Genomic DNA, 144,179 nt, shown 5'->3' with positions numbered 1-144,179 from the left:
AAAATATCTGCTCTATTTAATTAAGGTATAACACTCCTTAAAATAATGAGCCAAATTTAACCTGTCTAACTTGGGAATTTAAACTGGAGTGTGAATTAGGCCCTGTGTGCTTGTGTACTTCTCAATTAAAGTAACCTGATTCTTCTAGAAGTCTTACTGTTTTTACCAGGCTGAAAATCGACTTCAGTTGATTTCAGTGTTACCTATTTAAATAATATTTGCCTCAGTCATCGGTATTTAATTATTACCACCTGACTTATCAATCTCATTGTTGTAAAATGCCCAAATCTATCTAAAACATATTGCACTAGAAGAATAAAAAGGAGTTTACAGTTTCACAAAGGGAAATAAACCTAAAATTACTCTAACTCTGCAGAAGCTAATTCAGAACCATGTGAAATTACTTCATTTTTTACGTCTGAATGCATTCACCTACCAATGCTCTAGCCCTTTTGTAAAATAAAAAAAAAAAAATTATTCATTTTCTCGAAGAATACCAAATCGCTTTTGAAAAAATAAAACAAATGTTCTCACTGTGCACAATTGAAAATTACTAATTTCTCACTTACATAGATTTCTTAGAGCATCTGATATATTTTTTATCCCCTCCATGAGCAATAACATTGTAAATTGAGCTGTTAAACTGATTCATGCTTAGACCAGCAAAAAAGAACAGTAAGTGGCTCTGAATCTTTCATAAATGCTGCAGAAAAGATTTCGGTCTGTGCTTGCCCCTAACCCCTGCTATTTTGTGTCATAATGCATCATTACATACTGATGTTTGCTCTTGTGCAAGTCAGCAAAAAAAGGATTACATAGTGTACGCTGGCCCCTTTCCTTGAATTAACTGTGTCACTTTTGATTTGTTATGTTATTGGACCATGTTTTAGGACGTCTTAACATTGGCAGCTGAGACACGAATATGCATAGTTGTCCCCAGAGGTTTGCTATTTTGTCATCAGCACCCTAAACCTTTTAAACACTTTTATTTGAATAAAATTAGTTAAAGAAATAAACTAATCCTTGAAAGAGAAAGAAATTGATGATGTGCCATCTAATGAATGTGTTCTCTGTTGTTATCTCTTTGTGGAACTGCGGTAGAAAGTAGAGTTGTTTTCTGGATTTAGTTATAAAAGAAAATAGAAAAGCTATTTGGGTATAAAATGGCCTGAACCAGAGTATAGTCTAATAATCCTTCCCATTCTTGTTTGTTCCCTAATGGCTAGGTCCAGGGTTGGCTCACATTTTGCCCAAATGACCTCACTGATGTGGAATTTGCTGACATCACAGGCAGTTCTAACCATCAAACTATTTCTCATAATTGCTCAAATGTTTTACCAACAGTTTTACTCTTTGACCCCAGAATATATCACCTGGGGCTACTACATAAAGCAATCACGTACATACTAAATGCATTTGCCTGTTACACCCTGGGTAGGTAATCTAGCATGTTACTAGTCTCAATCCGGCAGGAAAAGCCCAATGTGATTTTTCTACTTAGATAGATTCATTTATTAAATAGTTATTGCGTTATAACTCTTCTCTGGGCTCTAGGATAAGCCTGGAGTATTTGAAGGGGATTAAGATACAGTTCTTGTCCTCACAGAGGTCATGGTTTTGTGTGAAGACAAAAGTAAGAGTACTGCTTAAAATAATATAAACTAAGAAATTAGAAAGACCTGGATTCAAGTCCAAGTTCTGCTACATGCTTGTCAAGTGATCTGGAATGTGTGTGTGTTTGTGTGTGCACACACATATGGATATGTAGGAAGAGATCATATATTTAAAGGGTTCAGCAAAGTTGAACTGAGACTGGTGATAAGACCAGTTAAGAGGTTGTTGTGAAAATCATCCACATTATAAAATTCATGGACTAAACTAAGAGAATAGCCATTTTGTGACATTGGACATGAAGAAAAGAGGCAAAAGAATTTAAGTCATATTTTTTATTCTGTGATAAATGTACTATGAAATGAAGGTTTCAACTATATCAGCTAGTAATATGAAAAAATTAAGAAGTAATGCTAATTTAATATACAGTAAAAATAATACCTGTCATTTCTTGGAGTCAAATTTTGAATTTTAGAAGAAAAACATGAGATGTTAATTAAAAATCACAGAAAAGAAGAGCTTAGGTACATTGGTTATTTGTAAAGAGGAAATAAGGAAAATAGTTCATGAAAAAGAAAGTTGATATTTAAATGTCTGCTAAGGCAGTTCTTGGACTAACTTGTCCTGAAGATACAATCTCTTAAGACCGTGTTCTCTTAATTCAGAATTGCTGACCTAAAGACTAAACTTTCTTTAATGTTACAGTCATGTTATAACTTTTTAAAATGCATTTTGAGATTAAAAAGCAAAGGATATGTATTATTCTCAGCATTGATTGGTCTATTGTCTCAGTAACCAAAATTTAGAGAAATTTAGAATATCACATAGTCTCTATTGTTTTTAAAGAAAGTATATGGAAAAGATAGCTTCTTGAGGTCAGATATGAGATCCAATGGTTTAATATCTAATTGACAGATAATAATGAAAAAAAAAACCTTCTCTTTATCATCCCCCTCTTTTTCTCTCTCATGCTATTGCTTTCAGTTCTACTCTCTAAGTTTAGTTCCTTTGTGTGAAGTTGAAATAGATTGTTGTCTGATTGAAGATGTTACAATAATCAATAATACGGTGAAGGAAAAAGTGCCTAATATGGTTCCCAGGCAGTACTCCAGTTTGCTGAAAGTATTGATGTAGGCCTCTCTGTCTTGCTTGTGGAAAGGGTTTGCTGGTGGGAAATTAAAGGTGAAAAGAAAAAAAAAAAAAAAAAGCAGAAATGTCAAACCATTTATATTCCTAAAAGTGAAAATAATTTTCAACTTACACATCAAGACAAAGTAAGGCAAGGAAATCTTTACAAATGTGCTTTTTTTCTCAGTGGTATTCACAGCACTAATGCATTTACAAGATGTTAAATCACACACTTAAAAAAATCAGATTGAAATGGGAAACAGTTTTCTAACATATTTGAATCCACTTCCATTACTAATGTAGACACTCTCCAGAACTTTTGTATATCAATTCGGCTATTAATGAGAGTTGACATGTCATCATTCAGGCTGGTTCATTGCACTGGTGTTGATTGTGCCAGCTACACCAGGGAAATATGGAGAGAACCAGTGATTTAGGAGTAGTTTTGCCTGAATAACCTTTCACAGCCCTTCCCTAAATTATTATCCAATGCAAATATATGAATTCTTGATTAAAAATGGCTTTTGACAATGTGCAATTCACATAAAATAAGAAAGTAAAATATTTTAACTTTGCAAATAGAGCCATCAGAGGTACACAATATCTGGCATGCAGTAGTGCTCAATAAATGCGTGTTGAACAAATGAAGGAAGAGGTAGTTAGGTGACTAATACTAAAGCATAATACAAAGCCACTTGATAAAAATGTATCGGAGTGGTGGACCATATACTCGATTATACCTAATGCACCTACATAGTTATTGTGATACTTCACTAGGACATGGTTCTCTATCTCAAAATAAAAGCAAAAAAAAAAAAGAAGAAGAAGAAGAACCTCATTCAATAATTTTTTTCTAAGTCACACTTTACATAATTGATCCTGACAGACATGTTTGTAAACCATGATCTGTTACTGTGTTGCTCTATGGCCAACTTAATCATATTAGGAAATATCTATCCCAGGAAGCTCTTACCTATGCGCTCCCATTTGCAATGGATGATGAGTATTTGGGAGGCACAGGGAAGACATAGACATTAGCTTGAGATAGACATGTTGTCTTAGGAGAGAACAAGTGGTACAGATATTTTCCAATCTGTCTCTGCTCTTCTCTGCCCTCACCCAACCCTGCTTCCTATGATGGCTACCATGCTAAACAATAGCAACCTCAAGGCCACTCCCAAATGCTCTGCTGCAAAACTCAGAGCGCAGGTGATAGCCACAAAGAACGAAGAACCAAAACCCTCCACAGACTGTTATACCAGCCCGTTTCATGCTGAGACCCTAGCAGGTAGCTGTAACTAGGTTCAACATTTCCTTGATGATTCTACACACTTTTTCCTATTTCTTCAACTCTGATGTTCGTATCATTATTGCCCTGGATCCACAATCATATAACATCTGATTCCATTAATAAATTTCTTAATCCAAAATGCTAATGGTTGTTCTCTTTCACTGATTTGATCCAGCCAAAGATGGTCACCATGATATCTCCTGTTCCTCATATTCTTCTGCAGTATGAATCACTATTTCTTTATCAAGTAGTGAGGATAATTACTCTCTTGAATCAAGGCCAGGGAGTGGGGTCTGTGACTGTTTACCAATAGAATATGGCACAAGTGATGGCCATTTCCAGGCTCGAGGCTTGATTGGCCTGGTAGCTTCTGCTTCCTTTCTTTAGAAATGCATGCCCTAGGGAAGCCAGTCTACATATAAAGATTCTGACCACCCCGATATTTCCATGTTGTTCAGTAGACCACGCAAACATACAAAAATGCAGTGTTGAGAATAAACAATAACGAACCCATCCTGAGTTGTTTCAGCCTTCCCAGCCAAGGCTCCTGTCAAATAAAAAGGGAAAAACAAAAACAATTGAGTTACCTATTTGATGTCCTTTACTCAAAGGAAAACAGTCCGTGGGTTAGGGGGGTACAGTGTCTCACAAGCAGTGGAGCACTGTTCCCAAGGGATTTGGGGCAAGAGTGAGTTTTATAGAATGTTACAGACAGCAAGAGGCAAGGCGGAAACAAGGCGTAATTGGTGAGGCTTTTATAAGCCCAGGAGGTCCTATTTTCTAGGGTAGGGCAAACTAGCTAAAGCTGAGATGTAGGATTGTGATTGGTGTATATTAGATTTCCTTGACAGCGAAGCATTCCCCATAACTGCAGTCTGACAGGTGTAGATCTGTGATGTAGGCCGGGACACTGGGGCTGCCTCCATTTTGCAGGTCCCCAATTCAAATGAACTTTATCACCCCAGACGTTGGAATTAGTCCAGCCCATTCAAATTTCAGACCATAAGAGACCCAACTGACCATTTAACAGCAATACGTAATACTTGGTGCAAAAACTGCTCTCTGAACCCTGTCTACACAAAGACCTGTGAGCAAGAATACTATATTGCCACTTCAAAATATCCAGCTGTGGGATTTCTTATTAATACAATTTTGAATAACAAAAGCGATGAATTACATGCACTCTCTACCTCCTGGATACCCTAATTTTACCTCTACAGTTCATTGTACAAGGGATTCGGCAGTTGCTAAGTGAAGTGGAGCAACCCATTCAAAGTTCAAGAAATGATATATAGGAATTGTTTAACTTTTAATAATTCCATTGCTAGGTTCATTTTTATATCATGGGACCATTTGCTGTGTGAGATTTACAAGCATCACTCAGACTATAGCACTCAAATAAACAACTATTTTGAAAGCTAGCAATGACTGAATCCCAGTGTTCCCTGCTTGGGCAAAAGTTACTTTGAAAGCGGATATGCATTGTGCACCAATTTTTTAAAAATAAAATTCATTTTATACAACCATATTACACAGAAATTGTTTTCATTTTTATTTTCTCTCTTTATGTATCTTGATTGTTGGAGAAGGTTGAAGCAATGGGTAGCTCAGGGTTTGGCAGCAAGATTTTTGAGCAAAAATTACTCAAAAGTCACTTAAAATTCACTGTTGATGCATTAGTTGGGTTTTGATGATTCTATAAGAAAAAGAGGATCTTTGGTGGCATGGTTTTTGCCTAGAAATTTATTGTAATGGTGTTGGTTCTTGCATCAATCAGACAAAATTTTGATTTTTTTACTTCCTATTTTTCAGGGTTTTTGTTTTTGTTTTTGTTTTTGTTTTTTTTTACATTCACGTATTCATCTTTCTGAGATTTAGTACTCTGGTAGGTAAAATGGGGACTATAAAATGTATTTATACAGTTCCACTTTTTTTTTTCAAGAATTTTATGCTAAGGATTTTGGTACATGGAAAATTCTCAGTGAGGGCTACTCTCCTTTATCTCTGAAGTCCCACTTACAAGCTCCACCCTTGCTTTCCTCTGCCTCACTCAAGTTCTGTTTTTTTTTTTTGTTTGTTTTTTACCTTTTCTCAATATCTTCATTCAGAATTCTAGTCTACTAATTCAAAACTATTTAACACTGTGTCTGTTTCTTTCTGGTAATAAAGACATTCTATATCCTAAGTTTGCTTTACTGTGACACCTTATCCTACCTTTCTCCATATAATAATAGCTAAGATTAATTAAGTAATTATGTGTGAAGCATTATCTTTTTTTGTGAAGCATTATCTTAATAAATATATTTTTAAGTTGTTTAACAATCTATAATGCAGGTGTTATTAATGTCCCCATTTTACAGATGGAAATTTCAAGGACAGAGAGTGATTAATAACATGCCAGAAAACTAATAAAGGACACTCCTTCAGACAAACAGCATTAAAGTAACGGGACCATATCCCTTTATTGAGAGTTGAGCATTAACACTATAAATGAATAAGCCAAAATTAGCATTTCACTTATGCTACTGTTTCTTAAAATGTGCTCCGTGTTTAAATCTATTAGAATTTTCTCGGATGCTTCTTAAAGTACAGATTTTTGGGGCCCATCTAGCATAGCAATGAGAAGCTCTGAGATTAGAGTGCAGAAATCTGAGCCTTTAATAAGATTTTTCCATGATTCTTGATACAGCAAAGTTTGAGAAGCTTAGTTTTAAGTCTCTAATAAATATAGCTCTGGTTCACACAGTGTCTCTGACGATTTAATATCTATCTTCAACCTTTTTTTGTTTTTTATTTTCTTTTTTGTTTCATTTTAATTTAAAAAGGCCAGGTGTATGGCAATGAATGTGTTGGTTAGGGCTTCTGTGTGTTACTTTCCACACTCTCACATGCTCTGAGTCTGAGGTGCTTTTTGCCCCCAGACGTAGTTCAATTTTCTACAACCATTGATATTCCATATAAGTCAGCAGATTATCTTTCTCATATTATTTCACAGAATTTTTAAAAGAGAACTTCTAGGCTGGATTTTGCTCCACCCCTAAATCATACTGAAGTCCCAACCCCAGTTCTTCAGAATGTGACTATATTTAGACCTAGACCCTTAAAGGAGTAATTCAGACAAAGTGAAATCCAACCTATAGGTGTGCTTATAAAAAGAGTAAAGTAGGACACCGATAAGAGACCATGGGATGACCATGTGAGGACCCAGTGAGAAGATGGCCATCTTCAAGGCAAGGAGAGAGGCGTCAATTCTAGCCTTCGTAGATGTGATAAATAAATCTCTTGTTTAAGAGATTCAATCTGTGGTGTTTTATTATGGCAACCCTGGCAAACTAAAACAGAAACCAATATATTTTTTTCCCGATTAAAGTAATTAAAGCCATTAATGAACAAGGGAGGAAAGTTGATACTCTTCAAATTATCCCTGTGACCTTATGTATAGTATATCTGGCCATTATAACATACACTGCATGTTTTTCATCCATCCAGTGGCATTTTAATATATATATATCTAAGTAAGCATCCTTAGATGCTATATTCAGAGAACTACTAGAAATCTAGATATCTAAATATTGAAATAGCCCTTCTCCACTATATTTCATACTATACCATAATTTATAGCTATTCTCTACTATTATTCCCCAACATTTCTGTTCTTCTTTGATACCACTTAGAAACACCACGTTTGCCCTAATTTCTCATGGACACAAAAAATCCAAAAATTATCTGAAAATAACCAGATTTACTTCCAGAATAGCAAAATATAATAGATTAAATTATAGTTGGTAAATATTCAGTCCTTCTCCCTACTAGCAGAGAATTTTCTTTGGCTCCTTAATTTTATTTTTACTAATGTTTTTTTGTTTGTTTGTTATTTGTGTTTTTGTGTGTGTGTGTGTGTGGTTTTTGTTTTGTTTTGTTTGCTTATTTGCATTAGTTTCAAAGGAAATGAAAATAGGACTCCACTCCTGACACTAATTTCTGAACTCTCCATTGTTTAAAACACCAGTCAAATGTTCTCACTTATGAATTTCGAGTAAGCTTGGGATCACTTAATATAAGGTAGCTCAGCTGGGAAGTTTGGTTCATATTTTTCTGGTACCTGCCTTTTATTTGTAGCTTTTGTTGATTGATACTTATTAATTCATATTCCTATTGACTTTATGCTTAATATTTATAATTAATTCACTCATGATTTTCAATTATAATGCTTCAAATTCACACATATATAGAACTTTAATTTTTAAGATCATTCTACAAGGAATTTGTCACATTTTTAAACACTCAGAATTATGAATATGTTAACTTATTTAGTTCTTCAAGGATCCAAAAAGACAACTCAAAATTCATTTTAAAAGATTTTTTTTTTTCAAAATTATAGCATTCTATGTCAATATTTACAGCTTGAAAAGAAAACCCTAGATTTGAGTTGTGTCTTGAGAATCACAGTGGTGGACAAATACATAACATTATTTTACCTTATACAACACACAAAATGGTATAATAATTTGCTTAGAATAAATAGAATTTGATGTAGAAGCAGGGAATTGTATGGATGTAAACACAAAATTGAAACTATTGCTCATAGTTAAAGGCAATTTTATTTTTGCCCCAATTTTGCAGATAATTGGAATTAATACAAACTGAAATAGTACACAATGACAGTACCATAGCATTTGACTAGAAAAGACTAAATTTTGACAAAATTTTGACAATTTTGAATTTTGACAAATTCAATTAAAATTGAATTTTAATTCAATCTTTCATTTGTATTGTTTTATCTGACAGATAGTGATTGATTCCATCCTCTTGTGGGGACCGTTCTAGTCATATAGGATCTGTAGAAACAATACAGCTAAGATATCTGGTCTCAAGGAGCATATTTTCTACTGAGGGAAAATACAGAGTAAGGGAGTAGATAAATAAGACATCAACTGCCAAAATTGCTTTGATATATTCTTGTATGGGAATAGAATTGAGAAATGTATTTTAATACTGAATTATTTTAATAATTAGAAAAAAACAGGTACTTTACTTATATTCTGATATTTTTATGGTCACACTGCATTACAAACACATCTTCTAAGTACAGCAACAATATCCCTGAAACGTGCATGACCTTTACTGGTGAGCAGCTATGGGTCCTGATATATTTCATCTGGAAAATTTAAATATTCCCATTTGTAAAAGAGGCAGCACAATACTAAAATGTTGCTTTTTATGGAATGTACAATAGTATTATCGATCTTGTTCTATAAATACCTACATTTGCTGGAAATTTCAAATATTCTATATGGCACAGATATCTATGAGGATAAGGGAATGGAAAAAGGGATAAGAAAAGAAAAAAATGTCTTTTTTTAAACTATCATTTCAGTTTTCGATCTAGTTTTATCCTCATTACTCTCATTAAAATAGATGAGAGTTGGGACCCAAGAACATTTGGTTCCTTGAAGCTGAACATATCCTATGAAAAATTATTTTATTGCTATTTTAAGAAATATTTTTATATGTGTTCTGTACCTTAAAAAGTGTTTTTATGAACTGACAGAAATGTTTTAAAAGGTTATGTAAATTCAATAAACATAACTAGAAACATCAAGAAAACCTGTATAGTGAGTATTTATTTACCATTGTGAAATCTCCATGATATGGGCAAAAATAGGCACCAAATTAATTTTGCCATCTAGAGTTTACCCCTAAAACTATGTGAAAAAATAATTACAAGTTCATTTAAATTTAAATGAAATATATACTCTTTCATATTTCAAGAAAGTGAAATTTTCCAAACAAATTATCTTCAAGTATGTTCTGTTACAAAAAGTAGTTTATTTTTGCCTCCACATAAAATTTGGATGGAATAATGTCATTTAATGAAATCTTTCGTAAATGCCTGCCTCTGGCAAGGAGCAATTTAAAAACAAAGAATAAAATGAAAACTTAATATGTGTCACTAATCAAGGATGTACACATACAGTCTATTTTTGAGAAGAGCTGGTAAAAACAGTATCTTGCCTTAGGAAGACAGCAATCTAACCTAAATAAATTTGAATTACTACAACGTCATCAAAAAAAAAAGAAAACTGCCTTTGTATCACAAACATTTTAGCTGGACCCCAAAGGTTTAGTTCATCCAAGGATTAAACTCTGCATGTCGAGATTTATTCTCTTTAAATCCATTTGAACAGCAGTAATTGTTCTTTTAATTTCTTGAATCATTTTGCACATGTGCTTTTTATGGTTGGCCTGTGGTGATTTAATATTTTGGAGGGAGAGGTAAGGAGTAGAAAGCAGGACTGTTTAGCAGTTTAGCAGTTTTGTCTGTATAAAATCAGGAATAAGTTGAATTTTTAAACATTTTATGTATTTATTGAGAGAAAAAGAGAAAATTAGCAGGGGAAGATAAAGAAGGAGACAGAGAAGCAACCTCTCACTTTTCAGGGAGCCAGATGTGGGGCTTACTCCCAGGACTCTGGGATCATCACCTGAGCCAAATGCAGACTCTTAACCAACTGAGCCACCCAGGGGCCCCTAAATTGAATTTTTTTAAAAAACAAGGTTTAAATTAGGGAAACAAGTAAAAGTAAACAATGCTTTTTAAAATTATTATAATCAGCAGATGGCTTTCCTAAAATTGCTTTTTATTCTCTCAAATAATCATAAACATTTAACATCCTAAACCTCATCCACATAAACTACCCATTTAATGGTTAAATTTATTTACACATTTTTAAAATCACTTTTTGAGATAACTAATGACCTGAAGACTTCAGTAATCTCAGCAGTTTATGAGACATCCAGAATTAATATCGTAATCTCTGTCATTACTGTAAAAATATATGTCTAACAATTGCAAAAAAGTATAAAATTTTCACTAAAGAATAAAGTGAATTTGGAGGCACCTGGATGGCTCAGTTCATTAAGTGTCTGACACTTGACCTTGGCTCAGGTTTAATCTCTGGGTCAGAACATGGAGCACTGCTTCGGGCTCCACGCTGAGCATGGAGCCTTAAGATTCTGTCTCTCTCTTCCCTTCTGCCTCTCCCCACCTCCTCTCTCTCTTAAAAAAATAAAATGAACTTGAATGATATTAAATAAAAATAATTCTTATATATAATATAACATGCAGTAATGATTTTAAATTGATTTTAGTAAGTTTTGAAAATATTTATTTTAATTTTTTCACTGTTCTAGACAATGCCTGGCAATGGAGATTGGAATCTTTCCTAAGATTAGAAGGAGCAATTATAACTAGGAAATGATCCTTTATTACTTCTTTTTTTAGAATTTATTTGGGAGACAGCAAGAGAGAGCAAGAGAGAGAGAGAGAGAGAGAGAACAAGCAGGGGGTAGGAGTAGAGGAAGAGGGAGAAGCAGGCTCTCCGCTGAACAGGGAGCCCCACCTAAGACTCCATCCCAGGACCCCAGGATCATGACTTGAGCTGAAGGCAGACGGTTAACTCACTGAGCCACCCAGGCACCTGATACTTTCTTATTTCTTTAGCAGAGGTGATTTCTCCAGTTCACACTATGGCAAGATGCCATATATCACCTGGTTCAAGATATCCTGTTATGCTCTATATTCTTTCTCCTTTCCTTTCCCAACCAGGTCAATGTCCTCCCCTATCCTATCAGACAAACGAATCACACCCTTAGATTTGACAATAATTGTGATAAGCAATAAAGAGCTTCCCTAAGTTTCAATATCATAAAAATATTTTAAAATAAATATTGTTAATGCCCATTTGTGTTCTTTGTGGTACTTAATGTTATTTGATTTTAAATCAGGATCAAACGTATGTGTTTCCTCCTCAATAATATAAAAACTGATCCTACCTGAGGATAACAACTATACTTTTTTGAATTAATCGTTGTTCCTACAACTAGTATGTAACATGGTCTTTGTTACATACTAGTTTCCTACAACTAGTATGTAACATGTTTAAAAAACCTATAAAAGGATATATAAAGGAATAATTGAATTTATATGTTAATGAATTAATGCATCTAAAAATAGATAAAGGAATATTACCTGAAATTATTACTTAGAAGTATCACATATAGGAAGACATATATATATATATATATATATATATATATATATATATATATCATATGTATATACTTTTTATACTAAAATGATAAAAAATAAACATAAGATTGAGATTAAATTTATTAAAGTCTATCCCAAAACATTTCAATTGTTTCCCTGTTGTTTATATTTATTTGATAAGCCCTTAAAACTTACTAAATTTATATAGGTTGTAAAGGAAAATGTATGTTGTTTGTATGATTATATCATCTAAAGTTATACTTTCACTATCTAATATGTCCTAACCCAGTTGAGTATATTCAGTGAGGGATGGATTAATTTCATAACCAGTTTCTCCATCTCTTTGTCTCTATATCTCTACATACATCTCTCTACCGATCTATCCTTTAATCAACAAATTACATTTTCTCTGTAGAACCAATGAGGTAATTCAGAAAGAAGGCTTTCTTTGGGAACTTTCACAAAAGACTAGGATGTATAGTTTTTTCTTCCTTTCTTTTAGTATCTAAAGATGGATATTGAATTGACAAGACATACACTTTAAGGATCAAGATATAACTAAGCTGGATTATATGTCTCTAGAGAGTACTTTGATTATACAATTTGATTACCTTTCAACTCAGATCTTCTGATCCACATGTTATCTAAATTAATCTTTTCTGATGGGCAGTTCATTTGGCCTTAATCCCACTATTTGCACTGCCAAAGTCATATACTTAAAACACTTCACTGTTTTAAATTTCAAATTATTAATTATATTTTGAAAATCTTATAACTCTATTTGTTTCTTCCAACCAAAAACCATTATTTTAAATTGCCTCATTTTAAGGCTTATTAATTAAAAGATTTGCACTAATTAATATATTCAACAATGAATAGCCCTATTATATTTCAAATATGCTCAGATCATGTTTAATCTTGAGAACCGTAAATTATTCTTTCTACTGTTATTTATTGAGCAATAACTGCATTTCATGCACTGTGGTTTCTAGCTTTTTAATTAGATCGCAGTACAATTGTTGAAATTAAATTTCAGAGATCTCTTAACCATGGTTTTGTCTGAAAGTTATATGAAATAAAAAGGCATATAAAAATTCCACCAACATACTACAATTTCCTTCCAAGGTTTTATATGCATACATTATTCAGGGATTCTGGGTTCTCAATTCCAGGAATTTAAGTCCTCTCAGAACTAGAAAACTGATAAGCATTTTGTCTATATATTTTTCTCAAGTCAATAGATGGAAGGTAGGAAATGTAAAGTCAAACATCCACACCAATTTCCATTTTATTAGAAAAAATAGCTTAATTGATGTACTCCACTATGTAAGATGTTAAAATCTAAATACACAGACTATTTTCCTATTTTCTAATTAATCTAGATTTTCATATATGCGTCTAATTTATGCTCATTTTACTTAGGTTTAAGTTTTCTATGTGAGTGACTGTAATTCTATGGTAGTTACTGAATAATGCGTAAGAGATAGTATATATGGGCACTATTTTTGTTTAAGATTATTAAGCTTCCAGTTACTTTTGAAAAAGAAGTGACTTTTAAAATCTCCTAAAATTATCAAAAATTTATCAAAAAGCATGATACTAGATAAATTCTAAAACAATTTCTTTTTTTTTTTCTAAAACAATTTCTAATGAAAATTGTATGCTGAGTTTTGCTGAGAAATAAAAATGTTGTAGAAGTAAATTAGGGCCTTTAGAATATTATATGTGAAAGATATAATTTACCTGGAAAAATAGAACAATTGTTTCATCCCAATTTTTTTTTTTATATATGTTTTATTTTTTTTTTAATTTTTTTTTTATTTATTTATGATAGTCACAGAGAGAGAGAGAGAGGCAGAGACACAGGCGGAGGGAGAAGCAGGCTCCATGCACCGGGAGCCTGATGTGGGATTCGATCCCGGGTCTCCAGGATCGCGCCCTGGGCCAAAGGCAGGCGCCAAACCGCTGCGCCACCCAGGGATCCCCTCATCCCAATTTTTTAAAAGAGTTTGAGAGATACATAAGCAGGCTTCTATAGAAATAAGCATTAAGATGTAATACGTTACTTAAAATACAACCTCTCAGGTGCAGCCAGCATGCTGAAAGTGGTAAGTCATAGATGCTTGATTGGCTATATTGTCTATGAAAGCTGGTTAATAAGCTTTGTAGTGCTGGGAATCATTACTGTACCTACATCAGTCCCTATAGCTGACTTGACTCAAGGGTTTTGTGAACAGAAATTTCTTCCCTCAGCATAGAGAATTGCTTAAACATCTAGATCCTGTGACAATCCAAAGTGAAGAATCCTAAAGAAATAACTAATATTGTACTATTTACTTGTCATAGCGATTTTTAGAAACCAGGGGAAAGATTTCTTTTGATTTGAAAAATGTGGACTTTGACACTTCCTATATTTTAAGTATTGTGGAGTAATTCATACTGTAATTCATACTGTGAACAAAATATGTCTTCAGCATTCTCTCAACAGGAGTTTTATGGCTTTAGTGGGGATAGGAAGGATGGTAGTGTAAAAAAGTTGACCCATTGTTAACAAACCCCTAGACATGTTCTTAAAATTCCTCCAAGAAAATTTGAATATCAATTTACATAAATATCATATGTAAGAAAATCATTTATGCCTCGAAGGTGCACCATCTTAAGACAAAAATGCTAAAACAAAATATATCATATCATATTTTATGTATAAAGTGATATTTCATTTAAATAAGTTGTATTAATCAGAGTTCTCCAGAGAAACAGAACTTATATTTCCTATTTCTTCTTATCCTATATATCCTAGAATTTCATCATAGGAATTGGACCACACAATATGGAAGCCGAGAAGTCCTGAGATCTGCAGTCAGCAAGTTGGAGAGCTGGGATAGGTGATATATATAGCTCTGGTCTGAAGACCTGAGAACCAAGAAGCCAGTGGTGTGAATTATAGTCTGAAAGCTGGCAGGTTCAAGGGCCAAGATAAGCCAATGTTTCAGATTTACTCCTAAGCCACTCAAAACAGCTGATTCTGCTAATTTCAAGTTCATTGACACAGATATGTTTATTATCTGTTGTTTCTGTGGGAATCACCACCTACACAATGAACTTTGACTATGGAGTAGATAGGATTTGGGGAATTATCTTTTCTAATCTCCAATGCCTACATAGTTTTTTCTACATGAGTCATGTAACAAAGTGGAAATGGAGAAATACAATCCATGGCCTATGAACACAAGCACTCCAGTCACTGCCAAAGGCTGAGAACAAATGAGTATCTGGTGGAAGTATAGAAAGAATATATAATAAGGAAATTAAGGACAGGGAAAATGGAAATTTTTTCCCCTAAAATGTATGAGATAGTGGGCAGATTTAATTCTTACCCCATTCTTTAAAACCACTACCTTTATTAATTCAAGACCGTGTACTTTGGAGAAAGACATTCATTTACTAGTTGATTGGAACTTAATTTTTCTTTTCTGTGATAGTAAAATGGTGACATTTTTACTTCTTTTATTGACCTCAGTCTTAAATTTACCTGTGAAACTGTTTAGAAAGATATTCCCTAATGCGGCATTGCAATTGTCAGACTTCTATGTTGTATGCCTGAAATTAATGTAAAATTGTGTGTCAACTATACTCAAATATAAATAAATGAATAAATGAATGAATGAATAGATTATCTTATTTCCCAAGGGAACAATGTTTAAGAAAGTTTTCCAATGTTGACTTATGATTCTGAATCATAAAAGTATCTTCAAAGGATAACTAAATGTTCAATCTGGAAGATAGTCTTCAATATATAGTAAAATTGAATGATCTAAAAATGAGATATTGGGATGTCTGAGTGGCTTAGCAGTTGGGCAGTGGCCTTTGGCTCAGGTCATGATCCCGGGCTCCAGGACTGAGTCCCACATTGGGGTCCCGTGGGGAGCCTGCTTTTTCCTCTGCCTCTGTCTCTGCCTCTCTCTCTCTGTGTCTCTCATGAATAAATAAATAAATCTTAAAAAAAACAAAATAAACAAAAATGAGATCTTCAAATAACAATCCAGTCCTTCAATAACCTGCTCCTTGTCCAAGCATTTGCTAAAATTTTTTCGTAAATATAACATTGTTGTTGATGCTATAACAAGAATATGTGCATGAAAGAATGGAAAATATAGTCCTTAATTCCAGGTAGAATGGATTCATTTGTGTCAACCATAAAGACAAAACAAAACAAAACGAAAACAAAAACAAAACAAAAAGACACCTGCTAAGCATACATGTTCAAGAAATTTTAGAAGTAATAATATTGATATTATTTAATGATGCAATAATAACTTCTAAATTAAAAGACACTTTCATTGGCTTAAACAGAAAATATTCAGATATTTGTGTTGCCAAATATAAACCTAGTTTATTTTTTTTTCCAAAAATATAAGATAACTCCTAGGTCTTTCAATGTACCAAATGTAAGGATTAAAAATAACTATTATTTCAATGAATACCAAAATACATCTGATAATATTTCAAATTCATTTTTTATTACTTCTTATTACACTGGATTTTATATTTAGCATAATCACATTGCTAGGGTCATCCCTATTATTTCACTGTATTCATTGATACTTGAACAATATAATATGAAGATGAAATAAAAATAATAAGCATTGTGTGGAGTAGATACCACTTTTGAAAGACCAAATATTTGCCTATCTAGGAAATACAAAGCAATTACTTGTGAAAGATATTAGAATTAATAATAAAGTAATTCATTAAGCACAGTATACAAACATGCATAGATTAACAGGTAGCTTGCTGTATTTATCTATGCTTCATAACAAGTTTGCCCAAACATAACAGTTTAAAACAATAAACATTTATTGTCTCATAGTTTTTGAGAGCCAGAAATATGGAAGCTGCTTAGCTGGTGATTCCAGCCTCGTGTCTCACAGAATGTTGCCATCAAGCTGTCAGCCTGGTCCTTGGCCAACTCTGGATCACACTAGGGTTGAAGTAGACATTTCTAAGCTCACTAATGTGGTTGTTGGTCAGTCTCAGTTCTTTACAAACTATTTGAAAAAAAATAGAGAGGCAAATAGCCCAAGATGAAAGCCACAGTCCAAATCAATCTCAGAATTGACATACCATAGGTTCTATCATATACCATTAATCATACAGATCAACCCTGGCATAACATGGCACATAAGTGTCAATTAGTATTGACACTTGGAGCTTGGAATCATTGTTGGACATACTAAAGGATGCAAAGAAAGTAGTGAGAAAACAAAGTTATATATACACACACATGCATACACACACAATTCAGGGCATAAAGGAAGTAAATAAAGGGTATGTATATGTCTCAAAGGTATATTTATTGCCATCTATACCCACATTTTGTAATACAATAGCCACTAGCCACATGTGACTATTTCTTCCTTAGTTATACTAGCTTTCTTTCAGGTGCTGAAATACTACATGTGGCTAGCAGCTATCCAATTGAATGGCACACAGAGAGTATTTCCTTCATCATTGAGAGACATTTACGGCACATCCATGAGGCATCGAGAGAAAGCACTTCCAAATATCAAAAGACACAAGTTTTTGTAAGACATTTTTGTGTGGTCCAATATAATGAAAATAAAAAGACAAGGAAGAAAAAAAAGAATCACACTCACACTTTGTTTAATAGAATAGGAAATATTTTGCTAAGCTTCTGGTCTCAAAAATTAAAACAATAACAACAAAAAAGCTAATTTGGATATGCAGGCATTTAATTTACACAGAAAATAAACATTTCTTTGACAATACCGCTCAATATCTATATGCAAATTTAAATTTCAATTGCTGAATGGATTGGTCTTATATAAAGTATTCAAATAATGGAGGTATTTTTTTTTTTATTTTCCCTCTTGGAGTTCTTGGATTATTTACATGCAAAATAATGAACTTTGTATTCACAATATTAGACCAAGATACAGTTTTAGAAATTTCATCTCATCAACAGCTTCATTGTACTGTAGCATCATTTAATTTAATGAACTGCCCATTGGTGATCAAGAGAAATTACAGACTTAACTGATAGAATGACACATTACCAATGTGTCCTTATGTCAAAATTACTCTTGCACTTTGCCAAGGTCATTGTCAACCTAAACAGTTATTTTAATAACATTAAAACTCAATGATATGAAACAACTCACTTGTTATTATGTGAGTTTAAATTTGTTTTCAATTTCAATGTCTTTGAAATTGTTTAAAAGCAAAACAAAACACAGCAGTGCTTTTGCTACTGTGTATCCCCAAGGAAGAATACAGGATGGTTGTTCAACTAATACTCAGAAAAATTCGCTATTACTTTTCTTTCTTGAACCAAATTGCATTTTCTAGGTGCACAAACTCTTCACCTACCACTAAGCGTATTTTTATATCAAGAGAAACATCTCACATACTTCATTTATGCCTGTGTGTAAAATTTCAAGGACTATTAGTGTAGGGGAAGAAAATGGCTGAGTGGAAAGAGGTAGAATAAGCCTGATTGCCTACACCCTTTCAAAGTGAAAGGAAACAAAGCCCCTTGTGCAGTAAATGAAATATCACAAACTAGTCCGGAGCTAGATAGACCCTCAAAACTATTTTTAAATGTTGAATGAGGCCATGTAATCTTGAGCAACCTAATTCCAATGAGTCGTGTTTTTTACTTTTCTATCGAAAAGGGGTATTGATACTCACCTATTTGTACTTCAGAGTTGGGCTCTGACTCCTGCTACACAATTTACCTCTGTGATTCTTGCCAAAAATCATTCTATCTAAACTTTTTCCTGTTTTATCCTCTAAAATAAGGGAAATTTCCCTACTCATCCTACAGGATTATTGTGAGAAAGAAGTGCAATAATGATACATGATACTTCACTAGGTCTCTTCCCCATATTAAGCAATCAATTAATTATCATAATGATTATTATTTCACCAGAATAATTTCCATACCAAGTCTTAACCTTGAGAAAGGTCTATGGTCTGAGATGAGCAAATTCACTTTCAGAACACACTCAAAAACTATGCTTTAAACCTTGGCCTTTGGGATCCCTGGGTGGCACAGTGGTTTGGCGCCTGCCTTTGGCCCAGGGCGCGATCCTGGAGACCCGGGATCGAATCCCACGTCGGGCTCCCGGTGCATGGAGCCTGCTTCTCCCTCTGCCTGTGTCTCTGCCTCTCTCTCGCTCTCTGTGTGACTATCATAAATGAATAAAAATTTAAAAAAAAATAAAAAAAAAAACTTTGGCCTTTAATGATAGACTGGCCCACATTTTTTGACACTTACTACTGGAAACTGCTTTATTGTTGTCACTACTTCCATTAACAATTTTTAGTGTCCATTTTAATTTTTATGTAAGCCCCAGCTGTCTCAAATATGAATGGAACATATATGCTTTCAAGACACACAGAGTAAACTAATTGTTAAAATATGTAAATCCTGCTTTCAAGTTAAAAAGATCTTCACTTTTACTGATATGAATAATACTGGGAACTATGTTTGATGTTTAGTTGCTTCCAGAATTTCATCAGTCTTAGATTTCTTCCTTTAAATAGAAGTCATGTTTGCTTCATGACAGTGGCCTTTAACAATGAGAAGTCACTTTTATTGCAGTAGGAAATTACTAAAGAGAAATATTCCCTATCTGGCAATTGGGAAGAAAAACAACTATCATGTTGATGGAAGTAGTTTTTTTGTGTGTCAGTTAATACAGTGGATCCCAAAAGACTTAACTAAGAAGAAGTATCTATGTGGGAACAGAAGTGGGCAAAATGTTTCCATTCCAGTTTTCTTCCAATCCTATACTTTTTGCCTACCAAAAAGTTCATAGTTAATTTGAATTGTGTATCCTCAACTGAGCACCTACCATGGAAGTCACAGAAGTGTAGTAGACCAGAATATTAGCTTTGGGATACCTCCCTGAACTACTAACCTTGTAATTCTTGGCAGGATGTCACATCCCCTTACCTATAATTTTCCTTTCCAGTAAATATGAGAAATATCAACTTATCCAAATACTTGTAGGATTAAATGAGATAATGCATGTATAATCTCTGGCATATAAATTATTATAATAATTCTCCTCTTCCTATCAGGTTGCCATCATTATAATTATTATCATTTTGATTATTTAAGTACTACTGCTCCAGTGTTTTTAAATAAAAGACTGGCTTGTACATTCATGGGCAAAAAATACCTTAGAAAGGAAGAGGAGAGGAAGAAAAGAGAGTAAAAGAGGACATGGAAACAGAAGGAATAGAATAGAATAAAATGAAACTAAAATAAATAAAGAGATTGTGACATAGAACACAAACTAAGGAAGAAAGAAGTGCTATGCTGTAGAAAGAGAAGGATTCTAGTTTTCTCTTTTTTCCTTTCTTTTTATCCTTCCTTCCTTCCTTCCTTCCTTCCTTCCTTCCTTCCTTTCTTCCTTTCTTCCTTCCTTAGATCTTGTTTCTTGCTTATCAAGATTTGAATTCTAAAGAGTCAAAGTCATTTTGGTCCACACATCTCAAATAATCGACTACATTAGATAAGCTGTGATGAGAAAGAAAAGTATTCTTATTTGACCATAGCTTAAATCATCATGCTTCAATTACATAACACAAATTAAAGTTAAAAAATGAGATTTGATTATTAAGATATGCCCTGATGAAAATGATTACATTATGTAACACCTGTATTTTTTTTTCATTTATACTTTCAACTTATTTCTTAGTGTTTTTAAATGGCATGAGTTACACTTGCACGGCAGTAGACTCTGATGTTGATTATCTAATGGCAATTTTTTCTTCTCTCTCAATAATTGCCCCTTGATTTGTTTTATGTGCCCATGTTTTTTTGCATGCCTCACAAAAATGTTATCTATAGCCCTAGCCACTGGAGTGAATCCTAACTAATCTAAAGCAATGATGGTAATTTTAATCTCCCTTTCCAATTATTAAATTGGGTAGCTAACGCAACAAAATTTCTATCAATGAGGCATTGGAGAAAAATATTCTGGGCAAATAGGAAATATATTTTGATTTTTAACAAGAAGGCAGAAGGACTGTTTTGTTTGTTTCTGCCTGAAAGGAATAGTGCACATGGTTGTGATCCTCAGAGCTGCTGTAGTAATTGAGGGACCAGGAGGTAAAGTAAAAGCCTACTAAGGCTGAGAGGACTGGAAGATGGAGAGAACATGGATTCTTAGTAATGTGATTGGGATGTGAACTTGCCAGCAGAGCTTATTATGTGAGATAATAAACACCTTTATTATTTAGGTATTTTGACTTTAGATTTTTAGTTATTTGTAGGAAACACACATTATATAACAAATCATATCTACAGAGACAACTAAAAATATTATAATAAATATGTACTGATATACAGAATTTAAAAATACCAAATTATCACAGAAAATATTTTCTCAATTGAAATACCATTCCTCAAGTGAACTAGTTTATTTTTTTCTGTTTTTTTTTGACTCTCATTTTCCATCCCACTCTTTCTTATTTTCTTGTTTCTTTTACTCGCCTAGAACTCCCTGAATATTAATCTTTTATAAAGTAAGCAATTTATAGCAGCAAAAAGGGATTGTGTTTTGTTCACTATTTAATACAACTTTCATGACACATACTAAGGCATTTTCTGAAAATAATTAGCTTTAAGAAATCGGATTTTGATTTTTTTTACTTACATTAAAGAAAATATTCTATTTGTAACTGCCTCATGAAAATATCAACTCATTAAAGATAATTTTAAAGCCATTTTCAAAAAATTCTATTAAACCATAAATGAACCAACTCTAATATCACTGTACTCTCTAAGGATAAAGCATTATCAGGAAGTTGTTGTAAAGAAGTGTCAAGAAATGTGATTATGATTTAATTTATGCTTAGACTACTAAAGCAGTACATATATATTAAAATATATTAAAACACCTGGCCAAAAATATAACATAATTTTCAAGGCTAGGAAAGAAAATTAGTAAAGGGAATGTGGCTGGCCAGATCTTCATCTGATCCAAATGAAATAAACGCTGAAAATCTTATCGTGTTTGAGAAGACATATAAGATCAATTTCCCTAGTGATCTAAATAAATTCATTCCTAATCTGCAAGTAATTGATATTCACTGGTTAGAATTTAATTGCAACACTTATTTAAATAAGCCAACTTTAATGAAGGCAAAGGGTCATTTTTTATTAATCTTGAATTTGAAGAATAAATAAGAAAGTAAATTGATGTTTTGAGTTTTCATTCTTTTTGAAAGGGACTGACCCCAACTCATTTTATTGGTTCTGAATAGAAAGTAATGGCAAACTGGCACTAAATTTAAATTGTGTTTATATCCATGGAAAAACATGCCTTGTGAGCATTTACCCAAATTAAAATTCAATTTTCAAGCATTATCCTTGGAAATAATATTTAGAAGCAAACTATAAGTGACATTTTGTATAACTTCTAAAAATAAACTTATTTTATGATTTTCTATAAAGATTGAATTCTGCCCCTACCCACTACTGCTAACTTATTTTTCAAAGATCTTCTGTTTCAAAGTTGAAGCATGCACTTTATTTTTTAATATATTATGAGTTAATATACATATATATTCACCTTAAAATTTTGAGAAAAAATTTCACATTTAATATCAGTATGACAGTTTGGGTTATTAAGGTCATATTTATCAAATATGCCAAAGTTAAGACTATAGTTATACTAATAGACTAGATGTTTTTTAGACTTCTTACACTAATAGATTTTCTAATAGACTTTGAGCAGTTTTAGGTTCATAGCAAAAAATAAGTTAGAAGCTACAGAGATTCTTATATATCCCCTGCCTCATACATGCATAACCTCCCCAAGTACCAATGTCCTTCACCAGAATGGTACATTTGTTATAGCCGATGAACCTACACTGACACGTCATTAGCTCCCAAAGTTCAACCTTGGTGCTATATATTCCATAGGTTTTGACAAACTTACAGTGACATAAATCCAGCATCATAATATCATACTAAGTAGTTTCCCTTCCATAAAATCCTCTGTGGTTGGCCTATTATCTTCTTTTAATGGCTAATATAGTTTTGCCCTTAGCTGTGTGTGTAAGATAAAAGTATGTAAAAGCTTAATATGGCCTTTAACCACATAAATTAAAAAAGAAAACTAGAAAGTAGAAAATCTCAAGGTACATAAAACTACAAATGTAAACTAACATTTTCTAGATGACTATATTTCCCTTTTGTCAAATGTTTATTGCTTTTCCACAATGTTATTTTTGTGTTATATTTGTGTCTCTGCCTCTCTTTCTCTCTCTGTGACTATCATAAATAAATAAAAATTAAAAAAAAACAAAAAAAACAAAAAAAACAGTTCAACTAAGTTTTAAATTAGTTCTAGCTCTGAAATTAGTTCCTAAATTATTTTCTCAACACCACACTGCTTTTGATAGAAAAAAAATAAAAACAAACCTGTATACAAAATAATAAGAGCAGAGGAAATGCTTGTAAAGGGGGCAAAAGAGGAAGTCCTGACTAGTGTCAGTATGAAGTCTGGCTTATCTGAGAGACAAATATTTTATAGAATGAGAGGGATTTTAAAAATCTTTTGGGATATAAGAAAAAAATATTTGCTTCTTCACAGTTTGGCTAAATGTAGGATTATTAGGAAAATACAGAAAATCTAGTTAAATTTGAATTTCAGATCAACAATGAATAAATTTTTGTACAATTATATGTAAACATAATTGTCCTAAATAATTTCATTTAAACCTATTACTAAAAAAGAAATGTTTGTTGCTGATTTGACATTCAAATTTAACTGGTTATCCTGTATTTTTATTTGTTAAATTTCAGAATCCCTATTCGATGGTAATTGTATCAGACATTGCTGATTACTTAGCAGAATTCTTTTTCCTTCCAGTTGGTAAGCCCTAAAAGGTTAATCATGACCAAACTCAGTCCCAGCAATCTCATTCCCCTTGCTAATTATTGACAAAAAGTGATGATTTGATATAGCTGATGAAAAATAAGGAGAAGCTACTGAGGACCCTTGAAATAATTTTTTTCTTCTTGATTATGGAAGGAAAAACTGAGAGTAGTTGTATTTTCGACCCTAAAGGAATCAAATCCAGCTCCACTGTTCCTTACACAAAGAGGGATGGCTTCACTAATGCTATGACCAGCAGCAAGCATAAGAGATCATAGGTTAGGACTGCCTGGGTAGGCTCAGTTGGTTGAGCATCCAAGTCTTGATTTCCAGTCAGGTCATGTTCTTAAGGCTTTGAGATGGAGCCCTGCATGGGGTTCCATGTTTAGGGGGGAGTCTTTTACAAATTCTTTCTCCCTCTCCCTCTGTACCTCCCCCTACTCGCTCTCTCATTCTTAAATAAATAAATATTAAAAAAAGATATATCATGCTTTATTAATGCTCACACCATTGGGGAAGAGTGCTTCACCAACTAAAGTTTGGTGCTTGTAAAGTAATGGGAGAAGCAGCAGAATTATAGAAGTAAAGGGATTTGTTTGTTAGAAAGAGGCTACATAACAGTAGGAGTTCAACTAATTGATTGCATATGAAATCTAATTGACAGTCATAGATATCTCCCCAAAAACTGTTTCCTTAAATTTGTCACAGCATGTTGAAAGAGTCATTTAATCAAATAACACATGTGGGGTGTCTAGCATATCAGTTAAGGAGGGAGGGAACTGAAGGGAGGCAAGTAGGAGGATCTGGGTCAAAAGTACTTATGTGAAGGTGTTATCTGTTGAATATCACAGACAGCGGGCTCTTCACATTATAATAGTGCAAGGAGAAAGAACATTGCATCACTCTTTGCTTCTTGTTTGGATCATTGTTACATAAGGATGTGATATTGGGAATTATGACAGTTGTAATAAAAAGAACACTGAAAATTGCAAAAGGAAAAGGAAAACCTGGATTTTTTTATATCAAAACTGGGTTGTTATACAAAACCTTGCAGTATGTACTTTTTGACTTTTTGACCTACTGTTATCAAAACCGTTCTTAAAGATTTATCCAATTTTATTTCTTGCAACTTGATGAATATCAACAAAAGACTAAAACCTCTCAACGCTTTAATTTTTCTATTTTTTAAGGAAATAACAGCTCTAAAAAAAAAACCTGTAGAATTTCTTTCTTTTAGTTGAGAATACTTACGTAGTAACTATCATGTACCATATATTGTGTCTGACATTAGATATGCTCATCCACAAGACAAAGTCCTTTGCATTAGGGTGATATCATTGGAGAGGAAGAGAGAAGGATCCTAGAACTTAGCTAGGTCATATACATAAAATGGCAAAAAAAAAAAAGATGGAGGATAAAATTTGGTACATAAATTCAGAAATTGTTGACATTTATTTTGTGATGACTTAGACATCAAACTCTAACAATTATGCAGTAAGTTTTGAATATATAATTAGATCAGAAAGAAACATTGGAGGTAAAATATATATTTGAGAGTCACAAGTATGTGGGTTGAAGTTAAAGGTAGGTAAAATGATCTAGGGAAAGAATGCAGATAGAAAAGAAAAACAAAATACATAAAAAGGGCCCCAGGGATGTTTCCTAGTATATTCAATCTATTCAAAAGCTATTTTTTAAAAATTTATTTTTAAAAGAATTTTTAGAATTATAGAATATGGAAAAGTAGCATCCAGTGAAGAATATCAGGAATTGTTTCGAGGAGATCAATTGTATAAAACACTATTGAGCAGTAGCTTAAAAGGAAGACAAAGATAAATAAATAATAAATAAATAAATAAATAAATAAATAAATAAATAAATAAATAAAACAGCAACTTCCATTGGTTTGGGCATTGAAAATCATATCTGACCTTCACAAGAATTCTAAACAGTATGGTGGAAACTGGATTAGGTAAGTTAAAATGTCATTGGAAGGAAAGGCAGTTTCAGCACTTTTTCATGTGAAATGTTTTTTCAGTAAATAGAAGAGAAATGACCCAGGAGACCAAGAGAGATATGTGATCAAATATACACATTTGCACACTTCCAGTAACTGCTAGAGTACAGTTTATGACTAATAGAGAAAGAATGAGTTCCAGAGCAAGTATGAAAGAAATAGGTTTGATAGCTGTTAACAAAATAATTTTACACAGTAAAATTGGATGAAGAATATGGAGCCACATGTAAATAAAATTAACTGGTGATCACATGATGATGGAAGTCTTATCTGATGGGATCCATTTTCAAAATGAATTTTGAAGCAAGTTTATCACCAATTAACGAAGAATGGAAAAGACTCACATGGTTTGAGGAGAAACCTTAAGATACAAAAGAGTTATCTGAATTCAAAACAAAACACATTTAATTGAGACACAGTTGGATTGCTTGGTAAAGTTACCCACTTGAGGTTTATTTTCTTGAATTTAAAATGAAACTGGTTAAACATATGACTATTTCCAGAAACTTTAGGAGAGTGGATATTTGAATTCAATGATTGTTGAAATTCATAGAAGGATGGAAATGAAAAGCAAAAGAATAATGATCACTAATGGAAGAAAAAAGACCTTATGTTAGAAGCCTAGGGTATATAATATGGTGAAAAAATGGTAAAATATGATTCCTAGGATAAATGAACTAGAGTGGTGGAAGAGATAGTTGGATTTTGAGGCTTTAGAAAGCAAAGTTTTGAAAGAGGTGGTGTTTTTACGATAGCACGTCTCTGGGTGTGACTATGAGAGTAGCTGAAGGAAAGTAGGAAGCAAAATCAAGGACCTGAGATAACTAGTTACTTAATCAGTCATGTCCATGGATGACAGATTTGCAAGAATTGTGGGCGTAGAGATGAAGAGGAAAGCAGGGCTCAGTGATTGGCAATAACCGTGCAAAAATAAGCAGGAAACCTGAAGGTAATAGCATTGACAGACTAGATGGGTGGTACTACATTTGATGAAATATACTCAGGAAATCTGGAGCTTTTGAAAGTGGAAGATATATGGATTGGAAGAGGCAGTGGACCTTTACACATTGAATGTGGGACCATAAAGAGAATAATAATTATAATTTAAAGAGCATCCTCCATTTGAGAGGTCTAGAAGGAGGTGATGTCTTCAGAAGATTAATTACTACCAAGAAGAGAAAGAAAAAAAAAACTTTAAAGGGTATTAAGGGCATAAAGAACTTTGCCAATCATAGATCTGGAGTGTAAGAAAGTAAAATAGTTTTTGTGATATCTGGAAAAGGTGAGGAGAAGGACTGGGTCAAACAAGGGGATTTAGAAACTATGGATAGAGCAGGATTATCCTAGAGACCTGAGCTTCTGACTGTGGTTCAGTAAGGCTGATATGAGGAGAAATGAACTATCTTGAGTCTCTTAGAGGAGGGTGTTTGTGTGTAATTCCTACTTGACACTACCTGTGATCGTTTCTGAAGTTCCTGATGATATTTGGTCTGGGGCAGGAGCAGTAGCTGTCAATAGTATAATGAATGGCCTTTTTACTAATTTTCTTCTAATGCCAGGAAGTGACCATACAGTTATTTGTGAGAAGATGAGATACTAGTAATGTCCTTGTCATGGTGGATGCTTCAGAAGCTTCATTGGTCATCGTATTTACCCACCATGCAATCTCATGATAAGAAATCAAAATAACAATGACAGCAGAAACAACAATAAGCCAAGATTATGTAGAGGAAATACTTAATATGAGTATCTGTTTATTAATATCTATATAGAAATACCTCAATTTTGCTCATATTCTCACTTATGTTTATGAAACACACACACACACACACACACACACACACCTCAAAAAATCAGTACATTTAAAAAACATCAAAAGTTTTAAAATCGTTCCAACATAGTGATTAGATGTCATGTAATCTGAAACCTGTACTGATATAATTTTGATGTGGTTTAAGAAATATGGGACTTTTATGGCACCATAAAAAGTTAACTATGTAACATCTTTTTATGTTATGATGTGAAGTTTTATTGTGGGATCATTACTCAAAAACATCTAAGATCTATTTTACTATCCCAATTTGGATTTAGTCCAGAACAATTACATTTCTTGAATCTAGAGTGCTAACATCATTTCTGCTTAATGTTTAAGTTCAAAGAAATGTAGTAGACACTTGTTAAACAAGAATTGACTATGTTCCACCAAATGATAACACTCCATAACAGTTTTATTTTTTTAAAGATTTTATTTATTCATGAGAGACACAGAGAGAGAGAGAGAGAGAGAGAGAGAGAGAGGCAGAGACACAGGCAGAGGGAGAAGCAGGCTCCATGCAGGGAGCCCGACGTGGGACTTGATCCTGGATCTCCAGGATCAATCCCTGGGCCAAAGACAGGCGCTAAACCACTGAGCCACCCAGGGATCCCTCCATAACAGTTTTAACTTTAACCTCTTACATTGACAAGTCACTAAAGCATTTTGTTCAGATGATTGGATATTTGTATACTACTGAGTTTCAAAATCAAGAAGTATGGTAGTTTTGTTTCACACATTTGATATTATCATGCCAAATCTATGTATAAGTAAAATAATTAATGTGTTTACAGTAATTCATTGCAATTAGCTGTAAAATGATTGAAAATATGGTAATAACCTAAAAACTAGTGGTTTAACTAGGATATAAACATATATAAACCAGAATATAAAAATATGGTAATGACATAAAAACTAGTTGTTTAACTAGGATGCATTTACTGTTTTAAGCATTTTCCAAGAATCAATTCTTTTAAATCTCATCTCCATTCTCCCTCATAGAAGTATTATTATTCCCATATACAGATTAAGAAAGTATAGCATAGAAAATTTATGTAACTTCCCCAAATTCACGCATCTAGACTGAACTCAGGGATCTGAACCCAGGCAAACAATTCTAGCACCATATTCCTGACAATATCACACATCTGCTGGTAAAAATATAACAACATTAACCATCTATATTTTTACTTGAATACCTTGAATTTACTTTATGTGAAATATTATTTCTCATGAAATTGAATATAAGTGAGTTAAACAAAGTGAATTGCCTTTCCCTTTTCATTATCACAGTTACAGATTTACACATCTCTAAAATAACCTAAAGAAAAACAATAAAAGAACTATACTTTTGTGAAGTTTGTAAATATCAGAAGATAAAACATCCAAGTTATCAAATTAAATCTTTATACTCAAGGATGAAACAATGTCTGCTTAACAACAGAACACTGGGTAAGATATAAAGAATTCATGGGCTCTGTAAAATGTTTTATTCATATATTGGTAAATGAATACATAACTATTTGAAAACATTTTTGTTTTTGACATAACCTACATCTTGGAATATGAGAAGCTTTAGTTTTTTAATGCATGGTGCAATAATAGATACATGATTTTGCTTGTTTCATTAAAAGAAATAAATCATTGTTATCAACACATTTCATACCTTTTGATGTTAAACCCTACTGAATAAAATCTATGCTATAGTGATTAGAAGTTTTACTTTGTGATGGGGAGCAACAATAAATTTTGAAAAGGAGATGAATGCATAAAGCAACTTATTTTTTAAAGTAAATTAAAATGAGCCTGATACATCTTAGTGATGATTCCTTTCATATGTATGTTAATGAACACAGTTGAGTTGCTCTAAATTTCTAGTATAATAATTTTCTAGAACCAAAACTGAAATATAGCCCAAGAATATAGAGTTCTGTAGATTGGCAATAGGGACTGAAGAATCCTTGTGCACTCAGCGTTGTCAGAAAAAAATTCAGTTCATGAAGGTATTTGAATTTCAGATAAACAGTGAATATTTTCTTAATATAAGTATGGCCCATTTGGGTCATAGCACTCTTTATCTGAAATTCAGATTTCACTGGGTATCCTGTATTTTCATTTGCTAAATCTGGCAACTTTATGTATGTTGCATGGCTCTTTTAGCCTCATTTATGTTACTGACCATTGATCTAAAAATAGATCTTTATCATAACTTTGAATTTAAATTCTTTGAAATTCTTCTTAATTTTTCAAAAATAATTAAGTTGCTTCATATTACTATAAAGTGTCATTAAAGCTAGTGTTATTAATAAGCCAAATGCAGCATGTTTCTTTATATATCAGCAAGGCAAGCACTGGTATACTTATAGGAATTAATTCCATTCTCAAAGCATCAACACATATTTTGACCAAGAAAAATAAAGCAGGTGTCACTTACCATATTGATGGCAAACTATTTTAAAGAAAATAAGTTTATTGTAGAAATATTTGTATAAAACTATTTATAAGTGTACATAAATGTGTAGCTTCTTGCTACAGAAACCCATGTTTTTTTGTGGTTTAAAATTTTATTTTTAGCTTGTAGTCATTCACCTTTTCATTTAATTCTCATTGTTAATCTGAACAGATAATTTAGAAAGATTGGTGAAGCACAAAATGTATTTGTCTTGTTAATTTTGTTAACAATTGAAGCTACAAAGAGAGTGCATTTTCATAAATAGCTATGACAGCTGTGTAGTTAAAAGCATGAATTCTTCATTCAGTAAGTAATCTTCAAAGTGAAGACATAACACTGCCTTCTTATTTTCATAATTCTTTGCTAAGAAAAATAACATCGTCCAAACAATTACTAAGATGGGTAACATGTATCTATCCAGTAGAAATTTCTATAATCGTTATAATGGCCATTTAGAAAATATTGTAAAAGGGAAATTCTAGACTGTAAAAACACCATAATCCTAAATAGACTCCAAGATAGTATACATTCCTGATTCTAGAACCATCTAGATGGGACAGTCATATTTCCTTTTGGAGAAGAAATGGACTCTTCAGTCTCGCTAATATTTCACCTCATTTTATATCATGGAAGATAAAGAAATTGATCATAGTTTAAAAGCTTTCTTAGGCAAAACTACACTGATAAAAAAAAAAAAAAACCTAAATCAGAGTATCATAATTATGGCTTTATCTTCTGTGTTTCTTACTCACTAATTCCTCTTTTAAGTTCCAAGTTCTCTTTTCCATTATGAAAGTAACATTAGAGAAAATAAAAAAAATAAAGAAAAGATAACTTTTAATTCTATGACCTAAAAATAATCATTAGAAACATACTTCTAGGGACACCTGGGTGGCTCCGCAGTTGAGCATCTGCCTTTAGCTCAGCGCCTGATCCCTGATAGGTTCCCAGGGTCGAGTTCCGCACTGGGCTCCTTCTCCCTCTGCCAGTGTTTCTGCCTCTCTTTCTGTGTCTCTCATGAATAAATAAATAAAATATTAAAAAAAAAAACATACTTCTAGCTCTTTTCCTATGTATCTGTATCTATATATATGAACGCATGTCACATTCATTTTACTTCACACGTACTTTTCATACTGTGATTTCCTAATAGTGATTTCACATACTCTGATTTCCTAATTTCCTAATCATTAAATAAAATCATTTTAGATTTTGACTAGATTGCTAGTGCTCTTTGTCCACCACAGATGTTATTTAAGTTTGGATAATCCAGGGTTTGAGAGTGTTTTATGATGATTAGGTGGAACTGATGAGGGCTTTAATTGGGTTCTATGAAGGAATTTCATGAGTCAATCACCTCCAGAAAGGAGTAAGGCTATAAGCTTGTGCAGGAAGAAAAAGGCTTGTCTTGCCTTGTTTTCTTTTCTCTTCTCTTCTTTTTGCTTTCCTTTTCCTTTCTTTTATTTTCTTTCTCCCTCCCTCCCTTCTTCTCTCTCCTCCTACCTTCTGCTTGCCTGCTTTCCTTCTTTCCTTCCTCCCTCTTTCTCTTCCTTTATTTTCTCTTCTTCTTTCTTTCTTTCTTTCTTTCTTTCTTTCTTTCTTTCTTTCTTCTTTCTTTCTTTTTCTTTTTCTTTCTTTCTTCTTTCCTTCTCAGACAGGCCATTGAACACAAAATTGAGCCTCTCCTTTGTTATGTGGCAGTATTCTAAGACCATTGAACTTTCATTTTCTGTTTAGGAATTCATGAAACACTTTCTTGTGACATTTTTCAATACTGAGGCATGTTACGTTGAAGTTTTGATAAAACTTGGCAGTGTTTCAGTGAACTGAAAGAAAACTATATTCATCTCTGATGGGAATATGTACAAGAAAGTATCCTAAAGAATTCTAGGGCTTCTAGATCACAAAGGTTAGTGATATGGAGAGAGTAAGCAAAGCAGCAAATGACAACTACTATGACTAATTTTCAAAACGTATAGGAATGAGACAAAAAATATTTTGCAAAAATTCAAAAGTATTTTAATGTCTTCCCAGGATGATTGGACTGGTAAGCAGCAACCAAACCCATTTTTTAATTTTATATCTCCATTTTCTAAGATATTTTTCATAGAAATTACTTTTATTTGTCATAAAAATTAATTATAAAATATAATTTACTTTAAAGAAATTCACATTAAGGACAGTTTCAAAGAAACAATCTATTTAGTAGTATGAACCAAACTGTACCCATCTGCTTGAGTCCATGCTCTATCGAACATCAAGATAATTTTTAAATTTTAGACCAAGATCCATAACACTACCCAGTATTATGGCAATAGAATCTTCAAAATAATAACATGCTTTCATTAGATTTTTAAATAATGACATTAGTTATAACCACTGTTTCTATTCTCCAATAATAATTTTTAAACTTTTTAATGCAAATACTTAGACAGTTATAACTGACCACATATAACAGTTGTCCAAATACTGAATAAATATTGGAATTTATCTTCAGATGTTTTGAAAATTACCTATATCACTTTTCTTGCCTGTTAATACATATACTTTTCTTAAGGTAAGATGTTCAAAATCTGTACCTTCCATGGTTCAATAATTTATTTAATTTTAACAAGTTTTATGGAATGTTTAATGTGTGTTTAGGGTAAGCATTAACTAAAGCACAAAAGATATATGGAATGATGGTATTTTTGTTGTTTTCTGTGTTGTTAATTTTAGCCATTATGACTGGTGTGAGGTGATCTCATTGTAGTTTTGATTTGTATTTCCCAGATGATGAGCGATCTTCTTTCATGTGTCTGTTAGCTATCTGGATGTCTTCTTTGGGAAACATGTCTATTCATGTCTTCTGCCCATTCCTTAACTGGAATATTTGTTTTTTGGGTGTTGAGTTTCATTAGTTCTTTAAGATGTTGAATACTAACTCTTTAGCAGATATGTCATTTGCAAATACCTTCTCCCATTCCATAGGTTGCCTTTTAGTTTTGTTCATTGTTTCCTTTACTCGGTAGAAGCTTTATATCTTAATGAAGTCCTAATAGTTTATTTTTGTTTTTGTTTCCCTTGGCTCTGGAGACATTTCTAGAAAGAAGTTGCTATGGCTGATGTCTAAAAGGGTGTTACCTGGTTTCTCCTTTAGGATTTTGATGCTTTTCTGTTTCACAGGTAGGTCTTTAATTCATTTTGAATTTATTTTTGTGTATTGTGTGAGAAGGTGGTCCAGCTTCATTCTTTCGCATGTTGCTGTTCAGTATTCCTAACACCATTTGTTGAAGAAACTGTCTTTATTACATTAGATATTATTTCCTGATTTGTTGAAGATTAGTTGACTATATAGTTGTGGGTCTATTTCTGTTTTTGTTGTTGTTGTTGTTGTTCTGTTTTATTGAAATATGTGTCTGTTTTTGTGCCACTACCATACTGTGTTGATCACCACAGCTTTGTAATATAGTTTGAAGTCTGGAATCATGATGCCTCCAGCTTTGTTTTTGTTTTCTCAAGATTGCATTGGCTATTCAGGGTCGCTTGTAATTCTATACAAATTCGAGGACTGTTTGTTCTAATTCTGTAAAAAATGCTGGTGGTATTTTGATAGAGGTGGCATTAAATGTGTAGATTGCTTTGGGTAGTATAAACATTTTAACAATATTTCTTCTTCCAACCCATGAGCATGAAATGTTTTTACATTTCTTTGTATCATCTTCATTTTCTTTCATAAGTTTCTATAGTTTACAGAGTACAGATTATTTACCTCTTTGGTTAAGCTTATTCCTAGGTAACTTATGGGGTTTGGTGCAATTGCAAATGGGATTCCTTGATTTTTCTTTCTCCTGCTTCATTATTGTTTTACCAAAATGCCAGACATTTCTGTGCATTGATTTTGCTTCATTATTGTTTTATCAAAATGCCAGACATTTCTGTACATTGATTTTGTATCCTGAAGCTTTACTGAATTTGTATGTCAGTTCTAGCAATTTTTTGGTGGAGTCTTCCAGAATTTTTACATAGAATATCATGTCATCTGCAAATAGTGACAGTTTGACTTCTTCCTTGCCAATTTGGATTCCTTTTATTTCTTTTTGTTGTCTAATTGCTGAAGTTAGGACTTCAGATGCTGTGTTAAGTAACAGTGGTGAGCGTGAATATCCAAATCTTTTTCCTAACCTTAAAGGAAAAGTTCTAAGTTTTTCCCCATTGAGAATAATATTAGCTGTGGGTCTTTTGTAAATGGACTTTATGATATTGAGATATGTTCCCTGTATCTCTAGTTTGTTGAAGGTTTTTATCAAGAATTGACACTGTACTTTGTCAAATGCCTTTTCTGCATCTATTGAGAGGATCATATGGTTCTTAACCTTTCTTTCTTTTATTAATTGTGCATCACAATGATTGATTTGAAAATATTGAACCACCCTTGTAACCCTGGAATAAATCCCACTTGACCATAGTGAATGATTTTTTCAATGTACTGTTGGATTTGATTTGCTAGTATTTTGTTGAGAATTTTTGCATCCATGTTCATCAGGGATATCTCTGTCTCTGTCTCTCTCTTTAATACTTCTCTTTTTTAGTATAATCTTTGTCTGGTTTCAGAATCAAGGTAATGCTGACCTTGCAGAATGAGTTTTCTCATTGTTTCTGGAGATTTTCTCTGTTCCTTTCTAGACTTTGTTACTTTTGTTTTTTTCCCCCCCTACTCAGAGAGTGCCCTTTAATATTTCTTGCAGGTCTGGCTTAGTGGTCAGGAACTATTTTAGATTTTGCTTATCTGGTAAACTCTTTATCTTTCCTTCTATTTTGAATAACAGCCCTGCTGGATAGAGTATTCTTGGCTGCAGATTTTTCCCATTCAGCATGTTGAATGTATCATGCCACTTTTTTCTCGCCTGGCAAGTTTCTGTGGAGAGATCTGCTACTAACCTTATTTGTCTTCCCTTGTAACTTAGGGACTTCTTTTGTCTTGCTGCTTCTAGGATTTTTCCTTATCTCTATGTTTTGCAAATTTAACTACAATATGTCTTGGTGTTGGCCTGTTTTTGTCAATTTTGATGGGATACTCTGTACCTCCTGGGTCTGGATGTCTGTTTCCTTCCCCAGATTCTGGAGTTTTCATCTATTATTTCCTCAAAGAAATCTGCTCCCATTTCCCTCTCTTCTTCTTCTGGGACTCCTATGATATGAACATTATTATGCTTTATGGAGTCTCTGATTTCCACAAGTTTACATTTATGATCAAAGATTTTTCTTTCCCTCTTTCGAACAGCTTCATTACACAATTCTATCCTCTATATCCACTTGTTGGTTGATTCCTCTAATTCTTCCATTCTTGTGGTCATTGCATCCAATCAGTTTTGAATCTCAGTTATGGCATTTTTCATTTTGGCCTGAGTAGTTCTAAGCTCTTTTATCTATTTGATAAGAGACTCTCTTGTGTCTTCTATACTTTTCTCAAGCCCAGCTAGCATTCTTAAGACTCTTGTTTTAAATTCTGAATCAGGTATGTCACTTATTTCTGTTTCAAATAGATCCCTGGCAGTGAACTTTTCTTGTTCTTTCTTTTGGGATGAATTCCTCCTTCTTGGAATTTTTGTCTAGGTCTCTGTCTTCTTCTCTGTGTTAGAAAAGCCTGTTATGTTTCCTGCTACTGTGAGTAATGGCTTTATGAAGACAAGATCATATGCTCCCCAGGGACTGACATTTCAGGAAGTGTTTCTGGTATGCTCTGTGCACTCTTCTGCTGTATTTTGGCTACTCTCCCTCAGATCAGTTCTCTGCAGAGTTTTTTGTTGTTGTTGTTGGGGAGGGTTTTTGTTTGTTTGTTTTTGGGTTTTTTTTTTCTTTTGTTTTTTTTTGCCTGTAGCAGAGTGTTTGGATCTTGGCCAGAATGTGGTGAATTCAGTATTCAGAATGATTTGTTATTTATCCAGCTGTGTTAATGCAAGCCTAAGGTCCTCCTACTATTCCACCATCTTAGCTCCTCCTCACTCCTTTTTTTCTTATAACATCTTTTGAATGTCTGAAAATGCATCCCCTACAATGGAGATCAGGACATGCTACCCAAAATATGGTACACTGGAATGTTAAATATTTTAAATTGATAGGATTGGAAAATGAACAGGTTCTGGAAGAACTCTGTGATCTTCCCCTGAAGCAGGTCATTAGACCTTCATTTGGGAGTTGCCTTTCCTATAACTGAAGGGAAGGTATCCCTGAAGATGGAGAAATGTTGAGAGGAATCTGAACTAACAAGCCTTGCTAAGTTTCCTCCAGATTACTACACTTAGCTCATATGTTTTTATCCTATCATATTTCCCATGACTTTCCATTCCTCATCAAATTCAGTTTAAAAACTGTCAGGTTTAACCATTTTTTAAGATTTCATTTCCTTAGGAATGCTACTGTATTATGTAAAATTCTCATTAATAAATTTATATGCTCTTCTCTTGTTAATCTGTCTTTTGTTACAAATATCCACCTGACAACCTAGAAAGGTAGAAGGTAAGAGACAGTTTTCCTGCCCTGCATCTGTCTACATTGCAACCCAATATTATAGAACCTAATAGCTTTTGCATCTTTATAACTCATCAACACACACTTGTTCAATTTCTTCTAAAGCTTTTGGAACTAGCTCACAGAAATAATAAACATTTCTTTTTGACTGTGGTTTATGCATCAAGAAATGTGCTATTGTCTTGCTAGGCATTATGTTGCATAATTTGTAGAAAAAAAAATAAAGTACCTGTCTATTTTTTAAAGAGGAGCAAAGAGAAATGTTAGGCTCCTTGCCACATGTCACACAGGAAGTCATGGAAGGCCCAGAAGTTGATACTAGTTCTGTCTGTTTGCAGAGGTCATACTGCCTTCAAAGTGGATTTTATTCATCCCCTGACATAGTAATCAAGAACAACCCAAATGCTTTTGTTAGCTCCAGTTTCTGTGATCACTGTTTTTTTTTTTTGTTTTCTCCTCTTTTTCTGAGTTGTATTTTTCTAAAGAGTCCATTTCCTTTGTATTTTTAAAGAAAAATGTTAGAAAACTATGTCAAAAACAAACAAACAAACAAACACACACCATGGCAAACCCGTGTTTCAATGTCATCTACATGTTTAAATGGTTAAGTAGTTAAATATCAAACAATAATTCATTTGCATTTAGGGGAATAAAAGTTTCAGTCATGTCCATTCCATTTATTTGTTATTTTATTGGCAGTACTCTAGGCTCTGAAATTGTGAAGCAGGCTTGCCTGTCACTGTCTCACAAATGCCAAAATTAAAAACTTGGCACTGGGAGGAGAAAAGAATAGCAGTAATAACAACCACAATAGCAGGAGGAAACTCTGTTCCTTAGCTGACTTTCTGATTTGCGCTCCAAATTCCCAACTGTCCATCAGCTAAAAATCTCAGTAGCTATTTTCGCACTGTCAGAAAATAATTTAAAATATTTTCTGCCAGCATGGACACGGTACTTTCACTCTTATAAGCCTACAATTTACATCTTTTTAGATTAAAATACATGACCGATTGCAGCAGGGGAAGTAATGTGAACTTCACAGCATTCTGAAAACTGCTGCTCTGAGACTAGGAAAGGAGGGAGAAGTTTCAATCACTGCTCATTTGATCTTAAGATTTTGCTATGTCAGGGAAAAATAACATATTTAGGGGACAGACATTCAATCCACTGTTGGCCAGCATATTGATTGTATAAGCTGTGATTTGCTATCTCAAAAAAATATATACTTTGGAATCACAGTTGGAGTTGGATATATGACAGGTGTGTTGAGAAACAAACTCAACATATTGGAAGATTTACTTTATACTTACACTTTGAAATATTTCCCTTGACTCTAAATTGTGCAACATATTTTTGGGGGGTAGGGTAAGATTGTTAGGGCATACATCCCTCAACATATTCCTGGTGGTAACCTTTTCAGCTTTAACTAAATCATATACTAATTATAGATAATGCTGGGGAAAAGGTAGAGTTTTGTAGGGGTCCTTTGGCATATTGATTATTTTTAAATGAGTTTTTTAAGAATGAGCTAGTATAAAGCCCCTTAGACCATCCTCTGTCCCCCTGAAATCAGGAAACAAATATAAGAAAAATACCTTTTTTTTTTTTTTTTTTTTTTTTTTTACTAAGAAGTGAAAAGATATATCCTTATCACCAGAGATCAGGACTTAAAAGCAAAACAAAACAAAACAAAACAAAACAAAACAAACAAACAAACAAACAAAAAAAAGCCTGTAGGGACACCTGGGTCGCTCAGTAATTGAGCATCTGCCTTAGGCTTAGGACATGTTCCCAGGGTCCTGGATGAAGTCCCACATGGGGCTCCTTGCAGAGAGAGCCTACTTGTCCCTTTGCCTGTCTCTGCTTCTCTCTGTGTGTCTTTCATTAATAAATAAAGACACATTTTTAAAAAAAAGGGAAAAGAAAAAAAATAAAAAAATAAAAAAAGGAAAAAAGATAAAGCTATAGGAAAAATCTTTCTACTTTTTTAAAAACTCTCCTAACTTAGCTTAAATTTCTACTTAGAATTCCCTACAAATTAAAGCTCTCAAACTTCTGTTTTCGTTTCTGTTCATCCTGTCAATTCCTCACAGATGTATTGTGTCTTTTTCTAAAATGTATAAAAACTGCCTCTCTTGGTCTTTTCTATAGGTTTCAATTTCATTATTGGGCCTCCATGTACACATAATAAAACTTTGATTTTTTTTTTTCTCCTGTTAATCTGCTTCATGTAAACTTAATTTAGTCCAACTGGAAGAACTTGAAAGGTGAAAGAATTTTTCTTCTCTACAGTTTCATACCTTAAAGGATTTTCATGAGCATCATGAACTTATTTTCTAGATAACTAAGGCTTAAGGAGGCACAACTAGTTTGGTGGAGGTGCTGTAACTGGATCCCATTTTTCTCATTTGACATAAATTATTAGCAACTAGAGACCATAGGTGAAGGTGAGAACCAAATAGCTTATTATTTTTAAATATTTATTTATTTATTTGAGAGAGAGGAGAGAGAGAGAGAGAGAGATAAAGAGAGAGAGAGAGAGAGAGAGAGAGAGAGAGAGAATAGCCAGGAGAGGCAAAGGGAGAGGGAGACAGAACCTCAAGTAAACTCTATGCTCAGCACAGAGCCCAACAAGGGGCTGGATCTCATGACCCTGAGATGACCTGAGCTAACCGAGAGTCAGATACTTAACCAACTGTGCCACCCAATAGCTTTTTATGTGTTGTTTCATGCAATATGTTATCATTTTCATAGTATCAATTTCAGTAGCTATCTCTACAGGACTCAAATATTTATGTTTAAAAAAATCAAGCAAACTAATAGAGGCTATTCAACATGGAAAGGTTCATAAGCAGTTTTTATATTACTTGGTTGCTCTGATTCAACTTCCTCATCTTTCAGTTGTGATCATTATAGTATCTACCTCACAGGATTGTTTGAAATACTACTTGAAGGAAGATGTGTAAAATTTGGAACAATATCTCCGCACATGCTAAGTGCTACACATGAGTAGTTATCATTAGAGTCTTCTTGTTTCAGAAAAAGAAAGTCAAAGCTTAATCAGTTGAAGCATAACTTTATTATTGAAACATAAACCAAATGAATTTTCTCCCTCTAAATAAGACAGCTAATGTAGTTTCAGTTGGAAAACAAAGTGTCTTTAAGTGCAATTAACTGTCTAGATGGAGGCTTATATAATACAAAATCGCTTCAGCTGGATTCACTTGAAAGATGGACACAGCATAATGAAAGAGAGAAGTCACTTATATGACTTCCACTCCTGTTCATCAATAAGCCTATGCTTCTAGACCCTAACATTTTTACAAGATTACTTTTAATTGTCTTTTTTATTTTTGTGGGGGGGGGGGGATAGGGCAAGAAAAACTTGGGGAAAAATCCTCATTAAATTCATTGAATTATATATTACAGATATTTTCATGCAATATTGACATCCTGAAAGTAATACTTAAATAATTTCCCAGCATGGCATAATCTATGCCTGCACATATTTTGCATAAGTTATTACCTTCTACCAAGGAATGAAAATGAGAATTGTTTAAAATGGAATATGCTTGATAGTGAATCAAATTTCCCTAGTATGTAAATTATTTCCTGGGAGTGAATAAGGCACATTGGGAGCAATTTAATAAATGATACCCTGGAGGTCTGAACGGATTAATGAACCTGATTATCCTTCTCCTGCAGAAGGAGAAAACTGTCACTCTGCAGTTAGCCTTAAATGAGCTCTCCATAGTGTCACTTCAAGGTATTTTGTGGGAAGAAGGGGATAAATATAGGTGTCCCATTTAATAATTCTTGGAGTAGAGCTGCTTTACGTGATTACTTTCTTTCTCAGTACTGTGTCATTAGCAAAGGAGCATATAGTCCTCTTGGGGCAAAAGACTGAACAGGTTCTGTTAAGAAATCATGTATACTCCGGTGCTGTGGAGCCTGGCCTAAAGTGAATGCCATAGGTATTCTCTCCTAGATACTGATGCTTAAGGGTATACTTCATTTCCTCTGCAGAACTTCATAGGCTTTTCCCATAAAGCACTTCTGTGGAATAGCCTTAGTGCTCTTCACCCGGCCACAAACAAAAGATAAGATGTGTACAAATTGTAATAAGAAAATAAATTCTTCGGCTTATTTATTTTAAATATTTTATTTATTTATTTGAGAGAGAGAGAGTGCACAATCAGGGAGGGGAAAAGAGACAAGCAGACTCCTTGCTGAGTGGGGAGCCTGACATGAGGCTCCATGTCAAGACTCTGGGATTGTAAACTGAGCGGAAGCCAGGTGCTTAACCAACTGAGCCACCCAGGTACTCCAATTTATTTAAAATAATTTATTAGGCTGATGTTGATGTGTGACAAATTACCATAAGCATAAAGCCTTAAAACAACAAAAATGTATTCTTATCTTACTGTCTTGGTCAGTTCAGGCTACTAAGCATATATACCACAGACTGAGTGGCTTATAAGAAAGCGTTTATTTATTATAGTTCTGTCAAAGGTCAGATGCTGGCCAGTTCAGTTCCTGGTGAGGACCCCTTCCTTGCCTTGGATGCCTTCTTACAGAATTCTGTCATAGTGGAGAGAGATTTTGGGTTTCTTCATCCTCTTATAAGGACCTCAATTATGGGGGTCCATACTTATGACCTTGTCTAAACCTAAGACAAAGGCTCCACCTCCTAATACTATCCCATTAGGGGTTAGAGTCTCAACAAATGGATTTCAAAGGAAAACAAACATAATCCATACACACACATATGTACACACACATAATATGGAAGGTATAGATCAAAGGTTTGGGCCTATAGACAGAGCCTTCCAGGCTATTGCTTTAGTTTCTTCTCTTCCTGGGTATTTCAACATTAAAAAAAAATAAATATAAATGTGTATATGTCCAGAATAAAAAAAAAATGCCACCTGTCTAAAAATTAAGAAAACAAAAGGAAAAGTAGGTCTACACTCAGGCAACACAATGCAAACTATATTCAGTGCTATAATAAGGGATATAAAATTATTTTGTAGTAAAAAAGGTCAAATTAACTTCAAGGGAATTTCAGAGGAAAGAGGAAAAGTTGGAGACCAGCTGGTAGGAGACAAAACTGGATGGGGACCAGGCTTTCAAAGTTATGTAAGATTTTCACAGTTTAGAGTGAAGATTTATAACATTTAATATTATTCACCCAATTTATCATTGACTTTTTAACCAATAATATTGAACACTGAAAATATATGAGGCACTATGTTATGTTATTCAGTCCTGAGTATATAGCAGAAACATGTGGCTAAGCAGTCCACATATGTTAACTCACTTAATACTTAAAACATCCCTAAATGAAGGAGTTATGGGCCACAAAAGGGGAAATCTAAAGAGGCTTCCTCAGTGTTATAACCCCTGAGATGCATTTTGAAGAATGAATAGGAATTATTTAGCAATCAAAAATGGGAGTAGAGAAATTATGTATAAAAGGCCCTGGAACACTAGAGAGCAGGACACATTCAATAACCAAAAGTTCTTTAAATTTACCAGAACATGACTGGGGATAAGGGAGTCCTCCAAGCAAATGAGAAAATTTATGTGATTAAGAAAAGTTACTTTCCACAAGTAGACATATCCCAAAAAAGTGCTACTGACCCTGGCTGCCCCTAAACAGGGTATAAGACTTGGTAAATAAAGCAGTGGCTACAGTCAGGCCCTATTTATCTTGAAAAGTGTCACAAGCTTATCCAAATCACCAACGCTCTCACCTCCCAAACTTCTGATATTGGGCCCAGGGGAAGTAAAGGAATTCAGGGACAGAGTTCAAGGGAGTGAAGTGGGTTAACAGCTGATGGTATTGTGATAAGAAACTGTGTGTAACAATATGCTAAAATTAATTCTAAAAGGATATAGAACAAAAATATATAATAAATATTTGGATCTGAAAGTAAATAGACCTATGTCCTGCTTCTCAACTAGGGTTTTAAGATGAATTAACCCCCTTGCCAAAAAACATTGAGGCACCTTAACACAGAAGAGTAGATTAGAAAGAACAGTACATGTGTGAAGCAACTTAGAGGCCTATAGAGTTCCTGTAGCCTTCACCTTAAATTTTCTGAGTTTAAGGGACTGGACATATCCTTGAGAACCATCAAGGGACATACAGGTCCCTAGACCTTGCAGCCACAATAAAAGTATATTGAAAAAAAAAAATCAAAGGGACTGGCAAGGTTGGTGATGTTGGCTTGGATACATAGCAAGAATTAACCCTGAGATATTATTTCTGCCCCATGTCATGAACCAAAATAAGTCCCTGGGACTTAGACTCAACCCTAATGAAAAGACAGGTGGAGGAATTTCAAGCTGGGCTTATCAGAAAGGATATATTTCATGGGAGAACCTAAAAATAACAAAATAAAATACCAAAAAATAGACATTAATGGGATAGAATTGCAATGAGTTGACTAACTTCTCATGTAAGTTGAAAGCTGTAAATAGCAACTGAGCTCACTGAAAAAAAAAAAAAAATCCTCAATAATATAGTTCTTACAGACCTGAGTTTTAAGACAGGCAAGAGTGTTCAAATAATAATCAATGTTGTGTTTTATTCTGAATCCAGTAATATCATTGTATGGTTTTAAGCAAAATGGTAAAATGATCAGATTTCTATTTTAAAAGACCACTCTGGGTACAGTATAAATAATGTACTGGAGGATATTTGCTTTGGAGACAAAACCTCTATCAATGGATTGATGTTGATGCTTTGATTCAAATGATTCACAATAAGCATCGAAATAAGTTAGCATCAATTTATTTCATATTCTTAAAAATAAAAAAAAATAGTTATGGTGACTGAAAGGAGAGAACAGTCAAGGATGAAGATCTTCAGGCTTCTGTCATTTTAGGATGAAAATAATCCCATTTGTCAAAATAGGCTGTAGGCAGGAACCAGCATATGAGATCAGAATGTGGGGTCCAAAGTATTTATGGACCATGAAAATCAGGAAAGTGAACACATCTGGAGCTCCAGACAGAAATCTAAACTGGAGATTCTAAGTTGCATCATCAGCATAGAGGTGATAGTTGAAGGCCTGGAATTAACACTGAGTGTTTGATGTGGAAAAAAAACAAAACGGAACACTAAGAGTCAAAGAAAAACATACCACAGAGAAAAGAGTGATACAGGTCACAGTGGAAACATTGCTTTTCTGGAGGACAAGGAATGACAAAGTTTCAAGAAGAAAAGAAAAGATCAACAGTGTAAATGTCAAAAAGAGTTCAAATATGGTAAAGACTAAAATGTATCCATTAGATTAAGCAAAGTATAAGACAGTGTTGACCTTTGTGAAAAATTCAACAAAAATGGTAAGGGCAAAAGTTAAATTACAGGAGTAGTGAGCTAGATGGGAGGTAAGACCTTAGTCTTTCAAGTATTTCCATCACAAGGAGAAGGGAGATTGGGTAGTAGCTAGAAAGGTCAAGGTAGCCATAGTGTATTCTTAGCAGAGAGAGTATCACCCACAGGAGAAAATTAATTTTGAGGAGTAGTGGGAATGAAAGCAATCTTACTCTTTTTGTATAAAAAGCATTAAGATACATATAGTACAACAATAGGCATAGAGTGTATCTGTGGTATTCATCTTCATTGATGGAATTAGGAAAAAAAATGTCTCAAAAGTTTCCTTCAGGGGCTAATAATAATAATGATGATGAAGGTTGAGAAACACTGTATTAAAATAGAGGAGTTTGCAGAAAAGAAATATTTGGATGCCAGAAGATAAGGAAAAGCATTTAAATCAATAAAGATGATAACCAAGATGGGATTCAAAAGGATCCAGATTATAAGAAAAAGATTAACCATGGAAAGTACAAATGATACTTCTTCCTCCAAGAAAAAGAATGAGGTAAGAGTGAGAGCAGTAAGCCATATTTTGAAAATAAAAATATCTTATTTTGGTGGCTTCTATCTCTTTTTTCCTGAGAAATAATATTATTTACTGAGAGTGATGGCTCAAGGGGTCAGATAGGAAGGAGAAATAAAAAATTAAGCACATGATGAACTATTATGGAAAAAATGGAGTAAGATACAGGGATTCTGACATTGCCTCCTGGTGTACAAGCCCCATATTTAGTTCTCTTTCCTTGAATGTGGGCAGGACTGTGAATACGGTTAATTTTGCTCTCATGATTAGGTTACATCATATGACAAAGGAAAGGGTTTAAATTTATACTTAAGTCACTAAGGTTTTTGAGGGATCAAAAGAAAGATTATCCTGGATAGGCCTGATCTAGTCAACCCTTTCAAATCTGAAAGATTTGGGCTCTTCCTGAAAGAAGAGCTCTGATACCCTTGGGAGATTTTTCTTATTGGCCTTGAAGAAGCAAATGAAATATGTTCACATGGCTAAGACCAGACAGTGGCCGTTAGCAGCAAGTAGTTTCTGGTAGATGTTTACCAAGAAAACCACTAACTCAGCTTTATAATCATAAGGAGACAAATTCTGCTAACAACCTGAATATGCTTGAAAGCAGATTCTTCCCCAGTTGAGTCTCCACAGTAGTCATTGAGACCTGAATCAGTATGTATAGCTTAAAGATGATTTTCCAGAATCAGTCATTGGGAGGTAAGGAAGAAGGAATTAGCCTCATTTACAATTTTTCTATGAAACACTGGTGAAAGAGGAGAGGGAAGAACAAGATGACAAAAAAAGAACACTGACAAAGGAGTGATTTACATAATGGAACATGAGAGGGCCATTGCATCTTATCAGAAGACCAATGGCAGAAACATCCTTGGCCCTGAGCTTCCTCATCCATAAAATGAGATAATGACAGCATTATCTCAATCCTGCCTCATAGGATTGTTGTGAATGCTTGATATGTATAAAGCACATACAACAGTGCCTGGCCTGTGGTAAGCTCTCAAGAACTGTTGGATAGTAATAAAAGGAGTAATTATGAATTAATAGGATTATAAATTGTGTAGGAAAAGGAAGATGAGGGTAGTGTGGATAGATTAGAAGAAAATAGAAATCAGAGGACTGCATAAAAGCATAAGGCTTGGGTACCTGGATGGCTCAGTCAGTTAAAAGTAAGACTCTTGATCCGAGCTCAAATCTTGTCTCAGGGTGGTGAGTTCTAGCCATGTGTTGGGCTCCAAACTGAGAGTGGACCCTAACAAAAAAAAAAAAGAGAGAGACAGACAGACAGACAGACAGAGAGAAAGGTTAAAGAGATAATGTGAAAAGAGAGAGAGAAAAAAAAGAAAGAACCTAAGGAGTTTGCAGTGGAAGTAAGTTACTTTACAGTTTGGGAAAAAAGAGTACTCAGAAGTGAACTTACACACACATACAAAGACATACACACTTGCATTCAGAGAAATACATGATACAATTTTTCATGGAATATTTGTGAAAATGAATAATAAGAGGGAATATAGTTAAATGGATCGGTAGTTATTTGAACAATTAACCTCATAAAAAAAAATCAGCTGGGATGAGGGTCTCTAGTGGCAGGTTTGGGACTTTTTTTCTTAATTATATTAGTCATGTGTTGTCATGGTTGGCCGATCATAATGTATATAACATAGAGGGATATCTTGACACATGGCATAAATGGAAATATAAAATGCCTTTAAGCTGAAATAATTAGACTTCACCTGTCTTTATGTAAAACTTTTGTCTTGGGAGGCCTGGGTGGCTCAGTTGGTTAAGCAGCCAACTCTTGATTTTGGCTCAGGTCGTGATTTCAGGGTCATGGGATCAAGCCCCACAATGAGCTCCACACTCAGTGCAGAGTCAGCTTGTCCCTCTGCCTTTGCTCCTACCCCACTCATTCATTCTTTTTCTCAAATAAATAAATAAAATCTTAAAACAAATAAAAAATCTATAAAATAAAATAAAACCTTTGTCTTAGGCACTCATAATTTTTGGGAAAGCATGAGATACCAAGTGTATTAGTTTACAAAAAGAGCCACATTCCTTTGCAGTTCCTCCCATCAAAGAGGTAGAAAACTATTACTCAGCCTATAAAGATGCACTTGTCTTATTTTTTGCTTCAACTAATTAAATGTGAAGAAAATGATGTTGTGTCAATTCTTAGCCTAGGCCTCAGGCAGGCAACTGCCATTCTTGCTAATTTTGGAATTCTATAACTGCTAGATGAAGAAGTAAAACCTGATGTGAAACATGAGGCCTAGAACCCTCTGCTGCCCTGGTCTACAATCCAGCAACTAACTGCCTGGCATTTGATTAAAGCCACCTTCGATCCTCCAACCATCACCCAAACCACCAGCTCCCACATCCCATGATTGAGATGAGCAGCGATCAGCTAAGTTGGCTCAAACTAGACTAGGTGAACTGCCTAGCCAACACAAGATTGTGACCTAAATAAACATCTGTTATTTCAAACTGCTAAGGTTTGAAATGGTTGGTGCAGATATGGCAATACAATTAGAGAAAACAACCTAATATTTTTATTATATACCCAAAACGAATCACCTAAACTATAAAGGTGCTAAAACAGAGAAACAAAGTAAAGAAAATGATAAATTTGCTTAGGCTGCATTAATTGAAACAGACTGTCCAAAAGAATGATGATAATCATTCCAGCCATGTTACATATGGAGGATGGTATTCACTTCAAATGCGGTACTTTTAATAGATATATTCATTTATCCCTGCATATGCAAGGAAAGTAATATACCCATGAGACACCATCATTCATTTCTTCTACAACCTGAAGACAAGAAAATTGAAGAAGGACCTAAGAACTATCTTCAAATATCTGAGTTTTAACATGTCATGGAAGATTGAACTTAGATTCTGCATAACTCTAAAGTGCAGAAAACATTATATATATATATATATATACATATATATATATATATAGCATTGTATATAATATATTATATATATATATATGTTTTAGGGAGACAAATATGGATCAGTTATGTATATTTGCTTTTAGGAAACTAATATAGGTTCAGTTAAACAGAAGTATTCCAGCAATTAAAATTTTAAATTTAAATTTAAAATTTAAATGGTAGAGACTACTTTCCCAGGAAGCCAGGTATCAGGTAAGAATTGAACTATAAAATCCCTTCTAACATGGAGATGTAATTATGTTATATGTACTTCCTAACAGAAGGGAGAGAATGGCAAGTCCTTAAGTGTGATCATATCGTTAACCAAAACCAAAACCAAAACAAAACAAAACACACTAAAATCAATCAAACAAATGAACACCATTTACGAGGCTGGAAGACATGTGGCTTAAATTGTCAAGATGTAGAGGACAGAGAGGAAAGAGGAAGAAGTTGGAAGCAACCAAACTCAAACTTCCTTATTCTCTTTTCTCTACAATTGCAAAGTAGCAATTGAGTTTGCCTGGTATAGTTCCCAGTTCAGCTACCTTTGAGTATTCATTTAGTATTAATCATGGAACTTGTATCATGATATTCAGAAAGAGGTGAACACCAACTAGAACATGGAGCAAAGAACTTCATAACTAAATGCTTAGTTTGGTAGCCCGTGTTATAAATATTAAAGAAAATAATTATATGGACGCAGCATCAAATAAAATTTTAAAATAAACTAAGCTTTAAAAGAAAAAAAAAAAAAAAGAAAAGAGAGAGACACAAACACACAAACCAAGAAACAGACTCTTAACTATGGAGAACAGATGATGGTTACCAGAGTGGAGGAGAGTGAGCGAATGGGTGAAATAGACGATGGGGATTAAGGAGTACACTTTATTTTGTTTAATTTTTTAAAGATTTTGTTATTTATTTATTTATTTATTTATTTATTTATTTATTTATTTAAGAAAGAGAGAGAGTGTGTGTGCATGTGAGTGGGCAGGGGAAGGGGCGAGAGGCGGGTAGAGAGAATCTCAAGCGGATTCTGTGCTGAGCTTGGAGCCCTACCCTGGGCTTGACCTCATGACCCTGAGATCATAACCAGAACTGAAATCAAGAGTCAGTTGCTTAACCCATTGAGCCACGCAGGCACTCCAAGGAGTGCACTTTGTGATGAACACCCAGGGATGTATGAAATTGTGAAATCACTATATTGTATACCTGAAACTGATATTGCACTGAACGTTAACTATACTGGAATTAAAACAAAAACTTAATAAAAAAAATAAATTGAGCCTTGAGTTTAGCCTTAACAGATAAAAAGGAGGCATATTTAAATTCAGTGTCCTAAAGGTTGTATCTGGTCACTAAGCACGTAATGACCATGAGTCATGTTTATGGACTACCTATTAAGCACACAAATCTGTTTGTTTGATTAATTGATCTCATTTTTAACTTACAACAATTCTATTAAATGTGCCCGTATTTCTCAATTTTAAACATTAAACTCAGAGAACAGAAAGTTTAAGCAGTCTGCCTAAGGCTGCACAGTTAGGAAAGAGCGGAATCAGCAATCAACCTCCTTCAATCAGACCCCAGATCCCAGGCATTTAACTGGCAGTGCACTGGCTCTATACAAAAGCTGTGTACAAGACACTGCACAAGGCTTAGTGGAAGACACGGAGCTAAGTTTTTCTGATTGAAGCTCTAAAGACTGCCATAGAGTGAAAAGGACCGATATGGAATAAACTAAATACAATTCAAGACGGAGTTTCATACATTTTCAAGGTGAAGTACAAACCAAATGCTCTGGGAGTAGTTGAGATTAGTTTGGTTGATGAGATTGAGGACAACTTCGCAGAGGAGGTAATATTTAATTTTGATTTTGAAGAAGGGGTACAATTTTGAGCATTTTTATCACTCAGACACTTTAGGAGAGACAGATGATGTTTTGTTGCTATGGGTTGAAGCAAAAACTCCAGGGGGAATGAAGAGAGGATTTTTTTTTTCTCCTATTCACAATGCAAAGCACGCTCCACTACTGAGAAAGAAAAATCAGGTGCATGATCTTTTAGATTCTTGTGGATATCTTTTACTAGGAGAGCATTTTGTTTCACACAGGCGGCAATACATGAAAGTATACCTCACACACAGCTTTCTTTTAGTTGCATATGCTTTTGATGTAACACAATGCTGCCAGAGGATTAATAAAATTAATGTTGTAAGGGTATAGTTATGTGCTTCATTGAGTTCTTATAAAATAATCTGTGGAAGAAATTAAAGTAACATTATTTTACACTAAGGGAACACTTTGCAATCCGCCTAAGGGGGAAAAAACATTTTTTAATCAATCTGCTAAATTATCTTTTTTTTTTTGCTCTCTCTCTCTCCTCTGAGTCCCCGACTTGGGTTCCTCATCTTCAAATCACATTACTAAGCAAGCCCAGAATTCACTTTGAAACTGGGAACCCCTACCCCCTCCCCTAGTTCCTTCCAGTGAAAGCTTCAGTGGAAAGAATACATTGCTGGAACCAGCCTGTCATGCCTACCTGGTAGTTCAGTCTCCCATGAAACTTTCAGGGTCTTTTGGGTCATCTGCTTTATGTGCCACTGGCCTCACTCACATTCCCAGAGTACACACACCATCCACAGAATTGACATCTCTGACAGAAAGCCTCATGTTCAGTAATGCTTTCTTTCTAGAGATATCCCTTTGGACAATGACCAAAAGGTAGGTGGGGGTAGCAGAGGTGAGAGTAAAAGACAGGCCTGGGAAGAGGATATAACTAATTCCTGAAAAGTTGTGAACTTCATGCTGCAAAAAACATGAATTTAAGTGAATGATTTAAGAGTATTTGAACTTTGTGCCAGATATAATAAAATCTGTGTTGCATCACTGGCATGAAAAAAAAAATCAAGTGAGAGAATAAAGGAATAATATATTGTAAGTTTTACAATAATAATTGTAAATTTATTTGTAAAAATGTAAAAATTACTGTAATTATTACGATAATAATATCGTACTAAAGGAATTATAATATTGTAATGATTCAACTGTGTGGTAAAAATGACTGGAAATAGACAGTGGAAGGAGGGATTAGTGAACAGAGTGGGTGAGAGAGGAATTACAGAGCTAGGATAAATAGAAAATGATGCCAGACCTAAGCACTGGGCGGTAGCAGAGATGACTGTAACATTTTCAGTCTAGGAGGCTAATGAATTTAATTCACTCAAGAAAACTTTACAGAGTATCTCAAATGTGCTTGTTTCAGAAAGAGGCAATTAATTGGGTCCAGAAACAAGAGCTCCAGTCCCTACTATCAGATAGTTCGCAGTTTATCATGGAAGATCAATAGCTTGGACAATAAAAATTGACAACAATTGTAAGTAATGGAGCTTCAGAAATGGTTTGTATGTTTAAAGATAGGAGCCTGCCATGAAAGTATGATATTCAGGAAGACCTTAAACATATAGGTAGCAGTCAAATGAATGATAAAGGATAAATGTGTCTGCCTTTTCCAGACATGGCTGGATGGGGAAAGATATATTTGGAAGAGAACCAGTGACCTCAAATAGAATGGTGAAAAAAACTCAATTTTTTTTAAACTCAATTTTTTAAAGCCATTTTTCATGCCCAGAAATTAGAGTTTAGAGGTAGAAGGAGAAGAGTAAAATACTGGGTGGTCAGGGAGCTTCTCATGAAAGATTTCTGTGGATACTGCCTTGAATCAGTGGAAAACATTAAAAGATTTTAATTAGGGAAGTTCAAGGTTTGGATGTGTAATTTTAAAAGCTCTAGGGCAGTGTCCAGAAGAATTGATTCTGTGGTGATCAGACTGAAGGGGTGAGCCTCGTTAGGGATGGGAAGCTACGAGAGAGGGGAGGAGTCGGAAAACCTTTACTAACATAGAGCAAGGGCAGTGGGAATGGAGACTAAAAAACAGATTAAAATGGCTTATTAAGGGGATGAAATCAGTAGTGTAGGATGATCATAAATGCAGGCTAAAGGTCTACTCCTTCAGAAAGGCCCTGCTAATGCTAACTATATAGCCACCTGTATTGGAAACATCTGTTTACCCTAAATACTTTCTTCATGCAATAGCACTAGGCAATTTTGTTTGGAGTAGCAAGGTAACTAGCATAAAGCATCCTTTTCAGTGCGATTTAGCTGATTATAGTTAAATGAACATATTTTTTGTTGTTGGAGTCTCCAGGAATACTACTGAAAGCTCTTAACGATGTTGGTATGTGCCTCTTTTTTCTCTTCCATGCCCTCTGTTTTTTGCTGGGCCTAGAATTTAGTTTAGACTCAATGACTTAAGTTCCAGCTGTCTTCATGAGTCAAGAGTTAGAAGCTCACTTGATCAGTTCAGGCTGCTATAACAAACTACCATGGCCTGAGTGGCTTGTAAACAATGGGAATTTATTTCTCATAGGATGAACATCTGCAAATAGGGTGCCAGCCTGGCTGGGTTCTGTTGAGAACCCTCTTCTGTGTGCCATGTAGGCTGAAAGCAGAGATAGGAAGCAAGCTTCCTCATGACCCTCATAAGGACATTAATTCTTTCATGAGGGCTCCACTCTCATGGCCTCATCTTAATCCTCATTGCCGCCCAAAGGCCCCACCTCCTAGTACCATCATACTGGGAGGTAGTGTTTCAACATATGAATTTTTGGGACACAAACATTCAGTCCATAAAGAAGTTCTATATAAGGTTTGTAGAAGAAAGTGACTCAAATATGCCTAAAAAAAATGATGCCACCCTATAAGCTCTGGTACCTACAGACAGAGTTTCCCTACAATAAGAGTGAAATAAATCTGAATGCTAAGTCACTATTATTTTAGGTTTTATGTTTTATGCAGCTAAATCTAGTTATAAGTGTTTCCCTTTTCCCCTCCATGCTTAACATGCTTTGTTCCTCCATGATCTAAAACTATATTCTTTGTTTATTACTTTTTCATTGTCTACCACCTTCCCATTAGATCATAAGCATTATGGGAGAACAGTTGTTTATTTTGTTTATCATTAGCACCTAAAACAGTACCTGGTATAAAATGGCCAATACATATGCTTTGGAAATGAAATGGATAAATAAAACATATAAGGAATATGGGATAGATAACGTATCAAATACTGGTTTCTGGTTATGGATGCTGCCTAGATAATATAAAGATTTCTCAGAATGGAGAAAATCCACCAATCTGAGGAAAGAGTGATTTCAATTTGTACCATCCTGCACTTGAGGTGCCTATTTCACACACAGGTTGAATCATCCAGTAGAACACTAGATATATGGATTTGGAGCTCAAAGAGTATTTTGGGCTTGAGAATATCCATACTGTTAATTATGAGAGTATAGGATATTGAAGTCGGGGGTGCAAAGATTGTTACATAGAAAAACGTTGAAGCAAAACGAGCCAAAGAAACACAAATATTATGTGCAGCAGAAGAACAGGAGTTCAAAAGACAGGAAAAGAAAGGGAAATGCATCCTGCAAGCCAGGCAGTTTAGTGTTGAAGGTAAGAGAGAGTGGTAAACAGAGGCAAACCCTTAATTAAATATGAAATTTTTCTTTGGATTTCATGACTAAAAGGTATCTGTAAATATTGAGGAAGCTGTAGATTTTGTGAAAAGACAAAAGCACATGGAAACAAAATTGAAATACTGAATGTAGACCAATTATTCATGAAACTGTACTAAGAAAATAAGGAGAGAGATACAGCAAGATTGACAGGGAAACATAAACCAAGAAAGAACGGTTTGTTTATTTTCAATGGGGAATATTTGGATATATTTTGATCTAATGGAACATAAACATCGATAAAGAAAAAAAAGTTAATAAAAAGAAAAAAAAAGTTGAAAATACAGGGAGAAGAAGGAATTTCGATGGACTAAAATCTCTCTAAATCCCAAAAGCTCAATCTTTGAAGTGAGATATTTTGTAATTCTAAATGTAATTCTAAATTTTGTGATTCCCGAAGAGTAAGAGAGGTTATTGGTTCCCTTCCTTGATGTAGAGTTAATATTTCCAAGACATTTCTGGGGAGACAAAGATGTTATTAGGACTAAAGCTAAAATCTCTGCATGGGATTGATGATACCTTAATTTTTAAAAGATGAATGTTCAAGTTGAGAGCATAGTATTTAAGATATCTAAGATGTTGATAATGAAGAATGAAAAATGAAGCAAATTTGATAAGGTGCCTACTATTTAGAAGATTTTTAATCAATTTTACATATGCAGAAATAGCAATTTTATACACACAGAAAGCAAAGTTGTTAAAATCTTAAAAAAAAAAAAAAACAGAAAGAAAGAAAGTAAAGTTGAGATATTCAGTAACCTACCCTGGGGACAAAGCTAAAATATGACAAAATCAAGATGACCTTATTCCAAGGTCAATGCTTTTTCAGGCCCATGTCAGTACCTCCCTAAATCTATCTTCATTGAAAATTATTCATCAAGATCTATTTGCAATGTTGTGTGTTTTTATCATCACATCAGTTCTTTTTAGAATAAATGAATTATGTTATGAGGCACTTTTTGAGTTGTGGTGAAAGGAAATTGGACGAACCAACCAAACAATGCTATGAATTAAAATAATAAGGAAGTCTCAAAAATATTTTGTTTTAATTCTTGAATTTAACACACTAACACCACAATGTTAATCCTTGCCAAAGACTACAATTACATTTCTTCACAAAATTCTCAGGTAATAAATACTGACAAATATTGACTCTACTCTGTGATCATTGTATTTTTATTTGTATGCTTTATACCACTTAGCTGATGAACCAGAGGAAGTCTTATCTTGTTAGATATTAGATCTTTTAAGGCAATGATTTTGTGAATTTACTGTGTCTCAATATTTACCAAATCTTTTGGACTCTAAGAGTAGGGTTTAATGATTAAAATAAATGAATAAAAAGGAAACTTCTAGGCAAATAAAAAATATAAAAGAATAAGTGTTCCTTAAGATTTGATAAGGAAAAAAAAATTTGATAAGAAAGTTTTATTTAATGTCAAGAGCTCTGAAATAGTATCTCTGTGTCATGGCACCACAGTTCAAAGCTTTAAATAACTGGTGTTATGATTTGAACAGAATGAGCTAAACCATTTCTATTTCTTTATGAGGGGAACTTTGACAGTTTGCCTTAAGTTTAAGAAAATGTTTTTTAATTTGAAAAAGGTCACCGGTCTGGACATATTAGGACAGGCTATGTTGTTACTGAAACTACAAGGAATACTAAAGAAAGGATTTTTCCTGGAGGTATATTTTAATTAAAAAATATTGATGCTATATATCTGAATAATGAATGTCCACTAGCTCCTGTTATATTTATTGTTATTTACAACTTTATGTTTGAAAAAGCTGGCATATGTGTTGTGAAAACTTCAAGGAATGCTGTTAGTTACAGTATTGACTCCTGGATATAAAAGAATATTTGAAAAGTTATATTTTTTGGTGCATCTTTTCTCTCATAATTCAGTCTTTATTTGAAAATTATGAAAGGCAATATTATATAAATATTTATAATATATAAATAATATATCAGTATAGGTTATATTAATATATATTTGTTGCTAAAACTGAAGAAGATGTCTAATTTTTTTACAAATATCAAAATTTAAAATGAAAGAAGAGGAAAGGGGCTTGAAATAAGAACATTTTAACTAGAATTTAGGTAAACAGTCTGTAGTATAATGTAGCAGAAAATTGATTGAAGTGAGGATGGTACTGGTTACTTTTTTGGAGGATTTAAGATTTCTCATACACCAATCTGTATATCCTCACACATCAGTTTGGTCTATAATAGAGACGTAGTTTTAACTGGAGCGACTTTGATCTGACTAACTGTGATCTCATGTGAACTTAGGTAGAGTTTAGGGTATTAACTACATTATCTTGGAAATAAAATATAAAACAAATCATTAGAATGGATAAAGAAGATGTTGTATTTATACACAATGGGATGTTACTGGGTGTTATACTACAGTTGGCAAATTGAATAGCAATAACATTTTTAAAACAAATCATCAGAATTTCATGAAGCTGGAAGAAAGTAATAAAATGATTTTTAGTAGGAAATTTCCATTCTGAATTACAGTAGGCAAGAAATATGAGTCCAGCTTTCTAAAAAATCATAAAGATGAGAGCTTAAGATAAAATAAAGAAATTGGCCTATAACATATCAGATATCTTTTAGTTCCATTGTCCTCACATAATGCCAAATTCCTCTCTAATTCAATTTTTTTAAAAAAATTGCCTGTCAATATTGCGGTATTGTGTTTTTTTTTTTTTTGATCTTTAAAACTCTTGCTCCTATCTAGTTACATTTTTATATTACAGTAACTATGTATGGTAATGTAGCTATTTAATTTTCTAAATAAAAATATTCTCTAGAAATAACTTGATTTTTATTTATTGTTATGTAAGATTATCTATGATTCAAAGTCACAAAATAGATGCTTAATTAAAAACATCTTTCATCTTCCTTTTCCTGAGCTGATATAAAATCAATATTTTGAACCCAGCAATGTGATAAATTAAACATTAGATGTTAAAGTCATTGTTTTATTTAGCAAAAATATTGCCATTAGAGACCTTTGTGATGTCTATACGGTGTTGTTGTTGGAAGCCAGGGTCTGAGTCAAAAACATGAGTTTAAAAACTTGCTTTTCCACATGCTACTCTGTCAGGTGTGAAAGTGTATTTAAAATCTCCAAGCTCTATTTATCTAATCTGAAAAATGGGATAACGTTGTCTATCACAAAATTGTTGAGACAATAATAAATATCAACAATACACTTACTCTGTGTCTGGATCATAGTAAGTACTCAGTAAGAACTGTGCTAAGAAGGGTTGACAGAATGGTTTAGCACTTAGGTTTGGGAGTTAGATAAGAAAATAACAATTTTTTTTTACAGATTTTATTTATTCATTCATGAGAGACACACACAAAGAGAGGCATAGGTATAGGCAGAGAGAGAAGCAGGCTCCATTCAAGGAGCCTGGTGTGGGATCCAGGGTCGGCCCTGGGCTGAAAGCAGACGATGCTTAACTGCTGAGCCACCCAGGCGTCCCAGATAAGGAAATTTGAATCCCAGCCCTTCTGTGTAAAAGTATAAAGTATGACAAGTTACAAAAATTTTGAATCCTCAGAATCTTCATGGGGTTACACTATAAGGTTATTTTGGGAATTAAGTTAGATAAATCATGGAAAACATCTACTGAATGGTTGGAATAAATATCAAACATCATAAACATACATATAGTATGTATATGTGTGTTTATATTTACATGTAAAAGCTAGTTTCAGATTGATATGTATTATATTGCACGCACAATTATAATATATGCACGCATATGTAATACATATACATATATGTGATATATAGCCATATATGATATATTATAAATATATGAATAAATGCAAAATTTGCAAGCATTAACTGTAATGATAGTTTACATAGTTTACATATGTTCTGACTAATTAACTGTGCATTCTTATTTCTGATTCAGGTGAATCACTTTCTTCTTATTTATATTTTCCAAGTTTTCTTAATGAGTAAATCATTTTTGTAATAATTTATAAGAGAAATGCTAGTTTATTTGTATGGAAGTTGAACTAACGCAGATATTTTGCATAAAGTAAATATAATTTTTTTTACCTTTTAATAAATCTTTATTTGTGTGTGTGTGTGTGTCCCCTCATCTTTATTTATTTTTTTAATAATAAATTTATTTTTTATTGGTGTTCAATTTGCCAACATACAGAATAACACCCAGTGCTCATCCCGTCAAGTGCCCACCTCAGTGCCCGTCACCCATTCACCCCCACCCCCCGCCCTCCTCCCCTTCCACCACCCCTAGTTCGTTTCCCAGAGTTAGGAGTCTTCCATGTTCTGTCTCCCTTTCTGATATTTCCTACCCATTTCTTCTCCCTTCCCTTCTATTCCCTTTCACTATTATTTATATTCCCCAAATGAATGAGACCATATAATGTTTGTCCTTCTCTGATTGACTTATTTCACTCAGCATAATACCCTCCAGTTCCATCCACACTGAAGCAAATGGTAGGTATTTGTCATGAATAAGTATCTTTAAATATACAGACAGGTTCAACACTGGGAAGAGAAATTTCAGGTGCAAGTAATAAGGATCACAGCAGGGACTGTAATGGTTCAACAATATCTAGGTATTTTCTCTTTTTCTAGAGCCAAAACAAAGCTATATTTTCCAATATGTCTTATCGGGAGTTGAATTATTTATCTTAGATCTGACCCTTAGAATGTGAATGGAAATGATGTATTATATTTATAGCATGGGAAATAAAAGTATCCTGTGAAGTAAGTTCATGTTTTCATGAACACTTTTCACTTTTCATCTGTGTTGAGAAGATTCCAAAGACCAAAATGGTCTTTCAAATTGAAATAAAAAAAAAATTGAAATAAATCTAGATGCCTAAATTCAAATGTTGAGTAAAACCTTGTACCCCTATTCCAGTGATATTATTGGACTTTATCATGGATCATGCATTCCATGTTCATGGATTATAGAGTGAGTAAATAAAATTAATTAATTTATCTAGAAATATAATACTTCCCTAATCAAGGTCCTACACACTTTTAAAAGAGAATTTGGCAGGATGATTATAAAATATATATGGAAAAGTAAATAACCTAGAATGGCTAAGAAAATTTAAAAAGAAGATAGTTGCAGGGCACCTAGGTGGCTCAGTGGTTGAGCATCTGTTTTCAGCTCAGGTCCTGATCCCAGGGTCCTGGGATAGAGTCCCAAATCAGACCCCCGTCTGAGACCATGCTTCTCCCTCTGCCTCTGTCTCCATGACTTTCATGAATAAATAAATACAATCTTTAAAAAAAGAAGATAGTTGAAGGTTTATACTATTAGATTTTTAGACTTATGATAAAGCTACAATACTTAAGAAAGTATGACTTTGGCATAAGGCAGACATGTAGATCAATGGAATAAATAGATTCCTGAAATAGATCCAGACTTTTGTGGTCTTCTGATTTTCTAAAAAGTTGCCAAGGTAATCCAATTGCTGAAAGGATGGCCTTACTGCAAAATGTTGCTAGAACAATCAACTATCATTATATTTTTAAGAAATGTACTTAGTTACTTCACACCACAAAGAAAATTATTTTGATATCATAGACCTGAATGGATCACAGACCTAAATGTCAGAGTTTCAACTATAAAATTCTTAGAAGAAATCATATCATACATTTATATGTGCAATATGCACCCAAGGAATTCTGTTCCTAAATATTTGGGTAAATATTTAGGTAAATACCTAAAGGAAACCAAAACATATGATAGCACAAAGATCATCTAATCTTCATAGTAGCATTACTTATAATGGTGAAAAAGTTGAATGAAATGAAATTTCTATCAACAAGCTAATGAATAAATTGTTTTACATTCTTAACTTGAACTTTTTAGATATAAAAAGGAATGAGCTATTGATAAATGCAATTCCATGGATAAATCTTAAAAACATTATTCTAGATGAAATAAGACAGGCTATATGATTTAATATAGATACAATTTTAGAAAAACTAGCATTGTCGTGACAACTATAAAGGATTAGAACATACTATTTGTTGTCTATGGGTTGGTGCAGTTACAGTATATTGATTGCGAAAGCGTGAGGGAATTTCTCCAACGTGGTGGTGGTTAAACAACTGTATACAATTGCCATATAAATCAAACTGCATTTCAAATGGACTAATTGTATTGTATATACATTGCACCTCAGTAAAAGTGAGTAAACTTTTATTTATAAATAAAAAGTCAATAAAAAAAAAAAGTCAAAGGATGCCTGGATATCTCAGTCAGTTGAATGCCTGGCTCTTGGTTTCAGCTCAGGTCATGATCTCAGGGTCTTGAGCTCCAGCCCCAAGTTGGGTTCTGTCTTAGCATGAATTCTGTGTGAGCTTCTCTCTCTCCTTGTGCCTTTCCTCCCTCCCTCCCCTCCCTCCCTCCCTCCTTCCCTCCCTCTCTCTCTCTCTCTCTCAAATAATAAATCTAAAAAGAAAAAAAAACAAACAAACAATAAAACCTGAAAACAATGGATATACTGTGGCACCTGGTGGCTCAGTGGTTTATACATCTGCCTTCAGCTCAGACCATGATCCCTGGGTCCGGAATGGAGCCCCAGAGTGGGAGTTCCTGCTCAACAGGGAGCCTGCTTCTCACTCTCCTTCTGCCACTCCCCCTGATTGTGATCTCTTGTTCTCTCTCAAATAAATAAAATCTTAAAAAAAAATGGTCATGCTGAACAGCAAATTAAGGAATTTTACAAAGACATAATAAGTGGAAGATGACTTCAAGGGAAGCACTGAGATCACCACATGATGAAATAGGAAATGTAAATGCAAGAAGTTAACAGATATGGAAGTTGTTAATATATTGAATTAGTTTCCAGAAAGAGAAAATACACAGAATGGACAATTGACAATATATAAAAACCTAATACCTGAAACATTTCTAGTACTAAAAAAAAAAAATGTCTTTAGATCAAATTATTTATAAGCAAGTATATAAACACAAATCCATACTTCTGAGTATTAGAAACAAAAACCCATAAAAGCAAAAGAGAAGAAAAATACCCATAGAAACTTAAAAGGTATTGAAAGCAAACCTCTTACCAGAAAAAATAGTGTCCATAGAATATAGAATATCTTCAAAGAACTAGGAAAAATACTTTTCAACCTGGAATTCTGTATCCAACTACTGTATTATTCAAGAATAAGAGTGAAATAAATATATTTTAAACAAAATTGAAACCGTGTAATACCTTGTACACACCTTTGCTGAAAAAAACACTGCTATATGACACATTTGAAATAAATTCAAAATCAATGCAGCAGCAAGAGACAAATAGCAAAAACACTTAACAAAAAAAAAATTGGTGAATGTGTGTTTAAGTTTGCATTATGCCATTCCATTAAAAGCATTTTTAGAGGCTATTGATTATATGAAGAATGAAAATTGAAAGGCCCAAATTTGAAAGGTGCCTACTATTTAGAAGATTTTTAATCAATTTTAATATGCGAAATTGCAATTTTATACACACAGAAAGCAAAGTTGTTAAAATCTTAAAAAAAAAAAAAACAGAAAGAAAGAAAGTAAAGTTGAGATATTCAGTAACCAACCCTGGGGACAAGCTAAAATATGACAAAATCAAGATGACCTTATTCCAAGGTCAATGCTTTTTCAGGCCCATGTCAGTACCTCCCTAAATCTATCTTCATTGAAAATTATTCATCAAGATCTATTTGCAATGTTGTGTGTTTTTATCATCACATCAGTTCTTTTTAGAATAAATGAATTATGTTATGAGGCACTTTTTGAGTTGTGGTGAAAGGAAATTGGACGAACCAACCAAACAATGCTATGAATTAAAATAATAAGGAAGTCTCAAAAATATTTTGTTTTAATTCTTGAATTTAACACACTAACACCACAATGTTAATCCTTGCCAAAGACTACAATTACATTTCTTCACAAAATTCTCAGGTAATAAATACTGACAAATATTGACTCTACTCTGTGATCATTGTATTTTTATTTGTATGCTTTATACCACTTAGCTGATGAACCAGAGGAAGTCTTATCTTGTTAGATATTAGATCTTTTAAGGCAATGATTTTGTGAATTTACTGTGTCTCAATATTTACCAAATCTTTTGGACTCTAAGAGTAGGGTTTAATGATTAAAATAAATGAATAAAAAGGAAACTTCTAGGCAAATAAAAAATATAAAAGAATAAGTGTTCCTTAAGATTTGATAAGGAAAAAAAATTTGATAAGAAAGTTTTATTTAATGTCAAGAGCTCTGAAATAGTATCTCTGTGTCATGGCACCACAGTTCAAAGCTTTAAATAACTGGTGTTATGATTTGAACAGAATGAGCTAAACCATTTCTATTTCTTTATGAGGGGAACTTTGACAGTTTGCCTTAAGTTTAAGAAAATGTTTTTTAATTTGAAAAAGGTCACCGGTCTGGACATATTAGGACAGGCTATGTTGTTACTGAAACTACAAGGAATACTAAAGAAAGGATTTTTCCTGGAGGTATATTTTAATTAAAAAATATTGATGCTATATATCTGAATAATGAATGTCCACTAGCTCCTGTTATATTTATTGTTATTTACAACTTTATGTTTGAAAAAGCTGGCATATGTGTTGTGAAAACTTCAAGGAATGCTGTTAGTTACAGTATTGACTCCTGGATATAAAAGAATATTTGAAAAGTTATATTTTTTGGTGCATCTTTTCTCTCATAATTCAGTCTTTATTTGAAAATTATGAAAGACAATATTATATAAATATTTATAATATATAAATAATATATCAGTATAGGTTATATTAATATATATTTGTTGCTAAAACTGAAGAAGATGTCTAATTTTTTTACAAATATCAAAATTTAAAATGAAAGAAGAGGAAAGGGGCTTGAAATAAGAACATTTTAATTAGAATTTAGGTAAACAGTCTGTAGTATAATGTAGCAGAAAATTGATTGAAGTGAGGATGGTACTGGTTACTTTTTTGGAGGATTTAAGATTTCTCATACACCAATCTGTATATCCTCACACATCAGTTTGGTCTATAATAGAGACGTAGTTTTAACTGGAGCGACTTTGATCTGACTAACTGTGATCTCATGTGAACTTAGGTAGAGTTTAGGGTATTAACTACATTATCTTGGAAATAAAATATAAAACAAATCATTAGAATGGATAAAGAAGATGTTGTATTTATACACAATGGGATGTTACTGGGTGTTATACTACAGTTGGCAAATTGAATAGCAATAACATTTTTAAAACAAATCATCAGAATTTCATGAAGCTGGAAGAAAGTAATAAAATGATTTTTAGCAGGAAATTTCCATTCTGAATTACAGTAGGCAAGAAATATGAGTCCAGCTTTCTAAAAAATCATAAAGATGAGAGCTTAAGATAAAATAAAGAAATTGGCCTATAACATATCAGATATCTTTTAGTTCCATTGTCCTCACATAATGCCAAATTCCTCTCTAATTCAATTTTTTTAAAAAAATTGCCTGTCAATATTGCGGTATTGTGTTTTTTTTTTTTTGATCTTTAAAACTCTTGCTCCTATCTAGTTACATTTTTATATTACAGTAACTATGTATGGTAATGTAGCTATTTAATTTTCTAAATAAAAATATTCTCTAGAAATAACTTGATTTTTATTTATTGTTATGTAAGATTATCTATGATTCAAAGTCACAAAATAGATGCTTAATTAAAAACATCTTTCATCTTCCTTTTCCTGAGCTGATATAAAATCAATATTTTGAACCCAGCAATGTGATAAATTAAACATTAGATGTTAAAGTCATTGTTTTATTTAGCAAAAATATTGCCATTAGAGACCTTTGTGATGTCTATACGGTGTTGTTGTTGGAAGCCAGGGTCTGAGTCAAAAACATGAGTTTAAAAACTTGCTTTTCCACATGCTACTCTGTCAGGTGTGAAAGTGTATTTAAAATCTCCAAGCTCTATTTATCTAATCTGAAAAATGGGATAACGTTGTCTATCACAAAATTGTTGAGACAATAATAAATATCAACAATACACTTACTCTGTGTCTGGATCATAGTAAGTACTCAGTAAGAACTGTGCTAAGAAGGGTTGACAGAATGGTTTAGCACTTAGGTTTGGGAGTTAGATAAGAAAATAACAATTTTTTTTTACAGATTTTATTTATTCATTCATGAGAGACACACACAAAGAGAGGCATAGGTATAGGCAGAGAGAGAAGCAGGCTCCATTCAAGGAGCCTGGTGTGGGATCCAGGGTCGGCCCTGGGCTGAAAGCAGACGATGCTTAACTGCTGAGCCACCCAGGCGTCCCAGATAAGGAAATTTGAATCCCAGCCCTTCTGTGTAAAAGTATAAAGTATGACAAGTTACAAAAATTTTGAATCCTCAGAATCTTCATGGGGTTACACTATAAGGTTATTTTGGGAATTAAGTTAGATAAATCATGGAAGACATCTACTGAATGGTTGGAATAAATATCAAACATCATAAACATACATATAGTATGTATATGTGTGTTTATATTTATTTTTTTTTTAAAATTTTTATTTATTTATGATAGTCACACAGAGAGAGAGAGAGAGAGAGGCAGAGAGTCACAGGCAGAGGGAGAAGCAGGCTCCATGCACCGGGAGCCCGACGTGGGATTCGATCCCGGGTCTCCAGGATCGCGCCCTGGGCCAAAGGCAGGCGCCAAACCGCTGCGCCACCCAGGGATCCCTGTGTTTATATTTAAATGTAAAAGCTAGTTTCAGATTGATATGTATTATATTGCACGCACAATTATAATATATGCACGCATATGTAATACATATACATATATGTGATATATAGCCATATATGATATATTATAAATATATGAATAAATGCAAAATTTGCAAGCATTAACTGTAATGATAGTTTACATAGTTTACATATGTTCTGACTAATTAACTGTGCATTCTTATTTCTGATTCAGGTGAATCACTTTCTTTTATTTATATTTTCCAAGTTTTCTTAATGAGTAAATCATTTTTGTAATAATTTATAAGAGAAATGCTAGTTTATTTGTATGGAAGTTGAACTAACGCAGATATTTTGCATAAAGTAAATATAATTTTTTTTACCTTTTAATAAATCTTTATTTGTGTGTGTGTGTGTGTCCCCTCATCTTTATTTATTTTTTTAATAATAAATTTATTTTTTATTGGTGTTCAATTTGCCAACTTACAGAATAACACCCAGTGCTCATCCCGTCAAGTGCCCACCTCAGTGCCCGTCACCCATTCATCCCCACCCCCCGCCCTCCTCCCCTTCCACCACCCCTAGTTCGTTTCCCAGAGTTAGGAGTCTTCCATGTTCTGTCTCCCTTTCTGATATTTCCTACCCATTTCTTCTCCCTTCCCTTCTATTCCCTTTCACTATTATTTATATTCCCCAAATGAATGAGACCATATAATGTTTGTCCTTCTCTGATTGACTTATTTCACTCAGCATAATACCCTCCAGTTCCATCCACATTGAAGCAAATGGTAGGTATTTGTCATGAATAAGTATCTTTAAATATACAGACAGGTTCAACACTGGGAAGAGAAATTTCAGGTGCAAGTAATAAGGATCACAGCAGGGACTGTAATGGTTCAACAATATCTAGGTATTTTCTCTTTTTCTAGAGCCAAAACAAAGCTATATTTTCCAATATGTCTTATCGGGAGTTGAATTATTTATCTTAGATCTGACCCTTAGAATGTGAATGGAAATGATGTATTATATTTATAGCATGGGAAATAAAAGTATCCTGTGAAGTAAGTTCATGTTTTCATGAACACTTTTCACTTTTCATCTGTGTTGAGAAGATTCCAAAGACCAAAATGGTCTTTCAAATTGAAATAAAAAAAAAATTGAAATAAATCTAGATGCCTAAATTCAAATGTTGAGTAAAACCTTGTACCCCTATTCCAGTGATATTATTGGACTTTATCATGGATCATGCATTCCATGTTCATGGATTATAGAGTGAGTAAATAAAATTAATTAATTTATCTAGAAATATAATACTTCCCTAATCAAGGTCCTACACACTTTTAAAAGAGAATTTGGCAGGATGATTATAAAATATATATGGAAAAGTAAATAACCTAGAATGGCTAAGAAAATTTAAAAAGAAGATAGTTGCAGGGCACCTAGGTGGCTCAGTGGTTGAGCATCTGTTTTCAGCTCAGGTCCTGATCCCAGGGTCCTGGGATAGAGTCCCAAATCAGACCCCCGTCTGAGACCATGCTTCTCCCTCTGCCTCTGTCTCCATGACTTTCATGAATAAATAAATACAATCTTTAAAAAAAGAAGATAGTTGAAGGTTTATACTATTAGATTTTTAGACTTATGATAAAGCTACAATACTTAAGAAAGTATGACTTTGGCATAAGGCAGACATGTAGATCAATGGAATAAATAGATTCCTGAAATAGATCCAGACTTTTGTGGTCTTCTGATTTTCTAAAAAGTTGCCAAGGTAATCCAATTGCTGAAAGGATGGCCTTACTGCAAAATGTTGCTAGAACAATCAACTATCATTATATTTTTAAGAAATGTACTTAGTTACTTCACACCACAAAGAAAATTATTTTGATATCATAGACCTGAATGGATCACAGACCTAAATGTCAGAGTTTCAACTATAAAATTCTTAGAAGAAATCATATCATACATTTATATGTGCAATATGCACCCAAGGAATTCTGTTCCTAAATATTTGGGTAAATATTTAGGTAAATACCTAAAGGAAACCAAAACATATGATAGCACAAAGATCATCTAATCTTCATAGTAGCATTACTTATAATGGTGAAAAAGTTGAATGAAATGAAATTTCTATCAACAAGCTAATGAATAAATTGTTTTACATTCTTAACTTGAACTTTTTAGATATAAAAAGGAATGAGCTATTGATAAATGCAATTCCATGGATAAATCTCAAAAACATTATTCTAGATGAAATAAGACAGGCTATATGATTTAATATAGATACAATTTTAGAAAAACTAGCATTGTCGTGACAACTATAAAGGATTAGAACATACTATTTGTTGTCTATGGGTTGGTGCAGTTACAGTATATTGATTGCAAAAGCGTGAGGGAATTTCTCCAACGTGGTGGTGGTTAAACAACTGTATACAATTGCCATATAAATCAAACTGCATTTCAAATGGACTAATTGTATTGTATATACATTGCACCTCAGTAAAAGTGAGTAAACTTTTATTTATAAATAAAAAGTCAATAAAAAAAAAAAGTCAAAGGATGCCTGGATATCTCAGTCAGTTGAATGCCTGGCTCTTGGTTTCAGCTCAGGTCATGATCTCAGGGTCTTGAGCTCCAGCCCCAAGTTGGGTTCTGTCTTAGCATGAATTCTGTGTGAGCTTCTCTCTCTCCTTGTGCCTTTCCTCCCTCCCTCCCTCCCTCCCTCCCTCCCTCCTTCCCTCCCTCTCTCTCTCTCTCTCTCAAATAATAAATCTAAAAAGAAAAAAAAAACAAACAAACAATAAAACCTGAAAACAATGGATATACTGTGGCACCTGGTGGCTCAGTGGTTTATACATCTGCCTTCAGCTCAGACCATGATCCCTGGGTCCGGAATGGAGCCCCAGAGTGGGAGTTCCTGCTCAACAGGGAGCCTGCTTCTCACTCTCCTTCTGCCACTCCCCCTGATTGTGATCTCTTGTTCTCTCTCAAATAAATAAAATCTTAAAAAAAAATGGTCATGCTGAACAGCAAATTAAGGAATTTTACAAAGACATAATAAGTGGAAGATGACTTCAAGGGAAGCACTGAGATCACCACATGATGAAATAGGAAATGTAAATGCAAGAAGTTAACAGATATGGAAGTTGTTAATATATTGAATTAGTTTCCAGAAAGAGAAAATACACAGAATGGACAATTGACAATATATAAAAACCTAATACCTGAAACATTTCTAGTACTAAAAAAAAAAATGTCTTTAGATCAAATTATTTATAAGCAAGTATATAAACACAAATCCATACTTCCGAGTATTAGAAACAAAAACCCATAAAAGCAAAAGAGAAGAAAAATACCCATAGAAACTTAAAAGGTATTGAAAGCAAACCTCTTACCAGAAAAAATAGTGTCCATAGAATATAGAATATCTTCAAAGAACTAGGAAAAATACTTTTCAACCTGGAATTCTGTATCCAACTACTGTATTATTCAAGAATAAGAGTGAAATAAATATATTTTAAACAAAATTGAAACCGTGTAATACCTTGTACACACCTTTGCTGAAAAAAACACTGCTATATGACACATTTGAAATAAATTCAAAATCAATGCAGCAGCAAGAGACAAATAGCAAAAACACTTAACAAAAAAAAAATTGGTGAATGTGTGTTTAAGTTTGCATTATGCCATTCCATTAAAAGCATTTTTAGAGGCTATAATACAATGTAGCTTTTTAGTAAAAGATGTCAAACCTTGGGCACCTGGGTGGCTCAGTGGTTGAGCATCTGCCCCATCCCGGGGTCCAGGGATCAAGTCCTGCATTGGGCTCCCCGTTGGAAGCCTGCATCTCCCTCTGCCTATGTCTCTGCCTCTTTATCTGTGTCTCTTGTGAATAAATAAATAAAATCTTAAAAAAAAAAAGATGTCAAACCTTGAAATAGTCATACAACGGATCAGTGGTCAAAAATCATTAGAAAATAATCCAATATTGCTGCGTATTCATTATGTATCAATAGCCATATATAATATTAAAAATGAATAATATAAATAAATAAAATTCATTGATTCAAGAGTTGTTTATTAAAAATCTACTATGTTTGGAATTTTGCCCTAGAACTGATGAGTCTATAATTTATGTCTAATAATAACAAAATAATTTGCATTTTTTAAGTTTCCATTTAAATTTCAGTTGGAAAAAAATAAAAATAAATAAATTTCAGTTGGTTAATATACAGCATGATATTAGTTTCAGGTGTACATTTTAGTGATTCAATACTTCCAGACAAAACCCAGTGCTCATCACAAGTGCACTCTTTAATCTCTACCACCTATTTAATCCATCCCCCACCTACCTTCCCTCTGGTTACCATCAGTTTGTTCTCTATAGTTGAGTCTATTTCTTGGTTTTCTCTCAGGCTCTCTCTCTTGAGTTCTCTCTCTCTTTTTTCCCCATGACCATTTGTTTTGTTTCTTAAATTCTACATATAAGTAAAATCAAATGGAATTTTTTTTTCTGTAACTGACTACCTTCACTTAGCATAAAATGCTCTAGCTCTATTCATGTCATTGCAAATGGCAAGATTTCATTCCTTTTCATGACTGAGTAATATTCCATTATATACATATGTGTGTGTGTGTGTGTATGTTTGTGTCTGTGTGTATCACTTCTTTATCCATTCATCAGTCATTGGACATTTTTATAATGTGATTATTTTTGATAATATAAATAATAAACAACAGGGTGTATGTATCCCTTCCAATTAGTATTTTTGTATTCTTTGGGTAAATATCTAATAGAACAAGAGCTGGGTCATAGGGTAGTTATATTTTTAACTTTTTGAGGAGAATTCATAGTGTTTTCCAGAATGGCTACATCAGTTTGGATTCCCACCAACACTGTAACAGAGTTCCCTTTACTCCACATCCTCACCAACATCTGTTGTTTCTCATGTTGTTAATTTTAGCCATTCAAGTCATTTGCATTTTTAAATATCCTACAGAATCTAAAGATTGTGAACAATCATTCAGTATGACACATGGACAAAAATAAAAAGTCCATTTTCTTTCTTGCCAGCCTCCATGGTGCTCCCCAATAAAACTTGTCCTCTGTGATTCATGCCTTTGTTTATCATCTTCCCGTTATTTCATGGTTGATCCCTGTGACCAACAGAATATGGCTTCTTGCTATTTCTCTATTCACTTAGGAGAAAGCCATCTATCATGCTGTGTGGCCCTCAAAGCAACTGTATGGAGAGGCTCAAGTGGTAAAAGCCCAAGTGAAGGAGCTGTCTTGGAAACAAACCATTAGCCTCAGTCAAGCCCTGCATCCCTAGCCATATCTTGCATTATCTTAATATCAATTCCATGACCAACCATGAGCCAGGACCACTTAGTTAAGTCAATTCTGACCTACAGAAGCTATTAGATAATAAACATTTGTTGTTTTATGCTACTTAATATTGGAGTAATTTGTTATAGTGTGACGGACACATTATCCTTAGTTTTCTTTGGAATCAAATCAAATAGAGATGCTTCTAGCAGCAATCTCTAAATATGAACATCATTATCATGTTAAATTCTAATATCTTGAAACTTACAGTTGTTTATAGTATAACATAGTATTTTAAGATTCACTTGTGCATTTCCTTATTTCACAAAAAGTTACAGTGAAATTAAAATTCCTTCAGTGGTGTTCATATTGCCAGTTACATTTTAAAATTTTTTAATGATTGAAGATCCCTGGGTGGCTCAGTAGTTTAGCACCTGTCTTCCACCCAGGCCATGATCCTGGAGTCCCGGGATCGAGTCCCACATCAGGCTCCCTGCATGGAGCCTGTTTCTCTGCTTGTGTGTCTGCCTCTCTCTCTCTGTGTGTCTCTCATGAATAAATAAATAAAATCTTTAAAAAAATTTAATGATTTTAGTAGTGGTTTAATATAAACTAATAGCTAGGCCTTGAATAAAAGGTCAATGCTAACTCATTCATCTGACAATAAGGGAGTCAAGGTAACATTAAGTATCCTGTCATCAATGTTACTAATAAATATTAGCATAGAACTGCAGTGTTCTCTTTTTATTTCCTGGGTGAAGTACACATAACACCAAAAAATACAGAAGTTTCATTATTACTATTTCAATAATACCCAACTTATACAGCTTATTATTGAGGCAAATCATTTGAAATAGGGTAAAATTATGAAGTTGTAGATAAAAATTATAGATAAATGTAAATATAGCATGTCTTGAACCAAAAACATAATATAAATATGAAAGTCAATTGACATATGAGATTTGGAAATTTTAGTAATCAAGAAATAAAAATGATTAGTTACATGTTTTCTTATCTGCTCTAAAACAATCCTACAACTATCTAAACATTAAGTGCCAAGTAAGGCTTCTCAGGCAATATTGGTACACAATGTTCTTGAGAGCAAGTGTAAAGAAAATAAAGCATCAATTGTAATGAAGCTATATCTTGCAGTTTCCCTTGTTTGCATCTGCAATCCAGAAAATGAAAGTAATTCTTTAGGGTCAAGTTCACAGACATACTGCTCAGATACCTGGATTCTGACCATCAAGTAGATCCACCTATGCAATCCTAACCTTCCTGGAATTAAAGTTATACTGTATTGTCTTCAACTGACCCTTAATTAGTAGCACTTCTTTAACCTTTTTTTTTTTAAGATTTGATGTACTTATTCATCAGAGACACAGAGAGAGAGAAAGAGACAAAGGCAGAGGGAGAAGCAGGCTCCATGCAGGGAGCTGGATGGGGGACTTGATCCCCGGACTCCAGGATCACGCCCTGAGCCAAAGGCAGATGCTTAACCACTGAGCCACCCAGGCATCCCATAACCCAGATTCCAAATAACATTTGAAAAAATAGTGTTTAAACTTGTAACACTTTTTTTTATTTTTTAATGGATATAAATGTTATCACTAGTCTCCCACACCATGGGTCATTTAATTAGGTGAGAGACCTTTTAAGATCATCAATCTTACCAAATTATGAAAAAAGCATTGATTTTAGGCACTTAGACAACTTTATGAACTAAAAGTATATTGATCAGAAGATTGTTAAGGTACCATTGGAAGGTGATCCGTGTGTGTTACGGGAGGATTAAGAATTATATGTATGGGGCACCTGGGTGACTTGGTTAAGCATCTGCTTTCTGCTCAGGTCATGATCCCAGAGTCCTGGGATCGAGTCTTGCATCAGGCTATCTCCTTCTTCCTCTCCCTCTGTCACTTGTGCTCATTCTCTCTTTAATAAATATATTTTTTAAAGAACATATATATTGAGCACGTACATTATAACTATATCACCATCCAGCAGAGAATGTCAATAGATCATATGTTAGGCTTTTTTAAAGTTTCATTTTGTTAATTAGAGTTATAGAGATAACTACCCTAACACAGATAACAAAATTAGTCAAAGTAATTGAAATTCATTACCTATAGGAGGAATTAAGATAGAAACAGTAGGTCAAACAAATTTTATGTTTGTTGTACTTTACTTTGCTTTGTATTTTGCTTAGGATGTATTTCACATTATATAATATGGAGACATATAACTTGAATACAAATAAATATTACCTTAGACTTTGCCTAGCATAGTCCCTGTCAACAAATGTTCCTTCCTTCTTGTGAGGGCCTCAATTTAAATGTCCCAAGAGAATGATGTTGAAAGAAAGAACAAGTTGTGATCTAAAATGATGAGGTAAAGTTTTGAGTGACGTTTAGCAAAAGAAATTTTAGAGTTGGGTAAGACTTTTCAGGAAAGGTTGCTGGTGAGTTTTCTAAACAAGTACTTTGAAATTATGTTATATAGTGAGGCAAGAGGCTATAGGAGTGTAAATAAGCAAGAATGACTGCCAGAGGCCTCAGAGGTAGGAATCAATATGAGATGTATGATCAATTGCAAGCAGACTTTTATGATTTGAATGTGGGTGTATTTTAAACAGTTAATATAAAACTAAATCTTCATACATGGTAGAAATAATATTTGGTAGACACGTTGACTTTGTATTTGCTGGAGAATTTTAAGAGCCTCTGTTTCTGAGGAAGAAGTTAAAATAATGAAACTAGTATTTGAAGAATATGATTACAACATGAATATGTAAGACAGTTCAAAAGAGGAAGAGAGGCAAAATAACTTCTTTATGTTCTGGATTTCTCTCATAATAGTAACTATAAATCCTAGTGTTGTTTTTTTTTTTTTAAGAAAACAGATTTTAGCTCTGTATAAGAGAAAATTATCTGCTGCACTTTAAAATGAAATACTGTGCACACATTTATCTACTAATTTTCTTACACTGATTTGAATTTGTTGGGGAGGTTAAGGGTGTTGATGATTCACTAATTTCAGAGGAATGAAGGTTCAGGTTTCATTGGATCTGCCCCTTATATCAAGAACACTAATTAGGTAACAGAGAAATTTACCTTGAATTCTGTCTTTGAAATGTTCATTTCTTCCAGAGCAATGTTATATAAACATATATGTACATTTATTCATATCTCCTGATTCTACAAAGCACTAATCAGTTTGTAAGTATGCATATAATACAATGATAAAATATAAGTAGATAAAAATTGAACTATATATACAGGTCAGGACCAAAGAAAAACTTAAAAAGTAGGAAATTCTCAGACCATATCCTTCTAAATTATTAAAGTACAGCTTCACACATAGTTTTAGTTTACAGGAGCAAAAAATTAAATGAAAATTATAGTTGGTGATGACTTTCAATATTTTAAATTAGAAAAAAAGTTATTTTTTAATAGGAAAGTAGCTCTATTTTTCCAGAGCTTAAGTATCTAAAAAACTTTTCTTTGTGTTTTTATGTAGGAAACAACATAGAGCAAATAATAACAATAAAAACAACCAAAATTAATTGTTCATAGGTCCTTCCTATGAACAAGTCATCATGCTAACCATATTGCAGATATTATATCACTTGTTAATATAGCTATATAATTTCTATTTTATAAATGAGGAATAAAATAATTTTTCCATTTACCCAATATCACATACCTAAGAGTAGTAGAGAAGTGATTTAATTTTTTTCTTGCAGTAAACTACACTCAGTTACATCCCTATAAATAATAAAATGTTGCATGCCGTAGGATTTCCAGCATTTTCCAATGGCATCTGAACATAGAAAGCAAAACAAAACTCAGAATGTATGATCCAAGGAACGCTGAAATAGTGCTGCTTTGTAGTAGTTTTGAAACGAAAAAAAGCATTTCATTAATGAAAAAATTTATAGTATCCAATAAACATAGAAAAGTATACTCAACACATTTGAATAACTCAGCACCTTTCCAATGTCTGTATCTGAGCTTTAACACATCCTATTGTAATTGTTGCCTTAATTATCTGTTTCCTATCCTTTGACAATTATTGAAAATTTGAGAATCTCTTTTTTTTTTTTAAGATTTTATTCATTTATTCATGAGAGACACAGACGGAGAGGCAGAGACACAGGCATAGGGAGAAGCAGACTCCATGCAGGGAGCCTGACGTGGGACTCAATCCCGGGTCTCCAGGATCACTCCCCGGGCCGGAGGCAGGCGCCAAACTGCTGAGCCCCCCAGGGATCCCAAGTTGAGATTCTCTGGTTCTTCTCCAGTGTGTCACACTATGCCTGATATTTATACACTCAAAAATTAGTAAATATATGCATTGATCAATCAATATAAAAATGCTTCTAAAGATTTTGGGGTAGTGGAAGGGGAGGTGGACAGGGGGGAGGAGGAGGATGGGGTGACTGGGTAATGGGCACTGAGGGGGGCACTTGATGGGATGAGCACCGGGTGTTATACTATATGATGGCAAATCGAACTCCAACAAAAAAATACAAATAAAAAAATAAAAAATAAAGATTTTGTATTGGTAAAATCATATGTGTCTTAAGGAATAATTTTAATTATAAATGATAACTTCAACACTGATTTTTGAACATTTGAAATTAAAAATAATAACAAAGAGTAGGCACAATTAAATTTATATAAACATACACATTCAAATTGTAAAGGTCATGAATGCATATGAAACGTGAAGAAGAGGGCAGCCCGGGTGGCTCAGCGGTTTAGCACCGCCTGCAGCCCAGGGCGTGATCCTGGAGACCTGGGATAGAGTCCCACATCAGGCTCCCTGCATGGAGCCTGCTTCTCCCTCTGCCTGTGTCTCTGCCTCTCTCTCTCTTCTCTCTCTGTCCCTTGTGAGTAAATAAAATCTTAAAAAAAAAAAAAAAAAAAAGTGAAGGAGAGGCATCATGCTCTGATTGTCAGTATTCTCAAAACAGAAATATAAGGTTGGTTTTGAAGGAACTAATCATTATTTGGATGGCAAATTAATAAACTTAGTGAAGAAAAGACTTCAAGAATTCTGATATAATTAGGCAACCAAAATGTCTAGATTCTTGAAAATTAAATTATATGAATTTATTTATAAAGCATGACAGCTTTCTTAATGTTTCCATTTATTTTTCTAGGTTGTTTTTCTTGACTGTCCCCTCAGGAGTTGTATCTCTTAATTATGTGTTTATTCTGGCATATTCTAGTACACTCCTCTGTAGTATAGAATATTGGTTAACAATATGAACTTTGGAGTCAAACACTTTGGATTGACCCCTGGATCTTCTACTTTACTAGTTATTGGAGAGGTAATTGACTTCTCTGTATTTATTTTTCATCTGTAAAGTAGAGATAAATGTTTTAAGGTTGTGGTGTATTTATTAAGGTTGAAAGAATTTATGCATGAAAAACACTCAAATTTAGTTGTTAATAACTACTATATTAAAATGCACCCCCGTGAGCTCATTATGGCTCTGGTTCTGTTTGCAACTCTTGGCCCTGTGTCTTGAAACAGGTTGCTTTCCTCTGCAGACAATAACAAACCCATAAGGTGTCAAATATACTCTCTTGTTCACATACCACTATGCTCTTAATACTGTTCCCAGCCAGAGTATCTTAAGGAAGGAATTGAGGTAATGTAAACAGAGGATTATAGTAGATAAATGGAAAAAACATTGTCCAAATAAATATTTCCCAGCTTCTAAGAGTAACCACAACAGACAAAAAAAAAAAAAAAAAAAAAAAAAAAAACACAAAAAGGAAGTTCTTCAAAGGGAGAATTCTTTATTACTATATCCTATTTTTTAACCTCATTTACCAATTTAGAATCCTGCTTCTCTCTTTATAAAGATGTCTCCTGCAACTCTTCCAGCCACATCTGGGGAAGTTCTACTTTTCCCTCAATTCTTGCTTTCACTCATTAAACCTAGACCCAAACATTTCATACATATGAGTCATTCAATAAAAGGTAGAACCTTGAATGCCAGCAGAATGGTATCATTGTTATGATACCAAGTGGTAAGGAATTCTGCATGTCTGAAGTGAGAACATGAGCTAAGGTACGGGGTAGAAAGTTGGTACCGCAAGTTGCAAAGACTTTATAGATAGTATTAATAGTACAAATTGCAGGCACATTTTTTTGCTCTTTGAAGGATTGGGCACATATCATCAAATGTCTATCAGAACAAGTCAAAATACAGATACATATGAACTCTGAGCAGTTGTGTGTAAAATGTACTAGGTTCTAAACTGGTATATTTTCCAACAAAGTCTTTCAAAAAATTATGTCTTATCAACAGATAAATAAATAAATATATACATTTATATTAAATAAATAAATAAATAAAATATATAGGCTTACACATAAAGATCTTGATCTCAGAGTCCCTTGAAAAATGATGAAAACTGACAACAATGATTACTAGGACAGCTCCCTTACCTAGGATAGCGATACGTAGGACGAATAAAGTCATTACAGGGATTATAAATGGAGAAAGATCTAAGAAGTTTATTCTCTTTGATTAATTACCTTATTAGATATCATTTTCCGGGGGATCCCTGGGTGGCTCAGCGGTTTGGCGCCTGCCTTTGGCCCAGGGCCTAATCCTGGAGACCCAGGATCGAATCCTGCATTGGGCTCCCTGCATGGGGCCTGCTTCTCCCTCTGCCTGTGTCTCTGCCTCCTCTCTCTCTCTCTCTCTGTCTATCATAAATAAATAAATAAATCTTTAAAAAAAAGATATCATTTTCCCTTCTCAATATAGAAGATTTAGTAGATAAGAATATTTTCTGCTTTCATTGCAGGCTCCTGAACTTTATATGTTTTGAAGATTTATTTATTTATTTGAGAGAGAGACAGAGTGGGAAGGAACAAAGGGAAAGAATCCTCAAGCAGAGTCTTCACTAAGTGGTGAACCTCATGTAGGACTTGATCCCAAAACTCATGAGAGCATGACCTGAGCTCAATGGACTAAACCACCCAGATGCCCCAGGTTCCTGAACTTCAGAAGGGTACTCTGAACCAGCATACAGCCCACACAAAGTACACATAGAAAAATGCTTTAGACTTTCATTGCCTTAAGCATTAAGGGAAGACTTTTATTATATTGTATTCTCTCCTTTTTTTTTAGTCTTCATATATTCAATATAATAAAATCTAGAGTGCCAAAACCATTCTTCAGAAAGAAAACAAGAACTAAGTAACTCAATCTGCTGGAAGTCTAATCTTTAGTCAGTAGGTTTACTCCAAATCATTATCTTTTATCTGGAATCCAACAAAATGCAAGAGACAACGGTAAGATAAGAGTTTAAACCCAGAACTTGGAAAGTGGAAAAAGTGTACCAAATGAACTTTGCGGTAAGAAAGTTGGAATTGTGGCTGGGACATTGAAATAATAAGATTAAACTATTTGAGGATTTTGGACCTTTCTTTCTTTAGACATGATGAAATATAGGCATGAGCCAATTCTTCAAAATCAAGACTAAGATCTTACCACCAAAGGCTGTCCATATTATGAGCAGTTATTCCTCTTTGTGGTCAAAAAGGTGCCCTTTCTCTTCTAACTATGATGTTATATTTGCTGAACTACTTGCAAATTAAAGAATGCTAGATTAGGTAGACAAAAAAATGTTATGTTAAAAAAAAAAGGCTCCACATTTGATAGGATTTAGATGTGTTAGAAGTTCTAAAATCAATTACAACTTTCTAAAATTCATAAGCACCAGAATCTCTGTGGATATTTGATGACAAAATTGATTTAATTTTGGGAGGATGGAAATATTCTTACCTCATTGAAATACAGTGATTTCATTACTGGGTATGGTTTACTGTAGAGAACAAGTAGTGTGTCAAGATAATTTCATCAAAATAAAATTACAAGGCTAGACATGCTTATTGTGTGCCAAATGGACTATTGATATTTTCTATCCCATGTTGATTATCTAAATTCTTAATATAGCTAGTTACTTATTTACAAACATCTGATTTAAAAGCAAACTTTCATCTGATTATCTACTGCCATTTACAGAGTCAATCACTGCCACTAATGCCACTTTCCATCAAAATGTGTTTTTGGAAACATCGGACTAGAAATTATTGCTATTGGAAGCTTTTTTTCCTATCTTCCAAAGTAATTAACCCAGTTTGGGTATAGACATACAAATTTAATTATCTACTTAATTATCTATTCTCCTGAGACTTAGAAAGTATAAGAAAGCCCAGAAATCATATTCAAAATGAATTGTGGTTCATGACACACACGAAAATTATATGGAAGGTAAAATAATGTATTAGAAAACAGAATTTAAACAACCTTCTGTGACATAATTTTTATAGGAAGTGTTTGGAGCTCTAGGAAACTTACTCAAATTCTAAAATTTGGAAGACATTCTATTAATTACTACTAGAATGTCATCTTCACACTTCTGTAAAAAGTTTCTGAGAGCAAACCTTGTGATAAAACATACTTTACACTAGTGCTATTACTCAGTTTGAATTGCTATATCTTCATGGATTTTCCAAGCACATTGCTCTACATATTTGGAGGAATTATAGTAAATTGATACAGGGTGTTAAATTAAAGGATTTTGGTAGATAAATTATCTTTTATAAAGATACGATGTTTTATAAAGATTTATTTTACAATGAAACGTACTTAAGGCACCTCTAAATCGGAGTGCAGCAGCCAACTGATGATTCTGATCAGTGTGGCAATTTGGGCAGATAGACTACCAATAGAACACAAAGGGATGTTGTGATAAAAAGACTCTAAGGAGAAAGAAGACAGGTGATATAAAAGTCTAAAACTAAAGACAAACCATAAAAGGCTCTTAATCATAGGAAACAAACAAGGGTCACTGAAGAGGAGGGGGTGTAGAGGTGGGGTAATTGGATGATGGACATTGATGAGGGCACATGATACGATGAGCTCTCGTATGATGAGACTGATGAATCACTGACCTCTCCCTCTGAAACCAATATATGTTATATGTTAATTCATTGAATTTAAGTAAAATAAAATTAAAATAAAACTGAAAGCAATGGTCTTTTTGGATGGTGAAAGTTGAAAATAGAAAAAGAGATGTCTCAAAGGAAGTAAATAATTACATTTTATCCTTCTACTTAACAAAGGTTATATATGTGACATGTAGAGTAGTTTAATAAGTTGATCATACAACCAAGAACACCCTCAAGATAGCTGAATAATCCACAAGTACATAGCAGAAGATATGTTCAAAATAGTAGGTAAGACATTGAGGAGCACAGTAACAGGTGACATAAGAGGCTTTACAGTAAGCACAGCTGTAAGATACCTCAAATAGCCAAGTCAGTCTTAAAAAAGAACATGCAGAAGGCATCGTACTTCCTGAATCCAAACCATATAACAAAGCTAATCAAAGTAATCAAAATGGTATTATACTGGCATAAAAACAGAGACTGGGCACCTGGGTGGCACAGTGGTTGAGTGTCTGCCCTTGGCTCAGGGTGTGATCCTGCGGTCCTGGGATTGAGTCCCGCATCAGGTTCCCCACAGGGAGCCTGCTTTTCCCTCTGCCTATGTCTCTGCCTCTGTGTGTGTGTGTGTGTGTGTGTGTGTCTCATGAATAAATAAATAAAATTTTTTTTTAAATAAAATTTTTTAAAAAGACAGAGACTGATCGAACAGAATAGAAAGTCCAGAAATAATCCCACACGTTTATAATCAACTGATCTCTAACAAGAATGTCAAGAACACACACGAGGAAAGGATACACCTTCCATAAACAGTGTTGGAAAACCGAATAGTAACATGCAAAAGAGGGAAACTGGATCCTTATACCACCCGTAAATGTTAATGCAAATTGTAATAAATATTTAAATGTAAGACCCAAAACCATAAAACCACTAGAAGAAAATATTGAGGAAAAGCTCTTTGACATTGATCATGGCAATGATGTTTTTGGATGGAACATCAAAAACAAAATATATAAGTAGGACTACATTAAACTTATCAAATGAAAAAGCTTCTGCACAGCAAAGGAATCAACAAAATGAAAAGATAACATGGAATGGGAGAAACTGTTTACAAATCAGATACCCGATAACAGGTTAATATATAAAATATATAAGAAAGCCATACAACCAAGCAGCAAAGAAAAAAAAAAAACTGATCTAGAAATGGACAAAGAACCAAAATACACATTTTTCCAAAGGAGACATACAAATGGCCATATGAATGAAAAGGTACATGAAAAGTTGTTCAGCATCATTAATCATCAAGGAAATGCAAATCAAAGCCACAGTGAGATATAATTAGTAATAAATTACTAATTATCCACCAGTGGATAAGTGGGCCGGGAAAACATGGTATCAATATACCTCTATATACAGAGAATGAGATATCTCATGCACTGGGATAGTACACAGGTGTAAAAAAAGAAGACAGTCCTGCCATTTGTGACAACATGGATGGACTGGGATGTATTCTCCTAAGGCATTATGAAAAAGCCAGAAGAAAGACAAAGAGTGCATGGTATCACTTATGTGTGGAATAAAATTAAAATAAAATAAAACAAAATAAAGTAAGTCAAACTCATAGAAATAATTTCCAGAGGCTAAGAAGTGTGGGAATTAAATAGATATTGATCAGTTTTTATTTAAATTCCACTTAACATACAATACAATATTAGTTTCAAGTGTACAATATGGTGATTCAACACTTCCAGAGAGTACCCGGTGCTCATCACAAGTTCATTCTTTTTTTTTTTTTTTTTGTTTCTCCAAGTTTTTATTTAATTCTAGTTAGTTAACATATAAGGTATACTGGTTTCAGGAGTAGGATTTAGTGATTCAGAGAACTTACATATAACAGCCAGTGCTCATCACAAGTGCCCTCCTTAATACTCATCACCCATTTAGCCCAACCTTTGCCCACCTCCCTCCATCAACCTTCAGTTTGTTCTCTATGGTTAAGAGTTTTGGTTTGCTTCCCCCTCTCTCTCCTTTTTTTTTTTTCCCTTCCGCATGTCCGTCTGCTGTGTTTCCTAAATTTCACATATCAGTGAAATCATATGGTATTTGTCTTAGCATAATACACTCTAGCTCCATCCACATCATTGCAAATGGCAAGAAATTATTCTTTTTGATTGCTGAGTAATATATATATATACATAAAATATATATTACTATAATATATAATATATAGTGTGTATATATATATATATATATATAATCTTCTTTGTCACTCATCAGTTGATGGACATTTGGGGTCTTTCCATGATTTGGCTATCATTAATAGCCAAATCATAAACATTGGGGTTCTATAAACCCCATGTTCTATATAAAATGTTCTATAAACATTGGGGTTCATGGCCTCTTTAAATCAGTATTTTTGTATCCTTTGGGTAAATTCCTAGTAGTGCAATTGTTAGATCATAAGATAGTTCTAATTTTGTCTTTTTGAGGAAATTCCATACTGTTTTAAGAACCCAAATAGTTCAAATCAATCTTAAAAATAAAAAGCAAAGCTGGAAACATCACAATTCCAGGCTTTAGGCTATATTATAAAGCTGTAGTCATCAAGACAGTGAGATACTAACACAGAAACAGACACATAGATCAATGGAGCAGAACAGAGAACCCATAAATGGACTCACAACTATATGATCAACTAATCTTTGATAAAGCAGAAATAATATCCAATGGAAAAAAGACAGTTTCTTTAATGAATGGTGTTGGGAAAACTGGAGAGCAACGTGCAGAAAAATGAAGCTGGACCCTTTCTTATACCATCCACAAAAACAAATTCAAACTGGATGAAAGACCTAAATGTGAGACAGGAAATCATCAAAATCCTAGAGAACACAGACAGCAAACTTTTTGGCATCGACCATAGCAACATCTTACTCGACATGTCTCCAGAGGCAAGGGAAACAAAAGCAAAAATGAACTATTGGGATTTCATCAAGATAAAAAGCTTCTGCACAGTGAAGGAAACAATTGACAAAACTAAATGCCATCTGACAGAATGGGGGAAGATATTTGCAAATGACATACCTGATTAAGGGTTAGTATCCAAAATTTATAAAGAATTGATCAACCAAGAGCCGTCCTTAATTCCCATCACCTTTTTCACCCATCTCCCACTGACCTCCTCCCTGGTAACCATCAGTTTGTTTCTGTAGTTAAGAGTCTGTTTCTTGGGATGCCTGGGTGGTTCAGTGGTTGAACGTATGCCTTTGGCTCAGGTCATGATCCTGGGGTCCTGGGATCGAGTCCCGCATCAGGCTCCCCACAGGGAGCCTGCTTCTCCCTCTGCCTATGTCTCTGCCTCTCGTTTTGTGCCTCTCATGAATAAAAAAAGAAAATCTTAAAAAAAGAGTCTGTTTCTTGGTCTGCCTCTCTTTTTCCCCCTACATTCATTTGTTTTGTAATACATATCTCTTCTGCGTTTGTATTCTTAGTTCCAAAAAACAAAGAGAATAAGGGAATCAATACACAGTATAAAATTAAAGTACCCAATTTTTGCACTGTTTCTTTATCCTGAAGACAATTATTGTTAATGAATTGAGTTTATTTTTAAGTCTATGTGGGAAATCAATATATTTTTTCTCTTTAAAATAGCCAAAGCTTGAAATGACAGAAGCAATGCAAACTATGATTGGTGAATTGAGTTGATTTCCTGTACACTTAGATCATCTGGTGACTTACAATTAGTGGTATCCCTTCAATAAACTATATGTTACATATTATTTTTGAATAAAAAGAAAAGAATTAACTCACAGGTTGTGTTTTAACTCTGCAATTTCAGAAGTGTGTTAAATGTATGATCCTTGAATAGTGAGAATAAAGTGGTTAATTGCATTGTTGAGATTTCACCTACAACTCTCACAAAATCAGGAAAATATTTATTCTTTGGTTTTGGATGACAATTTTTGAAAAAGATTTCTTGAAAAGATTTGCTTCAGATGGAAAAACGTCTTGGTTTTTCTATTTTTTCCCCAAATACTTCTTTGTTATTATCCTGTTTGGCAGAAATAAATGTGCAATATTTTATGAAATCAAGTTGGGCCCCATGATTGTGCTGGTGCAGGGTGTCTAGAGGATTTAGCATATGCCAACCCATATGTCATTTATGTGTTTTTCATTTTAAGCACACTGGGATGAATCTATTCCTTTGAAGAGTGATATAATTTCTGTTACTGTGGAAGCCTGTGTGGGTTTGACAGTGTGAGTTTGGCAGGTGGGGGTTGGATATCATTGGCTTTTAGTAAGAAATGTCTGAAAACCTGATTTTCAAATTGTGATTACTTTGTTTTTCCCCCTTACTTTCTACCGCATAATCTACTTATTATAATACCACTGTAATATGTTTTCAAAATATGTGAACATAAATCGACACATTTAAAAAATTATTGGACCCAAATCATTTCCATCATTTAAAACTAACATTTTAATTGCACTCTATTTTGTTAAAATATGCTTAAAGGCTAGCAATAAATAAAAATCACCAAATTTGATGATTATAATTGCAAAAAGTTATTTAAGTCCATATATTTCCCATATAAATGAAGACAACAGAGTCATATTGTCCAAATATAAATATCCCTTTAAAAACTGACTCAGTAATTTCTATTACCAGTTATAATATGTTTCAATATATATTATACATAATATGCTTTTGTTTAAATGTTCTAAATTATTTTATAGTATGAAGGAAATTAAGTCTAATTCTCTTAATCATCTTTAAATAAGAATTAGAGGTGTGTTATCCTGGAAATGAGAGTTGTAGATATGATCCTTCCTTCACCTTTAAATAACATCAAACACCCAGGTATTTAAGTCCTGTATGTGGACTATGGATTGATTTTTTTCTGTATTCCTCTAATGCTCTGTCTTGTAGATATTGAGTCTTAGACTCACACACAGTTCAGGATTGAATCAAATCTTTTATCTCTACTTCTCCATATTACAGACACTTTTTTTTTCCTGACAGAATTATTCTAAATAACTAAATTGTTGAAAGATGGATAGATAGGTATAAATAGATGAGAGAGAGAGAAAGAGAAAGAAAAGGAGAGAGAGGGAGAAAGAGAGAGGAAAAGAATGGAAGAAGGAAGGAAGGAAGGAAGGAAGGAAGGAAGGAAGGAAGGAAGGAAGGAAGAACAAAGAGGGAGGAACCTGACATTTAACAGGTTAAGAAATTCTATTTAAATTAATTGATGTAATAACATTTTATACAGAAAAGGGGGAAAATTATGCTTACTAAATCTTCCTTTCTCTGTCTCTTCCTCTCTCGGGCTCCTTCAACTTTTCATACATAGTTTATCAACAGGAGATATTTTTCAACATTCTTTTCATCAAAATATTCTCGTTGGGGCCATTTAGATGAACCTTTACAAAGAGACATAAAAATTATTAGGTTTGCTCTATTTATGCATTGTTAAAAAAATCATAATATGGAAGTTTATAAGTGAGAAGGCTGGAGAGGCAGTTCTTGAGAGGAGTATTTCTTTCTGAATTCTCCATGAATAGTATATTAGGCTTTAACTTCTGACCTGCAGGAGAATAAATTGTTTTCTATGTTGTTGCATGGAGTCCGGTCTTGAGACACTCTTATTTAATAGTTTCACATATATACCCTCTATATGTAAAATATTAAAGCTTAGATACAAATGAAGCAATCAAAAATACGTATTAAGTAGCTGAACCACACACATTTCATTTATTTTTTGATTAATTTATTCAGTCCTTTAAAGAGTTTCACATATATACCCTCTATATGTAAAATATTAAAGCTTAGATACAAATGAAGCAATCAAAAATACGTATTAAGTAGCTGAACCACACACATTTCATTTATTTTTTTATTAATTTATTCAGTCCTTTATTACATCATAGACAAAGATTTCTTCTTCTTGAGCCAAAATGCAAAATCACTGTGAGGGGCAGAAGAGGTGTTAGAGGTGGCCATGAGAGAGTGCAGACAGAAAGAGAAAAGTAAACAAAAGTAAAGTGAGATTAGTTTATGTTGATGATCGAGAGGATGAAAAACCATGGAGGAAAGGCTTGGGGACATGACTAAAGCAGCAAAAGCACTGGATCTCTGCCTTCTTGTCAATTTGCACCTCTTCTGTCTCCTTTGCTATACTTGAAGTATCCTTATTTTTGAGAGTTGATTTTTCAGATATTCTCTTTCATTAAGTTGCAATATGAAAAAGCCTTAGTGCATGATATACCATCCTCTTCATTCCTAACACACTCCCTGAAAGTATCCAACCTCATATCATACCATTTCTATTTTCAAACAAGTTGCACTTACTGTATTTTGTGTCTGTACAATCTTCTCTTCGTTTGATAACTAACAAGTAAACATAAAATATGTTCCTAGCATGGCATAAATGACATGGGACACTAACAAACTAGTGATTCAATGCAACCTTAAAGATTAATCCTTGTCTAAGTACATGCACGGAGCATTGAATTATGAATAGTTATGCTATATAAAATAATTTAAATTAAGGTATCCACAAAAGTATTCTTTAAACCAGTGAACATTACCAAAACCAGAAAATTTAAGTTCTTGTGCATGTACAAAGATTTATTAAGGAATATTATCAAATTATATATCATGACAGTATTTGATTTACATTCTACTGTTGTAAAGATCTCTCTCTATCCTCTGTTGACTTTATTAATTGCTTCTGTGAAATGTAAGCGGGGGTTTAATAGGTTATTACACCGCAAGGTCCTTTTCAAAGTGGTTCTGTACTTGTTCATCTCAATTCATCTTGAGTTTGTGTTTATTATTTTAGAGTTCAATGTGTATCTCTCTCTGATTAGATTGGAATGTGTTTGGTGTTTAAACTGTTCTAGATGATAATTGGCCTTAGCAAGACAGCATCTAAAAATAAAATCAGAAAATCAAATAAATCTCCAGCTCATTATTCTAAGAAAAAAAATGCTTTATTTTTAAAGGAGCAGCAGCTCGAAAATCTGTCATTCTTTGTGTTCTATCCTTTTATGAACCATGATTTCAATATAATTTAACTGAATGTATTACTAAGGACATTTGCTCATAATACCTGGTTCTCCCTTAAATTCTTTCCATTTCAGGACAGTTGCAATATTTGTGTATTCTACTTTGTTGGATTTGCTGTTTTTCTCCTTTGATGTGTCATTGGCAGTTGATCCAATATTTTCTATGACATTGACTACATTTTGTATCACAGGAAAATATGGAGTACTGAATCCTCAAGTATGAGGGGAATGTTGCTCATTTTCTTTAAGTTACTTATGGTCCAATGGCAGACACGTAATCAATGACTATAATAATGTCTTAAAAATTATGACAGAGGCTTGTAATAGCTAGCATAAGACTCTTGTGGCTTGAGGCTTGTCTGGGGAAATCCCTCCAATTCTAACACAACACAGCTATGACACACTATCTAAATTATATATTTCATTAGAAACTTTAAAGTTTTCTTTGCTTGATCTTTCATTTTTTTCTAATAGTGCAATCCATTTCCATTTATGAATTTAAAGTTCATGGTCTTAAATATCTGTTATTTGCCCTTCACTGAATGAATCATGATGTCCTTCTTGTCCTTTCATGTTTAAGTTGTAAGGGAATTCACAGAGGGAAAAGCAAAAAAGGACAGATGGATTAATGATTGGAGATGTCAGTCAACAGAGAGGCAGGAATGTGCTGGAACCATTCAGAACATAGTCACAGAAGTAGCAACATCAAACATCAGCTTTCTAAGCCAATTTCTCTCTTGTCTCATTTTGAGCTGAGTTTTCAAGGAGGACTTAGAGTATACTTAACATCCTCCACTCCTGATGGATTTTTAAGAGAATTCATATTTTGAAAAATATTTACATCTAATTTCATGAATGAAGAAGCTGACATAATTTAAAGTCTGGGGATAGCAACTCTGTAAAAGTGTGTAGAAGCATGCCAAAACATCACTTAGTCCATTGTACACCTAGCTTCAGCCTCATACAGTACAATTTTTGACACATTTATTCAATACAATAATATTTATTGAGTGTTTTTAGCTGAGTCAGTTACTCTACAATTTAACTAAAACAAAAAAAAAATATTTTGGAAAGAAGCTTACAGCTCAGTATGAGAGACAACTGTGGTGGATTTTATTACCCTTAATTCTTCACTCCTTCTTTAATCTGTAGTCTTTACTACATGGATTGTCCTTTGACTTTGGATTTGACCATGTGGTATGTTTTGGTCAAGGTGATGTTAGCACATGTGACAAAGGCACAGGTAGGAAGAGTCCTTATGTGTTGCACTAATGGGAAGTATACACCCATGAGTCCTGCTTATCAAAAAAACTGAGACTCATTTGTACTCCTTTCTGCTGATGGAAAGTACACTGCCTTAAGAAGAGGATATTGTCTTTCATTAGAAGCAGAATGTGCCCAATATTTACTTTTCTGACTTGTGTCACAGAAGATATAGGGATATGTTGTAAGATATCTCAAACAATGTATGTGCCCCTGAATTTGATCTGTATCTAGAGATTTGAAGAAATTATACAACATCCATTCTCAAGAGCATATTTAAACCTTTGGCAGCCATATTTAGTTCTGGGGATTCATATGGGGATTCATTCAATTATTGTAGCAGAAACATGCACTGTTTGATATCAGTATACTTCCCCCTATAAGTGACGTAGTCTGTCTCCCGCAGTGACACCATCATTGTTTTTTTTTTTTTTTAACACCATTGTTTTTAATAAATCTCTGTGGCATGATTCTGGACATTGTAGCTACTTAAGCACTGAGCCATGGGCTTTACACTTAGCATAAAACGATGACAGTCATTTTGTTCAACCACACTCTTGAAAAGGATGGAAGGTCCATCTCATGAATGTCAGGCTTTTCAGCAAAGTTTCTGAGCTGAGTGATCTTGGTACATTATAATATAAACTATAAGGAGGACAATTTGCCACCCTTTGTTCTATCAACCACTAAGAAAGAGGAACTACCCTTCTTCGGTCTTAGGAAGCAATCTCTACCATAAAGCATATTACTTCAATCCATTTCCCAGGTGAGCAAAGCCTTTGAGTTTTGAAAGGGATAAAAAGTGAAGAGAAAGCTCTCTGGCTAATACATACTATAGTGCAGCCAGATATACAACTTAGCCACACAATTAAATTATCTGTAGTATCTGAATGCTGTGGAGACATTGGCAAGCCCCAATAGGATAGTATAAAGTTTTTCTCTTCTTTCAATTCTTACTAATGGAGTCCTGTGGATAATGAAACCTGGCTATCAACAATAGGTACCTTCTCTCTATATGACAGGTGCTGTCCATCCTAAACTGAATGTTATATGATACACAGACCCATAAATTTTATGTGCTTTCCCTCTTAAGTGAAAGTTTACATCAGAGATGACCCCAAACAGTTATTGAAGACACAGGTGAACAGCTTGAGCAGATGGCTTATAATCACTGTTGTCTACTTCTTCCGTTCTGCCAACTTTCTTAAATTCTACAGTATGACAAAGAATCCCCTGTGACTGATTGACTAATTTGAAGAAAATAAAATAAAGCCTTACAGATGCTACTATATGATATGCTTTTACCTGAACAGCGCAGGACCCGAAGTACAAAACTCTATTCCCACTTAGGGGAAAAAGAGGCCTCAGTGGGCAGAAATTATGATCACATATCAAGATGTGCCCCTCCTTGGAATGCTAGATGGCTTGGGTTAGAAAATACACAGATATTTTAACAATGGATAATATACAGCTAGAGTCAGACATGAAAGGTTCAATATTAGGAAGTTGTTAGTAAAGAGTTTAGGGGAAGAAGTATGTTATTGGGTTGAATATATGGGTTGAATTGTATCCTCCCGTCTACCAAATGTTGAAATATTACCCACAATACCTGTGAATATGACTGTATTTAGAAATAGGTCCTTGTAAATGATCAAGTAAGATGAAGTCATTAGTGTGGGCCCTACCCTCATACAACTGGAATCTTTATAAAAAGGGGGAATTTGGACACAGAGGTAGACACATATGCAGAGAAGGCAAAAAAAAAAAAACATGGTGATGCATCCATAAGCTAAGGAACTATAAAAATTGTCAACAAAAAAACAAAATCTAGAAAGAGAGACATAGCATAGATTCTTCATCATGGCCCTTAGAAGGAGCAACCCTGCCAAAAACTTGTTCTCAACTTTTAGCCTCCAGAAATGTAGGACAATAAGTTTCTATATGGATGTACCTCCCAAGGAGCAGTTCTTAGTGTGACCATATTTATGCCCATGTAAATGTTCAATAGACCCAACACTGTGGAGAAAGTTACAATCAATCATGAAGATAACTTGATTTGTTTTATAGATCTGTCCTCTTTTTTTTTTTTCTTTCAGCTCCAATATATAATCAACAAAGTCAAGAAAAGAGGCCAGATGGTACATGGTCTTTCTGATCCTAAAGCTGACTTAGCGACTGCCAAATGTACTGTAGGACAGCAAAAATCAATATAGAGTCCCCACAATGGCACCATAATCCAGAGATACAAACCTGTCACTTGGTGGTAGGTTTATTACATTGAACCCCCTTCTGTCATAGGTGGAACTCTCTTTTTATTCAAATATTTATTTTGGCATAAGAGTTACCATATCTGCCAGTCATACTTTGGTAATATTACTTGTGTGGACTTGCTAAATGCCTTATAATCACAAAATCCAGCATAATATTGTAACGTTATAGCATAAGAGATAAGTTATGAGCTGAGGTAGTGGGCTGAGACACATGTTTTGTTTTTTGTGGGTTTTTTTTTTTTTTGGTCTTCTTGTATACCCTGTTTTCAGAAGTATCATGTAGTAAAATGTCTTATTCCAGACTCAATTGAGATTCAGTTTTCTCTGTTGGCTTGTACAGTGTCTTAACCCCCTACCGATAGTTTGGGAATACTCTCCCTTTAAGAGACAATTCTTATTTTCATCCACAATTGCTTCTTATCCTTGCAAATATCTTTGCAGTCAGATCATGGGCATATGACCTTGAATTCACTGGGAAGACACATCAACTTTTGATTTTGTAACACAATCTACTGATTCAAATAAACAAATTGGGAAAAAAAATCTATTATGACAAGGATGGGACAAGCAGTAGAAACTGTAGCAATTTCTAAAGATACTGCTGAGCATACCTCCAGTACAGGCCCCGTGGCTCTATAGTTCTTTTAGAAGCATAGCTTTTCTCTACTGAGAATGCCTAGAAAGGAAACATACGTTTATTAATGTTATGCATTCTTTGACCCTTTTCTTCCATCTTATCAGATCTTTTATACTTAGGAGATATTTTCAGGAGAATATGCTTCCTATTCTAAAAGTTTCACCTTGTAGCTATTAATCTTCGTGCAATCTTGCCTGTCGTGACCACCACCATCAAAGAGAGCAGCATATTTGATATTAGTTTATCACTAGCCAATAAAACGATTCTCTGAATTTTGTGTTAATAATGGCATTGATAAAGAATTAAAGAAATAACTCTGAAAAAAAAAGTCTAAATCCATAAACCAAATCTGCCAACAAGAGATGTGGTAAAGTGTAATAGTTAAGAAGAATGAGTCTGAAGGCAAACAGCCAGGGTTCAAGTCTCAGTTCCAACTCTCAATCATTGTGTTATCTTTTCCAACTTTCTTGTGCCTCAATACTTCCATCTCTAAAATGGGGATGAAAATTATACCGACATTAAATAATGCAATTAAATGTTGAAATGCCTCTAACCTTCTTAAGTATTGTCTAGTCCATCATAGGCAACCTACACTACTTACTTACATTATTAATTAATGTAGATAAATGCATTCGAGTGTCTCTAAGAGAGAAAAAAATAATTATAACACTTTATCTTATATCCCGAAGACTCAACTATTCCTATTTTTATTAGCATAACTTTAATTACTTAATTTGAGTGACAAAAGAGAGTATAAGTACTAACTCACTTTACAATAGAGTAAGTATATTGATGTGAGAGAGATGTCTCAATAGTAGCGAGGGTTAACTCCCTTACTCCATTACCAATAAAAAAGACAAACAGAAAAATCCCATCTGTCCATATGACAAGTCCAAAATCAGACACCTGCGTGGCAAATATGCGTAGCAGTGAGCACCACAGATGCTCTATATTTAGTACAAACCATATGCTCAATGATTTACTTAAATTGAATTGGGAGGATGATCCACTATAGAAAAAGTCCACAGAGCAATTAAGGAACAACATGTTTTCCTGCTCTCATCTCATCTTCCCTCCTTTAGTCCCAGATGTTACAAGTACTACAGAGACATTAGTCAATTTGTTAATTTATTGTCAGATTGTTAAGGGTTTATGAAGATTTTGACCCATTTTGCTACATTCATCTTGGCAGCAAGATTAATTTAATTACAACTGTCTTGGGGACAAAAGGAACACAGTAGGATCTCATGTTAGATTTGAATGGCTTAGTACTTTCACCAGGCACTCAAAGTATTTGTGCATTCCCAATCCTCAAGTGTGTGATTGCTCTAGAGAAAAGAAGAAATAAAAGAAGCTAGTGTCTATCAACATTTCCTAAATGATATTTCTTGGCTCCTCAACCCTTTTATATCTAAAGAGAAGTCTATACATTTCCGGGACTTCCAAAAGCTCTAGTATTTTATTCAGGGGCTTTTAATCTGTACCATATTCTATGTTTTAGAAGTTGCTACTTAATATCTAGAAACTGAAAAAATAATAATAAAGTTCTAGCCAGGTTATTAGTAGAATCCTTCCAACAAAATGTGCTTCACTCCTCTAAATTTATTTGAAAGCAAAACATGGTGTAGGTTTTTTTCTGATTTAGTCCACCATAAGCACATGTTAATCCAGTTGTTGTTTCACGGGGATGCTCTATGTCCATACTAGTTGGCAGTATTATTGCATAGATCAAATAGAATAATTTGTATAAAGGTATTTTCAATATCATAATAGGCAATGCTGTGTTGGGATTAATGTTTTTTAAATGTATCTTTATGTCATCTCTCCAGCTAGATTCCAATTTCTACAAGGATAGAGAATATGATATAGATAATAATATAATACTAATACAGATTTAGGACAAGTAAATTAATCCATCTTGAATCAATTTGAGTTGTACCTACTTAAATATGTACGTGAAAGTTGCCAGGTACAAAATACAAAGCTGAAAGTAAATAATGATTAATTATCAAAGACTTTGGAGGAAAAATAAATATACTAAACCAGTGGTTCTGAAAATGTCTCCTCCAGACCAACAGTATCAGAATCACCTGGGAACTTGTTAGAACTCCTGCAAATCCTCAATCTTCAGCTCTGGCCTAGTGAATTAGAAACTCCAGGGATAGAGCCAAACAATCTTATTTAACAAGCTCTCCAGTTGATTGTGATGTATGCTAAAGTATGAGCTCTGCACTAAACGACAATGGTATATTGAAAATAATTGTGTAATTATACAGAATCTCCTTCAGGGGTTTTGGCGTATGAGGGCCACCATCATTCCATAAAAATTAAATTACTTTAATGAAGGAACTGCACTAAAATTCATATTTTAAAAAATCCCATAAGAGAGTCTTAATCCTCTAGTGTAGCACTGTCCAGTAGAACTTTCTGCAATGATAGAAGTGGTTTATGTCTGATCATCCAATTGAAATGTGGCTAATGTGACTGGGAAAATGGTTTTAATGATTTATTTATTTTACAAAGAGAGAGAGAGAAAGAGCAGGGGTAGGGGAGAGGAAGAGAATCTCAAGCAGACTCTGCTGAGCACAGAGCCCAACACAGGGCTTGACCTCACAACACTGAGATCATGACTTGGGCTGAAATCAAGAGTCAGATGATCAACCAACTAAGCCATCCAGGCTCTCCATGACTAGAAAAATTTTTAATGTTATTTAATTATAAATAATTTCTATTTAAATAGCTACATGTGGCTAGTAGTGGCTACCATATTAGATAACACAGCTCTAGTAACTCTCTAATGGAGACTACTAAATACTGCATGAAGATCTTCAACGTCACATTAAATGGGTTAAGTTCTTAAATGGCATGAATATTACAATGAGTTAAATCCTCTCTGATTAAATCCTAGAGAAAGTGGGCCCTGGTGAATAGGAGAGAATTTCAAAAGATAGGCATGCAAGGAATAATAGGCAAAGGCCGTGACATATGAAAAAATGCCATGGAATACAAGGTGCAGAAATTGCCCAAATCAGTTTGTGTGCAAAGTATATATTGTGAAAATAAAGATGGAAACTTCCATGTACCCAGAATATGAAAACCTAAAAAGTTTGGGTTTTATTCATTATTCTTTAAAAATAATGAATGTTTCAGGCAAAGAAATGACAGTTGGGAAGATGTATCAAGTGATAGAGGAAACAAAAAAATGAGGCAGGAGACACAGTTGAAATGTAAATTCTGAGCTATGAGAGGACTCATTGAGCCATGTTCCAGTGTAATTAAATAATTATTTGAGTACTTATTTTAGGTCTAGCATTTGCGAATACAGCAGTTACCAATGTTCATAAAAACCACACAAGGTACTGATTTAAAAAGCTGATTTCTAGATTTCCCATTAGATGCACTAAATCAAAATCTCCACATGTGGGGCCCAAGAATCTGTCAAATACTCAGCAACTCTAGTGGAGATTGTGTAGAGCACATTTTAGAACTACTGAGCAAGGGATAAATAGTAAGAATCTGACTTAGATGGGTCATGTCTGTAATCAAATAAATGTATATGGCTGCAATGTTTGCTGACCTTGTGATTTGCACTGATTTATGTTCTTTGTTTCTCTGCTGTACCATTTTCATAAGATTAATGGATTCTGAGAACCAGCTGTGTGAGCTTTTTAATCCAGGGTGTCATACAAAGTGACATGTCAGATTAAGTCAACGATCTCTACGATTTAACCTAAAATCACTTTCACCTGAAGTAGCCAGATAATTTGGGAAAGGGAATTGGGTGTTAAACTGTTTAAATGATCACATCAGCTTGATACATTACTATGTGGTCAGATATATCCCTAGTGTGTTTTCCCAGTATATTCACATTCCCCATTTTGCAATTTGAGGAGTCATTATCTTCTGCTCCACTTGTAATTGGGACTGTTCTTAATAGAAGATGAAACTGTGTGAAATACTCTTCTACAACCCCTTTCTATGGAAACAGGGCACTACAACAGTAGCATGAATACATTTCCAGGGCCTTCTGATTGTATAGCTAGAAATATATAACAAAAGGAATATATATATATATATATATATATATATATATATATATATATATATATATACTTATATATATTAATATACTTTGTGTTGGTATATCTCACACCCTCTCAGCTAGTTAAGGATTTATAACAAGAAAAATATTTTCTCTGAGTCTCTTGCAGCTTATTTATTTCTAAGAGATTGGAAACATGTCATTCAACTCAGTAATAAAAAATAAATAAATAAATAAATAATTTTAAAAAAAAAACCAACCAGGAGTGGGGAAAAAAGATTTTAAATGTAATGCTGATGGAGGCAATGCCCATTGTCTTACAGGCCCTGATTTTCACTATAATTATAGTTTGGAATGCCAAAATCACAGTGTTTCAGCAATAAGCCTGGGAGTGGCAGCAATTCTAATGATGTGTCTCTGGCAGGAGTAAGCAAAATGAAAGGAGTCCCTTCTTCCTTCTCAGCCACACTGCAATAACTTGTGCTGTTCACAATCTTCATTTTGAAGGTAAGTGATTGAATTGTGAAACATAGACATTCCCCAGACTTCATTTTACCAGCAATGAATTCTATTTCCTGCATGTTGAAGTAACTTCTGTTAATATATTGCTTTTGATATAGGAAATGAGAGTAACGAACACACTTTATAAAAACGGATATACATTCCCACTTGGCTTACAAAATCATGTTCTTCCTACCTGCTGCAATTGATTAAGAGTAAAATATCAGCATTCATCAGGGAACTCTAAGCACTGTAAATTTCTCTGGCCCCATGGTGTGTTAAAGATTTTTCTTCCTATAATTTAATTCTGTTTACTAACTATTTGCATATTGCTTATGCATCATGGATGCTGAAAAATTGGGAATCTGCAGCCGGAAAATAATACAACAACAAACATTTACATTCCTTACATTAAATATTTATAAAATCTTAAAAACTGCTTGGAGCTTCTTCCATTTTTAATTATAATTATGAAAGTGAAAACTGTTCAGTTTTCCTCTGAAGAGATACTTTACTATGCACAAAATAGTTTCTTTTCTTTTTTTTTTAATAATACTAGTCAATTGTCATTTCTTAATACAACTCTGCGGCTACTCTGTGCAATTTCATAGATCAATTATAACGTTCAGTGCAAAATACTTAATTTACATTATACTAACAAAGGAGTTATGCAAAAAAATCCATGTGAACCTAGTAAATAATAAAACAGCAAGTTGACTATGTTTTAATGGACTCTGAACCGTAAGTTAATAGTGTTCTTTTCTAAGAATTATATTTTCTCATGTTTGGAATTGCTGAGCCCTGTGAAATGGAAAAATGTTCCCTTTTCTACATCCTTCTAGTATACCACATTTTACACAAAGTCATTCTGCAATGGCAATATTGCCACCCTCCCACTTATCCTGTTCTTGAAAGTTGGAGCAAACTTCATATTTTAAAATGAAGTTAACATTGCACAATTATAATGGCCTATTTATTTTAAGCTGTATGCTCATGACCATTTTATAACAGCAGTAGAGTAAGTTCAGCTTTGACTACAAATAAAATTTAATAAGTAAATTCGACATAAGAAATGAGTTGTGTACATCCATTCATGCATACCTGGTAAGAATTTTTTTTTAAAATTATCATAACCAGAAGTGTTTTTACAAATAAAACTGCTTTTATATATTTAACTATTTTTATTTCAATAAGTATAATTAGCAATGAAACATACATAATTGAACCTGTAATTTAGATACTATCAACCAGTAGGTCAATTTAGCACTGGTGTCTGCTTTCTTAGTCTTTTCACCCTAGACCTCCAACATACCCCCAATTGTTGAACCAGTGTCTACTTTTTGTCTTCACTTAATCCACTTATGAAGAAACAATCCGTCCAAATTCTTCTAAGTTCCAGACATTGGGTGTATGTGAGTTCTGGTGGTCCAAATCTAGTAAGAATTCTGTACGTCAAGCCTCCTCAGTACTGACACAATCTCAGGAGTGTGGCTATAGGATGTGGTAAATCTTAGATGAGAATTCAAGGAAGGGAGGCCATTGGGCCATTTTGTATTCATTAAGGGACAGTGATAGTTGGGAGTTCAGAGGCCTTACATTTTATTAAGCATTGTTGGGGACAGAGCAACTATTTCAGGAAAGATTAAAAATTCAGAAAATTCTATAAAAAAGTAAGAGAACAGAGGAATATATCTAAAAGGCTGCTGTGTAAGAAAGAAAATACAGTGAGCACTCAGAAGGAGGAAAAACAGTTGGTTCAAAGTTTAAGGAAAAAAAAATAGATTAAATGAGCTTGATGCAAGGACAGGATATAAATACACTGCGGAATGGTAGTCTTTTAATGGACGTATCTCCTTGCTAGATACTTTATAAAGTGCACCACTTTTTCTGCCATTTATGTGTTAATGGTTAATGACTCACATGTTTGTGAAATATCTGGAGGTAACCACGTAATGAACAGCACTATTACTAGGGAGGATTGAAAGCAAACACCTTTGATCTCCTAAGAAAATTGAAATCATTCTTTTTTAAAGGAAACATGCATGAATTAAAAGACCTAAATTTCCATTAGAGATAAATTTCCCCTAGGGAGTTCCTAAGCTACTTAGTAAAACAAATGGGGACTTTAGAGCAAAGGCATGCTACACATTTGCTTTAGAAATTTAGAATCTAACCAACAACAGTTTACTTCTTTAGGAAAAATTTCAGATAAATTACCCAGTCCTACTTATCTTGTGTTGCTTCTATGACTGCTTAAACCCAAATGGAGTTCATTAAGTGCTTCAAAGGAAGCCCAGGGAAATGGAATATGTCCTTTTTTTTTTTCAACATATGGACCCTACTCTTGGATACTGGAATTGCATTTCATATCTGGTTTGGAACTCAGTTCTTGAGAGCTAAACATAATCATCCTTAATCCTTTTCGCTGCTTACTTATTACTTTGAAGAGTGGGAGAAAGGCGCTTCTTTTGAGTTTGCTCTCCAATCTCTGCTTCTTTAAAGAGTGAAGGTGAATAATCTATATTTCAAAGAAAGATGACCTTTACTTGATTTAATGGAATCTCTCTTTCAATATCTGAAATGAGAAAGTGATTAAAGCTTTGGTTGATAGGCAAGATGTATTTTAGAAATAGATAAGCATAAAGGTCAGACACTGTCAGAAAGGATTTTGACTTTCTTTAATATTTAAGTATTTCATATGAATCATGGTTTATGCATTAATGGTATATTTTTAAGTTTGATTAAATGTCCTGTATTTTTGTATAATTCAGAATTGGTTTCTGACATAAGGTAAAGATATTAGGCATGGCAGATATATTTTTGTTGAGATTTTCATAGAGACTGGATCTATTCGGTTCTCATAAGACCATATGTAAAGATAATGGTCATTTGACTCATTATTTTGGAGTTTAAAATTCTGTTTGCATATTCCTAAATTACAGTTAATTTGAATTTCAATAGCCATGTTTTGAGTGTCATCTATATTCAAGGATTCTCCATATATTAATAGGAAAACAGATATCTTACATTTGCTGAGATCTCACCAGGTATCAAATGTTTTTATAGCTGTTTTACAAGTATCGATTTATTTAATATGCACTAGACCAATTTTTGACCCATAATAAAGAACTGCTGAAAGAATGAATGAGCAACTTTTTGAAGCAGATTTTATTGTCTTCATTTTATAAATGAAAACTCTGTGATACAGAGAAGTTCAATAGAATATAAAACAAATAAGTGAGGACGCTGGTTTTAACGCAGGTCTCAAGCTACAGCCTGAAGTCCTAACCATGATGCTCTGCTATGTGTTCTTAATATTAACAATAGAATATAAACTTATATGTACTTAGCATTTTATATTGTACAAAACACTTTCGCTCACCTTTCATTTATTCCTAATAATATTTGCAAAATATATATTTTTTCCTCTTTTAAAGGTTTCCAACTACACTAGTTATTACTATCTATACTTTACAGGTAAGTACTTGGATGATTACTCAAATGGCTGTAGTGTAAGGTAGAATATAAATAAAATGATGGAATAAATGTAGAACGACAACTCCCAGGGGATTTAAAGAAGAGGTTATAGCCTATCCGTGGGTCAATAAATATTTTACTGAGGAAGAATCCTGATGACCATTCAAGCAAAGTTTTAACTGCTGAAAACATCTTGGACAGAAAGAATACCAAGCGTAAGAGAAGAAGGGAGGTAACCACAGTGGAATTGTTAAACTTTTCCTGGAAGTCAACCTGCAGCTACCTTCCTAAGAACTGCTAGGTTTTTGTGGGGTTTTTTTTGTGTTTTTTTTTTTCTCTCTAGGAAACAGTGTGAAGTACCCTGACCTAGTCCCAGGGTTATTGATGGTGCCCCAAATCTGTGATACCACTGGCTTCCTAGATCAACCCTTTACTCTGTATCTTGTAGAATAGTAAGAAAATTCATAACCAAGAGAGGAAACCTGGCTGAAATCTTTGGGTCTAATGTGTATTTGTGGTATGATGTTGGGCAAACTAATTAGTTTTCTAAGTCTATTTTCTTATTTTTCAAATGGAGATAAAACTGTTTTAATCTTTAAAAAGTTTTCTGTAAGACTCAAATGAAAGCCTTGTAAATTTCAACAGATGTGCATTATAAATGTGCATTATAAATTACAAAATGTGTTATGTCTATTTCATGTAAAATGTCACCACAATACAAAACATTTCCTCTACTTGACCTTTTTCTACCCCTTTTAAGTACTGTTTTGTTACTAGAAATAGAATAACAGCCTCGTTCTATATTTCTTGATAATTCTTAATATTTCTTGATATATTTTTTGATACTTCTCATTTCTTAAGGTATGAAGGCTGACAGCGTCTGCTAGAAATTAAACTCAGATTTGAATAAGCATGGTCACAGGCTGTGGTTCAGAGTGCTGTGTGCTGCAGCTGCTGCCTAAGCTTCCTTGTCCCATCACCAGGAGGATACCCCTCCTGCCCCCCACAGGGGCACTCCATGGTTCCTTGTCACCACTGCCTAGACACCATGATGGCTGACTTCATGATGTCATTATTCTGGTCAAATCAGTCACCACAAGAATCCTGGGATGTATAGATTATTTCCTATGCCTAGATTTTAATCCCTTAGACTGGAGTGCACACACTCTTTTTGACTCACTTCCCTACCCCTCATTAACTCCTGAAACTTTTCCATTATATCATCTGAAACATAGAGTTAGCAGCTAAATCCCTTGATCCTCAACCGTTCACCTTAAAGTCCCTCTTGCTTTCTTGCTCTAATTTGGCTCTCCCCCTCAGAACTTGGCCTCCTATGAAGTCCCCAATTCTCAGAGCACTAAGCTTAGAGGTAGAGTAGGTGTCCTTCTTGCACCTCACTCCTATACACAGACTATTATGCTCCTCCCCTCCCTAAAAACAGCCAATATTGAATCAAGGTCAAGAGTACATCATACATACAGCTTCTCGCTTCTGTCATTTGCCAACTTCAAAATCATTCTCAATCATTCCTTGAAGAGTTTAACTGTTTCACTGTCACCCTCTCTAATTTACTCCTGCCATGTTCTTGGCAATGTCAGTTCTCACAGATATCCTTCCAGTCCCCTGGTCTGTCAGTTCCTTCTCTTTTTCTCCTCCACTTGTCTTGCCTCTATCCAACCTCTTACTTCCTGAGCCAGATTCTAGACATATCATTACCAATAACTAAAGCCTCTCTGCGTCTCAGGTTCAAGCACCCCACCCTGGCTCCACTTCTGTCATTCAGTAACTTGTACCAAGACACCAATAACTTTTGACACCCTCTGATAATTATATTTTAATAATTATTTTTCCCTCTTCATGGCCTCTTACCTGCTATAATTCCTCACTTCACTTTTTATCCAAATTAAATTCCCTGTCCCAGCCATGTAATCATCTCGTTATTTGATAACTTCAATAATGTTACTTCTTTCTCATTCCTCAGATGCTTGCATAATATAAAACCAAACCTTGCTAAATAGCTGCTGGCTTGGCATCTGCACACGTAACCATGCTAACTGGTCTTACTTTCAGTTACTACCACTCTTCTTGATTGAGCTTATGTTGTTGCCCAGCATCCATACTATATTTCTCTTATCTATCCACTTAACCATGTTCCTAGACAATTGTCAAATATCCTGTTTTTTCTATCAAAATCTCCAGAATGTTATCTTCTGTTCTCACATAGAAAGTACGACCTCATTTCTTACTTTACTAAAAAAATGGAAACAGTCCTAAGAAAAATAAAATCCATAAGCAAACTGCCATTACCCTTTCAATTTGTTCCCCTGCTTCAGTTTATTAATATATATTTACTCTGTATTTGTGTAAGACTAACCCATCCAGCTATGCATGACATCTCATATCCAGCCTGTGACTCCAGCAATACCTGGTGCCTCTCTATTGGATCATTCCTATCTGTGCACAATTGTGCTAATATTTTCCCACTTTAAAAATGTAATAAACAAATCCCTCTCTTACTCAAGCTGCCATTCACATTTTCTATGCCTTCATTTACAGCAAGGATCCTCTGAAACTGAATATATTTGAAGGTCTCCATTTCCTCTGCTGCCTTAAGCTCATTCCGATCAGTTTGGGCTCTAGCACTCATACTGCTTTTGTCAGAATTGACAACAACCATAACCATTCACCTTGATAAATCATGGTGAATCTTTCCTTCATTTCACCTGACATAGCAAAACAATTAACGCAGCCGATCCCTAATCCCCTTTGTCATACTATTCTCACTTAGCTTCCTGAAAAGAAGCACCTTCTTACCTCTTGACTGCTTTTAGTTCTTAACCTCTGTGCAGAATTTTACTAATCTCTCCATCTTTTTAACACTGGAGTACCTCAGGTCTGCAGTTCCTAGACTTCTTTAAAGGTGCCTGGGTCCTGGCTTGGGGAACTAAGAAATACTGTCATGTGAGCATAAATAAAAAGGAAACCCCATCTTTGTTGTTACATATAATTATTTTTATGTATAATGATGACACAATTTGTATGTTTCATGTGTATGTGGCAAGAAGAATCTGTGAGGGTGGTTGAAAAAATGATTTCAGCTGTTAAAACAGTTCAACAGAAATCCTGGAAGGGCAAAAACTAAAACTTTTCCCAGGCCATGTCATCACGGATAGCATGTAATAAAAAGAGGATGGGGAAATTTTAGCATAACAAAATTTGATTCCTGTGTTTGCCAATTAATAGTATGACTTTTGGATTTTATCTTGAGATTTCTCATCTATAAAACTGGCTAGAAAAGAGTACTCTGAATTTTTACAAGTGATAAAACTGGAATTTGGCTTTTCACTCAGGTACTAAGAATGATTTCTCTCTTCTCATACTTAAAGACAGTCATTCACTTGTACTCTTGACCCCATCTCTCTTTGTCATCTCCAGACCTTTCACCACCATTAGGGTACTCTCTCTTCTCTTCTCTTTGATTTCCTAAAACGCTTCATTTCATTTACTCTATAATCTTGTTCAAGTCTCTCAAGTCATAAAAGAAATGTATGCTCAACATCTTTAACAGAATGCACATATCAATTCCTCAATTTCAATAAGCTCTAAAACAATATATATATTATCCATTAAATACAATATTTCTGATAATTTCCATGCCAATGCTCAGCATTATTATACAGCTGGTCACTCACTGTTGAAATATAGCATTGCCCCTTTTGACTTACCATTTCCCATATCCACCACCTTTAATTAATTAACAAGTCTTACATATCGTATCTCCTAAATTGTTCTTTTTTCAGGTCTTTTAAATTTGTATTTTAATTCCAGTTAGTTAGCATACAGTGTAATATTATTTTCAAGTGTACAATATAGTGATTCAACAATTCCATGCATCACCCTGCGTTCATCATGACAAGTTGCCCTCCTTAATCGCCATCCCCTATTTAACCCATCTCCTCACCCACTTCCCTTCTGGGAACAATGTTTGCCCCTATGGTTAAGAATCTGTTTTAAAAAAAAAAATCTTTCTGGTTTCTTGATTTGTCTCTCTCTCTCTCTCTCTCTAATATTTTTTTCCATTTGCTTGTTTTCTTAAATTCCACATGTAAGTAAATGCATGTAGTATTTGTCTTTCTCTGACTTATTCTGTTTAGCCTCGTACTATCTAGCCCCATCCCTGTATTTCCTAAATTTTTCTTAAATCTATACTCCTCCTTTTCATCATTTTAATCACTACTATAAATCAAGATTTCATCACCTACTTCTTAGAATGTGATAAAAATTCTTTCTAATCTGAAAAAAAAGAATTTTCTTTCAAATCTGATTGACACCCCTCCTTTATAATACTCCTACAATTCCAATTCCCATAGAAAACTCTGACAATCTCAGGTCCCTGCACAAAGCAATGAAGTCACTCCTTATTTTGTAGTACTTTACAAATTTTTCCAACAGCATATTCCTAATGGGCAAAGAAGAGTGGCTTGCCAAGTACTTTACAATTTGGGCATTCTATTTCATATTATCTGTTTGTCTGAATATTAAAAAAATTAACTTCTTACAGTGTGTCTAAGAAAATCTCTTTTTTTTTTCTATAACCCAATCTACTTTTCTGCCTGTGTATCTGGATTCTCCCTTAAATCAAGAACTGCTTCATAGAAAGGAATTTCTTCTTCCTCTTTATTTTATCAGTATGATACATATTGTTTGATTCATAGAAATAATTCAACATATATTTCTCAAATAAATGAGAAAAAGGAAAACAAAAGAAAATATTCTCAACAGAATACTAAAATTTCAAGTTAGAACTAGCATATTCAGATACCTAGATTGAATCCATATTGATTTCTACATCTGTCTACTGTGCCCTAATAGTAGGATGGAAGTTATTGTGAAATGAATCTCTTCTATTCTGCATCTTTACTTCATTTTCTATATTCTTGGTTTCCTTGTTTGTGTTCATGTAATTGTTTCTTCTATTTCAGGTTTTTTCTTTTATCAAAATATGTATGCTTTCTTTTTTTTTCTACCCTACACAGCAATGGCAATTAAAATGATTTGTTGGTGCAGACATATCTAGTATTATCCTGATAGATTTTTCAACTACTTTAGTAATAGAAATTCCAATTTTTCACTGGGCACATGGCTGCTGGGAATGCAGATGCAGTCCCCAGCTTCCATTAAAATATAGTAGTGACTAAATAACTAACTTTTGTCACAGAGATGCTCTGTGAAAATTCCAGGAAGTAGCCCTAAATAGAAGTCATATCCCTTTTTTAATCTCATCTTCCTTCCTGCTTACTGAAAAGTGGACATAGATGGTAAGATTTTTAGGAGCCATGGTGGAGCATGAGGAGACATATACTTGGGATAATGTTGGAACCACCACACAGTTAAGTTCTAGCTCCCATGAGCACCTGGTGGTCTCCTGTAGTTTCTGTCTATTGTAGCTGAACATAACGTACTTAAGGAACAAATGCACCTAAAGGAAATTTATCATATTAACAGATACCACCTGAATTCCTCTTAGAATAGGGAATGCAGTGCTTGGGTGCTGAAAGCAAGTGCCCCCAAAGACTAGGATTTGGGGAAAACTAATCGGCATAAGAAAGAAAAGAAGAAGAAAAGGAGGAAAAAATATGACAGAGAAGAAACAGAGCAGAAACATAATAGGATAATACAGAGTGATCTACTAAAGTCTATTCTAATAACATAAAACTCGATGTGAGGAGAATGGGAGGAATGATTAGGGCAAAGCTGAAGTAGTTTGCCTATAAGCTTGGCAAAGAAGTCTAGAGAAAAACAGAAAGTATGAAGAATTTTCTGAAATTAAGGTGATATTTTGGGGATTTTTACAAGCCATGAAATTGAAGTCTAGAAACATATAGTTATATCTATATATGATAGAAGTATTTGCAATGGACATTAGTGGACACTCATATTTGATTCTCTTGAATTTAAATCCTTACCCCCAGTCCCACCCCCCAAAAAAGCAACAGAAAGACAGTATTAAAATAATTAGTGGGAAAATTTTGAATGGGTTTTAGGACAAAATAACAAACAAAAAATCCAAACAGACTTAAATAAAGAGAAAAAACTGGTCTCTTCCAGAGAGTGGAAAGATGGGTAAAATAAAGAGGACTGAATCTGAGATTATCAAGGCTATAGAAAAGTCCTTCCACATAGGAAAAGGGTATTACGTAGGCACACAAAAAGAAAACTCTCTATTCATTGATATGGAATATATTTCACGATATATTTATTAGTAAGTTAAAAAAAACTGTATGTTTGTACATATATAAACTTTTGTTTAAAAGAGAAGGGAGGGCAAGAAAATAAACACATATCTACTTTTTTTACATAGGTCACCATCTGTCATCATGCTATGTTATTGCAATATTTTTTACTATATTCCCTATGATGTACTTTTAATCTCTGTGACTTATTTATTTATTTTAAAAATAGTTTGTATTTCTTAATCCCCTTTATTTATTTTACCCATCCTTCTACCCACCTTCCCTCTGGCAACCAGCAGTTTGTACTCTTTATTTAAGAGTCTGTCTGTTGTTTTTGTTTGTTATTTTGTTTTGTTTTTTAGATTCCACATATAGTGAATTCATGTAGCATTTGTCTTTCTCTATCTAACTTATTTCACTTAGCATAATACCCTCTAGGTTCATCTAGGTTTTCATAAATGGCAAGGTTATTCTTTTTTATGGCTGGGTAATATTACACTATATATGTATTGTATATATATGCATTATATATATGTATATATGATGTACACATAGATATGCAATGTTTGTGTGTGTGTATGTGTGTATACATACCACACCTTCTTTATCCATTCATCTTATGATGGATACTTCGGTTGCTTCCATAATTTAACTTTTGTAAATAATGCTGCAATGTACATTGGGATCTATATGTATTTTCAAATTAGTGCTTTCATTTTCTTTGGGGAGATACCCTGTACTTGAATTCATAGGTCATATGGTATTCCTGTGTTTAAGTTTTTGAGGAATCTCCATACTATTTTCCTCAGTGGTTGCACCAATTTATATTCCCACTAAAAATACATGAGAATTGTCTTTCTTCCACATTCTCACCAACTTATTTCTTGTTTTTGTTACTAACCTTCTAACTGGTGTAAGATGATATCATTGTGGTTTTATTTATTTTTTTAAAAGATTTTATTTATTTATTCATGAGAGACACACAGAGAGAGAAAGGCAGAGACACATGCAGAGGGAGAAGCAGGCTCCATGCAGGGAGCCTGACGTGGGACTCGATCCCCGGACTCCAAGATTACACCCTGGGCTGAAGGCAGGTGCTAAACCACTGAGCACCCAGGGATCCCCTCATTGTGGTTTTAAATTAATTTCCCTGATGATTGTTAGGTTGAGCATCTTTTGATGTGTCTATATATCTTCTTTGGAAAAGCAATATTCAGGTCCTTGCCCAATTTTAATCAGATTCTTTGTTTATTTGTTCAGTTTTTGTTTTGGCATTTAGTTGTGTAAGTTCTTTATAAATGTTGGGTATTAACTCCTTATCACATATATCACTTGCAAATATCTTCTCCCACTCGCTAGCTTGCCCTTTTGTTTTGTTGGTGGTTTCCTTTGCTGTGCAAAAGCTTTTGTTTATTTTTCTATCATCTCAATAGTTTATTTTTGCTTTCTTTCTCTTGCCCAAGAGATAAATTCATATATGTTTCTCAGGCCAATGTTCAAAATATTACTATGTTTTCTTTTAGGAGTTTTATGGCTTTGGCTTTCACATTTAGGTCTTTAATCCATTTTGAGTTTATTTTTGTGTATGTTATAAGAAAGTGGTCTCATTTCATTATTTTGCATGTAGCTGTCCAGTTTTCCCCACACCATTTGTTGAAAAGATTGTCTGTTTCCCATTGCATATTCTTGACTCTTTTGTCATAGATTAATTGACAGTTGTGGATTTATTTCTGGGCTTTCTATCCTGGTCCATTGTGTTATGTATTTAGTTTGGTATCAGTCCCATACTGTTTTGATGGATTCTTGATTTCTATTGTAATCAGCATCTGAGATTTACCCTATGACCTTACCATCTCACATCATTACCCTAGTGTATTTCCTTCTTACACTGAATCAGGGCTTGAATGGCTAAGAAATACCAGGTGTGATGATTTATGATTATTAAGGTTAGGCTATAAAAGATATTAACACGTCTGTATTGTTTTTCTTAGAACATGCCCTCAGAGGGGAAAGCCAGCCACACTATCATGCAAACATGCAAACTATCCTGGGGAGATGGTCATATTGGACAGCATGCTAAGGTCTTTATCAAACAGCCAATATCAACAGGCCAGGCACATGACTAATCCCCGTGACTGCTTCAACCCCAATTGAACCTTAAGATCGGTGCAGGCCCAGTGGACAACTGACCAAAAAAACTTGTGAGAAACCCTACCCAAAAACACTCAGCCCTGTACTCCTCAATCCCTGATCCACAGCAACTATGAGAGACATAAATGTTTAAAATTGTTTTAACACTGAATTTTGAGGAAACTATTTAGGCAGCTATTTATCACTCATATGGCTTCTAAGTACCATTAACTATTAAAAGACACTAGAAACTTTGGGAAAATGACTGATTCCGGTCTCAAAGCTTAATAATGAAACTAAGACATCTAGCTGGGCCAGAATGTAAGGAACTGCTTAAAAATAACAATGGGGACATGTCAATATGTCAAACTGATGCCAACTAGCCAAACTGGTACAATGTATTGTCAAAATATAAAAAGGTTTTAGTGTTCCTTTTGAATAAAGTAGGAATCTTTGTGCCTGTATTGAAAATAAATACATGCATACATACACCAATGTGTGCATAAATATATAAATAAATAAAAGAATAAATAATGAATAAGGAGAATACTTCATTTCAGTATAGTATCAACTAATATACAGAGAAGAAAGAATATAATTAGAAATTACCTTTACAACCAACATGGGATGAATTGATTCTGGCAAGCATCATAAATAATGCTTAGTCAGTAGGTGAACATTTGACAAGGGACAGGATATTTACATATTTTCATAGGACCTCTCCTCAAATTCCTTATTAATTACAAAAAGAAAAGTAGTAATTATGAAATAGGTAAAATAGACAACATTTTAACCAAGTGATTAATATTAACATTACCAGTAAACTGCAAAGGAGCCTGCTAGTCATCCATTGTGACGTCCTGAAAAGGACACAGCATCACTTAAAAAGTGTGCCAGCCAAAAATGCAGAACTTGAATCTAATCATGAGGAAACATCAGACAAATGCAAACTGATAGTCTATAAAATAACTGGCTTGCAGTCTTCAAGAAACCTCAATGTCATGAAAGTCAAAGAAAGGCTGAGGAAATGTCCTGGATTAAAGAATTCTGGAGACATGCACAAGCTTTACTCATTACATGACCTGGCCAGAATCCTATATGGAAAATAGTCCTACACGGAACATTATTGGCACAATTGCATTAACCAGAGTCAGACTCTGGGTTACAATAAAGTATTGTATTACTGCTAAATTTCATAAATGTATTAATTTTACTGAGCTGAGGTTTCTAAAGAAAAATATTCTTGCATAAATATTCTTAATAAATGCAAATTAAAACATTGAAAGGATAAAGGGTAATGATGCCTAAAACTACTTTTCTTTAAAAGATTTTATTTATTTATTCATGAGAGACATGGGGGAGGGCAGAGACACAGAGAGAGTGAGAAGCAGGCTCCCTGGAGGGAGCCCGATGTGGGACTTGATCCCGGGACTCCAGGATCACACCCTGGGCTGAAGGCAGGCGCTAAACCACTAAGCCACCCAGAGATCCCCAAAACTACTGTTTTATGTTTAGAAATATGCATATCACACACACACACACACACACACACACACACAGGATATACTGAGAGAAAAAAAGGAGATAACAGAGGAAACGAGCTAATAATTGGTAAAATTGCACACTTGCATTATGGCAATCCATCCAAAGCTTGAAAGTGTAATTCCTGGGGAAATTTTCATTCCTTTAACATTTAATTCAAATGGGTGTCTTGTTTTAAGAGTAAATGCTGAAAATATAAGATGTGATTCAATTCAATTATTAGTGATCAGAAGGAAGAAAGAGGAGTCAACTTCCATATAAGGACTAGTGACAACTTCTATTATACAAAGACAAAATCACAGGCTTGGTGGGAGCAGGGAGAAAGAGAGGAAAGGCTGTAATAAAGAAATTCATCCTGGAGTAAAAAGGATTAGGAGAAGGATTAAAGATTTACCTAAGCACTGATAAGAAAGTCATACCTTTGTCTATATCATTTTTATTCTCTACTTTAGATGGAAACTTTTGTAGTACTATGAATTCCACCTAATAGTGTATAGAAAACTAAAATTGTCTTTTTCTAGCTGAATCTAATCACATAACTGTCAACCTTCAATTTACTTTTTTTTTTTTTTCAATCCAAATCAGAATTTCTCAGTAAATTCAGGTTTCTCCTCTTCATCTGTTCTTCTTATTCCCTAGTTGTGATAAAAACAGATGGGAGTGGGATGTGGGGTAATCTAAATGATGGTGAGGGCATAAGAAGAATCACATGGGCAAAATTAAGAAGGTAACTCAGATTTTCCTACTTTATCAACCTTTGGTTTGGAGTGGCGTCTGTTCTCACCTTTTCAGGATATATACCCATATCACCCACTGCTTAGCTTCCACAGGTTCCTTAGCTCCCTCAAACATTCATGACATTGACATTTCTTTATGATTATAAGCCAGTTATTTTATATAGAATACCAGGACACTGAGGTTACTCTTCCTCATCATGAGACGTAATGTGTCTCTAGTTCCACTGGCCCACTCTTAGATTTCCTTGATTTCTTTTCTTTCTTTCTTTCTTTTTTTTTTTTTTTTGACACATGGGACATTTTATAACAATTTGTTGTATCTCACAGGGTCATCAGAACTTACAGAAAGGGGTACACCAGACACTTTCTGAACAAACACATTTTTCCTCTCTTGTAACTCCTCTGTTGATCCACTAGTGGGAAGCCTTTATTGATGATACTGTGGTCCTCCTTGTTCTTTCTTCTATGTGATCTTTGTAGGGATCTACTAGATTATGTCTTTTTGTTCACAAACGAGATCTTATGCAATCAACATATACCCCACACACCCTTAAAATATAACACACACATACACACAGATATGCATACACACTTGTTTTATTAAAACGTACATTATACTACGAGTCCATTAGATTCTTAACTTATGTATTAAACAAGAATAACAGCTCAATTTTGATTTGAAAAATTTTCTTTTGAAAATCTCAAATCACCAGACTTATTAGATATCTATCCCTGCTTTTAGAACTTTACAAAATGTATTAAGATACTCAGTGACTTCTTTTTTTCCTCTGGTTCTTTTGGGTACTTTCTTCCTAGAGGAAGTAAAATCTTTTCAGCATGGCAGCTGTTGATCCTGGAAAGACTGGGAAAGAAAGTAGTAGAAATAGCAACAGCAGAATTACTTTAATATTGCCAAAAGTTTTGTCCCATTTCTCAGTTTATAATATCGTTCCTGTTTAATCCATAAATGTATTTATGCATTCCTACTTTGTGCCAGACAGTATAGAAGGCACACTTGAATGGATAACCCATAGTTTCGCCCTCTTGGTATCCCAAGAGTTGTCTGGTTAATATATAGAGAGAATGTGTTTGTAGGAACTCAAAGGATAGATTTAAACTAGTCACAGTTGGGGAGTCCTGCTAGGGGTCAGCTGAGGAGTGACTTCCAAGGTAATTCTGAAGCTCTGGACTTCAAGTAAGACAGTGCTAAAGCAGCCACTGCACCCTAAGCAGGGCTTGAGCATTCTGGAAGCTTCTTAGAGTCCATAAAGTATATGGCTTCACAGTCTGTTTCATCAACCTACCTCTGAGCACTACTGAACAGAAGTGATAGAAACACAGCCACAGAAATACAGTCTTTTAATATAACTGGCCTGGCGACATTGAAACAATATTCATCATAGCACAGCTCTACTGAGCTGCACATGTGCAGAAAATAGAAGACAGCAGGATACCCAAATGCTGCTGTAAAGTGAACTGAAATGGGGGTAATCACAAGCAGAGAGGGCAGCAGAAACATGTTAAGGATTCATAGAAGCACAGCCCCAAGCAATGTAGCATAACTGAATATATGAGAAGGGGCACGTTGCCGAAGGAATGAAAGAGGAAACTTGCTCCTAAAAAATCGATTTCTGATGAAACAAGACAGTATCAGGCACCTATAAGCAGTTCTATCCATTTCTGGTTTTAAATAACCAAGACTAGTATGCGTGTCAAACACTGTCAGAAAACATGCATTTATGTAGTATATTTGAACTGCATTGTAGTCATTTTTACTTATTCTTTTCCTAAGTTAGCAATTATTTTGCACAACAGATAAAAAACAATTCTATTAGTTTCTTAAAAGCTGTTAAAAGTTAATTTGGAGGGGCAGATGGTGTTCTCTCTCTCTCTCTCTCTCTCCACCTTGAAATATTATATAGTATTGTAGCAAAGATCTAACAAAGGAAGGGATTGAAGTAAGAGATTGCTTCTGCTTATATCGTCACAGCATTACCAAAAAGTAAAAAATCTATTTTTTGAGGGTAGCTTATGGAAATCATTCTCATTATTTCAGGCATGTATATTTATTCATTTAATTCATTCAGCAAGTATTTACCCTGTATTCTATGCAGGCACCATGCTACTCACACCTGGAGTTGAGGGATGCAGACAGGGACTATTGGCATGCATGGTAGGAGCTTTTACTTTTCCTTCCAGATTTTAGCTTTAGGTAGGTAAAGAGCATAAACTTATTTCCATGCAGGTAGTGTTGCTCACTCCATATAACAAGAGTACTTAGCTCTCACAGACTAAAATTCTGGCAAACATCCATTGAACCTTAGAACAACTTCCAGAATTACAATGACTTTAGATACAGAATCAACAGTACATCATAATGATGAAAGTATCCCCCCCTCCTTTTTTTTTTCCTCCCCTTGCCTTTAGAAAATTTTGTGGCAAAGGTGAGCTAAAGGTTGGAAATGAAAGAAAATGTAAGGGAATTAAAGAGCAAGTAAATAATTAGAAGGGATAATTTAATTTAAAAAGATTACGATGGCACACAGAGGCTTTTCAAGGTCAATTCTTTAGATAGTTCAATTTCAGTGTGTTTTTTGAGCTGATTTGATTGAGTTCATTTAAAATTTTGCAAGATGGCTTTTTTTTTTTATTCTCGAAGGAATTAATGAGGTACAGTTTAATTGAACTACCTGGAAAGTGAGCAAATTTGATTATAAACGTACATAGACAATTGCTCAGTTTATGGTAGTTGAATGCCATTCACTTCTGTGATGATTTTATGCACATTCCAGGTTCCTTATTAGCTGTGCAGTTATTGTCTCAGTGGAAACATTTATAGTTTCTATTGAAGAGAAGGAAACAAACGAAGGTGTGGTTTCCTCTTATCTGCCTCTCACCCTCAGGGCTTGCTTTGCAGTAGCTTTGAATTAGCTGCACTTCCCAGTTAGTTGTTGTTGTTGTTGTTTTAATAAAAGAGATTATTTTAATTTCCTAATAAAACTTGCTTCCATCTCAATACAAGGCAAACTTTTCAGATTTTGCAAAGATCAAAGGTCAAGACTATAAAACATTCTTTTTTTCAAAGTCAATTTCCACAGCCCGTGAGTTTTATTATTCAGCCAACAGTGGACCGGTTTCAGTGTTTAATGGAAGTAAAGGAACAGAATTTTTTAAAGCCTAAAATGCTAATGGGAAAAAAAAAAATCATTAGTTAGGCTGTACTAAATTGATATTTCCTTGCATGTCTTTCTTATGAATTACTTATTTATTTATTTGTGCATGAAGAAATAATGCTGTTCCTGATTTCATTCCCCAAACCCATACAAAAACCTCTGTTTTAGAATGTAATACTCAGAATAAAAATGATGATTCAGCTAAACACTTATTCTTGGGTTTCTTGTTTACATCCCTTGAAAGAGATTGCTATCCCTGAGTGGGGCAGATAATAAGTCAGAACCTGTCAGCCTTATTAAATTTAGCCAGTCTCTTTGCCCCATTGCTGAGTGCTTCCCGGTTGAAATCAACCCCATGAGAATAACGCTTCTTCTTAAGATGATTGAAATAATACACGTTTGTGCTGGCAAGCTGTTACCCTATACTGTTTTATTCCTTAAGTGAATATCAAATTCAAAATTATGATTTTGAAGCAAATATTTGTGTAAAAGAGATTATGTTTATAGCCTTTATTGATATGTACCTAAAGGTGAACAAGAAATAAATCTTAACATTTTGAAAGTGTACAAAATTTCTTTGGACAGTAAAAATTTCATTTAATTATGCTTTTTTTTTTGGATTCAGTATATGTACTGACAGGAGAGGGAATTATTATAGTTTTTTTTTTTTTTTCTCATAGGCACACTTTGCATGTGTATCCTTTAACATCCAAAATTTCAAAAAAAGGAAAAAAAATGAAAATACCATCAGGATGTTCAATTTATCAATAAAGTCATGGTGAATGTAGGTCTCATCAGATGGGCCAAAAATTGTCTTCATTGTTTTGGGTATGCACCACATGATCCATTAATACTTATTTCATACCCAAGTAAAATAATATTTTAAATAGCTTTTTATTTCTATTAGACCTTAATAAATAAGTTTATGTCCTTATCTTTATCTCAAGGTGGTAATTTTCAAAAATGTAATTATTCATTTTGAGCCCTCCTTAAGGTTTTCCATAATCTTTCTAAATTGGTCTCCATGCATGTAACTGGTAAGGAAAGAGTGCACAATTCCAAGCATAGTGAAAGGCTTTCTCAAAAAACTCATCCTGTCTTCTGTTTTATATACATTCTTGGCAAAATATTGATCTTTCAATATTGATCTTCCTCTCATTAACATAGACCAGCTCTTCACACCCATCACCTTAGACCATGGAAACAACTCCCTAAAGTACCACTTCTCTCTTTCCTGCATTGGTCACATGCCTTCTAATGGACTGCTACTGGTAATGCACAATTTCTCCATGATGATCTGCCAAAATCAGAATAAGACCTAGGTCAGGCATTCAAGGCTGACCTCAACTTCTGCCAAATTTTATTTTCTGATTTTACCATTCTGTTTTTTTCTGCACAGCCTAATGCAAAGAAGACAGATCATTCAACACACCACTTTACAAGAACCCTGTGCCTTTGCCAAAAGCATTTTCCTCCACCTGGAATTAATATAACTCATTTCAAACTTTTGAAATTATTATAACTCCAAGTCTTGCTCAAATATAATCCATATTCTAATATATTCCCCAAGCAGAAATTCTCTCTCTCACATTTGAACTTCAAAATTTTGTTTCTACATGATATATAAAATTTAATACATTCTGTTCTTCATACTTAAAAATATATATGATATCTGCCTCATTTGAAGATTTGCTAGAGATAGACGTAGACAATATTCATTACTTTTTAATAGCTTTCAGTATGTATTTTGTGTATAATAACTTTGATATAGTACTTTTAAAATAGTTATTTAGCCTTAATTATTTAATTTATTCATTTCAATTCAATAAGTATTAATAAAATATCTATGGATAGGAAAATGATTATAAAAACATTAACAATAACATAAAACCTGCACTAATAGTTAGTACATTTTGAGTGCCTATTCTATGCCAGGAAAAAACTTGTAATGCTTTGTGTTTATTAGCTCATGTTTCTCTCAAAAAACAGTTGAGATGAGTAGAACTACACTTATTTTATAAATAAGCATACTGAGTATTAACTAAATGGCTTATTTAAGGGGCACAAACATGATAATTAGAAGAGCAGATATTTGACCTCAGATCTGTTTGAAGCCAAAGATGGTGCTTTTAACTATTTACCCAGGAAACATATTAACATTATATAGAATTGTTTTTTATGTATGTGGTAGAAGGATTATACTAAATGGCAGTTTTAAAACTTAATAGTGACTCAACTAAATCCTTGGAAATCCAAAGGGTAGAAAAAAATCAATATAAACTGATGTAATTAAAAGTTGTAAAACAAATTGTCATGGAACATATGGATATTTGTGTGGGCTTGGAAAAATCGGATTTCAAAATGGATAAAAATGTGATATGTGGAAATAATGATAAAGACACTTCCAGGGTCATCTATTGCATAAATAGAGGCACAGATGCCTATATATTAGGAGTATTTATGAACAATGACAGATTTCACTGGAGATGATTCTTGATTGGTATAGCATGCATATAGAAAAAGGTTCTTTCACCTAATACAAATACAAAATAATAAAGATATTGCACTTATATCCATTGTAAATACGATGCAAACTTATTTGTGTCAGATATCTTCATTTTTAAGTTTGCATTTTGAGCATATGAAGTTTTGATAAAGATTATTTTAAAGTCAACTGGATAAGCCCTATATTAGCCTGCTTAGGTTGACAGAATACCACAGAAGGGTATAAATAACACAAATACACATTTTTTCATAGTTCTGGAATCTAGAGGTCTAAGATCAAGGTTCCCACAGGATTGATTTCCAGTACAGCCTTTTTCCTTGGCTAATAGATAGCTGTGATTGTATTTGGTGATAAGGAATACAATGAGGTAATTGAGCTCAAATGTGATCATAAGGGTAAGGCTCTAATCTGATAGGATTGGTGCTTTTATAAGAAGAAGAGATACCTGAGTTCACTGTGTCTCTCATGACCTTTCCTCTGGATTTAAGTTTGGAGAGAGAACTCCAGATATATATATAGTGCTTCCTAGGAATGAAATATATATTTCCTAGGAAGCACAATCAGAAAATTTACATCCTAAAAGACTAAGAATTATTCTATGTCGAGAGTTGTTCAATAATCTAAGTCCCAAATTAAACAATGATTACTGTTTACCACCAAATAATTTTTAAGAATCTTTCCATCTCTTTTATATTCAGAAATCAGAGTTAGGGACACCTGGGTGGCTCAGCAGTTGAGCCTCTGCTTTCAGCTCAGGGCATGATCCCAGGGTCAGGGATCCAGTCCTGCACCAGGCTCCCTGCAGGAACCCCGCTTCTCCCTCTGCCTATGTCTCTGCCTCTCTCTGTGTGTGTCTCATGAATAATAAATAAAATCTTAAAAAAAGAAAAAAGGAAAGAAAAGAAATCAGAGTTAAAGACTGCCATATGTCAATAAATATCAACAAAAGTCTGTATTTATGGAAGAGATTTTAGATAGTTTCTTTTTTACTGTCAAAAATTTCAGAATTACACTAGAGATTTGAATTGCTCTTGGTGCTCATGTAATTAAGACTCACAGACTACTTAAAAACTGAAAAAAAATCATCAAATAATCTCTCTACATCTATAAAATATGAAAACATCTGTCACCTTGTAATTTGGGGCACAATACTGCAAATTTATTTTTTCTTTTCCTCTCCATATAGCATCAGTTATTTACTACATTTAAAATAAATTTTAGACAGAAATAAATGTCTCAGTATTAATTTCTTTCTAATTCCATTTATTTAGCCATTAACAAGCTAAACTATAACAAAAATATAATTTATTTTGCTTATTCAAGTATTATAACATTAATGTATAATAACTCAAATGTTCCTTTCTTGCCTGAGAAACATAGTTTAATGATATTTCAAATATGAATGGAATTAACAAGAAATCAAGTGTTCAAATTAAGCTGCTTAGTTTTCTTTCTGAGTTCAAAGTCTGATTTAATCTTATTTCACTCTATTGAAACAAAAGATAAAAAGAATATAATATTGTGAAGACTTTAATTTGATGCTGATTTGTAATGACATTTTATCAAGACATTTTTCTTTCCCTCTTTTTTTTTCTTATTTAGCCACTATTTCTAGTTGTGTTCTATGTTTCATGATTAATTATAATTACCATTTTTTAGGAATGTCTCTATATTACTAAAAAATAAAATAAAACTAAAAATTTAACTCTTACCAATTTGCATTTGACATAAACTAAGTTTAAAAAAATATGTCAGCAAAAAAAAAAAAAAAAAATATGTCAGCTTAGCTTAAACAAATTTTTTCTCTATAAGAAGTAGAGAATAGTAATTTGCACACAATAAAAAATAATTTAACCTCACAAGGAACAAACTGTTTTCAAGCAAATTCAAGCTGTACCTTGCTTTCTCTTCCCCTTCCACACAATTTATACAATAAAGAGTATTTCATCTTTGTGTGTTTATGTGTATATATTTGTATATTAAGACAGATATATATTCATAGATATATAAATTATTTTCATATATAAATATAACACATACATATTGCATAGTAAGTAGAAATTATTATACTGGGCAGCCCCTGTGGCGCAGCGGTTTAGCGCCGCCTGCAGCCTGAGGTTTGATCCTGGAGACCCGGGATGGAGTCCCACGTCGGGCCCCCTGCATGGGGCCTGCTTCTGTCTCTGCCTCTCTCTCTCTCTCTCTCTCTATCTCTCTGTGTCTCTATGAATAAATAAATAAAATCTTAAAAAAAAAAGAAGTTATTATACTTGTTCGCTAACTTTAAAATCCTAAGTTAAAAAATGCATTAATCATATAAGAAAGATAGATCAATTGGAGTTTATTTAAATTGATAACTTGTTCATCAAAAAATTCCATTAAGAAAATGAAATATGAAAGTCATAATGTAGTGAAAAATTTTGCCATACATAAAGTTTCCATAAGATATGTATCTAAATTACAAAAAGGACCTCTTCAAAAAATAAGAAAAAGACAATCAAATTTTAACATAACTAAGTTTTGAATCGGCATAGTTTGCATGAGTCATCAAAATGTCTGAAATATATGAAGTGTACTTAGCATCATTGTTCATCAAAGAAATGTAAACTGAAACCATAATTAGGTGGTATTACACACTCACCAGAATGGCTAAAATCAAAAGACTGATATTATTAATATTTGGCAAAGATGTTATACAACTGCAACTCATATTATTTGTGACATTGCAAATTAATAAATATTTTTGAGAAACATTTGTCATTATTAAATAAAATTAATTATACATATATGATAGTGCCTGGCAATGCCATTCTTGGCATAAACCCAAGAAAAATGAAGGCCTACATATGTCAAAACACAATAATATTCATAATTGCCTCAAATTAGGATTAATTTCTATGACTTCAAAAGGATAATAATGAAACAAATTAGTTTATTCATACAATGAATAGGACAATGAAAATGAAAGAACAGATACATGGAATGAAATGGATGAATTTCACAGACTAAATGTAGGGAGAATGAAGTCAAGATACCAAAGAGTAGAACCTGCATACATTTATTTATATTAAATTTTAGCATAGACAGAAATATTTTATGCATGTGAAAATCAAAATAGGGAATATTATTGAGGAGAAATATTAAGTTGCATTCTGGAGTGCTGGAAATATTCTGTAATTTTATCTTGATGGAGTTTTCCTAGTGTATGCATACCTCATCTTGACGTACATTGAGTTGGACACTGAAGATTTCTGTATAAGGCTTCATATAAATTATGCTTTAATTTTAAAAAATATCAAAGAATAACTCTTAAGGTCTTAAAGTCTTTCTTTAGTTAGAATATTGGATACATTAAATATTGAATATTGAGATGGAAACATGCACATACATCACACACACATACATATTCCTTAGGCTTTTCCCTATTGTTCATAATTAGTTTTCATCATTTTTTAGCCATATGGTCATGGGCATTTTACTCAACCTTTCTAAATTTGTTGTCTTCTTTATTAAGAAATATTTATAATATTTTTCCCATCTCTTGTACTCAAAGAGCTGTTGGGAATCAAATAAAATAATAGTAGAGTATTAACATTTCTTGAGCTTCAAAGATGTACCACATTATGTGACATAAATAGACGATAGATGATATAGGTATAGATATAGTTATAGAAATTAGATAACTATTTCTATATTGATATTTAGATAACTATGTCTATATTGATATTTATGTATAAGATAACACTTTTTAAAATATTTCCAACCTTTCTTCCCTCCTACATTGTTACAGGATTTTGTTTCATATTTCTCCTTCCCACGCTATCTCAGGAAGTCCCAGTCTATTTTTAGAGGATCTTTTGTGCTTTGTGAGCTAGAAGAGGAGAGTAAAAAGACTGGATGGAAAAATCATTGGGGAAAAGGTATATGGACGAAGGAGAAAGTTTACAGAGTGACCTCTGAGGTATGACAACATTTTTCAGGAAAGGAAAAGGAGAATTTCAGTGATCTTTGTTATGATGTTTGCATACCATTAACATTGTTTGGGAATTGAAAAGAAAGAAACAAGTACATGGAAATATTCATAATCGTTGACAATTGTCTTCCTTTGTTCAACACATTTGTTTAATATTAAAACCTATCAGATAACACTATATCCACAACAAAACTACAAAAATTATATTTAATTAATATTTCTGTTTTTCTGACAAGGCAATTATGCCTCTGAATACTTTAATAATAACTCTAAGGTTATTTGGCCAGCTTGAGGCATTTTGACCCAAGCTTATATATCTCAAAATACCATATCCCTTGATCACATAATGGCTTTTGTATAAATGATTTCATAAATTGTAAAGTGTATATGACACTATTTTCCTCAAGGAGACAATTATATGAACAAAATCAAATAGGTTTTCTTTAACAAGTCAAAATTGTTAAAGATGCACTTTATGATTATTAGCATTTAAAATAGTAGATGAGATGCTATCAGAAGCTGTGTGCTCCTTATAAATAAAGTTCATGTAGGGATCACCCTTTCATCACACTCTTCTTGTCTGCCAAGGCAGCTGAGGATTGTTGCTGCAATTTAGAAGCCTCTGCCACTGAGTTAAGAAGAAGAAAAATAAGTGAAGTTCTTCAAAAGGTAATACATATTGTGTGCAATGTTTTACTTAAGGATAGTTTAACTGTGAGTGGCAGAAAACACAAAATTAAAAGGGCTTAAAGAAGATAGAATGATGTGACAATAAGCTATTATCACAATAATATTATGAAACAAACTATCCAGAAAGTCAGTGGCTTAAAACAACCATCATTAATTCGCCAGCACACATCCGTGAATCAGTGGAGGTCAGCAGCTTCTGTAGGGTTTCTTCCTTATGGAAAATGGGATCCGGTTCTGCTCTGTGCACCTTCCATTCTCCTTGAAACAGTGAATAGGATAGGTTTCAATGATGACAAATATGGAAGATACCAAGTGCCAAGCACATTTCCAGACCATAAAATAGGTCTTCATCATAAAATCTCCAAGAAATACACAAATTGAAAACTGTACAGTAATGGTAAAATCTTGGCATGTCAAAACAACAAAAATAACTTATCCATGGTAAGATACAAATTATCTTTTTTCCTTGGAGGAGTACAAATGTTTTGATATTAGGAGTAAAAATTGGAGAAGTACAAGTCTTTTGTGTCTATGGATGTTATAAGAAGATTTACAGAAGGATTATGTCCAAAGAAGTTGGTGGAGTACTGATGTACCCTTCTAGAAGGGATGTGTGTGTGTTTATCCAGGCTATAGTATTTTCCTGACTGCTTTGTACATCTCATTACCTACTTGTTTATCTAATTATTAAAGTGTATGAATCTGTTCTTAACTGGCGATGTAGTTCATGTCCACAGTAGTTTTGAGAGATCAAGGTCTCTTCACTGTGTGGTCCCAGATAGTTCTACTTCAGGAGTTGCTATTCACACATCATAAAAAGTGAATCGAACCCTCTGGACTTGTGCAATACTGTGATCCTAAAACGACAAAAGCAATTTTTTATTAAGAATATTATGTGGAAATTATATTTATTCAAGATTCTGAGATGAATTCTAAATTTTAGCCTTGGGTTACCACAGACTATCAAAGGCAATATTATTTTGACTGAAAATATAATTTTTTAAAACATTTGTGTTATAATACCACTATATAATGAGGAAAATTAGATTCTGTATAAAATGCATGGCAGAGATATATGGCTACCATCCATGAGATCCATTTTTTCATCCCCTGACAATAAAATGCAGGATTCAACAACTTCTTCCCTGCCCAAGGAAGATCGATTTCTCTGTCTGTCTGTCTCTCTCTCTGTCTCTCTCACACACACACACACAACACAGAGTGCAAAGTTTCTTTGGGAGATGGTACAATTTTAATTCCAACAGACTCTAGGGAAAATACATATAAGTTTCTGTTATGTTGCTTTTCCACACATATTTTCTTAGCTCTTAGAGAGTTCCTTGTCTCTGACCTCCCACCCTCACAAGGTGGAAATCTGCTTGTATTTGTTTTCCTTTATGTTTTACTTCTGCATTCTCTTGGGGGAGCCAAGAGTGAGGCCTGGTTAGCACTGAGCTTATTCAAAGTCTCCACATACAAATCTGTGATGTTGAAAAGAAAGACTCGAGTATAAAGATTTTGGAGAAGGCAGTTGTGTTACAAATATTAAATAACATTGTTTTTACTACTGAATTGTCATGTCTTTACTGTACAGGTGTTGCTAAAGCTTTTGTTACTGTTCTGGAGATAGTCCTTTCTAATGAAAATCTTCTAGAAAACATTTTCTGAAGTCTTATTAAAGGAGCACTGTCTCTGATCCCTTGTTAGTTTTAATGCAATCACGTGGTGAATCTTATAAATTCCTGTTTTCTCTTTATATGGACTTTTAGGAAATGAAGGGGCAAAAATACAGTCCACCTTTAGGAAAATATTACTTCATTTTTTTTCTTTCAGAATAACCATCTATGGAAAATGTTATTTCATTTCTTCTGACAGAGTAGTATTAGCTAATCCAAAGATGCATCTGATAAAACATTTTAAATGTTGTTTTCATATTTCTTTGCTTCCCTTTTCATACCTATCATTTCTCCTTCCATTTCTTTCTTTTATTCTTTTATCTTCCTTTCTTTCCTTCTTTCTTTCTTATTTTCCTTCTTTCTTTTCTTCCTTCCCCCTTCTTTCTTTTTTTTGTACCTATATGATCAGAAAATTACTGGTATCTTCCTAGAAAAGATAATACGATGACTAATAGTAATGATTAATATATTAAGCATATACCTAAATGCATTATCAGGTGACTTTAATTATCCTCACACCTAGTGGGAAGTGTTTTATATTCTTTTGCACTTTGCCGATGAGGAAATGGGGCTCCAGGATGTTACTGACTTGCTAGAAGTTTTAGTTTGCATGAGGTAGAGCTGAGTCTATTATCCTGAACCATTTGCATCTAAGTTCAACTTCTTAACTATTACACTACCTTGTCTGTCAGTGCTTAGCAAATTAGCAAATTTTGTTTATCTCAACAGAAGCTCCAAATTATTTTATTTTATAAGGAAGAATTGGAAAATAGTGCAATATTATTGATAATAATATAAATTATATTTTTTACCCTTGTATCAGTAAAAAGGCAAAAGAGGTCTCTCTTCTACTGCACACATTTTATACTATTGAATCTATATGTGTGATGGTGCCTTTTCTACATGTATTATATAAGATTCATGATGTATATCAAGCATCCCCTCTTGAAATTGGGTTCTTTGTTATTGAGAAAAGGGCTTGTGCTCATGGAAGATATAAAATGTGATTTTTCCAGTTTTTTTACAAATAATTTTGAAACGTATTCTAGAACTTTCTTCAGAAGAGAAGATGGGAAGTTGCACATGAATGAGAATACTTCATACCTTTCATTTCAGGAAAAAATGTCAATACACATATACACTTAAACTTCATATATTATTTACCAAACAAACAAAAAATAGTTACTACAGTCATATAACTCCTACTCACCCCCAGAATTCATTTATCAATCTTAATATTTCAGAGATAAGTAAAGCTGAGAAAAAGCAGAGTATTTATGATTAGGAGACAGGAACTACTATCATATTTCCCAAGTACACATTCAAGGGCCAGTGCTAGTTGAGAATAAATTTTTCATCAGTGATATGAGAATAAGCACAATATTTTGGGTTCTTATGGCGAACATTGCTAATTATGCACCAACTACTGACTTCCCCCTCTTCCTTGATAAAAAATTCTTAATTTTATGTTAGAAAAATGTCTTATTATAACTTTTATATTCCCAGCATGCTTTGCAAATAGATTTGATTATGTGACCTAATTTCTGTGAATGAGGCATTAGCAAATCTGAATAGGCTGGGACTGGGGCTTCTGAGAAACATACCAGAATATGTCTTTTATCTTTCTTTTTTGTTCCTATTTAGAATGCAGAAGTAATGGATGGTGATTGACCAAACATGTTAAAATAAGGGGAACTAAATTTTGGTAGAAAGGGAACTAAAAAGAACTTAGGTTCTTGAAAGGTTCCTAGAGCAGCTGCACTCTATCTGAACTAGATCCTCTAGACATCATTTTTATGAGAAAAAATAAGTTTCTAGTTATCATCCTAATATGGTTTCTTTACATGCTTCCAAAGGTACTCCTGATTCATACAGTTCTTCATTAAGTCAATGTCGTTCATGTGAAGTACTTATTTCACTCTCAGAGTAAATCTCAACTTCCTTTTGTTGGTGAGAATATTTACTTATTTTAAAGAAATATAGTAAGAATAGATGATAGTTTTTTTGATAGTTTTTTTTTAAGATTTTAAGAAAACTTTACACACAATATGGGGCTCGAACTCACAACTCCAAGATCAAGAGTCCCATGTTCTACCAACTAAACCAGCCAGGCACCCCAGGTAAATATAATATTGAAAAGACAAAGTTATTCTCAAGTTTTATACATATTTCATTGAAACAAGACATTTCTGGGACCCCCAGGCTAAGTTTCCAGGTTTCCTACTTGCCAGTCATCTTTGGCCAGTCAACTAATTCCAGTAGATGACATATAATATTCACTCAACCCACAGAATTTGCTGAGTATCAACCAGAGTAAAGCATTTTATAATCTATAAAACACTATGGCATTTTTCATGGTTATTGCCAATAAAATCTATGTCATGGCAATCACATTCCATTCTAAGTCTATGCTTGAATGAAATAAATGCCAGCAAATGAGATTTTAGTATATCCCAGAGTTACATGGTAATTATATTTCCTATTTTATGATTCTGTACTAGAAATTGTCAACATGAATGAAACCAGCTCAATGTTTCCCTTTGCATTGTCAGAATGGTAATCATTGTGAAGAAGAAAAAAAAGGACATCTGTGCACATAAATTCCATAATGTTCAGGCAAGTGGGTTGAGCCAAAATTTATTAGAAACTATTTAGTGTTTCTTTGTAATAACACTCTTGGTTATATGTTTTACAAGTGGTAATCTGGTGTATTTGCATATTTCAGAGGGCTCTAGGGTATATATTAATGATGACATGGATGGAAATGTAAAATGAGGCCTATGGAGGAAAGCTTACAATTAAAAAATAATTTTAAAAAAATATCCGCAGTTTAAGAGGGTTCTCCTCTCTCTGCATCCTCACCAACATTTGTTGTTTCCAATGTTGTTATTCTGACAAGTATGAAGTGGTATCTCATTGTAATTTTCATTTTAATTTCGCTGATGATTGGTGAGATTGAGCATCTTTTCATGTGTCTTTTGGTCATCTGGATGTCTTCTTTGGAAAAATGTCTGTTCATGTATTCTTCCCATTTTTTAACTGGTTTATTTGTTTTTGACTCTTGAGTTCCTTACATATTTTGGATACTCATCTTCTATCAGATATATCATTTACAAATATCTTGTTCCATTCTGTAGGTTGTTTTTAGTTTTGTTCGTTGTTTATTTCACTGTGCAGAAGCTTTATATTTTGATGTCTGGAGATACATCTAGCAAGCAGTTGGTATAGCCAATGTCAGAGATGTCACTGCCTGTGTTCTCCTCTAGGACTTTGATAGTTTTCTGTCTCACATTTAGGTCTTTCATCCATTTTGAATTAATTTTTTTGTGTATGGTGTAAGGGATCCAGTTTCATTCTTCTCATGTTACTGTCCTGTTTTCCAGATACCATTCATTGAAGAGACTGTTTTTTTCCCACATAAACTGGTACAGCACTCTGGAAAACAGCATGAAGTTTCCTCAAGAAGTTAAAATAGAACTACCTTATGATCCATGATCCAGCAATTGCACTACTAGGTATTTACCCAAAGAATATAAAAAATGCTGATCCAAAGGGATACATGCACCCCGATGTTTATATCAGCCTATCCACCATAGTCAAATTATGGAAACAGCGTAAATGTCCATCAACTGATGAATGGATAAAGAAGATGTGGTATAAATATATACAATGGAATATCACTCAGCCATAAAAAAGAATGAAATCTTGCCATTTTCAATGACATGGATGAAGATAGAGCTTATTATGTAAGTGAAATAAGTCAGTCAGAGAAAGACAAATACCATGTTATTTCACTCATATGTGGAGTTTAAGAAACAAAACAGATGAACATGGGGATAAAAAAGGGAGAGGCAAACCATAAAACAGACTCTTAATAATAGGGAACAAACTGAGGGTTGATAGAGGGGAAGTGAGTGAGGGAATAGGTTAAATGGGTGATAAGGATTAAGGAGTGCAATTGTGATGAGCACAGGGTGTTGTATATAATTGATGAATCACTAAATCTTACACTTGATGCTACTATTATACTATATGTTAACTAACTGGAATTTAAACAAAAACTTGAAAGAAAAAATAAAAAACAGTCTCCCCTCAAAAAGTTACCTTAAACTACAAAGGTATTTGTGCAGGTCATAGTTGGCCTGAGCACCTCAACGAAGACTATGTCAAAGAAATCTTTACCCTCATAATTCTCTACTAGCTTGATGAGAAAGAATAGAAAAACGTATCTATACAACCATGTTATAGTGAAGTTTCCTGGTCTTCCTGGACAAATAAATTTTCAAGATAGAAAGGGAGATTCTTTGAAGTGCAATCTATTTTAATTGAGATTTACTTAGTCTTATGACAATCAGGTTTACATAGCCAGTTCCTTGCTGTTTTTAAATGTATTGAGGTTTGGGTCAACCATATTTTTCCCACATCACATATCATACTAACTTTGTTTAGGAAATTATTAAGATTTATTCTACCATAGTTCTCAGAATTAGAAACTTTTTCTTGACTGTCTAATATGAAGAAATATTAAAGAATTCGAAAAAGATTTAGGGAAATAGTAATATTTGCCTTTTAAAGACAATGATTCTCAACTTGTAACTTACAAAAGCCCTACCTGAAAATCCCCTCAAACATTGCCAACTCTAACCCGTGGACAGAAAATTGCCACAAGGTGATTCACAGGTGATTCAATTCTAGGGTCTCATAGATGATGCAATCCAAAATAAATAAATAAATAAAAATCCAATTACATGAACAAGCTGTTTAAAATGATAAATAAAAGGTATAGCAACTGATTAATCAACAGAAATAGGATTTCATGCATTCCCTACCCTTCAAATCAGTCACCTTAGCAACCTACATACTTAACTAACTTTGTGATCATCATTCTAAACATTTAAGAATTTCTTCAGAAACTCCTTTATAATTTTGGTATCCCTCAAAGTATAAAACTAGCAATCTTTTGTGTGTATTTTATCTTTCCAGTGATCTAAATTATCTAATAAAGATATGTATGCTTATTGGAGAGATGCTCTATAAAACTCTTTTTACAAGAGCAGAGGAATATTTGTGCAAAACAAGAGAAAGAACTTTAAGGATTCCAGTGGGTTTCACATCATTTTCTAATAAATTTTGATTATTGAATCACATAACATCTTACCTTTTTAATATTGCAAGAGTTGCACTTAAAATTACACACACACTGCTTAGATTCAACACAAAGAAGTAGATGCCAACCAAACAAAAAGTGAAAATGTTAAGCAACCACCCAGCTGCTTAAATCAGCAGATTTTTCTGGGTTCTCTGACGTTTAAGTTTAGACTCTGTGGTTGGACTTACCAGTTCAAATCTCTCCTCTGCCACTTATTAACCTTGTGACCTTGAGCAGACTATAAACTTCTTTTTACTCAATGTTTCAAAGTCAGAGGATTAATGTGAATATTAAATAAGTTAATTAATTTAAAGTACTCACAACTATGCTCAGTATGGTCTGAACTTAATGAAACATTTTTACTAGTGATATAGTCTTTATTAAAAAAAATTTTTAGTCTATATTTCTCTTAGAATATTTTAAGGACTTTATTGGCTACCCCCTTAGCTGTCCCTGTTTGCAAATATCGAAGAAAAAAATGGGAAAGAAATCTAGAAATAAAGCATGACAACATTATCATATTCTAAACTTTCACTTTTTTTTGGTGGGGGCGGGAGGAGGTGTAGCAAAGGGAGAGAGACAAAGAGTCTTAGGCAGACTCTGCACTGAGCACAGAGCCTAACACACTGAGCACATGACCCTAAGATTACAACCTGAGCTGAAACCAGGAGTCTGATGCTTAACCAACTATGCCACCCAGGGGCCCCAACACTCACAAGATATGGTAATGCAGACATCTTAGAATATAATGAAGGATTGCAATTCCTTCTCTCCCTATTTTACTAAACAAAACAAAACTTTGAAATGCAACAAGTCTCTTTGCCAATATTGGCTTAATCAATTAGTGTTTGGTGTTGCTGATAGGCAGATATAGCTTGAGTGGCTGAAATCACATCAGACTCACATTTGGCACAACTGTGAATCAGAAAGAAGCTATTTAAACCCCCAAACCTGTGTATCCATGAATGTGTATACATACAATCTGCTTTCTTAGAGTAGTTATCTCCCATGAAATGTGATCTTCTGTATTTCCTCTTTTGAGATATAAATAATCATCCACTTGAAAATCGATATGTATTCTTTCCTCCCTTGCAAAAAGTTAAAAAGAAAAGATATTGTGGGTTTAGGGATAGAAAATAAAATATTATCGAAAAGAGTGAAAAATTAAATTTGAAGGGGACTATATTGAGACACCATGATAAAAATGATCTAGAGTCTTAGTTCGGAGAGTCTTATATTTAATATATTTAAGAATATACTCAGAATTCACCCTTTTTTCTGGTCTCATGCTGTTTAGTTCATAGTTATATTAAATGCATATTTAAATAATTATTAATTCTGAAGTCCCCTGTGCTTCTCTAAGATAAGTAATTTGTGTCACAGGGGGTTTATTATTGAATTCTCATTTATATTAAAAACAGATTCCAACTCTAATGTTTTAATTACAGTTCAATATAAGACAAAATCTCTCTTTTCCATTATCCTTCCTATTAACATGATAAATTGTTCTGATGGTGTTGAACAATCAGCAAAACAGAAAAGGGTATTGTGTTCTCAACATGGACTATGATATATTTTCCTGTGAAGTACATAGTCAGAATTGCTATCTATTTATTGAAATATTATTATACTTCAAGGTCATTATCATGCTGACTTTACAGCATCAACATATGAATTTGGATATGATAATCTATCTGACATAGAATACTGGATCGAATGTCTATTGTTGCCAAAATATAGGTTAGAAATTAGTTTTAAAACTATTACTCAATAACAAATGGATTTTTTTTAATGACCTCTTTATTAAAACACAAGTAGCGGAGATGGGAGGAAGTAGTCTGAAAGTAGTTTAGTAGTGTAAACTACTAAATTGTGAAAGTAGTCTATACTAGGAGAGATCATTTGAAATATCTGTATCTGGTATAATTATGATAAAGATGCAAGAGAAGCTAACAAATTCAAAAGTAAGGATGTGTTTATGACATACTCTACTTTTTTATCCTTCCTCAGAGAACCTTTTTTACTTGGACACTTAGCTTGCATTTAAATAAACCTGATACATCCAATATTATTAGTATTATGTCCATGAGCTTCATCCCTGTGATTTATACAGTTCAGGTTTGTTTTTTCCATTGCTTTTTATCACATTTTAATAATATATTTACTGTAATTAAACCTTTGTGTTGTTTCCAGGTTGAAGTTTTCATGGATATTATTTCTATAACATTTCTTTAATGTCTTTTGGTACACTTATAAGTGTATTCCAATGAGTGGATTACTGTGTTGTCTTTTCACTTTATTAAGTGGTCTTGCAAAGCAGTTGTAAAAATTTATATTCCTGCTTGCAGTGTTTGAAAGTTTCAGTTGCTCCAAATCCTTGACAACACATAATATTACCAATCCTTTAAAATTTTGCTATTCTGGTAGTGATACCTCATTCAGTATTTAATTTTTATCCCCCTGATAGCTAAATATAATTTGGCCATGTGGATATCCCCTTTCATAAAGTCCAGTATTAATATTTTATCCACTTTTTAATTGGGCTATCTGCATTTCTTACTGATCATTTATGAGTGTGTTAATACACTGTATCTACATCCTGTGTCTGATATATGAATCACATGTATCTTCTCCCACATGTGACTTGTCTTTTCAGCTTTTTTATAGTAACTTTGAATATTAGAAATTCTTAATTTTAATTACCCTCTTTCATCAATATTTTTTTCACAATTAACACTTTCTGTTTCCTAAGAAATCTTTGCTGATCCTAAGTTTATGAAGACATTCTCTCATGTGACTTTCTAAGCATTTTTGTAATATGTTTTTCACATTTTTAAAGCAACACTCTAGATACTGTGTAATAAATATATGACAATGCTCAAGAGAGTATGCGGAAAAGTTAATGAGGAAATTGTTAGTAGTTTGGGTGAGATATAATCATCACAAAGACCAGGATGATAGCAAAGGTGATGAAGGAAGGGAACTGAAATGAAACCGATTCTTGATGTAAGAGGGATCTGCTGCTTGTTGCAAGCTGGGATTAGTTGATGATGACATCTGTGTGGATGATTTGGCATCAAGAAGATGCAACTGAAGAACATGAGAAAAACAATTTGTGGTTTTGGTAAGTAACGAGTTCTGTGTAGGATATATTGAGCTTCATTTAAAAGAGGATAATGCTAAGGTTATATAGCTATAAGTGGTAGAGCCCAGATTTGAATGGAAGCTTGCTTGAGGATCATGGTCCATTACCAGTATGTGTCATGTATGTATAGGGAGAATTCTGGAAAGATTCACTGTTAAAAATAATGACAATGCTTGCTTCTTTCCATCTGATGGCATTTTAAAAATTATTATTCATCTGTATTTTCTAAATTGTATAATATAAAAGCATTATATGATTGCAAATGAAAAGAAGAATATAATTTTTAAGAGAGGTAGGGATTTTATAAATCCTGAATTAGTGGTTTTGCATAAGGAAAAGGAGACATGCAGACATAAAATGCTCTGTTGGGTACAGTATGGCCCAGGGGATCAGACTGAGGTAAGAAGTAACTTCTCCCTTATATTGAAAACAACGGTACTGTTATTTCTACCTTTGAGTGATTGAGGTGCATGAATGGAGTAATTCATTGGGTCAGTATTTAAAATTACAGATCACAAAATAAAAATCTATCATATTATGAACTGAATACATACTGCCTGGTACCTTGAATTGAAAGAATAATCTTAGTAAATACACTTAGTACACAAAAGAATTTGTCATAGGTAAATTACCAGTAAAATTTGCTATTTTCTTATCTTTGCTTTTTCTTCAGTTTTCATCATTTGCTCTTTCATCCTTTATTTAACATGTATTACAATTACAAATAAATAGCAAATCACATATGGCCATCTAAATTCTAATTCAAAAAATCAAGTGATACTTTAAATATGCTTATTACTAATAAAATTATATACTCGACCCACTACCAAAATATCCACAGGGGTAACAGTTCTTGAATATGGATGACTTCTTTATTCATTTATGGTATATATTTAGTCATATAGATATTCAAATAATTTACTCAAAAATTAGAAAAAAATATAGTAGAAAAATCACAAGTCTTCGGAGTTCTAACTAGGTAACTATGTATACATTAGACCTTATAGGACAATAGTGACAGTGAAAGTGGTGCTATGAAAACTTATTCCAGGATAACAACATAAACCTCAACTCTGTTTGGTAATCTGTGTTACATAATCTACCTGGTTATAATCCTCATTTTTCTCAAACCTGATATTTTGCATATTTATTTGTCTTCCTGACCTCAATTTTCACATGAAAAGTGAGTAATGGAGTAGATAGATATCCTACCATGTTTAATATTCATTTATTATCTACTCAATGAACGTTTCTGCATACATACAAATGAATGGCATAGTTTTAGAAATGTTGGAATAATAGTGCAATAATAAATAATACACAAAACATCACTCAAGAAGACTAGACTTTGTAAAAGAAGGTAAGCTGTGTATAAATTAGCTCATTACATGGTAAATGCTGGAGAGTGCCATAACTGGAGTGACTTCCAAGTTACTTCTTTTTCAACGACCATTCTAGAACCTGAATTATGTTCTTTCTCTTATCAACAGCTGCTAACAAAATCAAAGATGACTTCAACAACCTCATCTTAAAGTTCCACAATTATGACTGCTTCAGTAACCCTTAGTTAATGATCACATTTCAAACTTGGTCAAACCTGAATCTCAACATCTAAAACCGTAAATTTTATAACGCTGAGAGCTAGTTAATGGTAATCTCATGACATTGTGTAAGAGTGCTTGAAGCAAAGAGACGCTAAAATAATGGAACTGTCTTTTCAGATAAATTGAGGACCTAATAAAAATGTAAATAATCATTATGAGAGAAAATGGATTCTAGAGATGGTGTGAATTTAAAACATAACCGGTCATAAGCAACTATCTAGTGAAGATGAAGTGGTTAAACATGAGTTACCTGAATGGCAGCAGAGTTCTTAGAAGCTAGATAGAAACAGGTTTGTAAAATAAAATGATAGCATCAATTATGAAAAAAGAGAGAGTTCATTTACACCAAATGTTCTAATCATTAAAGAATAAATTAGTGGATGATACAACAATGTTTAAGAAATTCATATCTTTTTAATTTTATAAAATAATAACGTTTTGATACTTGGTTACTTCTAATAGTTAAAGTAATTTTTTACTTAATTAGATCTTAATAATCGTTATTAGAAAGATACTTACCATCATTTCCAGGCACGATTCCTCCTTTTTTTTACAAAATTAACTATTATAGTCATGAATTTACATGGGATTGCCATTGTTGATGCTCATTTGTCTAAACTGTAACCAAGTGGTTGTGGGAAGGTGTGAGGAATAGGAAGCATGGTTTCATTTAAACCAATTGGGCTGGGTTTAAGCATTTGTGAATACATAATGGCTGATAAACTGAAATAAATACTTTCACAAGTCAAGTAATAATATTTTAGTTATAAGAAGTGCTTCAAAGTACACATAACAAAATAAGTCAGAAGTTGGGAAATAAGTTGTTCTGAGCTTTCACACTGAACCAAGCAACACCGAGGCACTCTGAGAACTAGAACCTGTGGATACAATCACAGTCACTACGTTTGCATGGCCAGTGCCATGCTCATGGCAGGCAAAGACAGGGGGTTTTGCCAAATGACTTCATGGAGATGTGTCTATAACAAGCAGGTAATGGAGCAGAGAAAGAAAGGGGGGGGGGGGAATGTTCCACAAGAAAGCTGTAAATGAGTCCATATAAGACACCACCATGGAGACTTTTAGTTATAAGGGACAGACATTTTAAAAAGGAGTATTTCTTAAAAAAAATAATAATAATGAAAAAAGGAGGTGGGAGATTGTGCCATAGTGTCTTAACTTAAAAAAAAGAAAAATAGTCTAATTGGAGACTGTATCCTGATGAAGCCTAAATAAATGGGTTATGTAAGTAACTACAATTTATTTTTTAAAAAGTAACCTTCAGTAACTTTCAGTTTGTTCAATTAAAATAAAGAAGTAGTATAATGTTGTCTCCATAAAAAGCAAATCAAGGCCCAAACAAAATAAGAATATTGTTTGCACTACAGATAGTCTTTTAATCATCCGACTTCAGATTTCTTCAATCACTGTGTTTTGTGGGTCTATAATCATTGTGTATTAGTAAGAAATTTCACAGTTCTATCTGGAGTCTGGAACCCATTCATAGACAATTTCCAAAACAAATATTCTCATTCTTAAGAGCATAGCATAAGGCACACAGCCTTGACTTTGAAATTTTTTCAGTCACTTTGTATCCCAGGTGAGAAAATAAGATACATCAACTTAATATTTTCACTTCAGTTTACTACCTTACGACTCACATCTTCCGTAACATTTCTGGAATCATAACAGTTTCAAAGCCTGTGATAGAAATAAATACAAGTTTTATTTACATTTTATTTTTTGATCATCGATTCTCTTCCAGTATTTTTAAACGCCCTCCACTGATGTCTCTTTAGGGGAAAAGACGATTTTCTAATCATAGCATTACAAATGTGGAAACGGATATAAAGAGATAAAAATTGCTCAAGGTCATTGGCAGAGGTGCGATTAAGAGCAAGCAACCACAGAATGTGAACATTATACAGATGTTCGCATTGTACAGAATATAGATAGTTGCAAAATGAAAAGAAATGACTTCAAAAATCATTGTAGACTAATGAGATAACAAAAGAAACACAGTATAAAGTTTCATAAATATAAATACTTAGAAGAATTCTATATATACTCCCTGATTATTATTATCACAATACTTCCCTTGAAACTGAGTTTGTTATAGAACAGCATGGAGTAAGCAGGCTGAATCTTTTCAGACAGTGTGAGGATCTAAGGCTGTGTTCCTACAAATTTGGGATCAAATAAATATGACCTAAAAAAGCAGAAAGACAGCATGTGAAAGCGACAAATCTCTATTATCATATAAATTATGAACTATGTCATATGAATAAGTGCACATATGTCAGTTACTGACATTATAGACACACACACACACACAATTGCAAATGCATATAACAACTACTTGCCCTCAATGAGGCCTAGAACGTTAGGATATATTTTCCATAGCTCTTTGCTATGTCAAGGAGAAATGAATTGAGCTTATTCTTCACCAAAATTGTGCTGAGCACATTATAATGCTATTTCAGTTAGGACTCACAAAAGTCCTATAATTGTTATTCCCCATTTTAAAAAAGGAAACAGAAGGCACCTGAGTGGCTCAGTGATTGAGTCTTTTGCCCAGGTTGTGATCCTGGAGCCTGGGATTGAGTCCTCCATCAGGCTCTCCGTAGGGAGGCTGCTGCTCCCTCTGCCTATGTCTCTGTGTCTCTCATGAATAAATAAATAAAATCTTTAAAATAAAAGGAAACAATCAAAAGTGGAGCATCACTGACATCACAGGACTTGTAGGAAATACATCTAGGATTAAAATTTATATTTGTCATACTTTTTCCGCTCGTCCTTTCAAGGAGATCTCTGAAATGTAACTATCCATCATGAATGAGGAAGTAGGATTGAGGCTGGGGTGGAGGAAAGAAAGAATGAGAGAGAAAGAATCAGGGGAGGTGGTGATTTTGAGATCCTTATTGAACAAATTGAATTTCTGATAAAAATGTGCCCTATACACTCTCCAGTAGACAGAATTAGCATGCCTCCCCCCACCAGTCTAAATCACCACCAGGAAAATAATTTGGCACTGGAGCAATCATTTTAGAAAACCTGCATCCACAATGCAACTGTTAATATAATAGTCCCACGGGGGGAGATAAAGAAAGAAAGAGTTCAGAATGAGTACTGTTTTCAGCATGTGCCAAATTCTCACTGAAAATCCACTTCAAATGCAGTAGCGTTATTTCCTTTTTATTTCATTTCTCCCCCAGTACTGCTTTGAATATTGGATTTTCTTATGATAAGGGTTCCAAGTTAATGATCAGAGTGCACTTCGTGAACCAAAATGATTTTAACTCAGCTTTTCAGAGCGACTCTTCCTAAAATGTTCCCTGGGGAGGCAAATTTTCCTGACTCAAGATATTTCTATTCAAGGTCTAAAACCACTTTTAAGGGTAATAGCTAAGTAAACACGTATATTTTGGTTGATTGAATCCGCATGAATTATTTTTCATTAAATGGCAAAATCTAATTTGAGGGGGAAAAGTCTTGTTAATTGTTTTCATAAAGATGTGCCCCAGGGCAGCATTTAGTTTTTCACTGACCATGAGTTTCAGAAAGCTTTTCAATACTGCCAAATCATTGCTTGCTTATATTATTCAATGAAAACGGAAAACATAAAAATGAACTTTTATGATGAGAATTTATTAAATATATTTTTCCTCGTAGCTAAAAACTTCTTCCTAGTATAAATACTTACTTGTATTCAGTAAATGAAAACAGACATGAAAGCAAGTAGACTCACATGATGGAACATTTGCCAATAAACCAGTTGACAGTTCCAAGTCAACTCTCTCTAGAAAAAGCTGGCTCTTGTGGACATCTGCTTGATTCTAATGCTGCAGAGAAAGAAAGGGTGTGGTCCGGAAAAAATGCAATGCTCTTCCTTGACCAAATGCTCTAATCACGACAGGTACAACGTGTCTTTAAAAAAGTCTTCTTTTGCAAGAAAGAAGGAAGGAATCATTGTCCCCTAAGAGTAAGCAACATTCTTATTCATGGCTGAAGATCTAGAGCAAGGATACAAAACCAGCAAACTGATGACTCCATTTCAGTAATATCTAGGAAATTCTTTTGTTCACATGCTCACACTCACATATTTACAGTGGAGACTTGAGGGAAATATTGTCTTAGCAATGTTTTAAGTTCCATGTTTTCTCCTAACCAAAGAATAGATTTCTGTAGCATTACATCACTTTTATAAACTGCTTTTATTTTTATTTTGGTCTAGAAGCTTCCTGTTGCAGAATAGATCGATCTTACTTCAGCTTATAAAATTACTCCAAAATGGACTTGATTCCTTCAACCTTTCTACTTAAAATGTCACTAAAGCTTGCATGTCCAGGGCAGAATGTACTCTTCCTTGAGTACATATTACTTGCATACCTTATTGTGTTTTCTAATTGAGAAAAATTCTCAGTGGCTGACCTGAGTGCTTCTACAGATAAAAACTAAACTGGAAGATTCTAGTGACCTTACATCTCTGGTAAATGTCCTTCAAATATTAAAGTAGAAAGTTTCCTGAAGTTTCCATAGTAATATAGTCAAATGGTATTTCTACATTCTAGAGTCAACCATAGAGACTAAGAGGTAAATTATGTACTTCATAAAATAAATAGCACATTTGAATACCATGTTAGTAATGTTATCATATTCTATGAATACCCTTAATTGCAAAGACATTTTAAATGTCAAAATATAAAATTTCAAAATGAACCTATCATTCTCTATGTGAGAGAATTTTTCTAATTTATTTCTTATTTTTTGACAAGTATAGTTGAATTCCCCTTTCATGAAATCTGTCTTATTTTTCTGTGAAAACCACAGCATTTATGGGATGCATATAGGGAGCAAATCTACATGCATTCTCTGTGTTTCCCCATCTGGATTTCAATTTCTTACATGAATGGAACCCATGGAGCTATTTTGGAGAATTCTAATTCCAGACATTGAACAAAAGTCCTTTTACGTCCCAGTGAAAAGTTAGCAGGATTTGGTAGATTTCCTGGATTGACTTTTTCCTATATTTTTTTTAAGATTTTATTTATTTATTCATGAGACACAGAGAGAGAGAGAGAGAGAGAGAGAGAGAGAGGTGGAGACACAGGCAGAGGGAGAAGCAGGCCCCATGCAGGGAGCCTGACGTGGGACTCGATCCTGGGTCTCCAGGATCATGCCCTAGGCTGAAGGGGTGCGAAACTGCTGAGCCACCAGGGCTGCCCTATTTCCTAGATTGGAAAAAAAAATCACCACTTAGGCCCAAATCTTACATTAACACAGTGTTATTAATTAAGCCTTTTGGAATAATTTTCTGAACCTCGGTTTTCTCATCAGTAAAACAAGATGCATTTTAGAGATTCAATAACAATGTATTGGTAGGCTGTTACATTGATTTGCTAATGAATATCATGTGTTTGTAAGAAGCAGAACATCCACCGTTACTTTAGAAACGATGTTAGCACTGGAAATAATTGCAGCTGTCAGTTATTGAGAAAAATCTAAATACTGAGTAATGAGTATTAGGCAAATTATGGAGATTATTTTCCACATACATGCAACCTTGTAAAATTAAAATGTGTCAGAAAAACTAAGAATCTTGCACAATTAGTAAATAGAAATATTAAATCCAGACTTGAATCTGTTCTGGTCACTCCAAAACACATGTATCTTCCTTTACACTCTAATATTAAGACCAGAATCTTTCAATCCACTGACATAACCTATTTTAGTGGAGTTGATATCAGTAAAACTGACTGAGTTCAGCCATTAGAAATTTAACAATTGAAATAACATAGAGTAAGTCAAAAATTAATGAAATTGGTTACCTATAAGTATTGGATGAGAACAAGAAATAGAAGGAAGAGAATGAGGGAATAGCACATCTCCAGATTTATTTTTTTTTACAATCTTGATTTTGAAAACATGCTGTTATTTCGAATACTCAAAGAGAAAAAATTAAAATCAGAAAGTTTGAAAGAAAACCCTAAAGTTGAACAAAACAGAAACAAGTTAAAGAGTAAGTTAAATTTACTATTTTAAGTTAATAATATAAGTACACTGAAGAGTGGATGGGCAGAAAGAAGTAGTCCAATTATATTTTGAACACATTATTTAGATCTATGACCTAAACCAAAAGCAATTTATACATATATTGCATATATATAATATAATTCACATATGCATATATATGTATGTATATATATACACACACACACACATATTTAGTATACTTTCTTACAGAGATGTTTTTGTCTATAATTTTAGAAGCTAATTTTTCTATAAATTTCATGACTAGGCAAATATGTAGATATGTTGCGGCTGATGAGAATCAGTTTTGTCAAAAAAAAAATAGTTATCATGCAGAAGGGAAAAGGATGGAATAAACCATGTGGTGTTGAGTTGGAATCGAGGCTATCCTAGGTTCCCGTATATTATGGACAGTTAGGTACAGAAGTAGAAACAGTTATGGGGAGTGTGTGTCTGTGTGCGCCTGCTACATAATTCCCAGTTCTATTGGCTGAGAATGCTAAGAAGCAATAAAAACTCATAAACAGTGAACACACAGTGCTTATATCTTGATTTCAAAATATCATTCCCACAATAAAGAAACTGTGAAGAAATGCCTGAATCCAAAGATACAGCTGAAAAAATAACAAGATAATCCTGAAATGAGAAAACAGGTAAGTATTAAAAGAAATGACAGAGATAGGTCAAAAGGAGCCAGAGTCAGCTGAAGGAGTTTTTAAACCAGTGGAATCTGGGACAATTTGAGTCTCAAAATACATAATGACAGTAAAGGATTATAAACTACTTAAAAAAATAATAATCTGAGCAACCACACAGATTCAAAAATAAACAAGAGAGATGATGATGATGATAGATTAATATTTATTTGATAGATGATATAGAAAGGAAAACTCTTCCTTAAGATAGAAAATTAATAAACATAGACAGCGATAGAATCACAAAATAAATCCTAATTTGTTAACCATGGTAATAATAATAAATTCATTCATGAAACATCATGGATGCTAAAACCTGTGGAGGAAATTTTGAGAAAGATTAAGATAGTCACATAATTTCAGAATACCTCTACACAGGATATTTTTTAAATGTTTTGTAATGCTTTCTTTTTAAATATTTTATTTATTTATTTAGAGAGAGCACAAGCAAGGGGAGAGGGAGGCAGAGGGAGAGGAAGAAATAGGGTCCCCACTGAGGAGGGAGCCCAAGGTGGGGTTCAATCCCAAAACCTCCGAATTATGATTTGAGCCAAAGGCAGACACTTAACTGACTGAGCCACTCAGGCACCCCTCCACCGGATAATTATTAATTAAAAAGAATAAAATCATAACTTTATAATGTCAAAACCTGGCAGACAGCAATTTAACCAAGTATTAAACTAACACCACCAGTATTTTGACACACTAACATTTTCTGCCTACTGATACAAGGTGCCATGAGAGATACAACATCAATTTTGCTGTAATTCTGTCCCCAGGGTGCATAACCTGAATCTAGTCATGAAGAAACATCAGATAAGCCCAATTTGAGGGACATTCTGCAAAATAACTTACCTGAATTCCTTGAACACGTCACTGTCCAAAATACCAAGAAAGATTCAAGAACAGTCTAAGATTAAAGGAAACTAAAGAAATGTGACAAATAAATGTGATTCATAAGCCCAGTTTACTTTTGCTTTAAAGGATGTTATTTTAAAAATTGGCAAATTTTGTATATGGATTTTGGCTTAAATAATATTGTACCAGTATTAAATCTCTTGACTTTGATAATTTTACTGTGGCTATGCAATAAAATGCCTTTGTTTTTAGGAAATGAACACTGAACTAGGTAGGGATAAAGAGTCATCATATCTACAACTTACTGTCCAGTGATTAAGGAAAATTGTAATTACACACAGATGTGCATAAACAGATAAACACAAAGAAAGCATACATAAGAATACCTAGCAGCACATTAACACTTGGGGAAACTGGACAAAACACACATGGAGGGCACCTGGGTGGCGTAGGGATTGAGCACCTGCCTTAGCTCAAGTCATGATCCCAGGGTCCCGAGATGGAGTCCCACATCAGGCTCCTCACAAGGAGCCTCCTTCTCCCTTTGCCTATGTCTATCGGCCTCTCTCTCTGTCTCATGAATAAATAAATAAAATCTTAAAGAAAAAAAAAAAAAGAACACATGGATTTTTTTGAGCACTATTCTTGCAAGTTTTTATGTCTGAATTGACACTAATCTATATTTTTGAAATTAGCAGTAATGGGCTAAAATTTCTCATCCTGAAAATCCCTGATGATCTCAAAGAAACTTCTGACTGTAACAGTCTCAAATTTAATAAAACCCTTTATCAAAATAAGTCTTCATGGTAGCATACTTCTCATCAAGCATGATTCTGAAAGCTGGATTCCAAAATTATCTTTATGCCAAACCAGCTGTAATCCAGCAGGATCTTTGAATTTAGGAAACTCATTTTTCATAATAATAAGATACATGCTGGGCTTGAATGTCATTAGACAAAACATGTTTATCTGCTGCCTTGTTAAGTGTTTAATATTGCCTTGAAATTAATGAAATTCACTACAACTCACTCTTTTTATTTTTCAATTTTTACAGTATTGCAATCTCTCATTTAGTGGTTGTCATTAGTAAAAAACTAAAATGTAAGTGACATGTGTTGTTTTAAGAAATTTTTATCTGCCTCAGTAGGACTATTAACTTCAGAGCCTTTGGGTCTGCTTGTGTACAAGCTGGTTTCTTACATCCTGTTTGGGTGCTTTCAGATTTGCTTCATGAATTCAGCATTTAGAAATGCTTTGAAGACAAAATCCATTTTTCTCTAAATATTTCTGTTCAAGATGAGTTGACTATATGTGAAACTCCAATTGTTGAAATTAATTGGTAATTTTAAAAGAAAAAAAAACTCTAGACATCTTCTACCTCTTGAGGAGGGAATTAGATAAATGAAAACATCACTTATGGAAAATTGATAAACCTGTTAGAGTCATAAATTTGCTGGTACAGAATTAATATAACAATGAAATAAAGACAATTGGATGCATGTTTCCTTGTGACCATACGCTTTTCATTTGTTTACCTTAAAGTAAAGGCATTTCAAGTGCTAAAAAAATTCAACTGAACGAATTGGGCAGCAGCCAATCTAACAGATAGAAAGGAGCTCCAAGGTACTATATTAAAGGAAAGACATCTATGGGCAGAAGAGAGTGGGAACAACGAAGTTATGCTGGACAAAAAGGGGTCATTTCCTTTAGGGGATGGAAGGGCTCTCTCAGGTAGATTCCCTGGCTGGTGCTGATTAGACAATTCCGGATAGGCTCTTTTAAAATTCCATTTCTGGGAGAGCCAAAACTGGAACTGAGTTAACTCTCAGGGCAGCCCGGGTGGCTCGGCAGTTTAGTGCTGCCTTGAGCCCAGGGCGTGATCCTGGAGACCCAGGATCTAGTCCCATGTCAGGCTCCCTGCATGGAGCCTGCTTCTCCCTCTGCCTGTGTCTCTGTATCTCTCATGAATAAAAAAATAAAATCTTTTTAAAATAAAAGTCAGCTCTCAGTTTGGTGATTGGAGCTTAGCACAAGCAACTCCATTTGTGTTATCTTGTTTTATTTTATTTTTTTAAAGATTGTCTTTATTTATTCATGAGAGATACAGAGAGAGAGGCAGAGACACAGGCCTGCAGGGAGCCCGGGATCACAACCTGAACCAAAGGCATATGCTCAACCACTGAGCCACCCAGTTTCCCCTGCCTGTCTTGTTTTTTACAAGAGCTTAAATTGGCTTTTTGGGAGATAGGATAAAATTCTTTACATTGAGACTTTGGGAAACAAAATATCTGCATATCTCTAGTAGCCTGATGCCTTTATTTATATTTTTTCAACTTAACATGTATCTTTACCTGTTTTATGCAAAAAGCCAGTTGATGGTGTGAGAATACTATACTGGGATATTTTCTTATGACAAATGAAACTGACAAAGATATAAAAATTCAGAATGTGGATTGAGAGAGCAAACAAGCTTAGAGACAATAATTTCTCCATTCTTGGGTAAAGTAAATGCACATTATTTTCCATAAATTATCCACCCCTTTTGTGCTTCATTTCGATTGGTTTCAGATACTAAAATAAAATCATTTTGCATGGTATATTTGTTTTAAAGCTCAACATTTCTACAAAGTCCTTCAGAAGCAATACCCCAGCAGTATTCTGGATGATATCCAAAACATTGAAAAATAGAAGAGGACATTTCTGAAGCATGATTGTGCTAGTGAAGAGAATAGGGAAGTAGAGGGTAGCAGAAACCTAGAGAGAGTAACAAACAGATCAAAACTGAGGAGGATCCAAAGAAGTAGGGTTTACTTTGGTTTGTTCCCCCCACCTCCCAGCCACCCTCCTTTTTATGTCTTTGTATCAGTTGTAGTTTTCCCAGGTTCTGTAACTTTTTAAACATTAAACAACTTCCTCTACTTTGGTGTCTCACTCCCTTAGAACCAATAGAAAGCTGAATTAAAATTTGTATGAACTGAGCAGGCCAGGGAACCCTTAATATTTTGTATGTTGCCAGAAGGATGTTATGCAATATTTTCTTAATGAAATTTCACTGCTCATGTTAATTCATCTGATTTGCAAACCTGGAAATTGGCTGTTATTAAAATTTCAGTCAATTTCTTGAGTCCATTAACCAGTCAGGGTTTTCCAGTGTTAAAAACAAGACCACAGGCCCCAAATGGAGTTGTTCATGCTAAGCTCCATATCACCAGAGACTTAAATTAATTACATTTTTGGCTGTCCCAAAAATGGAATCTTAAACCAGTTAATTAGGAATTGCCTGATTAGCACTATTTAGATAATCTGCTTGATAGGCCCCTTCCATCTCCTAAAAGAAAATAACCTTGCCATAACCAGCGTGCTTTATTGCCTAGTGAAACTTCCTTATCTCTGATCTCTTTTGTCTATAAAAACTTTCAGTTTGCACAGCTCCTTTGGGCTCCTTTCTAACTGCTAGATCAATTTGAATCAATTTTTGTTTTGTTCAAATTAACTCTTAAAATTTTTAATATGCATCAATTTGTCTTTTAACACCAGAGAAATAGAACCAGGAAAGCATATATATCTGGAAAGGGAGAGAAAGAGACAGAGAGACAAAGAGATTTATTTTAAGGAATTTGTTCATGTGATTGTCAGAACTGGTAAATTCAGGATTTGTAGTGCAGGTTGGCAGGCTGAAAATCAGGCAGTATTTCAATTACAGGATTCAATTCCTTCTTCTCAGGAAAACACTAGTCTTTGTAGTAAGGGCCACAGTTGAGTGGAAGAGGCCCACCCATATTATCACAGGTAATCTACTTAAACCGATTATAAATGTCAATCAAAGCAATGAAATAGCTTCACAGCAATGCCTGGACTAGTGTTTGACCAGACAACTGGGCACCAGAGCCTGGACAAATTGATGAATACAATTTATCATCACAATGGCAGTTGGACACTACTCTTAAACAAATCCTGCCAAAAATATATTATGAACCCACTGACAAAGAGGTTTTCCTTGACCAAATTTTAGCAAGGGTCCTGTGAGGCTCTCTTGACTAGGTTTCAGCTTTGTCCTATAAAGACCTGAGCAAATACTAGTACAGTTCCTAATAGCTCAACTTAAGCCAAGTCCTTAAGGTGACCATGGTCTCCTTGTACGTGGCTGCTTGAGAAAACTGAAGCCTGCCATGAGAATTTACCATTTTGTCCAGGCAACAACCAAAGACAGGATCCTTGTCTCTTTGTCTTTGTGGGAGAGTAGGAGCTTAGCTTCAATGAGCATCAGTTAGCAGCAAATCCACATGAGTTTCTCCTTCTCCCACTTGTAATTTTTCACTTCTCTGACTCTGTCAAGGCCCTGTTCACCCTGTTGGCTATTCTCTCATTCTTCCTTTAGAATGTCTGGTCATTTCTTTTCAAATCGGAGTTCAGTTCACCTTTGACTCTTTGCCCTTTTGCAATAACACATTACTGATTAAAACCTGTGCTTACCACTTTAACTAGTGTCAGGTTTTGTTAATCTTTGACATCATTCTCCTTTCGAAAAAACAAAGAAACATTGAGAAACTCACAGCAGGAACGTATTAATTAATTATAATTTATTATAATTGTAATGATATTAATGTTAATAATTAATCAATTAATTAATGTAACATGGAACCCTCTGATGCCATGATAAAACCAGAGTACATTTTACAAGAGAGTGTAATTAAACAAGGAGGTCATTAGACTTCGATGGCTCAAATGCAATGTTAGCCTATAAGCAAACCAAGATCTAAGCCTACAAATGCATTTACAAAATCGAAGTGTAAGGACAACCAATCACAAACAGCCAATTAGTCTTTAAGCTACAGCCAGTCAATAATTTCTTTTCTTTACTTCCCCACTTCCAGGTTGGCTCTGTCCAATTCCAATCAATTTTTGTTCAAGTAAATTCTTAAAATGTTTAATATGCTTCAGTTTATCTTTTAACAAGAGAACTAAAAGTAGGAGAGTTGTTAAGTGATTCCCAATATTTTTAAATGAGAAGGAAAATTAATATTTTAGATATAAATATACAGATAAATAATATATTTTATCATATTATATTATTTCTATAATATATAAACGTAAATATATTATTCTTAACAGAAAAATGAGAAATGACTAAAAACTCACTTCTCTGAGATCGCCATTTTGCCATTTGTCTCTTGCAAGAGTACTAAAGTCTTTCATAATTAAGTCAAAGATGTTTCCTTCCTCACAGCTTATTCTTCTCCTCACAGACGGTTCTATCTGGACTTTATTTCAATGAATAATATTGTACTTCCACTTTCAATTCCCATTATAGAGTTTCTACTATCTTGTTTTTCCTCTTCTCTTAGATGGCTGAAGACATAACAATGTACATCCTGTCACACAATAAAAGCTATTTCTTCTCCTGGTAGGAATCACTGCTCAATCTAGTTCAATTCATAGGTACAATACAGAATTCTATCTTTCATTTGCAACTGCTCCTGGATGCGTAACACAGAGCACCATCTACCTCTACCCATCATTACTCATGACAATTTAGACCAGATACCCCTAACAACTCTATTTATTGAAAAAAAAAAACAAAAACGTTTAAAATATTGTATCTTTATCTTTCTAATCAATTCCTGATTATATCCAGCTACAGTTATTTTTAATAGAACATATAGTATATATGTTAATACTATTAATATATCTGTTACTAATATAACATTAATATATGCTAATTATACATACATATATATATGGCAGTTTCAATTCTTCAGAAATTGTATATCTATAATCACTAAGAAAGTATTCCTGCCTGCATAAACTTCCATATGTTGGGAAGAATGGAGCATTGGAAGTTAGAAATCTTGAAAGACTGTGAGTATACTCAAAAACAGGTGAAAAAAGTAATACTGCTTTAAACTGAAAGATAATAAATTATCTTTACTAAAGAGTTTACCTGCTTATCATTGTTTATCTCTGTCAATTGGAATAAGAATGATAGAACAATTAGATAATATTTTTTTTTTAATAAAGGGGCTTTTTTTTTTAACACGTGGGTTGTATTTGAATACATTTTATTACTGCCACAAAGGGATATTAAGTTTTTTAAAATCTATGATTTCTTTTTTTTTTTTTTTTAAGATTTTATTTGTTAGAGAAAGAGCAGGTGCACAAGTGTGTGCAAGCAGGGAGCCCTAAGTGGGGCTGGATCCCAGGACCCTGAGATCATTACCTGAGCTGAAGGCAAATGCTTAGCCCACTGAGCTACCCAGGTGCCTCTAAATCCACAATTTCAAAAGATCCTAATTCATGCATCTGGTACTTAATTCTCTTCCCTATTCATCTCACTGAAAAAAAAATTTTTTTCAAAGTATTTAAAAATAATGAAAATATATTAGTAGTCTTATAAAGTCATTTTGCTGGAGTTATTTAAGAATAGAAGTATACAAGTAAAAGAAAGCCCACATCATTTCATTGTTTCAATGTAGGATGCAGACAACCAGGGTCTGTTGTAAAACATTT

The sequence above is a fragment of the Vulpes lagopus genome, chromosome 4 (assembly GCF_018345385.1).
Source record: "Vulpes lagopus strain Blue_001 chromosome 4, ASM1834538v1, whole genome shotgun sequence".
NCBI lineage: Eukaryota > Metazoa > Chordata > Mammalia > Carnivora > Canidae > Vulpes > Vulpes lagopus.
The sequence above is the reverse complement of the archived record's forward strand: the minus strand, read 5'-3'. Positions refer to the sequence as shown.